The sequence below is a fragment of the Ostrea edulis genome, chromosome 5, assembly GCF_947568905.1.
Source record: "Ostrea edulis chromosome 5, xbOstEdul1.1, whole genome shotgun sequence".
NCBI lineage: Eukaryota > Metazoa > Mollusca > Bivalvia > Ostreida > Ostreidae > Ostrea > Ostrea edulis.
The window spans coordinates 17,707,904-17,849,678 of NC_079168.1; the positions used below are offsets into that span (position 1 = coordinate 17,707,904).

General features: G+C 36.8%; 6 protein-coding genes and 1 pseudogene across 8 annotated transcripts; 3 read left to right on the forward strand and 4 right to left on the reverse strand.

Moving 5' to 3' along the window:
- The first annotated feature begins 3,704 nt into the window (after window positions 1–3,704).
- Window positions 3,705–10,306, forward strand: LOC125649259 (TM2 domain-containing protein CG10795-like). The gene is made up of 2 exons (XM_048876631.2): window positions 3,705–3,924; window positions 9,376–10,306. Exons 1-2 carry the CDS (start codon window positions 3,766–3,768, stop codon window positions 9,811–9,813), a joined length of 597 nt encoding a protein of 198 aa, XP_048732588.1. The 5' UTR covers window positions 3,705–3,765; the 3' UTR covers window positions 9,814–10,306.
- A 13,170-nt stretch (window positions 10,307–23,476) lies between these two features.
- Window positions 23,477–26,937, reverse strand: LOC125649261 (neo-calmodulin-like). Of its 3 annotated transcripts, none has more exons than XM_048876640.2 (5): window positions 26,544–26,937; window positions 25,900–25,927; window positions 25,671–25,814; window positions 24,880–25,122; window positions 23,477–24,036 (listed from the first exon to the last, which is right to left on the reverse strand). In XM_048876640.2, the coding sequence occupies exons 1-5, from the start codon at window positions 26,544–26,546 to the stop codon at window positions 23,996–23,998; spliced, it is 459 nt and encodes a 152-aa protein (XP_048732597.2). In that variant the 5' UTR covers window positions 26,547–26,937; the 3' UTR covers window positions 23,477–23,995. The 3 variants fall into 3 exon arrangements, with proteins under 3 accessions (XP_048732597.2, XP_048732595.2, XP_048732596.2); XM_048876638.2 differs by lacking the exon at window positions 26,544–26,937 and adding an exon at window positions 26,296–26,399; XM_048876639.2 differs by lacking the exons at window positions 23,477–24,036; window positions 26,544–26,937 and adding an exon at window positions 26,296–26,434 and having other exon boundaries at window positions 24,061–25,122.
- A 1,931-nt stretch (window positions 26,938–28,868) lies between these two features.
- LOC125651293 (uncharacterized) lies at window positions 28,869–34,183 on the forward strand (annotated as a pseudogene).
- Window positions 34,184–39,438: 5,255 nt separating this feature from the next.
- LOC130054910 (uncharacterized) lies at window positions 39,439–40,468 on the forward strand. Its single transcript, XM_056166009.1, has 2 exons — window positions 39,439–39,685; window positions 40,155–40,468. The coding sequence occupies exons 1-2, from the start codon at window positions 39,439–39,441 to the stop codon at window positions 40,466–40,468; spliced, it is 561 nt and encodes a 186-aa protein (XP_056021984.1).
- Window positions 40,469–41,557: 1,089 nt separating this feature from the next.
- Window positions 41,558–64,867, reverse strand: LOC125651292 (uncharacterized). The gene is made up of 9 exons (XM_056166010.1): window positions 62,718–64,867; window positions 62,605–62,632; window positions 62,211–62,354; window positions 61,461–61,558; window positions 60,160–60,312; window positions 49,522–49,552; window positions 49,244–49,378; window positions 46,025–46,261; window positions 41,558–42,128 (listed from the first exon to the last, which is right to left on the reverse strand). The coding sequence occupies exons 1-9, from the start codon at window positions 62,757–62,759 to the stop codon at window positions 42,076–42,078; spliced, it is 921 nt and encodes a 306-aa protein (XP_056021985.1). The 5' UTR covers window positions 62,760–64,867; the 3' UTR covers window positions 41,558–42,075.
- Window positions 64,868–65,428: 561 nt separating this feature from the next.
- LOC125649266 (uncharacterized) lies at window positions 65,429–80,923 on the reverse strand. Its single transcript, XM_048876648.2, has 10 exons — window positions 80,630–80,923; window positions 80,499–80,529; window positions 80,032–80,175; window positions 79,091–79,339; window positions 75,972–76,115; window positions 75,161–75,384; window positions 73,383–73,413; window positions 66,318–66,461; window positions 65,752–65,994; window positions 65,429–65,505 (listed from the first exon to the last, which is right to left on the reverse strand). The coding sequence occupies exons 1-10, from the start codon at window positions 80,678–80,680 to the stop codon at window positions 65,477–65,479; spliced, it is 1,290 nt and encodes a 429-aa protein (XP_048732605.1). The 5' UTR covers window positions 80,681–80,923; the 3' UTR covers window positions 65,429–65,476.
- Window positions 80,924–85,798: 4,875 nt separating this feature from the next.
- On the reverse strand, window positions 85,799–97,409 carry LOC125649263 (calmodulin-A-like). Its single transcript, XM_048876642.2, has 5 exons — window positions 97,180–97,409; window positions 94,553–94,595; window positions 94,043–94,186; window positions 88,257–88,499; window positions 85,799–86,489 (listed from the first exon to the last, which is right to left on the reverse strand). The coding sequence occupies exons 1-5, from the start codon at window positions 97,180–97,182 to the stop codon at window positions 86,449–86,451; spliced, it is 474 nt and encodes a 157-aa protein (XP_048732599.1). The 5' UTR covers window positions 97,183–97,409; the 3' UTR covers window positions 85,799–86,448.
- Window positions 97,410–141,775: the final 44,366 nt, after the last annotated feature.

The following is a 141,775-nucleotide window of genomic DNA, read 5'->3' on the forward strand; positions in this document are numbered from 1 at the left end:
TCCACCATACTTTTCGTCATTTTTGTTTAGAATTGTAAACTTTATTAAATAGATTAAATCATATTAAAGTAATTCCATCCTCCTGTGATGTCATCAGATTTTGCAAAATCAATGATTTATTTAGATTTATGCATGATAGGAAATAAATTTTGTTGGAGTCTTTTCCGATAGTTATTGTAAAAAATCTTGTTAAAAATAAACATTTTTCAAAGTCTAAGTTATAGAAGAATAATCAATGATACGTTTCAAAATATTGAATCCAAGGGCAAAAACTCTGTTTCTATTGATTTCTTTATCAAGTCTATTATCTCTGATATGGAATAAATTGTTAGCGATATCCAGTTTTAGCGACTTCATCACTCTCGCTAATAATGCCAAACTTAGATCCTCGTTAAAAATTCTGCTTATACGGTATCGCCCTCCGATATCCTGGTCATTCATGGGAGTTCCAGAGGAGGGTCACCGAAACCCTGGAAGGTCCACGACCTATGATTTAAAACCGGTCAATTGCAAAAGTTGAAAGTTCGTTTAACCATGCGATCATCTGACGTCGCTAAACGCAATATGAACCCACATCAGCAATGAAATCAGCTTATTTACTCGGGGAATTAGGTTTTCGCACTTCACGAACACAATTTGATATACTCGACGACAGAGGTGTGCAACTTAATCCAGCCATTAGTATGGCTGCAATTAATGCAGCCGCAAACTTAGGATTAGACATTGGGTTCGGGATCGATAAAAGTGTAAATTGTGGGATCGGAAATCTGTGATGTGTTGATCGGGATCTATGTGGGTATCTGTGCATTGGACGAAAGAAATATAAAGCTTTTTAAGGTTTTCTGCATGGTTTTCATTTTTTTAAACTGATTTGTATTACAAAGGCAAACACGATAAAACTTGCCACAGCCATCTATCCTACATGGCTGCAACCACGAGTCCTAACGATGAACATGCCGTTGTACCCTTCCAAAACTTGCAAAACCCTGACCAAGAGCTTGACGTTAACTTGATCCATGACAGGTGAAGATAACGAACAGTGATCATCTCACATAACTCCTATGAGAAATAAGGAGTTGGGCAAACACGGACCCCTGCACATACCAGAGGTGCGATCAGGTGCCTAGGATGAGTAAGCATCTCCTGTCGACCGGCCACACCCGCCATGAGCCCTGTGTCTTGATCAGGTAAACGGAGTAATCCGTAGTCACAATTAGTGTGCCAAGAACGGCCTAACAATCGGTATGAAACACGACAGACAGCATTTAACCCAACGATAGGTTGTATTGACACACTAGATCGTTATAACGACCATAGAATCTATCCTCCATCAATTCTCTCAGATTCTCTAAAATTTCTGTCAAAATCTGTGTTCAACAGTTACGTTTTCAACTTCAAGTAGATCAGCGCCACGGTTTCTCCATCGCTGATCTCGACCAAATCACGTCACAGATGTAAAATACTCCGCTCTTCTTGTCTTCAATTCAGTTGACTTAACGCTCTAAATTACCTTTATTTTCACCTGTTTCGTCTTTTTTAACCTTCTAAATTAAATATAAAAAATATCTTATATTCTCTTAGATATTGTTCCTTATTGCATGTTCTATGACAGTGGCGTAGCTTCCATTGAGGCAACCGAGGCAGCTGCCTCGGTAAAAAAAACCAACAACCACCTTTTACGTTGTTAAAATGTCGATAGCTTCTGGGGGGCTTCGCCCCCAGACCCCCTGCCTCGGTAGTGTTCGAACCCAAACTACGCCTGTGTATGAAAAGCGGAGATAACGAACTGTGATCAATTTCATAAAAGTCGGGCAAACACGGACCCCTGGACACACCAAAGGTGGGATCAGGTGTCTTAATGACCAATAATATTTATTTGATAAAAGTCTAACGAACTACATTTTGTGTTGTCCGATGATTATTTCGGTCATCTGCAACATAAGTTTGAGGTCACATTCATATGTTTTCATTTGGTAAATCTTCAGTTCAAACACTTTTATAGGACTACTTTCCAAGTAATGATATCTCTATAGCCCTTCAAAAGCATCCAAAAATGAACAACAGACCCGTTACAAAAGTTAGTTATTTCGACATGCAAAGTAAGATATTCTGGGCGAACCAACCTCCCACTTTATTTTATGTAGTAGAATGGTAATTAAATGTGTATGTTTAGGATTTTAAATAATGGGCAAAAGGCAACTTTAATCAATCACTCTCTACACTATGGAATTCCGTATACGACAGCCAACTGTCAACTGCTTAATGCTAACTGCCAACTGCTTACTGCGTTCTCACTTCTGCGCATGTGTGAAAAAAAACTATAAAAGCAGCGGTACGGAAATTTCAGCTATTCGAACCGATCACAATGCCGTGGTTCAAGGTTTGGACAAATGACAGAATGAAAAAACAAAAACAAAAACAAAAAAACAACAACACACAGTAGCTGGAAACAGCATAGATGATTTAATTAAGAAAGGTATAACTATGGAATTCCATATACGACAGCCAACTGTCAACTACCAACTGTTTAATGCTTACTGTCAACTGCTTACTGCCAACTGTTTACTGCTTACTGCCAACTGCTTATTTGCAACTGCTTACTGTTTATGTACATGTAGCCAGTATGGACGGCCTTGTAGATAACTATTTCAAGAAAGGCTACACTGTGTTAGAAATCACGGCCATTCTTGGTGACAAGTATTCACTGCAGGTGATCTATCTTTCTTTCCCTTATTCATTTGTACACATGTAATCGTATTTGTTCAAAGTGAGAACGCAGTAAGCAGTAAGCAGTTGGCAGTAAGCAGTTGACAGATGGCAGTAAGCAGTTGACAGTAAGCAGTTGACAGTTAGCAGTTGACAGTAAGCAGTTGGCAGTAAGCAGTTAGCAGTAAGCAGTTGGCAGTTAGCAGTAAGCAGTAAGCAGTAAGCAGTTGACAGTTGGCTGTCGTTTATGGAATTCCATACTACACGTATCAGTATTACATTTTTTTTTTTTGGTATATAAAATCTTTTCTTCTTCAAGATAGTCCCCCCCCCCCCTCCTTTTGAAGGTGGAGCTATACGCCGTTGAAGTAAAACATACATGATACGTCATATTTTTTCAAACTAGTGAATGTTCCGTTTAAAGCATCTTCGCATAAACGAACGGAGTGGACCGAAAACCCTTGGCTAGCGAAGATGCATGTAAAGTCGCCATTGCGTGCTTGTAGTGAAAGTAGTGATTGAATGTATTGACATCACTAGATGGGTGACATTTTTTTAAAGCCAAACTGGCTTGACAATTTTATTAAGATTAGATTAGTTAACACACACACACACATGTATGTAAATATGTTCACGGGCGCGGATCTAACATCTAATCTTGCTCAACCTTAATGAATTGACTGGCTTGATTTTCTCATTATGTTCTAGTCTAGCTTCCAGTTGGTGTGCAAATGTCAAATGGTACGACACCAATGTTGTAGCTTCTCGATCATGAATTCATATGAAAATCATACTCAAATGTCCTTTGAATTCTGGAACGTTTTCTTATATTGGTCAATTAGAAGTTTATTTATGTCATTTATGGGATGTGTGCAGGAAAAGTTCATCGTGGTAACCTTTATCTTAAATATTTTATGTATCCACCCTCTGCAACTAATAACACTTGAAATTCATAACATTATTTTAAAAAGTCGGGCACGATACTTTTTAAATGTCGGGTACGGTATACCATATCGACCGTAATTGTTTCCGTTGTAAACATTATAGAATGTAATAACAATGCAGTTTCTGTTTTATCTGAGATGGAGTTTCGTATTATATACAATTTTATGTACCACACTTCAGTATGAAAATTCTACAGCAAGCATTCTACCATGTGAAGACCTTTTGATGGGTCAGTACTTCTGTAAAGACCCAGACATAGACACCGAAACGCAGGTACATTTGTAACTATTTCAATTCTATTTGAATCAGTGAGCTTAGTTGATTGTGTCTACCGGTATATATAATTTGAGTAATAAGATACTAGATGTATCATATTTTTGTCTTCGATATCTGTACCATTTTTAGTGTTAACCATTTCCTTATGAATGCGATGCAGTTGTGAACAAGCAAGCCCAGCACAATGTCTTTAAAAAAGTTTAGTTATATAGATTTATTAAGCTATATAAGTTCGGTACATAGAATCACCGAAATTACCGCTAATCACCGAAATTACCAAAGCAATGACCGAAATTACCAATAAAGGGGCCGAAATTACCTCAGTGTATGTTTATCTATATACTATCTAGTCACACATCAAATTTCATGAAGATTGGTAACAATTTAAAGGAGTTATGGTCATTAAACCGATTAATGTGAAGCGTAAATTTATACGAGTTATTTCCCATGTTATATATATCGTATTCATGGTATTGATTTATACAATGTGTGATAAATAGATAAAATAAAATATTTGTCCTGAATTTTATATTGCCATTTGGAACTTACTGGCTATTCATAGTTCGCTTACTGAGTACCTATCGGTAAAGGGAAGTAACTCAGATTCACACGTCACAATAATCGGTTTTATGGAAACAATTCCTTCAAATCGTTACCAATCTTCATGAAATTGGATGTGTGACTAGATGGTATATAGATAGACATATACTGAGGTAATTTCGGCCCCTTCATTGGTAATTTCGGTCATTTCTTTGGTAATTTCAGTGATTAGCGGTAATTTCGGTGATTCTATGCACCCATATAAGTTTAATGTCTTATGGCGTGACCATGTTTGAGGGCGAAGCAAAAAATATTGGCCTTAGTATCTAGATCCATAACAGGACAAAAAATATCCCGAAATATTAGCACCTAACGTGTGAGGACAGAGCTCAATCAAAGTATTCTAACTTTAGACATTTTTGATCCGCCTATTCATTGAACGCGGGAAACGTTATGGAACTGATGTAAACAGTGCATTGTGACGTCATATTCAGCGTCGGTGTTTAGCAAATACACAAACATAGGAAACGTTGTAACGATGCAATTCGTGTTTTTTATTGAGGAGTGATTATATATGACTAAGAAAATAAGATTTATAATTACATACTTTTATGGATTTTATGTAACATCTCAGAATGACGTTTACTTGGGTACACAAGATTCAAAATGGAGAAATACATGTCAACGCGATAGTATTCGAATCGACGCCATTGGGACCAAAATTTTTAAGTTCCATAGGTATGGTTTAATTTTCATTAGTTTTCTATATTTTCCTTTTAAACATGTATATACGTGTTACCTATAGGGAGAGCTCCGCTCTCACGGCCCTTTGGGCCGTGAGAGGGCTTCGCCCTCTATTAACCTATTCAAAATAGCTTAATTTACCTTTTCAAATCTTTTATCGAATCAATTTCTAAAAGCATGAAAATCGAATTTCAATGAGAAAAAATATTTCATCCTTGTACCACATATAACACATCATAAATATAACTTACTTCTTAAACTACATCCTTAGGAAGAATCTTGATTCAAAATTGTCAAATGTTTAGGATTAGGCGAAAATAAGAAAGAAATGTGTTCCCAATGGGGCTAAGGTGTCCCAAAGATAGTTCAAACCAAAATCACAAAATGTACCTTGGTACACTTCACCCTATATGATGTCACAATATAAAAGTATGTCATGATGTACAGATTGAATCGTGGGGAAAATGTCATAATATTTTGTCGTTATAATATGTTTAAGCTGTATACATGGTATATGTGTAAATTTGTTTGTCAAATGATTTCTTTTCAGTTTTCTTTGATAATATATATATGTAAGACTCTAAAGTGTGATGGTTGCATGCTCCAAAGCGTGATGGTCATGCCAAAGTGTGATGGTTTGTTAACGTTATGGACGCCAAAGTGCAATGGTGCAGAGGTCAGTAACGTTTGTGACGACACATCATTGTGACATCAGCATTCTTAACGTTTTTTTTCAAAATAAAACCGAAGAAATGCAACGCTTCGTCAGTTTGCCCCAACGAAGGTTCTTTATGCTACAGTGCTTACACTAACTTCTGTGGGATATATTGGAGGAAGCACGGGTGATTAAGATTGACATGGATTACAGCAACGGCAAGGTTTACACTGTTGGAAATAGTTAGAACGACAAAGTACATTTGTTGTCGTACTTTGACGTACACATAATAAATTCCTGGGGGTATGCTATAATACAAAACATTCTACATGATTTCGAGTTGGAAAATTTTGTGTTTCATAACACAACAACACAGGTGAAAGATGACAATATTTTATTCCGATCAAGGCATATTTCAAAAAGTAACTACTAAGTTGCAGATTTAAGATTTTGATAAGGAAGGTAGGATTTTTTGACTCGTTGAGATAAGATTTGGCAGTGAATGTGGAAAATGCCCAACATTTGAATCAAGATTATGGGAATTGCTAAATATGAAAGGATATTGTACCGGTTCGGATCACTTTTTAAATTTATCACATCAATGTTGACATATCAAGCCCAAACTGCAAATGATATGAGTGCATCTTTCACCTGTGCTGAGGTGATAAACAACTGAAAGTCTAGCTGATAAGAATAAATCTTTGTCACTTGTATCATGATGTAATAGTTAAGTGAGGGATTTCCACTTTAATTTGAATTTGCTGTGATTTTTGTTATTTTACTTGGGGCACGTTAAGTCCAGGGATGGGCAGTTAAAACCTTCCCCGGTTTTAACCAATGGTTTTAACTGTCCCAGTCAATACTCCCCAAGTGGTCAATAATGGTCAGTTGTGATTTAAACTGTCCATTTTCCTATTTTTGTACATTTCTTGCAAAAATAAAGATAAATTAAGTCTTTTCATTATATGGATCAATTGTTGATTAATATTTTTCATTAGATAATCAAATGTAATCTCATAAGTTTAATATATTTGGTTTGCTGAAACTGACCGAAATATCTTCAGTACCTACCAGAGGGTCACAGTTTTATAGCATAGCTTGACGATTGGAGACAGACCTCTTAATTCATGTACCTGGACAGATTAAGAATAAAAGGTAGCTGGACATTACCTGAGCACAGGAAGCAGAGTTGACAGGTGTTAATAAGCATAGGCTGGGGCCAGAGATGACCAGTGTGCCTGTTATTGTTATGAAAACATCACCAACCCACCCACCCTCAAATGTTTATTCAACAGTTAAAATAAAGATTGATGAAACAATACTTATAGGTAATTCTTGTTAAACTTAGGAATTTGAACAGAAACTTTTAGATCTTCCCCAATTCAACAGAGTCATTTGTACATTATTTATTTAATATTATGACTTATAAGTAGATTATAAACTGATAGTGCATGTTATGAATTACAGTATTTACCATAATGGTCACTTAAACATTTAAAATAAATAACAGACTATAATGACCAAATAATTTTCAATCGACCAGTATTAACCAGTATTGACTGGTTTTAACCAGTATTGACCACCGGCCCGGTCAATACTCATATTGACCACTTTTTTGCCAACCCTGAGTCCTTAACCCAGTGTGTTTCTGGTTTCCCGACCCTACCTACTTTTTTGCTGCCAACCATAAATTTTTTATATATAATAAAATAAAAATCTGCAATTTTTTAACAGGAATCTTTTTCCTTTTTGCGTTTGAGTTTCTCTGATTTACATTTTGACTACTAATTGATCTTCAAAAGTTTGAAACAATAGTAATTTTGTATAATATACAGGTATTCAAAGTGTATCAAACACAAGTTTTTAAAATCTTTCAATAAAATAAAAAGATTTACCTACCTAACCTACCTAATTTTTGGGGGAGTAAAATAGGAAACACATATAATTTATTTTGGCCTTAATAAGTTGTTCAGCATCAGTCATCCAATCTTCAGCATAGATTAAAAGTCGATGAGGATCATTAAATAGATTTCACATTGGAAAGTCAAACAAAATGAGATGTGCTAAACATTAGAAACTTCTATCTAATTATGTTCAGAATTAACCTGTAAATTGAAAAATCTGCTTTAAACAGACTTTTAATGGTATTATTACTTTATGTAAACAAAAACATGGCAGGAGCCAAACAAGGCTCATGCCATGTTTACATAACAAAGAATTGTGAGCTCTGTATCTCCCATACACCTTGACTACTGACATTCAAATTTTCGCTGACCGTTAGAAATACATTAGTTATGCATTTTAATTAAAACAATGAAAAATTGAAAATTTCCAGCTCAAATCGTGTCCATGTCCCTTTAAAATGATGTGGTATTGTTATGAACTCTAGATGTTCAACAATCTAACTCAGTCTAAACTACAGGTAGCTTAGTCAAGCTATTGCAAATATCGTTATATATAAGCTTAATAAAGCTATATAGCTTTTAGAATAAAGCTATAATATCTAAATATAGAGATTGTGCTGGACCTGATTTGCATATGAATCTTGGTAATGTAGCACATCTATTCTAACGGATGGGAATTTATACAAAATTGAAACTAGAATATGAATATAAAAATCAAATGTCATGAAGGTATGAACTGCAGTGCTAATGCGCATCATGAAGGTATGAACTGCAGTGCTAATACACATCATGAAAGTATGAACTGCAGTGCTAATGCGTATCATGAAGGTATGAACTGCAGTGCTAATGCGTTTCATGAAGGCATGAACTGCAGTGCTAATGCACATCATGAAAGTATGAACTGCAGTGCTAATGCGTATCATGAAAGTATGAACTGCAGTGCTAATGCGTATCATGAAGGCATGAACTGCAGTGCTAATGCACATCATGAAAGTATGAACTGCAGTGCTAATGCGTATCATGAAGGTATGAACTGCAGTGCTAATGCGCATCATGAAAGTATGAACTGAAGTGCTAATGCGCATCATGAAAGTATGAACTGCAGTGCTAATGCGTATCATGAAGGTATGAACTGCAGTGCAAATGTGCATCATGAAAGTATGAACTGAAGTGCTAATGCGTATCATGAAGGTATGAACTGAAGTGCTAATGCGTATCATGAAAGTATGAACTGCAGTGCTAGTGCGCATCATGAAAGTATGAACTGAAGTGCTAATGCGCATCATGAAAGTATGAACTGCAGTGCTAATGCATATCATGAAGGTATGAACTGCAGTGCTAATGTGCATCATGAAATATGCTGGTGTGAAGTGTCACAGTTCATACATGTCATGTAATTTCAAAAATGTAATTTATTTTCCCAAGTACATACATGTTCAATTATTATTCATACCATATCCATTTGTAATTCAGGGTTGTATTTTTAAAAAAAAAATATATTGTAATTATGTTTTAAATCGCACACTTTAAGTGTGTGTTTAATGTAAACACTTGTAATTTAACTCTTTCAAACAAATGCAGTTGCGTTTTATTTCCTTTGTATAGGCTGAAGTGAACTGTAACCCAAAGAGTAAGACCACATTGACAGAGTGCATTATTGCTGAAGGCATAGAATGCATTCCAGAAAATTCAGACGTGCCTCACACTCACAATGGAACAGAAGTTGGTTTCCACATGGCAGTACCCTGCAGGTGGACCAATGGATACAAGTTTGAGACTGCATTACTTCTATCGGTTTTTCTTGGTATGTTTGGGGTGGATAGATTTTATCTGGGCTACCCGGCAATTGGACTTCTGAAATTTTCTACCATGGGTTTCTTCTTCCTTGGACAGTTAATCGATATATTGCTAATAGCTCTGCAAGTGGTGAAACCATCAGATGGATCGGAATACATCATGAACTATTTCGGTGTTGGACTGAGTCATGTTCAGGCAGATAATGACACTTATATTAAGCCAGATGAATCATGGAACTTATCTTGACCAAAGGAAAAAACATTCTATAATATATGTGTTTAATGTTTTGCACAATAGTGGATAGTGGATTTAAGTTCAGGAGGTTTCTTCCAAGATTTTTAGCTGTTTCATGTTTGCTACAAATATGAATAATTTTGAAACTTTACTGTACTTGCAAGTATTGTATTAAGTACATGTATGTATATGGAATTTTAAAGAAATAGTTGATCCTAAATTTTGATTTAAAAAAAAATGAAAATATCACATTTGAAATAATAGACAGTGCAAATTTTATGTATGTTCAACAAACTGAGAAAAGTTTATTTAAAATCTTATTGTCAAATATATTACAGTCTGTGACATATATGTTCAACAGAAAAAAGATAACTAGGATGTAAAATATCTAAAACCCTACATGTGTTACCCAGTGCAAACTTCATCTTGTTATACAGAGGTACATGCACTTTGAAAAAAAAAATACTGAAGTGTCTTTAAAAATAAATATTTACAATTTCCTGTATTTTCTGTCTCAAAGTTCATGTGTTAGCGTACGTGTATGTTGTGGTGTGTCATCATAATCTCTTATGAAATTTCATAAAGTTAAAATCATCAGGATTGTAACATACAGAATTATACCTGTACAATACAGGACAGGGATAGTATATATAGCTCACCCGAGCTGAAAGCTCAAGTGAGCTATTCTGATGATCACTGGTTGTTTGTGGGTCTGTCTGTAAACTTTTCCCAATTTCATCTTCTCTAGTACCACTGGACCAATTTCAGTCAAACTTAGTACATTTGATCAAATGAAGGGTCATGCCCTCTTCAGGGGGTGGGGGGGATAATCACGAAAATGCAAACATAGGGTAAGGTCATTTAAAAATCTTCTTCTCAAGAACCACTGGGTCAGAAAAGTTCATTTACATGAAAGTTTTCTTGCATAGTGCAGATTCAAGTTTGTTAAAATCATGGCCCCCGGTGGTAGGGTGGGGCCACAATAGGGATCAAAGTTTTACTTGAAAATGTATAGGAAAAATCTTCTTAAGAACCACTTTGCCCGAAAAGTTCAAACTTATATGAAAGCTTCTTTACGTAGTGTAGATTCAAGTTTGTTCAAATCATGCCCCCTGGGGGTAAGCTGGGTTCACAGTAGTGGATCAAAGTATTATTTGCTGATATATGGGAAAATCTATTTAAAAATTTCATGAGCTAGGGCTTTCATATTTTGTATATACATTTTTTCCCCCCAAAAAAGAAAAAAGTCCTTTCATGTGATGCAATGGTGTGTGATCCTGTCAGGAAGTTTTCGTGTAAATTGAACTTTCCAGCCCAGTGGTTCTTGGAAAGAATTTGACCCAATGATAGGTTGTATTGACAAACAAAATCTTAATACCGATCATATAGTATTTCCGAAATGCTGACTTAATTTCAAAAAACAATCATATGCAGAACAAGCTCATTCATATCAAATCAATTGAGATATATAAACAACATATGCAGGTGATAATGGAATATTGTTACATAAATATGGGAAGTTGACTGTGGAAAAGCTGAAATCATCCCGTTTGTCATAAATTTGAGTTGTTAGTTTGCCATTAATATCCATTTTCAATAAAATATTTAAGCACGTAACTGATATGGAGGACTCTGTGGTACCCCCCCCCCCCCCCCCCCAAGTTTACAGTGACATATCAAACTAATATGAATAGAAATGATTATTGTTTATATAATTATAAACAAAATGACCCCTTTTAAGGGTTGTATGTGTTTGACATTATTGTTCGATAATCGTTTACCAATCTTGTTTCATTACAACACCCTTTAGTCAATTACTAGAGAGGTCTGAAAAGTGGCCCCACCCTTGGGTGTCCCCAGCTGGTACTCCTACAGCCCCAAAGTGAGGGTGGGAAATGATAGCTCTAGGGGTCTCCTTTTTACCTGCATAATCTTTTAGCAGACTCATCAAAGATTAATTGCTATTAGCTTCCATTATGACCCTACATGATGTAAAATCATGAACTTTCAGGTGAGCCTAAAAGACCTATATAACCCCATTTAAGGGTTGTATGTGTTTTATATCATTGTTATATGATTGTTTATCAGTTTTGTGTTATTCCAACACCCTTTAGTCAATTATTAGAGAGGTCTGAAAAGTGGCCCAAACCTTGGGAGGCCCCAGGTGGTATCCCTACAGCCCCAAACTGAGGATGGAAAATGATATAGTCTTATGGGCCCCCTTCCTTGCCTATATACTCTTTTAGCAGACTCTTCATAGATTAGTTATTAGCCTTCGTTATGACCCTACATGATGTAAAATTAGGACCTTTCAGGTGAGCTTAATTGCTCTTAAAGGTCTATGTGACCCCTTTTAAAGGTTCTCTATATTTGACTAGTCCTTTATCAGTTTTGTTTTATTCCAACACCCTATAGTTATTTATTAGAGAGGTCTGAAAAGTGTTCACACCATCTGGTGGTACCCCTACAGCCCAAAAACTGAGCGCGGACAATGATAGTCCTAGGGGTCCACTTCCTTGCCTGCATACTCCTTTTGTGGACTCTTCTCAGATTGATTTGTTTTATCCCCCTATGTGATGTAACGTCAGAAACTTTCAGGCGAGCTCAATTGCCTTCAAGTATGAAATAGTCCAGTAGAATTAGAAAAATTACTGAGAATTATTGCAAGAAATGTCTCTTACGAAAAATGTACCTTGGTATTTCCGGAGACATATACAATGTAACATCCTTCTGCAGATAAAGATATTATAGGCATCAGGTTGGACGACTAGCTGGGACAATGAGGTCATATACATGTACCCTGTAAAGAGTAGATGGGATACAGAATGGTGTCGATAGACCTATAATATACTTAACTGCTTCGTAAAATAAACATTATTCGAAAAAATATTTTAAATCCATCTTTTAGTTTAAGCATTTTGGAAATTTTATTGTAAAGTACATTGTAAGTTGCTTTAATTTCTTGAAATAATAAAAACAACTCCGCTCGTGACTTGATAACGATGATTACCGAATTATGTGTGTTTCCAGTCACAAATCCGTCTCATCTTTCGCAGAGTACCATCGCAAATCCAGCCGTGAAAAAGGAAACCATAGGAGATACTATTCAGATTTCCTAACACTGGTTTGTAAGACAATCCACATTAGCACTTCCAACACGCATTGAAACGTCATGGACTCAAACTCTACTTTCACTCCTCACAAATCAATTTTGTCTGGAGAAAATTAGCACCTCGATGGCGAAAACCTCGATGATATTTTTTCCGACTTTGGACAACCTTCTATCCGACAGCGACTACCAAATGTTCCATCCTTACAGGGATGCGCAATTCACAATTTAAATATAGATGCGTGAATGAATGGAAGCGATGCCGATCAACAAGAGTTACTGCGTTTAACTTTACATATTTAATGCATTGTAAAGCGCTTTGAGCAGCATACACTGGAAAAAGCGCTATATAAAAACCAGTTATTATTATTATTATTATATTTCACAGCTGCCGAATCACCGTTTGGGTTTAAGCTACATGTAATATGTTAAAGGCATATAATTGTTAATTTTCTCATATTAAATTTAAAAAAAAAAAAGAGTAAATAAAATACAATTCTATTTGTTTAAAATTTGTTAAAATAGTTAACAATAGTTAAAATAAAATTAAGAAATTCTTTCAAGTTTCGAGAATGTGAGTCCATATACCCTGCCAAGAATCCGTACAACTTATAATGTGTCTGATGTATCATATTTAAATTTTCGAAAGTTTAGAAAAATACGTATGGGGAAAGACTACCCGTATAGTTATTCATTCATAATTTGATAAATTTGACAATAAAAGTATGGCCAGCTGGTGTTGTAGAGTGAGCCTTCCCCCATAATGAGGTAGGTATAGGTAGAGAGGTAGGTAGGTAAGTAAGTAATTCCCTGTCCGATAAACTAAAATTTATTTCATAGTTTGCGCAGGAAGGGATGAAAGCGGGGGGTGTCCCTCTAGAGCGAGACTTCAAGAGGGTTTTATGGCTCTAGAGCGAGTCTTCCCCCTGGGGGTAAGGTTTACTCTAGAGTAAGTCTGCTGGGGGGAAGGCTCACTCTAGAGCGAGACTACCGGGGTAAGGTTCACTCTAGAGCCAGACTTCCGCGGGGAAGGCTCACTCTAGAGCCAGACTTCCGCAGGGGGAAGGCTCACTCTAGAGCCAGACTTTCGCGGGGGAAAGGCTGGCTCTAGAGTGAACCTTCCCCCTGGGGGGAGGGGGGCGGGCTCACCCTAGAGCCAGACTTCCGGGAGGAAGTCTCACTATGGGGGGAAGTCTGGCTCTATAACACCGGCGCTCCATAATCCGACGTAGATACGACGATGTAAATAAAAATAGCAAGATGAAATGACAATAAAAATTAAAACATCCCATTTACTTTTCAAGCATTAAAGTATGTAAGGAAAAGGTATTTTCCTCCCAACGTCCATTACATTATTCCCCATTATTTCACACATGCTAGCTGGGATAGAATAAAACAAAACGAATCTAGGAACTCACGAATTATTAATATATAATTCAGTCACAAACTTTTTATTACTTAAAATAAGCAATAAAAGTTGACTTACTATTGCGAAAATTTTCTGCAAAATGTTTTGATAGCTGTCCGGATAATTTCGGAATTTTCTGATTCTACGTGCCTGTTTTGGATACATGTATATACACTGGCTGCGTTCACCTCAACAGTAGCACCGTAAACATATTTCATTTTCCTGACAACCTTTCTCGGTTGTTGGAATAGATACCAATAAATTGCGTATGTGTGATCGTACTTCGTCAACTAGCTTGTGAAAGGTTATTCAATTTGTTGATTTCAGAATTTACATTTTTGGCACTCTGTTTTCCCCTAAAATAGCTCTAGCAAGTTTATCGTTATTTCGGATTTCAAACATTTCGGTTGAGCATCACTGAAGAGACATTAATTGTCAAAATGCGCATCTGGTGCATTAAAATTGGTACCGTATAAGTTTTACATTGTGACCCCTGGGTCGAGGCCTCTGTTGGTCCACGAGGGTCTCTACAGCCCAGTAGCTAAGTACTTCGTTACTAGCTTGAAAATACGGATGTATATTTAATTGCTGTGATAAAATTTAGAAATTCATTTCAAAATTAAGGATTATCTCCCTCATGCATAGCTCTTATCCTTTGACTCCACTTTTGGCACTCTGTTTTTCCCTATAATAGCTCTAGGAAGTTTATCGTTATTTCGGATTTCAAACATTTTGGTTGAGCATCACTGAAGAGACATTAATTGTCGAAATGCGCATCTGGTGCGTCAAAATTGGTACCGTATAAGTTTTACATTCAGTATTTAGAATATATGGAATATTGATATTTTTATGACACTGAGCAAGTGGTGGAGTTGCCATCAGTTAAATAAATTCCTTTTACCCTGGAGACAAGCCCAAGAACTGTCGACTTGCATGTTGGCCTCTATTTGTATAACGGCTGACTGTGATGTAACAATCTTTTAAAAAATAGGAACGCATTGTTTTGAGCATGGATATATTTATTGACAAATCTACTAAACGGTCTATATACAAAGTTACAATTAATAATAATCCAGATCTCTTCGCCCGTGGATGTCGACATTCCCATACAAGTGAAAAACATACAAATGCGACCTACAAGAACAAACAATGGTAGACGCTGTATAACAATCCATTAAAATGCATTGTTTGACAATTGAAAAAATCTTGCATGTGTTTATCAACAAAATAACAAAACGATTCATATACTCGGTATAGAGCTACGTGTAATAAACAAGTTTAGAAAAATAAGAAGGTTGTCTACAAACATTAAAAAAGACCCCATAGAATAACAAAATAACAATTACAAATTATTTTTACAAAACACCTGTAGGAAACAAGAAATAATTGCATCTGAAACCAGACATATATAACACAGGATATACCGGAACAAAACGACGTTTATAAAACGGGGAAAAAATTAAATAATTAAAAATGATCATGACCACATTTGAAGAAGAAAAAAAAAACACGACACCGACAAAAGACATTAGAATTCAATGCATGGTACAACAACCTAAAAGTGATATTCTTTTTTTTAAAAATCACAATGATAATGATGATAAATGTACATACGTAGTGATAAAACTGCAGTAGCCATTTTTATAGACTGAAGTATGAGCTACGTGTACTAACCACTAGAAAGCAGATATACACAAAAAAAAAAAAAAAAAAAAACAACAACAAAAAAAACAAACCTGTAACCACGGAGAGAAATCTGACAATGAAAGGTACAAAACAAAAGACAAAATATGAAGAAAAAAACCGGGAAAAAAAAACCCAGCCAAAACACGAGCGTTTTTGAAATTTATTTAACACGAAAAAATAAAATAAAATAAAATAAAATTGATAAATACAGTTCACACTCGCATGTATTGACGCAATGAAACAATGAATCGATCAAATCAGTATTGATAGATCGAAAAGTTAGAAGTTACATATCAATTTTGTATGAATTACACATGTATATTAGTTGCTCAATTGCCAAATGAAAGCAAAAATATGGTTTCGGAATAGGATTTTCACATTCTGTAAGTCGCGGTTTTTTGGGAGTAAAATTTTGATCTGACGTCTGTGTCCGACATACGTGCATACTACTCCCAATTTTTTTTTCTTGCCATAAAACTTGAGAATTGTGACAACTGACGGTGTTATTAATGCGTTAATATCGGTTTCATTAGTAACAAACCAACACGAGTGATCGATTAAATAGCAAAATAACAATCCCGAGAACTTAAGGTAGTAGTGAAGATTTTGTTTTCATATATATGTCGATTAAAGTCAACGTACAACATTTTTGTTGCGAACATTGCAGGAAGAACCGACTTACATACGGAAAAACATATACATGCAAAATACATACAGTACATCGGAAATAACTTCATCTACTATGAAATATGCTAGAATTTTTAAAGTCGTCCAAAAAACTAAATATATTTAACCCCGATAAATACTAGTAAACATAATAAACCAAATCATCATAAACAAACAAATATGCACATCTGAATATGACGAAATACAGACGAAAATTATAAACATATTTTGAAAACTTTATGTACAATAAAATGTCTGGTGGATAAGGTGTTTTTACAGATGATAAGATACATGTAAAAAAAAAAAAAAAAAAAAAAAAAAAAAAAAAAAAAAGAAACAAACAAATAAAACAAAAACAAAACATCTGTTGACAAATTCATAGGAAAATAAGGTTATTATATTAATAACAATCAACATTGACAAATGAAATCATCAGTTTATCATGTAAACTTGATCAACAAACTGATCGACAAGTTAGGCTTGCACCAAAAGACAAAGCGTGCAAGCGATGCAGCTCTTGTTGACAAAATGCATAAAAGGGTAAAACAGCTTTCCACAGACAAGACTGACATTTAAAAAGAAAACCTTTATGACGGTATTCCAGTCCACGCCCATATAAATCCTGGAATTCACATTATTCTATATCTCTTCTTATCTTTGGAACTTTCATTTCGGAAATATATTCTTTCGTGTTGAAATTACCTGCAAAAAGTAATTAACAGTGAAACATAGTTAGCAAAGATCATCTTATTACGGAAATCATTGAAAGTTTTTGGTACTAACCTTAAAATATCGAAATTCTGAGAAATAATGGATACCCCTCCAGAAGACAACTCCAAGTCCAATGTCCATCTAAAACTTGTACAGCATGGTTTGGTTGTGTATGACAAATTTTCCCTCGCAGCTCCTGTGCGACTGGAACTTTGTTCATTCATCTCTAAAACGCTGTACGTTCTTGGCAATACCAGTGCCATATTGCTTGATGTTTTGGTGATTTCTGATCAGATGGATCTGAGACTGCTATTTATACTGCTATCTAGCTGTGTCTGACCAATCCCCCAACTCCTTGTATATAACAAGTATATTGGTGTAGAATTGCAAATATTGAGTGCGTTTTAACACCTCGTACCTGATGATTCAGCGATTTTCATTCTACAACGTACTGAGAGACGAGTTGTCTGATGATGCGGTACTTTTTATTCCCTGACGTACAGGGAGACGCCGTACTGGTTATACAATACGCGTCGTTTCGAGATAATGTAAATTACATGTAGCTGAGTACCCCCTCCCCCCCTCTCGTTTCACATGCTAACTTGAATACATTTTTGTTAAAGTTGAATTTTAAAGAAATTGAATACTAGTGTCCATCTGCAAAATTAGCTTTTAAAAATATGAAAGGTGAAGACAACAAGCGGTGATCAATCTCATAACTGCTATAAGCAATACAGAACATAGATTTGGGCAAACACGGACCCTTGGATATACCAGAGGTGGGATCATGTGCCTAGGAGGAGTAAGCATCCCCTGTCGACCGGTCTCACTCGCCGTGAGCCCTATTTCTTGATCAGGTAAACGGAGTTATCCGTAGTCAAAATCAGTGTGCCAAGAACGGTTTCCAATGTTTGAGGATCATTCAGACAGAAAATAAGATATACATGCACGTGTACTATATATATATTTATAATATAATTATATATGCGTGTTCTGTGTAGGTTACAGTCACATTACTCTTTGCTAAGTTTACATTTGTAACGTTGAACGATAAGAGGGTTGGTTGGTTGCATATTGTTTAATGTCCAGCTCGAGAATTTTTGACTCGTATGGAGACGTCACCATTGCTGGTGATTTAGGCCTATGTTCGGCGCATACGGCCTTTGAGCAGGGAGGGGTCTTTATCGTGCCACACCTGCTGTGAAACAAGGCCTCGGTTTTTGCGGTCTCATTCAAAGGACCGTTCTATTTAATCGCCTTTTTCGACAAGCTAAGGGTACTGAGGACCTACTCTAACCCGGATCTACATGGGACTATTTAAGGGAATCCGGGGAACTTGGAATATAGCGAGCGCAGTGAGTTTTACGTTAGATTATGAACAATTGAATATTGTCTGAAGAGTTTAAGGGTAGGGCGCTGTCTGGTACTTTCTGGGGGCATATTGGGGTGGGGTGGGGGGGGGGGGGGGGGGGAGGTGGGGGGGGGGGGGTTGTAGGTGACTTCAAATTCGTATAGAAGTCAGTATCTGGAAAGTTACAATTTCTTTTAAGCATTGTAACACCAGCTTGAATATTCACCAAAAATTAATATTCTGTCCCTAATTAAATAGAAAATGAATAGATGGTTTATTACGGTATCTAAAAATAATGATTCCGTAATCTTCAATCTAAAATACTACCCCACCCGCGAAACTGTGTCAGATTTGTCATGTAATGCGTGACAGCATGTTGTTCTTTATTCCTGATTGATACAAACAAGACTGATAAATTTGGCCAGTTTAAGTCCATATGCACACCAGTGCGATGATTCTGGAATTTACACGATTTCTGATAATCATTTGAAAATTTGTAAAAGTGTTGAAGTATACTTCTTGCAATCTTTATGTAAAAAAAAAAAAAAAAAAACCTCCCTCTTTTCTTGAAATGTTCACCAAGGCTATTATTATCCATGTCACTTTCCACCCATGTTCATGCTGTTGTTTTGTTTAATTGAATTTTATGAGACAAAATTGATTTTGTTTTCATTACAAAAATAACTTTTGTTTTACAAAAATATGATTTTATGATAACTTCAATTCCGTAATGACACATACAAAATTATCTTTCGGTGAAAAAAAATATTTTTGTCATGACAAAATTCATTTTTGTAGACAAAAGTCATTTTTGTAGATGAAAGTCATTTTTGTCAAGACAAAATTAATTTTTTTTTTCCAGTTATACATGTACACATGCAAATAAGCCCATGTTTGACCTTTACTGGTAACCTACTCACCGAATAGTTGAAACGCTTACATTTAGTTCATACTTGTGTAAAGGTTAATCAGACTTGGAAGGTATGATAGTAAACGAATACTTCTTGAATATACCCGTAAATATTACGCTTTTGATAGTTCATGCCCTTCAAAGAATATTTTCCATTGATTGTCAAATAATTCTATCCCAATTCTTTGTTCAGTAATCGGCCAGTACTTTATAGTATATCATAACCTCCCTCCTATTTTGCTAATAAATGAGATTCCAGGGCATGTGCCTTTGACAAGGAATCGGAAAAGAGTTTGCTGATCAATGTACATATGTAAGTATATCAAACATCAACAACAATAAAACGGATGATACAAACAAGCAGTATTGTACTGCAATGAGAGGCCTCCTTACAAAGTCGTGATGAGAGTTTTCATTTGCATATCCATGTTTGGATTCTGCAAACAAACTTCTGCATACAAAATTGACTTCTATTCGACAAAATTGACTTTTGTGACGTAAAATTTAATTTTATGTTCAATTTCTACTTTTATCGAACAAAACCAAATTTTGTCCACACAAAAATGGATTTTAAGTACAAAATCGCTTGTCATTTGGCGTCTCGAAATCAACCTTTTTTGTAGAAAGTCAATTTTGTCTCATAAAATTTACTTTTGTTATCTATTTTGCAAATTAGGTAACAAAAGTGAATTATGTATGCAAATAGGTTTATATTTGCATACCTAATTGACAAAATTGAATTATTTGATAACAAAAATGTTTTGGGTTTATTTTTTTCATTTTCAAAAATGAATTTTGCCAAGACAAAAATTAATTTCGCCATCACAAAATTGAATTTTGTCAAGACAAAAATTATTTTTGTCCACTGAAAGATTTACAGAAATGAAGTTATCATAAAACAAGTATGTATAACATATGTTTGTAAAACAAAAATGACTTTGTTATGACATACTTCAATTTTGTGTATACAAAATTGATTTTGTTTACAAAAAGATCAAGTCTCAATTGGCGCCCCGAAACAACAGTGCCAGTGAATATATTAGTTAGCAGACCCCATTTCACTATTCTGACACTGATTTTATAATGCAATGTGCGTTGCAAAACCTAGACATCTTATGAAACTGTAGATAGTATCTTTGAAATAGTTAAAGTATGATTACAAAATCATTTAATGTTTACATTGTTAACGCATTTTCTGATATCTGAAGACTTGTTTTGTGTGGCGTCAAAGACTAAACAATTTCCCGTATTTTCTCAATGTTTGTCGGAAAAGGCTATCTTACATGTAAAAGTACAGTGAAATATGCCTTACAAGCGAAGCCTACACATATTTCCTGCTATGAAGTTAGCAATAAACTCCACCTTCAATAAATACGTTTTCAATTTTGATAAACAGGCCTGATGTACTAGGATGGCTGCCGTAGTTGCTAAGTGAATCCAGTGCTTTGTTTTTTTTAATGTAATATGTATTTTACTAAGCGAAGATAAGTACTTTTGTCTTTTTACATTCAATCATAAGGAATGAATTTAATTTTGGGACATATCATGCGATATAACCTTGTTTAGGTCAGTGTACGATTAATATAATTAATCTGCTTTGAAGATTTATAAGCGTAAACTGATCCAAACCAGGTTATATATATCTCATGACATGTCTCAAAATTGAATTAATTCTATCTATCTATCTATCCTTCCATCCATCTATTTATGTATCTCTCTCTCTATCTATTTATCTCTTTATCTATCTATCCCTTCACGTTAGGTGACGTATCGAGAGTTCCGAAAGGGTGCTCAATGTCTATGCGCGATGTATAGTTATCAAACTTTCTAACACCCTACTTTTATAATATAAAAAAAATTAACAAACAATTTGATGTCCTTTAAAAAACGACTGTACTACGTGGACCATAGGGATGCGTCTCTGATAGAAACTTGCTAGGTTGAAAAAAGGTGTTATAAAACTGTTTTATAACACCTTTTTTCTGTTACAGAGTTTGTTTTTTAAATCTTGAAGCATGCAAATATCTTATTGTTAAAGTATATATATATATATATATATATATATATATATATATATATATATATTATATATATATAAGACTCTAAAGTGCAATACGCCAAAATGCGATGGTCTTCACTCATACGCCAAAGTACGATGGTAGACATTAACCAAAGTGCGATGGAGTGACACACCGAAGTCCGTTGGTTTGCAAAACTGAGTGGACACAGTGTTTTGGTACAGACTGTACATGTATGTACTGTTATATATATCTCATGACATGTCTCAAAATTGAATTAATTCTTTCTATCTATCTATCTATCTATCCATCTATTTATGTATCTCTATCTGTGTGTTCTTAAACACACACAAATCTTCAAACACGAAATAGTATAGAATGTTTTGCGAACCCCTCCCCAGGAATTACGTGTACATCACAAGTAACAAATGATCATGAATTACAACATGTTTGAGTGAAGAACAAATGTTCTTTTCCGTTCTCACAGTCCTCAACAGTGTAAGCCTTGCCCTTGCTATCGTCAATGTCAACCACCCGTGTCATCCTCCAATATCCCAAAGACATTGCTAGCAGAAAAAACCTTCGTTGAGACAATCTGAAGCGGCATCTCTTTGGTTTGATTGTCAAAGGCGTTACGAATGACGTCATACTAACGTGACATAACAAACGTTATGCCCGCAGCATCAGACTTTGTCGGGCCAGACCATCGCACTTTGGCGACGCGTGTCTATAAGAGAGGGATCATCGCACTTTGGCATGACCATCGCACTTTGGCGTCCGTAACGTTAACAAACCATCGCACTTTGGCGCAGACATCGCACTTTGGTGTGACCATCGCAATTTAGAGTCTTACATATATATATATATATATATATATATACTGATCTATATTGGTTATAACGTAGGTACATGTAATTTTACACCAGTAAATACGATCTATATTAGTTATAACGTAGGTACATGTAATGTGTCAGTAGTAAATACGATCTATGTTAGTTATAACGTAGGTACATGTAGTATCACAGTAGTAAATGTGTTCTATAATAGTTATAAGGTAGGTACATGTAGTATCACAGTAGTAAATACGATCTAAATTGGTTACAACGTAGGTACATGCAATGTTACAGTAGTAAATGTGATCTATATTAGTTATAACGTAGGTACATGTAGTGTGTCAGTAGTAAATACGATATATATTGACTATAACGTAGGTACATGTAGTGTGTCAGTAGTAAATACGATATATATTGATTATAACGTAGGTATTTGTAATGTTACACCAGTAAATACGATATATATTGACTATAACGTAGGCACTTGTAATGTTACACTAGTAAATACGATATATATTGATTATAACGTAGGTACATGTAGTGTGTCAGTAGTAAATACGATATATATTGATTATAACGTAGGCACTTGTAATGTTACACCAGTAAATACGAGATATAATCACTATAACGTAGGCACTTGTAATGTCATAGTAATACATTGTGTAAATACGATCTATATATTGTATTTTTTTATGCTTTCCGCCACACTCAACAATTTTTCAGTTATCTAGTGGCGCCCAGTTTTTGTTGGTGGAAGAGAGAACCCAGATACAATGTACCTGGGAAGAGACCACCGACCTTCCGCAAGTAAACTGGGAAACTTTCTCACTTACCGGCGCGAGCGGGATTCGAACCCGCGACGACCAGAGGTGAGAGGCCGTGTGATTTTGAGCGCGATGGCTTTAAATACTCGGTCACGGAGGTCTCCGATCTATATAAGTTAAAGGCAGATAAACAAGCATCAGATCAGTTCAACACGTAAATATATCAGTATGATTTAATAACGAATGACAGTAGAATACTATTGCAGTACTTTAATACAACATCCACCAGCAGAATGTAAAACTTTTCATTCCTTATACAATTATGCACACACACACACACACACACACACACACACACACACACACACACACACATATATATATATATATATATACATACATATATATATATATATATATACCGGTATATATAATTATTATCTTTATGATTCTTCATGTAACATGGTACATGACAGGAAGTAGGCACTCCCTTCGTTAACCCTCTTCATAATATACGAGTACATGTACATACATCATACAGTGTACAAAGTGTGAAGGTCGCGTATTCCTTGTATGTGGCATGAGCAAGCATCATGCCTGGAGTATTGCAAGTTTCAATATGGTGTCAATGATCTATAAAATGCATTTCCAGAGTAAGATACGTTAATTAAATCAGAATTAAACGGAACGTAGTATAAATATGCAGGTATTCAGAGCTATGTGTCTGTCTCTCTGTCTCTATTGTTGTTTCAATCCACCTGCTAACATGGCCGTAAATTCTGTAAATATATTTAAAGATCTAAATTAGATATCTTTTAAAACTTTTTATGTGAATTACAGATGATAGCTTTTGTAACCGCATGCAATTTTGAATTCTGATTAGCAATATTCAAGCAGCCGTACATGATATGAATTGGGCGGTTACATGAAAAAACGAAGATAACTAAAGGTTATCTGTCTCATAAATACCAGAGAAAATACAAAATTGAGAGGATAAACCACGGACTCCTGGAAACACCAGAGAGAGGACCTGGGCCCATATTCACCAAATATCTTACGACAAGCTAAACAAAACAAGTCTATCGGATAATGATATACCGATCATAAGGTCAATAAGTATGTATTAAAGTTTTATAAACCATGGATGTACTTTACATATGCAATTAAAATTGTCTACAAGAAATGAAAAATAAGAAAATTACAGTGCTTGTAAATTTTGATCTTAGTCGTAAGATATTTTGTGAATAGGGCCACAGGTGCCTAGGAGGAGTAGGCTTCCCCTGCCTGTAGTGAGACCTATATTTTGATTACGTGAACGGAGTGATACGTAAGCAAAGAACGGCCTAAAATGGTATGAAACACGCCAGACTGCATTCAATCTAATGACAAGTTTACAGCAGACATAAACACCATACGCTGTTAATGATGGAATATTACTTCATTAATATGGGAAAATGACGATCGAGAAGCTGAAATCATCCATTTTGTCATAAATTTGAGTTGTTAGTTTGCCGTTAACGTCTATATATGTTCAATAAAATATTCAAATATGAAGTAGATATGGAAGACTCTGTAATGTCTTTTATTTCGAGTTCACTGGGTTTGAATGAAAGGAATCGTACCCTCGTAATCAATTTGTCCATCTCCATCCCGATCGGCCTCCAATAACATTTCGTTCGCCTCGTCATCCGACAGTTTTTCGCCGAGATTAGTCATCACATGACGTAACTCCGAAGCAGTGATGTAACCTTTGTTTTCCTTGTCAAAAACTTTGAAAGCCTCTCTAATGTCATTTTCAATATCCACTTCTTGCATCTTTCTTGCCATCATTTGCATAAATTCATTAAAATCGATAATTCCGTTTCCTATTTCAAAAGAGTTGAATTACAATGTGTAGTAAACTGTTATGTAATCATACCAATATTGTTCCTCATATTGACAGTGTTTTGGTGTCAAAGAATATTTAAACTTCTAAAATGGTTTAATGTTGATAAGGTATAACAGTGATTAACAAGTACGTAATTCGTTGAAAATTGACATGAAGTCAATTGTTCCAATTATATTTAAAACATGTCATACACGTGTATCTATATATCGATTATTCCTTTTGAATACATGTGCCGGACAGTTTATATTTCAGACTATAATACTACACATTTCTAATATAAAATAAACCAAACATTTATAGATATAAAATAAACCAAACATTTATAGATATAAAATAAACCAAACATTTCTAGATATAAAATAAACCAAACATTTCTTGATATTGAATAAACCAAACATTTCTTGATATAAAATAAACCAAACATTTCTAGATATAAAATAAACCAAACATTTCTAGATATAAAATAAGCCAAACATTTCTAGATATTGAATAAGCCAAACATGTCTAGATATAAAATAAACAGACCATCAACATCTATGGCTTCCACTAGATCGTTCAGTTCATCAGGTGTCGGATTCTGCCCCAGTGAGCGCAGGACAACACCAAGTTCTTCTGTAGAAATCGTTCCGTCGCCATCTTTGTCGAACACCCGAAATGCTTGTCGATATTCTAGTCAAAAAGTGAAATGTTTAGTGAAGACTGCAGAATAAGTTAGTAGCTGTCAAATCATGAAAAAAGCGAGATTACAAATTACCTTCAACTTGTTCTTTGGTAAATTTTTCCTTTAAAAAATAGAAATTGGTTACAAGAATTAAGATATGACCCAAGCTATCAGAGTTGAAAAAGGAAACGAAGAATAAAATGTAACATGAGTAGCATATATCTGAAATCTAACTGCTCGTAACTACATAATGTATAAAGAAATTTCTTAAATACTATGGAGTTCACGTGTAAATAGATATCGCATCGGTTTTGTTAAAGGTTCCCTTACCATTGCTTTCAGTTTATAGCCCATTACGGTCTGAAGTCATTTACTATACGACAATTCTATTTCAATTACTGTTAATGGTCAGTAAATAGATAATTAAAATTTGCAATTTCTTGATATTCACCTAAAACGGATAGTAAGAAAAAATAATAAATAACTTACAGGATTAAACTCTTCATCCTCGGTTTGTAAACTTTTTTGTGCCTTCGACATATTCAAAATGTACGAAGGGAAATCACCGTGCTGTATTTTCATGTATTCATTGCATGTTTTCATAAACGCTTATTTCTATCCCATTGCTTAATGCTTACAGCGATAAAATCAAAACCACCACATCTTTTCATTCGACATAAAAGAAAACGAGAAGATATGACGGGTGAATAAAGGAATCAATCCCTGTTATAACTTACCATTTTGTATAGATGTATTGACTGTTAATCCATATACTGGTTCACTATTTTCATTTGGTATTACTTTGGCTGAATTTTCTGATATGTTGACACGGCAAATGGTGTCCCTATGCAATGGTCTTTAATTTTTTAATATAGTCAATGATGATATTCCTGGTTTACGTTTCTCTGCATAATATACTTATATCACATTTCGCCAACACATGTATTTTCTTGTAACGTTTCACGTCACTAAACACTTGGTCATTGATAAACATCTCTAGGGGAATACAACGTCTTGCAAGAATATTTAAATCGAAAATATACAAAAGCTTTCCAAATATGATTTACTTTTAAATGATGACAAATCAAGTGACAGATTTTAACACACAATAGCCCATGTTTGTAAAGGGAAAAATCATGAAAATATTTGTTCGTCCTCCCGAGTCTCCAGCGAAACTGGATATAAAAAGCTTTATGTTGAGTGTTGACCGTACAGATGAGCTAATGTAGGGATTTTGTTTAACCATATTTAATGAAGGTTGTCTTGAATTTCACCGTCAGAATATTTTTAGAATTGAAATAATCCATAAAAACGTGATGCAAGATAATGTGAACTCATTATCGATGGATTTTAATACTAATTGCTTGAATTTTCAATAGGAAATATTCTACTGTAAAACTTTTAAAAAGATATTTCGCACCTTTTGTCACCAGAGAATACTTATGCACCGTACATATTAAATGTTGGTTTCCACGCCTTAAGTGTAATGGCTTACAAATGTAATTTAATTAATCGTGGACGGTTCCTAGTTTTACAACACGGGATGAAATAATTATTTTGGATTCCTAAACTAATATTTACATTTCTAATGTTGTTGCCTTTGACATCTTTACAATTTTCCTCATGTAGTTGTAAGCTATGCACGTGTGGATACTGAATAATACTCTCTGTCTATTTTAACGACAGACGATTCTGACGGAAATGAAAGTAAAATATTTTTGTATGAACTAAACATTTTTAAAAATAAATCGGTACAAACTGCAACATTTCACGCCGTACATATTTTTATGTAGCGCTAACGCGCTTCCTGAAGTATGTGATGTGAAGCACGCTTCCTGAAGTATGTGTTGTGAAGCGCGCTTCCTGAAGTATGAGGTGTGAAGCGTCAAAGTTCACACCCTCATGTTTTTTTCAGAACTAAAATATATTTCTTAATTTCCCGGATTATCGACCCAAGTAACATGTAGTTATAACTAAACTACCTAATAATAATAGGATTTATTATATAGCTAATAAATAGTCTATTATAAAATCTGCGTAAAATCTAGAGAGTGTTAGCGGTCAATATCCTGAGAATTTATTGAACGCTAACTTTGCACTGCGTAAATTGTGCGCGCCCGAAACATTCCGAGTATGAGCGTTCAATATTGGCGTTACCATAACGACGTAAACAAGCCAAAATGGCAGACGACGGTCCTCCGAATCTGACAAAGCCGGTATTTGATATCATATTCATTTATTTAAACAAAATGTTTTACTGTACATAAATTATGATGTCCCCATTCACAAAATCAGTTTGCTTCATGCATTAATGACGGGTTTAATATTGAACAGTTAGGAAATGCTTGCTGATATTGCACACCTTCACCTTAGATGCCAATATTGATGAATTCTCGTCTATTTTGGAGTATTTTGAGTGAAAAGGGATATAATTTAACAACTAAATACTTTAGCTATATAATAAAATGGTTATTGAACTTATATTGGCACTCGTTGGCTGTCAAAATGCACTCGCAAGGTCGTGCATTTTCACAGCCAACTCGTGCCAATATTCACCAATATAAGTTCAATAACCCTATATTATGAAGTGCACACTAAAATATTTTAACAATTTTTTCTCCGATACCCAGCAACCTGGTTTCTTATATCTAACGTTATCTAATAAAAATATCAAATAGTGGTGTATACGAGGTGTTGCATTCTACATTCTTGGCTGGCGGCCCATTCCAACGGTCCTAAAGAAAAATTAAACTTCACTGTGTTTACTGAACGCCTTAAATGGATTAATTGATTGATTGATTGATGTTTTCCGTCACACTCAACAATTTTTCAGTTATCTGATGGCGCCCAGTTTTTATTGGTGGAAGAGAGAACCCAGATACAATTGGGTGCGTTCACAATTCTCCCGTTTGTTGATATTGGTGGTGCAATTTACCATTGGCAAAACATTGGTACCAATGTTTACCATTGGTAACATTTATTGTTTACCAATTCTGCAGGCCAACCATATTCATGGTAGAATTCCCAACGCGGGTTTTTCGTTTATTAGAGTCACCGACAAGATGGCGGCGGGAATCGTTCCTGGTAGCGTGAGTGACGATTCTTCACAAATAATACCAGTTTAGATGAATAACAGGGAGAAGACTATAAAATTTTTGATAAGGGGGGAAGGATATCAAATAGCTATCTGGACGTAAGTACAATAAAAACGCATATTTTGGTATATTCCTTTCATTTGATGCATACCTTTTCAGTGAACGTATATAGAGGCTATCTCTATTACTTTGCTGATTTTCTCATTTTTATCTTTTACATACGTGTTACCTTTCGACCCTTGCTATCTCTGCGGGCATAGCGGTCAGTGTAACCAAGGCTCCCATCCCAGTTCGGGCCACGGACGGAAGTTTTTTTAAATTGCGAGGCTACCCCTTCAGGTAATGGAGACTTGGCCTTTATTTTTAATGAAAATGGGGGGTAATAGTTACTCGCTTCGGCAAGCGCCTAGTTATTGTCTTGAGCTGGGTTACAATGTGCCCAATAAAATCAAAGTTCAAATTGCTAATGGCCAATATGTAAATCTAGCCAAATTGGTTCATAATTATGCGGACCCCAATGATCAAACAAAATACATATCACTTCAAAATGGTAACCTCGCAGTGACTTAAAAATCTAAGTTCAAATCTGTCATAGATATCCAAGTCTGGACAGATTTATTCCTTGTTTACTCATCTATCTTTGCCACTGTGCATCCAGAATGCACCACTTCTTTCTTTAAGTATATGCACACAATTCGCTTGGGGGCTAGCAGGTCACCTGGTTTGGGCTGGCGTGACTATGATATTCAGTTTCGTTTAAAGAAAGAGCAAAACCCCAGTATGTCATTTGCTAGCGTCGATCAGGAACTGTGGTTGTTGTATATGCAAGCCCCTTCAGTAACCCCCATTCCCAGTGACTAAAGATGAGATGGCAGGTGGAGAATATTCATTCTAAGGTTAGGGGGGTGGGGTGTTACATACGATATCCAGAGCTAAAAATTCAAAGCCCTGATCTTTCCAAGGATCAAGTTAACTAAGTATTTGGGCAATTGTTTTCCCCAGTGAACACAATAATCATTTTCCTGTCGGATCCCATAGTATCCGTAACCCCCAATGTTGGTGACCATGGCTGCTCTAGCGTTTTTGGATTGATGGGAGAAATATTGATGATGGGGTTTATTATGGTTCAAGTTTAATTGGTCTTTAGTGGGCAACAGTTTGTTCTGGCCAATATTTAATCAATTCATGAATAGACAACTATATCAGTGCTCATTCAACGGGGAAAATAATTCAATTTTATATTTTTGGTGACTGGCTCTTGTGTGGATTTTAGTGTGGTGTTCATTGATTAACGGTGTTCATTGACTGATGATTAATTGCCCATACGTGTCTAGGAATGCCCATTTAAACAAAATTATTGCCGACTCCCTTTTTGTGCATGTATATAGATCTAGCACATCAAATTGTTATTTTAGTGTTCACTGATGACGTGATCACATGTTGTTAAGGGATGCCCATTTCTGGCCCCCATTTTGTGTAAATATTGAATTGTTATTTCAGTGTTCACTGATTGACGACGTGATCACATTTTGTCAAGGGATGCCCATTTAAGCAAAATTGTTGCTGGCACCCTTTTTGTATATACTGTATATTAAATTGGTTTTTTAAGTGTTCACCGATTGATGACAAAATTGTTGCTGGCTCCCTTTTTATGCCTCGAAGATCGGGGGGGGGGTATTGTTTTTGTCATTCTGTCTGAAACTTTAATCCTGCTAATAACTTTTGAACAGTAAGTGCTAGAGTTTTGATATTTATGCCCCCCCCCCCCCATCAAAGAAGAGGGGTATATTGGTTTGCAACGGTCGGTCGGTAGACCACATGTTGTCCACTCAATATCTTGAGAACCATTCACTTGATGATTACGATATTTCATATGTGGGTTGGTTATGAGTAGAAAAGGACCCCTATTGTTTTTCAGGTCAAATGTCAAGGGTCAATTTACTCTGGACATAGGAATATATTGTTCGCTCAATATCTTGAGAACCCTTTGCTTGACAGACATCAAACTTAGCACACTGGTACATCCTAAGGAGTAGATGACCCCTATTGATTTTGAGGTCATATGGTCAAGGGTCAAACTGGGCATAGGAATATACTGACCATTCAATGTCTACAGAACCCTTTGCTTGACAGACATCAAACTTAGTACACCAGTACATCTTCAAAAGAAGATGACCCCTATTGATTTTGAGGTCACATGGTCAAGGGTCAAACTGGACATAGTAATATACTGTCCGTTCAATATCTTGGGAATCCTTTGCTTGACAGACATCAAACTTAGTACACTGGTATATCTTCAGTAGAAGAGGACTCCTATTGATTTTGAGGTCACAGGTTAAAGGTTAAGGGTCACACTGGACATAGGAATATACTGTCCGTTCAATATCTTGTGAACCCTTTGCTTGACAGACATCAAACATGATACACTGGTACATCTTCAGGAGAAGATGAACCGTATTGATTTTGAGGTCACATGTTTAAAGGTCAAGGGTCAAACTGGACATTGGAATATACTGTCCGCTCAATATCTTGAGAACTTTTTGCTTGACAGACATCAAACTTAGTACACTGTTGTATATTCAGGAGAAGATGACTCCTATTGATTTTGTGGTCAAGGGTCAAACTGGACATAGTAATATACTGTCCACTGAATATCTTGATAACCCTTTTGCTTGACAGACATCAAACTTAGTACACTGGTACATCTTCAGGAGAAGATGACCCATATTGATTTTGAGTTCAAAGGTCAATAGTTGAATTGGACATAGTAATATATTGTTTCCTTTATTTTAAGAATTATTTGCTTGATTGACACCAAACTTGTTACACTGGTACATGTACAGCATAAGGAGTAGATGACCCCTATTGATTTTTAGGTCACATGGTCAATTCACTCTTGACATAGGAAGATATTGCCTGCTCAATATTTTGAATTGATGACACTACTATCAATTAAATGATGTGTGGTGTATACCCCTTTTCAATTTTGCACCATGGGGGGCATATGTGTTTTACAAACATCTCTTGTTCACATGAGTATTCCTTATGACAACACCTTTCCGTGGTTACCAACATTTTTTACCCTTTGACCTCGACTTTGGAGTTTGACCTACTTTAACCTTGTCAATAACTTTTGAACAGTAAGAGCTAGAACTTTGATATTTCACATGAGTATTCCTTGTTACAAAATATTAAATTGGTTTTTTTCCAGAGTTAACTGATTACAATGTGATCATATTTTGTTTAGGGATGCCCAATTAAGCAAAATTGTTGCTGGCTCCCTTTGTAGCATATTGTGCATTAAATCCTTATTTGTAGTGTTCACTGAATGATGATGTGATCACTTTTATTAGGGATACCCATTTAAACAAATCGTTGCTGGCTCGTTGTATTTACACGGTGCATGTAATCAGCTCATACTTGCTGGTGTTCACTGATCTTGTTTTGCTTAGGGCCATCCACGTGAGGCAATTGCACTGTAGTTCCTTATTGCTGGTTTACCTGGGGGAGCTTACAGAAAGATGAGCTTTTAGACGATTCTACAGTTTTACTATTATTCTTTGTGTGTGTTTGGAGATGATGGTTCCAACCTATTATGAGGGTTTATCTTTTTGTCTATGACTACCACTGCTTGGGGAGGGTCGGCTCTACTGGTGGCGCAGTCTATGCAGTGGCTGCATAGTCTAGTGGCGGAGATTCAGCTTGCCAGTAGAGCTCACCTGGAGTTTTCATTCATTTAATTGATATTACAAATATAAATAAACATTATCTTATTTTTTCCCAGGTGTACATCTGGTCCCAGGGTTCACTTCGGGTTATGGTTTTTCTCCTTGCACTAGTTATGAGCAGCCGTGATCAGTAACGCCAATAAATCTAATAAGCTACAAGTCTGTCTATTTTCTTTTGTGTGTACCAGTTTGCTTGCCCATGTGTATACCATATTTTGTCTTTCATAATTTATATATATCGTCAGTAAAAAAATTAAAACAAAAATATATTGTTGACATTCTTGCTGTGTTAAAATCTCAAGCAATTACAAAGCGAGGATATATGAAAATGCAACTATTATTTAGTAAATAGTAGCATGGCATTTAATGCAAAGCATATATACATGTACATACATATGGCAGAGGTTCAACACAGGCATATTGGACATAACTGACACACTGGTAATACATAGGAAAATACAATAGGTCTTAATGGTTACATGGTCTGACTTCGAGTGAGTGTCTCAGTGCAGGAAACCCGCTTGTGTGCGAAGTCGTGGTTCACGACGCACGACCCGTCTATTTACGGAGACCTATCTCGACTACAATATTCTTTTAGAAGTCGGAGAGTTGTTACTTGTTACACTTACAAATATATGTATATACATACCGACATACATGTAGGCATATTTTAAATGGCTCTTCAGATTCAAAAAGTTACAAAATTCAGCAGAAAGTTTGACCTTTCTTTTGGTATATCTTATGGTACCAATGAAAGGACTTTTCTTATACTGATTATATATTATTTATTTGGATTTTTATAGATCTGACAGAGGGGACTCAAGATTTGAGCTCAATGTTACCAAATGATTTACCTGATGATCCAATTTATATCTGTTTTGTCAATGTAAAAATTCACATACCTGAAGTTGTTTTTCGTAAATTGAATTCTAAGGACCAGAGGAAAGAACATGCAGAAAGTTCATAGAAGAAAATAGCACGGAGGATACCACATCTGTTCCAGACAGTTTTGATTTGGAAGATAGTAGTGACAATGAAAACCAAGATATAAATGGAAATTCTCAGACACGAAATAACTGCTAGTAGTTTTAAAAGCACGAATGAAAAAAGGAAACTTTAAGCAAAAACATGTGGAAATCAGTTGCTACAGAAATAAAAGGGGATCAAAAACAATCCTAGTCCTGAACAATGCAGAGAAAAATTTTATTCTCTGAGGAGGTCGTACAGACATTTCATTGCAAAGAAGAAGATAGGGAACAAAAGAACAAAGCCTTTTAGTCATGAGTCTGAAATGTATGACCTACATGATGACCCCGCTTTTAGCCCGCCACTTTTGATGAGTTCCTTTGGCACAATTGAAACATGCGACAGTGATGAGAGCACCACAGAGAAAGATCCCCCTAAAAAGAGAAGATGTACCAGTAGTAATGAGCTCACAGAATATCTAAAGGAACGGGATGAAAAATTTCGTCATGCATTCAAGGAAATGCATGAAAAACAGAACAAGATCATGGAAAATCCTATTGAGAAACTATAGAAAAAACATACCAATGACAGGCTGTTAACTCAAGTTTTCCCTCTAGTTGAGAAACATGGGTATAGTCAGTTTTTAAATCGAGGTAAGCTACTGACAAACAAGTTGATGGTACAGGGATTTCAACAGTCTCGATTGAAGTCAGCATTTCGCAAATTCTATGGTCGTTATAACGATCTCGTTCGTCAATACAACCTCGCATTGGGTCAAATGCTGTCTGACGTGTTTCATACCGATTGTTAAGCCGTTCTTGGCACACTGATTTGACAGTGGATAACTCCGTTTACCTGATCAGGATATGGGGCTCACGGCGGGTGTGACCGGTCAACAGGGGATGCTTACTCCTCCTAGGTAGCTGATCCCACCTCTGGTGTGTCCAGGGGTCAGTGTTTGCCCAACTATCTATTTTGTATTGCCTGTAGGAGTTATGAGATTGATCACTGTTCGTTATCTTCACCTTGCATGTAACTCATGTTGATTATAAATCTAAAAAACAAAAACAGAAAAGAATTTACAAGTATTCATTATACATGTATGTGAAAAATTTGATGTACATGTCCAGTTTTGATTTAAAAATGTAGTTAGACGATATCAAATGTTTTTTCTTAAGGTTTTAAATTGTGATACATGTAGTTGCATAATTACGGGTATATTTTTTAAAAATTACATATTAAATTATTTGCATTTGTTTATATTATTTGAGTTTATATTTTTGCTGGTCTAAAATCTTAAAATAAAAAACCAAGAAATACAACAGTATTTATATCCTTTTAAAATGTATTGAATATTTAGCAACTGATGCATTAACTGCTGCCTAATCTGAACTCCTGGTAACTCGTGTCCATCTTTTGTAAAGGTCTCATCTCATCATTGTCCACAGCCAAATTGTCAGCATCTGGGGGCTCCTCTAGGTCACACTCATCGTGTTCAGCTAGACATAATTATGTTGTGAAGTACACAAGCTGCCAAAACACTGTTAACCAGAACTGTCATATGAAAGGTGAAGATAACGAACAGTGATCAATCTCATATCTATTACTTCAAATCTGAAAAGCCTTCTAAATCTACTTTTTAGCAAACCGAATGCAGGTTTAATAACTTCAAGACATTTGCTGTGAGTTTTATTGAATACTTTTTGTTGATGGCTGAGATTTCCATGGTCTTTGAAGATTGTTATTAGCCACCTTAAAAGAGGAAATCCAGAATCTCCGAAGAGATAAAAACCTTGTGGTATCTTTTCATTGCAATTTGAAAATAAGTCAGAACTTCTTAGTACAGTCGAGTCATGCGTACTACCAGGATTCCCTGTCCAGACGTAGTTAAATGACATATTGGAATCACAGGAGACAAGCAGAACAATTGAATAAAACCCTTTACGATTAAAATAAGCCTGGTGACAGTGTTTTGGAGCAGTAATATCAATATGGCTCCCTTCAATAGCGCCGTATACATTTTGAAATTGTGATCTTTCACTGAACATTCTCGCTGTTTTACTGATTGCATTGCACGGCCATCTGGTAGTATCTGGCATAATTCTAACTAGTGCAGATCCTGTTCTGTTCATGGATTTGTGAAAAGAACCCTTTGAGACATTAAATCGGTCCGACATGGAACGTATACTCTCAAGGTTACCTGCAATGATAACGTTTAAGTCTACAATGCTAATACTTCTGAAATCCGGTAATAATAAGACATTTTACTTTATAAAACAAACAAGTTTAATTTTACATGTTACAAATGTTTGCAAGCAAATGAGAATTACTCTAATTTTACATACCAATGAACCATAAAAACATTAGAACATCTTTGTCAACATTTGGAATTGGTCCAGTTGTTTGATTATATTCAGGTAGTGGTCGCAAATGCAAGCAAGTTGCCTGGTAGGTACCTCTTGATATTCTAAAGTGACTTTCAAAATCATCTAAGGTGTACTGTTGAATAGTAACCTCAACATAGTGTTGCACACGTGGTACAAATGAACGCTTTTTTGGCAAAAGAATATCACCTGATGACAAGTGATCATATAAAGTGATCATGTCCATGAGATTAGTTTTGTTAGGTTTGTCATTTCTGAAAATGGTGGAAAACTAAACATTTGGCGTTGGTAACCATTGACTACCATTGGTGACCATTAGTAGCCAGTGGTACCAATGGTCAACATTGGCAAACGTTGGCTGTTATTTTGTCTTCGGTTTGCCAATTTGTTGTTCACAGTTTTAAGGCAACCAATTGTACAACATTGGTACCAAAGACAACCAATGGTAAAATCGATATATGTACCAATGGAAGAATTGTGAACGCACCCAATGTACCTGGGAAGAGATCACTGACCTGCCGAATGTAAACTGGAAAACTTTCTCACTTACCGGCGCGAGCGGGATTCGAACCCGCGCCTACAGAGGTGAGAGGCCGTGTGATTTTGAGCGCGATGCTCTAACCACTCGGCCACGGAGGCCCCGGCCTTAAATGGAGAACTGAACGAATCACTATAATAGTGGATTAACTTCTCCAAATCCAAAATTAGCATACAAAACTGGTCACCGTCCTATTGAATTGGGCTTTGTATATAATAACATTTCTATAATTATAATATAGATGCCTTTATCTTGTGAGGAAATGTCTGTATTTTGGCTCGGGTTTGGCCTAACCGATCAGGTTCGGTATTACCCATCCCTTTTTACATGCTCTTCAAACAGAAAGGTAGCATACAATTTAAACTCTTGAAAATTTCAAAAAATAATCGCAATCCTGCTTAATTTCTTTTAAACCCCATCCCTCCCTACCCATTAATTGAGGGAAGTGGTGTTGTGTATTTGAATAGGTACTGCCCTTGGTTTTTTTGCTTGTTTGTTTCAGAACATCACAACATCCTACAATTTTTGCTGCATTCCGTGTATTGTTGTGGTATCTTTAATGGAAGAAACTAAAGTCCAAAGCTAGCTCGTTTGAAGGCATTTACGCCCATCCATTCAACTGATGTGTCAAGTTTGTGCTTCTGACTGTGTATGATATTTTGAAAACATTGAACTGTGAACATTGGCTTGATATATTATAATGTTAATAATAACATTTTATTTCATTGTTCGTGGTCAACCCGGATCAAACAAATGTTGCTTGAATTTGTGCTGCTTATTTTGTGCTTGTTTTGCTATATTTGAACGTGTTCAAAACTTTTGTATTGAAAAACATTAATGAGCTTCAAGGTAAATAACTGTTTGCGGTAAACCCGAGACAGTAAAAAATGTATGATGCTTTGCTTTGTATTGTATTGTTGCTTAATTGTTGGGTCTGCCCTGCTTGGCGACCCATTGCTGTTTATATATTATGCTACGACCAACAACGCCAAACAATAAATGTTTAGATATCTAATATTACTTTATGTTTTTTCATTTCCTATCTATAAATAATGGGGAGACTGTCGTTTTAGTTAATGCACAATTGTACTCATTTGGAAGAAATGAATACTATGCGTTTCTTGTCATTTTGAATATGTTAATGTACAGTAAGTAATAGTTAAGAGAATGCAATTTAAACCGACCACCCCCCTAAAAAAACAACCCAAAACCGGCAAAAATATCGCAAATTTATACACAATGCAAGATAAAGATAACGAACAGTGATCAATCTCATAACTCCTACAAGCAATACAAAATAGATAGTTGGGCAAACACGGACCCCTGGACACACCAGAGGTGGGATTAGCTACCTAGGAGGAGTAAGCATCCCCTGTTGACCGGTCACACCCGCCGTGAGCCCCATATCCTGATCAGGTAAACGGAGTTATCCGCAGTCAAATCAGTGTGCCAAGAACGGCTTAACAATCGGTATGAAACACGTCAGACAGCATTTGACCCAATGCGAGGTTGTATTGACAAACTAGATCGTTATAACGACCATAGAATTTGCGAAATGCTGACTTCAATCGAGACTGTTGAAATCCCTGTACCATCAACTTGTTTGTCAGTAGCTTACCTCGATTTAAAAACTGACTATACGCAGAACAAGCTCTTGCATATCGAATCAGTTGAGATATATAAACACCATATGCAGGTGATAATGGAATATTGCTACATAAATGTGGGAAGTTGACGATGGAGAAGCTGAAATCATCCCGTTTGTCATACAGTTGAGTTGTCAGTTTGCCGTTAATGTCTACTTTCAATAAAATATCTAAGTATGAAGCAGAAGTGGACGACTCTGTGGTGTCCTTTATTTCGAGCTCACAGGGATATATCAAATCGACATATGAATGAAAGCTATCATTGTTAATAGACAAAACGTCATCGATATATCTAAAAGTCGAATTGAAGGTCACAGCGAGAGATTGTTTCTTCTCACGTAGAAGTTTTTGAATAAATTCTGCTTCATATGAATATAAAAACCGGTCAGCTAACAAAGGAGTACAATTCGTGCCCATGGGAATTCCAACAGACTGTTGGAAGACCTGATCACCAAAGACCACGAAGATATTGTCAATGAGGAACTCTAGCATATTTTTTTATTTCAACTTCAGAGTACTTGTGCGTGGAATCAGAGGCAACTGTCTATGATATCAAAAAGTCTAGTCTTTAATTTATCGTGAGGAATGGTCGTGTATAGTGTTGAAAAGTCATAGGTTTTAATGCTATTGATTTGGGAAAAATTCTGTGATTTCAAGTTTACTAAAAGTTCTTTAGAATTTTGAAAAATCCACATTTGATTAACACCACTTCTGGCATATGTAGTCGCACAGTAAGTTTGAAGTTTCTCCTTCACAGCTGTTAACATTTTCGTGAGGAGCAAAGATAGGGGCTTGGTAGAGCACTTACTGGATCCAGCAATGTATCTTTGTTTGTAAGGGTTTTTATGTAGTTTAGGAATCCAGTATAGGTACGATATAGATATTCAGAGTACTTTTTGACATCATAGACAGTTGTTTCTTCAACAAAAACGGAAATCGGAAATATTCATATCTAGTGATCAGTCATTCAAAAACTTACTTTGTTAAACACCACTCTGATTCCACGCACAAGTACTCTTAAGTACGATATAGAATATTAAATATTTGATACACTCGTAACCTGTAACCGTAAACATTGTATCTGATATTCAGAAAAAAAGAAGACAATTTAATTTTCACGATTTCAAAAATTATGTATAAACTACATGTATAATGCATTGACACATAAAATGTATTAGGCTTGTCCTTAGTACCGGGGAATCCTACATGCACATACCATCTAGAGTGTCTAAACGGCGTAAATCACCACCTTGGATAAATCATACATTGCGTACAATGACCAGACGCAAAACACGCTTACACAGACAAACAAGGAAAACCGGAAAGTGGGAGAACTACCGTCACTTCCAGCGTGAATGCAAAAAGGCTTTCCGGAGAGCGGAGTGGTCATACGTGAACAACACTATTCAGAAAGGTCTGACAAATAACAACACTAAACCCTTCTGGAGTTATGTGAAGTCAAAACAACAAGACAATGTTGGAGTATCACCTCTGAAGAGAAAAGGCCAGCTCTTCAGGGACAGCAAGTCAAAAGCTGATATATTAATAGACCAATTTAGTTCTGTATTAACTCGAAATACATCTACCTTCATACCATCAGTCAATGGACCGAGTGAGACTATTAATATCAGACATAACTATCAACGAGGGCGGTGTCCTAAAGTTGTTGAAAAACATTCAAACCTCGAAATCGCCTGGACCTGATTCTATACCTAACCGTGTGTTGAAAGACTGTGATACCGAACTTGCCCCGAGTATCGCATTCATTTTCCAGAGGTCTCTTGATTCAGGAGGCCTACCAAATGAAAGGCTCAATGCAAATATAGCACCAGTGTTTAAGAAGGGAGACCGCCACCTACCGGAAAACTACCGTCCAGTTTCTTTAACTTCTGGGCTAAGTAAATTACTCGAACACATTGTCTGTCGTCATATGATGAAGCATTTAGATCGTCATAAGATCCTGACTTCTCTTAACCATGGTTTTCTTTCAGGTTATTCCTGCGAAACCCAGCTAGCTGTCACTATTGAAGACCTAACATCAAGCTACGACAGAGGAATACAAACTGATATTGCAATTTTTGACTTTTCGAAAGCATTTGACACCGTGCCACACCATAAGCTTCTTCATAAACTGAAAGCTTACGGAATACAGGGCCGCTTACACCAGGGGATCCAATCATTTCTATGTAACCGACTGATGAGGGTAGTTGTTGAAGGGGAGTGCTCAAAAGAAGTCACGGTGGACTCAGGAGTACCCCCAGGTTACTGTAGTAGGCCCCCTCCTATTCCTTTGTCATATAAATAACTTACCTGATATGGTGCAGTCTAAAGTCCGCTTATTCGCCGATGACTGCCTGCTATACCGTGAGATAACATCATAAAAAGATCACCTAATAATGCAGCAATACCTTGCTAACCTGGAGCAGTGGGCGAAGAAGTGGGGGGTGCGTTTTAATGCCACTAAATGCTATGTACTTAGTATCCGACAGAAGTCTACGTTCTTTTGCCAGCTAAACGGAACCATCCTAAAAAGTGTACAGACAAACCCGTACTTAGGGGTTATGTTGTCATCAGACCTTAAATGGACGACCCACATAAATAATAAATGTAAGAAAGCCAGTACCACACTAGGCTTTCTGAGACGGAATCTTCGCCATAGCCCTTCACCTACTCGCAGAACAGCATACATCTCCCTAGTACGTTCTACACTAGAGTACAGGGCCATTATATGGGATCCCTTCCTTCAATCAGACATCATCAAGATGGAGAAGATACAAAGGAAAGCAGCTCGTCTAAGACCTTAGATCTTCCATCTTTACAAGAACGAAGGAAAGAATTACACCTAACGTTCCTATTCAAGGTGGTTGAAGGGCTAGCACCAGCGATACCGCCTGATACTTACTTTGTAGCAGCCACCAACAAACGACGAATCAAGGCCAAAAAATTTACTGACTTTGAAACACGGAACATCATCCATAGTACCAACAATAGCTGTTGTTTCAATATACCATCATGTAACACACCCATAAGAAGAAACTCATTCTTTGTACGTACTTTAAATCAAACCTTCAGCGCGAATAAGATCTACATGCGCTCTCTCATTTCCGTTGATCATATGCCAGAAGTGGTGATTCAACGTACCTATACAGATATTTAAATGGCAAATACGCAATGAGTATAAATATGAATGAAGGTCAGTTCTACGTCACGAGTGCTGGCACGGAGCTCCGATTAGGGAAAGTTCCCGCTTCGGTGCAACACCCTCTTTTGAGAACTTGATGTACGCTGGAATCCAGCATAACAATAAATGTACAATATATCAGAAATAGACAAAATATTGATTTCAAACTGGAACCTATCAGGAACAGCGAATAAAATATAACAACATCTTTAATATTCGGAAAATAGTTCTTATAAAAGAACTACTGTTTTATTTGTAAAACCGACTTTTAATAAATGTTATCCCATCTAATATAAGTAAGCACTCAGCATCGTTTTTAAAAATGAATTTGTCTGAAACTTCTTGACGAACATAATTTAATAAAAAAACAAATAGGGGTAGCTGTGTCCAAAACCTTATAACCCTTAATCGTAGGAGATGGGACGGAAAAAAGCAAAGGTTGATACACACTGCTATATATAAGTGGGAAAGGGGCAGCCAATACATCAACATTTGCATATGAAAATAACAGAAGTTGCAATTGTCAAATAAAAACTAGCAGCGATAATACATAGTCCTAGTGATGACCGTGTGTCTCTATAATACTTATCAGGTAAATAAATAAACAGCAAACACTGTTTTTGTGATTGAATATAACCGTTGATAAACAATCATAAGAGGACTTAGTAAAGATGAAGCAAAACTGATTTGGAAATGGTATATGCAGCACTTCCAAACGGATCATATTTCCTTCAGACCTCTTCGTTCTCCGGATCAAAATTTTTCTGCATCATACGTTCAAATTCTGGAAAAATAATGTATAAAATATATTAAAAAGATTCGTTTAGCATTGTAGATTGACTGTCGTCAGCCTTAAAAAGCAAAGCGACCGTCCGTCTTGGGTAAGAATTGAGATCCCATAAAATTTTGAATAACAAGACGCCAATCACTTGAATGTCCTACAAACCAAGTATTTAGTGACAGAGATGGCAGGCATGAATTAGCGTAAGATGATCACAAATATTGCAAACATTTAAAGTATTGATATCATACCTACCCGCCAAGTCTTAATTCCGAATCCATAACCAAGAGACATAAACTACTTTCGGAAATAGATTGATTCCATAAAAAAGGTGACGATAACGAACAGTGATCAATCTCATGACTCCTATATAACTTCTATAAGGAATACAAAATAGAAAGTTGGGCAAACACGGACCCCTGGATATAGCAGAGGTGAGATCAGGTGCCTAGGAGGTGTTGGGTTGGTTGTATATTGTTACCGTCCCTCTTGAGAATGTTCCACTCATATGGAGACGTCACCATTGCCGGTGAAGGGCTGCAAAATCTAGGCCTATGCTTGGCACATACGGCCATTGAGCAGGGAGGGGTCTTTTATCGTGCCACACCTGTTGTGACATGCGGCCTCGGTTTTTGCGGTCTCGTCCGAAGGACCGCCCCATTTAGTCGCCCCTTAAGCAAGGTACCCGGTACTTGGGACCTATTCTAACCCGGGTCCCAATGGGCTTATCAAAATCAAAAAGACTTCTTGTACGGAGAATGATGATCTCGCTTCGACCAAAAGGTTTATCTTAAGTACTGTAAGTAATATATAAGACTCTCGCAGGATATCATGAACACTCCGCCGATAAATATATGACACAAGGGCACTATTCATGAGATGACAGGAGCAATTTTGTCTTTGCGTCTAAATATGCTACATTCAGTGCACACACCTTTGTGCTAGCTTCAACCCTAATGGTAAGACAGGGCAGTAGTGCGCAGTATGAATTACCACAATGAAAACTGAGATCCAGGTGACTAAACTACACCGGTAGATCGTCTGCTCCCAGGGAACCAGCGGTTAATATAAATGAAAATTGTTTTCCAGTGATATTTCGCACTAATCTGTGTTAGACACCAGAGGTCCATTACGTTGCATTACACCACGAGTAAATGTTAACCTTGGCTTTTAATGCGATTGATTTTATTTACAAGATGTCCATAAACTAGAATGTAACACAGATATGTTATAAAAGTGACTCTGTGCTGATATTTCATCATGAACACAACGTAGTGTCAAACTCGCTCATACCGTCGGAATTGAGTTGAGGTGTTCGATAATTTTAGAAAGGGTTTGTTGTATTCAAGTACATGTATTTCCTAAAGGAATATTTTCTTCCGTAAGCACATGCTTTATACCGGCGTAATAAATCCATAAATTGAGAAATTGAGCAAGACTTTGACCTTGAACTCCTTTCTGCCTTTTTGACAAGATACACCCCGTTCAGAGATTATCTCCCCTCCCCGCATGTTGGGACTTGTATATCTGGTGTTTTATAAAACACCTAGCTCAGGCTAGGACAAATTATATATCTATACCATCAATTTTTCTTGCCAGTAACCTAATATATATGTACATGATGGTTTCAAAATGACGGTTTGTATAAATAGGTACACATGTATGCAATCCTCGCTTACCATCCCTATTCTGGGTATTGTTTTCGGCATGTTTCCTTACAAAAACAACAATAAATACTGCTAATAAATCGTATAGATAGAATTAAACCTTATTCAACCACATACTTTCCCAAAGTAAGATAAATATGATATGACAGTTTTTTCCCATTCATCAATATCATAACAGCCATTTTAGACCCCCCACCCCCCCAAAAAAGAAATCAAACTAAATCTACAGTTTCACATTTGTCTCCGATATTTACTATCATTTGTTGTACATTATCTCAAAAGTACGCAATTTTTCAATTTTACTCAAACCTAGTTCAAATGCTAGTTTTTGTGAGCGTTATTTGTTCAGAAAACATGATGCATGAAAGGTGAAGATAACGAACAGCGATCAATCTCATAACTCCTATAAAGAAAATTAAAGAGTTGGGCAAACTCGGACCCTTGGACATACCAAAGGTGGTATCAGGTGCTTAGGAGGAATAAACATCCCCTGACGATCAGTCGCATCCGTCGCAATCCCGAATGTGACTTGTTCGACATGATTCTCTTAATTATTATATTTTGACAAAATGGATCAGACGAAAAACATTGTTTGTCATCACGGATCCAGGCTTTATGGCCATCTTTTGATTTCTTACATCTTGAGATTTAGCACAGATGTTTAAGAAACTGTTGGTTTATAGAAAAAAAATTAAGTACAAAAATATATGGAAAATTATTTTTTTTTTAAATGAAAATTATTTCAAAGGTTTTGATAATTTGGATTTGAATTTTAGACTTACGTATGCTCTCAGTTTAAGGTCCTGAGGCCGGATCTCGCGTATCATCAAACATCCCAGATTCATAATTAGGGTTTGGTATTCCTATACTTTAACATATATAAGTGTCATCATATCGGGCACTACATGTATATCAATCCCTCATATAATACATTTGTAACTTCAAAATAATAAATAATATTTACATTCACTGGATCTTTTCTGTTGTGTGTCTTTTGAAATTGACATTGCTTTCATCTGCGACAATGAATGTATGTTTGTTGGAAACTATATATTTCGATCCGGATTTTAGTACCACCTGCATGTCTGCGTAATCATTACCAAATATGGAGCGTCATCAAGGTCAAAGGGTGCATTGGCTATTCCCTTTAATGTAATGAATGGGTCAACGATATGATAATTTAGTACTTAAATCAAGTTTATATTTCAAAACAAGAGTACCATAAACGGTACAATATTCGCCCGTCTGACAGTTAGCTTCCACCTGGAAGTGTATTGTGCACTCTGAATTGATACAACACACATTCTGAATAGAAAAGCCTTAAAGTAAATTATGGTGCACCAATCCATCTGAACTGATAATGTATTTCTCTGGGAGGGGGGTTGTCACAAAATGTCAGTGCAATATCTGTATCTATGATGAAGAAAACTCGAGGAAACCATTTGATCTACTTCTAGCCCTATAGTAAGTCATGGTGAACCAATTGAGCTGAAATGTGAACAGATTATGTATTTCCCTGAGAGGGAGGTTGTGACTAAAATTGTATTCCTCCGAGAGTAGGCTTTGTAACTAAATTTCAGGGCGATATCTGTATCCGTAATAAAAACCCGGAAAACTGTTTGACCTATTTTTAGCCCGAATTTAGGTTAAGGACGGACCAATCCAGCTGAAATGCAAACTGAACATGTATTCCTCCAAGAGGAAGCCTGTGACTAATTTTCAGAGTAATATCTGTATCCATAGTGAAAAAATTCTGGAAAGCCAACTTTTAATCCTAATGAAGGTCCAACTGAAATGCAAACTGAACTTGCATTTCTCTGAGAGGAAGCTTAAGACTAAATTTCAGGGCAATGTCTGTATCTGTAATGCAAAGAAGTCCGAAAAACTGTTTGACCTACCTATAGCCTTAAAGTTGGTCAAGGTGCACTAATCCAGCTGAAATGCAAACTCACTCTTACACTTCTTGAGGGAGAAACTGTGACCAAATTTCAGTCTCACATGCATTCGTTACGGAAAAACGTCCAGAAAACATGACCTCGGACGGACGGAGGGACAGTCACCCAGCCAGCCTGCCTGCCAGGCAGATGCATGGACAGCACCATAACATAATACTAATGACTGGCGTATAAAATTATATAAATATATAACGCTGGTCATTATTTTGTATAAAAATAAAATGGCTTTCTTTGTTGCTTCATCGGGTGATTAAGTTAGCATTTTATGTTTGATTACCTGCGTAATTGATTCGCCCATCTCCGTCCAAATCCGCCTCATCCATCATTTCGTCAATGTCGGAATCCTCCAGGTCATGCCCAACAAGTGTCTGCATTCCCGCCTTCAGTTCCTGCCAATCGATAAATCCGTTTTTGTCCACATCAAATGTTTTAAACATGTCATTGACTTCTCCAACAGCAGCCGTCTTCAAGGTCATTAGATTCATGAACTCGTTCATATCCAAATGTCCATTCTCTGTGAAATAAAATGTTTGAAATTCAAAGTTAGAGTTACTTTTAATGGTTATTAAGATGATGCGCATCAATTAGAGTAGTCACCCCATCACGCATATCAGGCCCTCTCATTTAACCAGGCCCTGGCAGTTTCGTATAGTTACTGTGTACTATAGCGCCCTCTATTGGATAATGCAGTCGCACTACTTTGCATCTTATTAAGCAATGAGAATACGTGTATACTAGAATCAGTTTAATGACAGCTCCACGTTTTGAATTATGAAAAACTTCAAAATTGACAAGCTTTCCAACATCTAAGAGGAAACGTTTTCGTTTGTTGTTCAGCGCAAGATCGGAAAAGTGGTAGGGCAACCCTAACTACATTGTTATTTTAATGAACAAAGTATCACTTATTGACATTATAATTGACAGTCTTTAACAACAAAAACCCCTTTTTAACAATTCATCAACATTAATCTATCATATATTTTAAATTACCCGCCGCTAAGAGAGCGGCCATTAAAGTTTAATTTATGACGTCACACTATCGGTTCACAGCAGCACTGTAAACATGACAAGTCACGAACAGTTAAGTTTGGAGCCGTATGGATTTGGGTCTGTTCTTTCGCAAGAAGAAATTAAGAAAAAGAATACGTTCAGTCGAATCGCAGACCAGGCAGACGGTACACGTTCTTCATACAAGTGTCAAGAACCTCAACTTGTCATTACGCAAATGATGGATCTACAGTTTACATAGTCTTTTCTGCACATATGACTTGATTGGGTCAGGAATTTCGAGAGAAAAACAACCAAATTTCACACCTCCCCTTCGCATTAGTGTAATTCACTGCTTGACATCAACCTATTTATTCGTAAAATCTACCACATGCACATCTTTGATGGTTTTAGAATCTTATCAAAACCGGAACAGACAGTGTGACGTCAAAATTATTAATTTTCGTGGTTTTGAATACGAAAGAGTTCCACATCATGGCAGCCTCTATAGATAGCGGGAATTTCAATTTTTAACGTTCTCAAATTAGTACTGAAGCTTATCTAGGCCGTATATCAACAAAATAGTATGACAAATCTTTATCATATAATTAGTCCTACCATTTATCATGTAAAAATTTTTTTGGGTTGCCTTCCCCTTTAAATACAAGACACACATTCTATTTACGATTTCCGTGAGAGACTTGTCAGTGGCGGATCCAAGATTTCCGAAGAGGGGGGAGGCACATGGAAAAGTCAAGTACTAGTAGCCAAAATGCTCAACGATTTTGGGTGCCAAATCTGGAGTTTTATCTTTATATGTAATTAAGGTCTTGTAAATTTGTGACGAAAAAGAAGGAGGGGGTGCTGGGCCCCCTCTAAATCCACCACTGCTTGTGGAGATTGAACGGAGAATGTTTTACAACTGTACTGAATTCGAACATTATCTACACAGCCACCGTGAAATGGCACGATAACCATTACTATTTAAACATCTTACTATGCCTCAAGTGTTATTTACACTTTACACGTGCATCACAGGTAAGATGTATTTCGATTGGGTTATTTATGGTCGCGTGTATTAATATTCACTTTGCTGAGGATACGGGATTTCGGCTAAATCTGCCAAGTGTAAATGTTTAGCGAAGATAGCTCCTTGGCAGATTATTTTCATATTTAAAATATGGAAATTAGTTTAAATATGAGCAACGTACTATGTAGGTCAAATTTTTGCGATGCTTTATACATCCTGTACATGTACATCGAGCAAATTAAATAATACTAGTAACATGTTGTAACCGTGGTGTAGACTGTAATCACAATTTCGTACGAAGTTATCAAATTCAAGATTAATCTGCGTGACCTGGTAGCATAGTACATATCTGTAACATACTCATTCTTCACTTCTGTAAACCCGTTATTTGTATGTAGGAGAACATGTTGTAACCCCCATTATAATAACAGCTGCGATTACATTAATTACACTATATTTGATTGTTACATGTATTACAATAGCGGTGATACAGTGTAATTGATATTTTTGTATGTTTTTTGTCTCGTTCAATTATTTTTTTACTATGTAGATGTTCTCTATCATGCAAACGCCTACCGTGACACGAGACCTCTGTTTTTAAGGAATATCCAAAAGACTCGTGACTATCGGGTGCTTGCCGAAGGAATGAAAAGTTGAAGATAACAAATCAATATCATAACTCCTATAAGGAATACAAAATTAAAGGTGGACAAACACGGACTCCTGGACATAAAATGTCCCAGAGGTGATATGAGGTGCCTAGGAGGGATAAACATCCCCTGTCGACCGGTTACATCCGCAATGAGTCCTATGTCTCGATTATCTGTAGTCAAAATCAGTGTGTAAAGAACGGCCTAAAACAGTTGGTATGAAACACGTCAGGCAGCATTTACACAATGAAAGATTGTATTGGCAAACTAGATCGTCAAAACCACCTCGACTTAAAACTGATCATACACAGAACAAGCTCTTGCATAACGAATCAGTTCAGAGACATAAACATCATATGCAGGTGAGAATGGAATTTTGGAAGTTGACGATGGAGAAGCTGAAATCATCTTGTTTGTCATAAATTTGAGTTGTTAGCTTTCCGTTAACATCTATGTTCAATAAAATATCAAAGTAGGAAGCAGGGGATGGTAATATTGTAGGTTTGACGCGGCGCCATGATACAAGTAGTACTAGTCACTGTTGTAATATTACAATAAAAGACATTGTTACAATAGCGATTATGCAGTGCGATAGCTTTTGTAACATCAGTCTCTCTATATTGTAATGTTGACAACTGGTCACAAGTTCCGACCATATTTATGCTACATGTATTCATAATAAATTGGGTACGTTAACTTCATCCCATGTCATTACACCCTTACGTGTACACCCCAGTCGACTTTCTGTTCAGTTCAGTGTATTAGCACAAAACCATACGGTTTACAGGCATGTAATAAAGTTTTTTACAGAATTGATCGGAATACACACCATCTTCGTCTACTGTTAAGATCAGGTCACGAATCTCCACCTCACTTGGATTGTGACCTAGTTTTCGTAAGGCGATCCCTAGCTCTCGTTCAGACAGAAATCCGTCTCCGTCCTCGTCAGCCTCACGGAACGCCTCTGTAAAAGTGTTGGAAATGGCATAATACAATTCTAATCTTTTTTTCGGAATGCAAATACTCTCTCTCTCTCTCTCTCTCTCTCTCTCTCTCTCTCTCGCTCTCTCTCTCTGTAAATTAGAAATGAGCATAATATATACCTACCTACATAAACCTCTTGTGCAAAATTATCCGTCTGTGAAATAGAAAAAATAGTATAATGATGATGATTGGCCTAATAGACAAAAACACAATCTGCATAATATATAACTTTTTTTTTAAATATATAAATTTGTGAACATTTAAATTGCCATTACCCTTCCACCTGTTTCTTCCAGGTTTCATACACCAAAAAAAACACCCCATTTGAACAAGATTAAATTCATTGAATGGATTTATATTCATCAAAATAAGGTATAATCCTTGTTGAATCGTGCGGGGTCCCTAATCTCTCTGTGTTCTGCATTCTTTTTAAGATCTATTATTTTCAGCCATGATGAGAATAATATTTAACAAAACTAAACATTTTCAATAAGTCAGATCTAACGAATATAAATACAGTTATGATCTAGTTTATTTTTAACTCCATTAGCCCTTTCAACAAGTATGTTTGACATTCTCACAATCCTACAGTATATAATCTCTGATAGAATATTTTTAATCTTCTTCTCACCGGCGTGAACGTATATGCGTAGTTTGATACAAAAATAAGGTGACAAGAAATAAATTACAGTAGAATATTCATCCGTGTTGTGATTAATTACTTTTTAGTTTGAAGATGATTAATTCTATAATACCTGCACAACGACTGTCACCTAATTCGGTTTTAATAAGAATGATCTCGTACTGTAGGTGTCATCTAGCGTTGAGAGTATATATTACCGACACCAGCAAATTCAAAGCGTCATGAGAGAATGGAAATTTGATTGCTTATCTCCATTAGGATTTATATGGAATATCATTTAGGCTCTTGTGCATTTACAATGTAAAAATCTACCATTTGTTTTAATTTGCCTTTGCTAAGAATGACCTCACAAGAAACCCGAAATTCATAGGGCTGAAAGTTGTGAAGGCGTGTATAAAATTCGGCGAAAAACGGTGTTCCAGCTATAACTGGAGACTCTCGTATTGGAGAACTGTTTTCTAACGAGTGATGATGTGGTGTTCATTGCTCAGTTTTTGTGTCAGGTATGGGCATCCACTATTTCTTTGTAGTGACCTTACATGTACCAGACAACAATTTCATGTTTAAAGTTGATTGTTTGCTGACCTAGTCCCAAGGTATCCCAGAATGCTATTTCAAATTGAAGGTGATTTTTTTTTTTTTACTTTACAATGAAGCGTGAATCATAAAATATACATGTATGACGTCATTATCAATGACATCTCACCAGTGTAAAACAAAACAAAAAACAAAAACAAAAAAACAAACAACTCACATTGCTGTGGGTAATGTATTTGGGATCAAATGCTACTGTAACAAAGGACTCTACATATTTTTGTTACATGTGTTTTAAGTACATACTTGTATATAGAGAATAATACAATTACACCCTGTATCAGCCCGAGGGCCGAAGGCCTGATATATAGGGTCCTCTATTTAAAGATTCATAGAATGTGTTCGGTCATATTTTCATGTTTGGGTGCTGATGTACTCTTTACCGGGCTGATACAGGGTATATTGGCCCTGCAGGATCCGCACCAGTCCTCGTGGAGGCTGACACAGCTGTTGTAAAGTTAAGTTTATCGCGTATGCAAAATTATATATATTACTAAGTATATATATATATATATATATATATATATATATATATATATATATACACACACTGTAATGATTGTAGTTATATTTGAACAATTTTGTTGTAATATAAAGTTATAAATGAGGTTTGATTAACCATGGAATTGATATGTCCCATGTTTAGGAGATTACTAATCTAGTATGAATTTAGTTTTCATTGTCTGGAGTAGCCATTGAATATCATATACAAAAGCTACACGTATCTTTGGAAATTATTTCTAACTTACACCTGTACTCAGTCGGGGTTGTTTCAGGGAAAGAAACGACGTCAAATGTACAGTAATTTACCTAAATGCCTGATAATCTATATCGTATAAAATGTAATTATAAATGACAAAGTATTGAATGCACCATTGTTATATCAATTAACAGACTACTACTAAATTTTATTGATAGTGGAGACATTATCTCTTCATTAGGCATCATTGTAAGTAAGTAGATGTATACAATTAATGGAGTAGAACATTATAACAACATTATGATATCATATAATCAACAGTTTTAGATGATGACAGACAGTAATTGTTGGATAAAAAAAATGGAAACAGGGAAATGCAGCCAAATTCGGAACAAAAGCAGAATCAATTCTCACATGTAACACAAAACAGCAACTTAAGGAGGAACGTCGGGGAGAGGAAAAGGTTTTTAGTATCTAATTCAAACCGTATGGACAAAGAAGAAATGTTAAGAGTTTATGTTGTCTTTCAGATATCATATAGTTAATTGTTATATGATGCTTTATAGATAGATGACTTTAATATTATGCACACTTTTTTTTTTAGAACTCAAAGCTGTATGATCTATCATTTTCCTTCTAGAGCATAAAGATTTATTCTAACGCAGCTGACCTGGTTTAACAAGTTATCAACTTTTCATGAATTGCATGTCTGAAAACATTTGCATTAAAACAAAAGGTACAGAAATTTTCTTTTAGCATAAAAAGAGTCAGTTAACATTATAACTACGTTACGCTTGCTGATGTTGGGTTAGTTGATTGTATATTGTTTAACATCCCGCTTGAGAATATTTCATTCATATGGAGATGTCACCATTGCCGGTGAAGGGCTGTAAAATTTAGGCCTATGCTTGGCGCTTATGGCTTTTGAGCAGGGAGGGATCTTTATCGTGCCACACCTACTGTGACACGGAGCCTCGGTTTTTGCGGTCTTATCGGTTTGGGGACTCCGATGCTAATGGTGAAGCATGAAGTCGGGTAAGGAGACAAAACGGTGGTCCAGGTTAATTAATACTAATCATCAAATACAATCGTTTTACAGAAGTGCCAGCAGACGCAAGCTCATCAATATGTTCTCGGAGTCATTTGAAATTATCACTTGAATTTCTGTTAAATATGTGTTACAGATGACCGAGTAACATGTACAGTTGTTTGTAAACATTGATTTAAAATCAAACAAATTGTACATAATGATATAAGAAGTGTTGGATATCTTTACAAATGTTTAGATGCGATAATGGTTTTATCAAGCGAACAAAATTTGACGAAACATTGGACCATACAGCTCCAAGAATATTGACTACATGAAACAAGAAAAGGGAAAGGCAGCACAATGACTAGGGGTTAGAGATTTCGGAAGTGTTTATAAACACTTTCATGTATTCATCAATCTGAACTTAAAAGGAATAAATGCACTCCATGTAAGCAGCATCGTGAGAAAGGAAGATAGGATTGTATGCCCGCCAATCAACTACCATTTTTAAAACCAAAAATTAAAAACACAAAGATATATATATTTTAATGTTATACACATGAGTGTAAATGAGATTACAATGATATTAATAAAACTGAGCAATCATCAAAGTTCGGTTCTAAGAGGAACATGGTTATGATATCACCTGAATTTTTTTACTTACAGTTTCTACATTCTCCTCCTGTTTAAGTATTCAATTTGAATAATTAAGAACAAGCAAAATCGTAGAGAGCAACAATCCAAATGCAAATCCAGTTTGCAGAGAAGTATTACTCATGTCTGCATTAAGATGTACGAAGTCGTCGAATAAAATTTAAGAGTTATTGAAGTAAATAACGACTACCTTTAAAGTGATTATCAATAAAACAGAAATATATGACCATGGACATCTGAAACTTTTAAAAATGAAAACTAATGATTATTATTTTAAATCTTACGTCAAAAATTCTTTGATAAACAATCAGCAATGGTAAATCATTTTGACACACTTAATCCATATTAATGTTTAATCTATACCAAGCATATTTCCAAATGTGAGCAACGTTGTCTACATTCTATATTTACTATACTTGGATAAACAAGTTTGAGTATCATTCAACGTTTGCGTAAGCATGATACTTTAAAAATCATTAACAAAAAAGAATTGTTTTGCAAACCATATCAAAATCATGTTTAGAAATAGGTTTATCAAAAAACCAATATCAAAAATTACAAAACGGAATTCAATGCAGAGTTATCAAAATGTATTTACCAAAGACCTTTGTAACTGTACGGTACGTAGGGGATATGACACATTTGAAGAGTCTTCCTGTTCTAGTAGTATTATGCGTTCTTTACTTTTCCTTGATAATCTTTTACTTGCAATCGTTTGAATGAATAGTCAGAAACATGTCTTGATGAACAAAAACTTGGAATTTAAAAGAGGGAAAAACTTACCATCTCCACGACTTGTCATACCGTGGTACTGACGACTTCGTGGTGGACTGGGCAATGTAGGTAACTGGGATTAGATTTATACAGAATTCTAATTCGGCTTAACCTCTGTTTTATGATTTGGGACAATATGAGTTTTAAATTTACAGGTACTCCACTAAACAATGGAACACTAACACCAGCCGGGTGTGTTTAGTAGGGATCAGTGTACAACTACGAAGAACTAAACAGATCACGTCCATATTTACCGAAGGTTCGGGTTTATCATATTTTGAAAACTCGTGTTTTCATAGATCATTAGGGTTAATTCTCTTAAGAACCCATTACAATTAAATATTTGCCATTACAGTTGATACCCATGAAGTAGTTCAGTGGTCATGATCGAATGTCGTTCATCGCGTACATAGAAAAGAAATATACGTCACAATAGAGACAACAACATTTTACTGTACCATTTAATTTCAAATCTGTGTGTTTTTACGTATAAGTTGTATATATAATTTCAGGGAATAAAAAGTCTCAATACGCAATTTTCGAGATATCAGCTCTTTTGTGATGGAGGTACATTCAGTATTCTGTTGAGTGCTTTAATGGGTACAAAATGTGTAAATACATGTACAGTATAGAATTGCTATGTAAATAACAATAAAAGTTCTGAAAGCGTAAATTTTGTTTATATCAGCTGTTGGTATACATTAAATTGAATATATCAAGAATAATTTGTTTCAATTACAGTGTATGTCATCAAATTGAATGTAAAACTTATACGGTACCAATTTTGATGCACCAGATGCGCATTTCAACAAATAATGTCTCTTCAGTGATGCTCAACCGAAATGTTTGAAATCCGAAATAACTATGACGTTTTAGAGCTAAATATAGCCAAAAACAGCGTGCCAAAAAAGTGGAGCCAAATTCGTCCAAGGATAAGAGCTATGCATGAGGGAGATAATCCTTAATTTTGAAATGAATTTCTAAATTTTATAACAGCAATTAAATATACATCCGTATTTTCAAGCTAGTAACGAAGTACTTAGCTACTGGGCTGTAGAGACCCTCGGGGACTAACAGTCCACCAGCAGAGGCCTCGACCCAGGGGTCATAATGTAAAACTTATACGGTACCAATTTTGATGCACCAGATGCGCATTTCGACAAATAATGTCTCTTCAGTGATGCTCAACCGAAATGTTTGAAATCCGAAATAACTATGAAGTTTTAGAGCTAAATATAGCCAAAAACAGCGTGCCAAAAATATGAAATCATTATTTATTTTCTCTGCAACACGAGTGATACTTTTATCAAAGAAAGATGATTTGAGCTATTCTATTATCAAATACTCATAAATTTACTAACTTTATACATGTGTCCTTGCAATTCGGATGGTTGCATGGCGTCTGGTAATCATCATTTGGGCAATATATGAACGCAGTGATTAGCATTTGTATCCACCGCGTGAATACGAAAACATATTTTGCACCTCACCGTGTGTAAGTGTTCTTCAAAGGGAAATAACTAATGGGCAACTCAGAAATTGCGTATTTTGAACGATTATTTAAACGCTGATGCATATCATCTGCTTAGTCAGATTGTTTTTAACGAGAACCACTCACTCACCAGGAACTTGGATTCTTTTATTTATGTAGCAATATTCCAATATCACCTGCATATTGTGTTTATATCTCTCAACGGATTCGATACGCAAGAATTTGTTCTGCATATGGTCAGTTTTAAAAATCAAGGCAGGCTACCGACAAACTAGTTGATGGTGCAGGGGTTCAACAGTCTGGCTTAAAGTCAGCATTTCACAAATTCTATGGTCGTTATAACGATCTAGTTTGCCAATACATCCTATCTTTGGGTCAAATGTTGTCTGATGTGTTTCATACCGATTCTTGGCCCTCTGATTTTAACTTCGGATAACTCTGTTTGCCTGATCAAGAAACAGGGCTCACGGCGGGTGTGACGGGTCGACAGGAGACGCTTACTTCTCGGTACCTGATCTCACCTCTGGTGTGTCCAAGAATCCGTGTTTGCCCGACTCTCTATTTTGTATTGCTTATAGGAGTTGTGAAATTGATCGCTTTTCTTTCTCTTCGCTTTTCATTAGAGGTAAGATCAACTTATCTGGCATCGAATGAGGTTCACTTGTGTTGTCTGAGACGGGAATGGACAACGGAGCTTTGTTTTTTTTCTGCACACTTACGGCCGAGCATATAAACTGATAATTATGTCTCCCCTCTTCAGGGGGAGTTATATTTTTGTACTTTCCGTCCGTCCGTCTGTTTGTCACAAAATTTTGTGGAAGCTGCTTCTACCAGATTGCTCATCGGATAGACTTGAAACTTTATACAATGCTTCATTGTGATTTATAGATGTGCATATTGGCAGGACAGGAGGATCCAATTATTTTTCCAAACGTTATCGTGGATCTAAGAGGGGTTGAGGATGTAAAATAGCTTGTGAACACTTCTCCTCCTATATGGCTTATCTGATAGATTTGAAACTTTGTACAATGCTTCATTGCCATTTGTAGATGTGCATATTGTCGAGACTGGAAGATCCAATTATTTTTATAAAGTTATAGTGGACCTAAGAATGGTGGAGGATGTTAAAAGAGCTTGTGAACGTTTCTCTTCCTATAAGGCTTACCCGATAGACTTGAAGTTTTGTACAATACTTCAATGCCATTTGCAATGTGCATATGATAGGGATATGAGGATCCAATTGTTTTTCTCAAAGTTATAGTGAACCTAAGGGTTGGAAGGTGTAAAATAGTTTGTGAACACTTTTCCTCCTATATGGCTTATATGATGGATTTGAAACTTTGTACAATGCTTCATTGCCATTTGTAGATGTGCATATTGTCGGGACAGAAAGAGCCAATTATTTTCCTAAAAGTTATAGTGGATCTAAGAGGGGTGGAGGATGTAAAATAGCTTGTGAACACTTCTTCTCTGTGGGATATCAGAGTTCATAATTGCTATGTTCCTGCTTATGCTTTCTCCTTCATATCATACAGTACTTTAAGGGGAGGAGGTTTCGTTTGGAGCACTTCCAATTTGGGGAGCTGAGGAGACATTTGTTTTTCATAAAAACAATCTCTAGTTTTGTCTGTAATAATATTTGCAGAGTTCTATACTATAGCACCCCCTAATAAGGGGTAATAATAGTTTTATTAGGAGATGGTATGGTATAAACCCCTACTATTATTATTACAAAATCACCAGTTCCTGTGGGTCGTGATGCAGACGACATGCCCAATAGTGTTCATACGCCTAACATATTTATAGTGATTCGGTCTTTGCATTTATAAGCAAATACACTTCAAAACCCTCTAATGCATTTTATCACAGGATTAAAGAGCAAATGTAAATATGGTACGATGTTTGTCCAATTTCATGATTTATTTCTATGGTAAATATATGTTTACGGAAGTAAATATTCATTTTGGAATGTATAAAAACAGTTGAATCCAACATACACTTTCTAATTTTATCAAACACCTCAACATAATTCCGACGGTCTGGGCGAGTTTGACATTAAACTGTCTTTATGATCAAATCGGTTTATCAGGACTTTTATAGTGTAACCTGTCATTGGGCCAAATGCTGTCTGACGTGTTTCATATCATTGGTTAGGTTATTATTTACACACCGATTTTGACCACGGATTACTCCGTTTACCCGATGAAGACATAGGGCTCGCGTCGTATGTGACCGGTCGACAGGGGATTCCTACTCCTCCTATGCTCATGATCCCACATTTGGTATGTCCAGGGATCCGTGTTTATCCTGTTCTTGATTTCTTATTCTTTGTGGGAGTTGTGAGATTGATGACTGTTATTAATAACATTATCTGTGGAAGTTTATGAAATATATTGTCTGTGTATAAAATCAAACGCATTCAAAGATATTGACTAAACGTTAATGTCGTGCACGTGCTGTATGCGACCTGTTGGACCCCAGGTGTATAAAATAGATTAGTGTGATATATCATTGAAAAACAACAGGAATACAAGTGATTTATATTAATACCTGGCTTACTGTGTGAAACCCAATAAGCACAACATCTGATTAATATTTTGTGCTTGGAGATGGCCTGAATAATTTACAAATAGACCATACAGAGGTAGTTCGTGATGGTGAAGAATGCTTTATATCTTAGTTTTGTTCGGAATCACTTCAACACAAATCTTCATTTTATAAACATGTTCACAAAAATCAAGCATTTAAATGTAATGAGTGTGCGGAAGTTTTTGTTTTTCTCCGTGAACTAAATTTATAAATAAAATACCAAACGTCCATTCGGTCATCTGGAATCTCTCTCTCTCTCTCTCTCTCTCTCTCTCTCTCTCTCTCCATATTATTACGTGGCCACATACCAATTCGAACTTCTTGTTAAATGGTAGTCAATCTCTTTGTTCCACTGAACTGAAACGCTCCATTTAATTGATTTTCAGCAAATTCCGTCAAGCATTCACTTTAATTTCATGAAAAGGCGAAGGTAAAAAACAGTGATGAATCTCATAATTCCTATAAGGAATGTAAAATTAAGAGTACGGGAAACACGGATTCCTGGATATACCAGAGGCAGGATCACGTACCTAGTAAGAGTAAGCATCCCATGTCGACCGGTCACACCCACCTTGGGCCCCATATCTTGATCAGACAAACGGAGCAATCCGTAGTCAGAATCAGTGTGCCAAGTACGGCCTAACAATTAGTATGAAACACGCCAAACAGCATTTGACCCAATGACATGTTGAATTGGCAAACTAATGTAAAGAAAATGCATTACTGAAGTAAAATCTCTATGTTCAAATTTATATAACTATTAAGTTATAACAATATTAAAAAACTTTCATGCGCGGATCTAAAGGGGGGGGGGGGTCGGGGGGTCCGGACCCCCCCCCCCCCTCCTGGAATTTGCAAAGATAAAAAAATTACAATCTAACGATTTATAAGAAAAATGAGTTATATCACGGGTTCGATTCTGTGAAAAGGTTCGACCCCCCTGGAAAAAATTTCTGGATCCGCGCCTGACTTTGTAACTGAGGAGAAACTACTTGTAGAGCTTTTAAACTAAAGACAGTCTATAATATGTAATTTGTACCGTCATTCTCCTTTTTACTATCATTATACTATCATATGTACATCTGCTAGATACCTTTCAAAGAATTGGCCATTTATTTTCATCTTTGTTGTAATTATCATACATGTTCAATTTGTTATAATGCTTTATGATACACATGTATGTGTCTTTCGTAATAAAAAGAATTGAAATTGAATAACTTTATTTTATCGATATTTCGTACAACACCTTTAGGGAAATTAACCCGAGACGTGCAACACCGTCTTTGCAATAGATGCTATGTCTTATAAAGCAAATGGAATGAAGTGGATTTAAAAATAATCTCAAGCACAGAAAACGTGAAGAATTTGCAAAGAAATAAACCAAATTTATTGCGTTAATTATACAAACAATTTTACAGAATATGATACACAAGTAAAGCTTTAACTAACAATAGAATAATTATTCTTTCGTCAATATTTTCACGAACTCTGGAAAAAGAAATTCACAGCATAATTAAAATCACACCTAATACTTGCATATGCACGTTAACTGAATATAATGAACCAAGGAATGAGTTAAGCAGATTTGAATTCTTTTCGGTGCAACAATGAGTGGAAGAGTGACAGAATTTCTCAAATTTGTTTTTGCGTATGTATTGCTTTTGAATAAATCTTTAATATCCTCACGTTGTTACATTAATAGCAATTTCCTAATATATTTCAAAGCCTACCTATAGTCAAGAACCTATCTTTCAAAACTTAACGTTGAGAATATCTACCGATTGAGGTGGATACAAAACAATCTAATTGGTTTGGTTTCCTCCGCCTTCAGGGTTTTAGATATATTAGCACTAAATAACTCAGTCATGTACCAGTAGATCAGTCCCAATTCCATTAGCAGCATAATTTGGTTAAAAATTCTACCGGTAATCTTAAGTTATATAGAATATTTATATAAAAGTATCGTTGCACAGGTTACGTAGAACTGTTTTAACCCGAGTTGTCACAAATGTAGACTTCCCGCCATTTTTTAGTAGGACACAAAAGGCTGTTTTAAGGCTTTTCGCCTCAGAAATCGTGGGCGTCGTACGTACATGTAAACCACGATTACAATGTAAAAGGTGTAACTACGTGAAAAGTAGCTTTGATTCACACATGGCGCCCCTGATCTTTATGTATACATCTAAAATTGATACAGTAGACGATTTTAACGGAGATCGTAAAAAATCAACGACTTCGTGATGCAGTTAATATTCTTAAATCAACATCTAAAGAAGATCGTATTACATACCTTTATATCTGACTTTTCCGTTTCTACCTATTCCTGTCATAGTAACCATTTCATCTACATCACTGTGTGACAGCTTCTCTCCCAATGTCGTCATAACTGACCGAAATTCCTCCATAGTAATATAACCCCGTCTCTCCTCGTCAAATATCTTAAAAGTTTAATTTTAAGTTATATTAGTGTGAGACTTGCACAAAATCATCTTTGCAATTTTACCAGGAAAACGGAGTAAAATCACGTAGAACTTGATTCTAAAGCGAAACACCCAATAGAGTTGAACACCATTGCATCAACCCATAAGAAGCAAATCCATATGGTATAAATTCCCTGCAGGCTGAACCAGAAACTCGGGTAAACTTACAGTTGTTAAACATTTGTTTGTTAATTTAATTTTTCCTTTAATAATGGAATCACTGGTTCATAGGATTAAGCAATTCCAAGTCTTTTGAAGGCAAATGACGTTTGAGAAGCAAATTGGTGATTTCCTTTATCTTTATATGTTATTTTAATATTACGAGGAAATAAAGAGACAACCATTTAAATTAAAAGCTTATAAAAATTATATTCCTATCTCCTTTCAGTTAGCAACAAAGGCATGACAAGAACTGATGTTGAGCTGATTTTTATTTCATTAATCTATCTCTATAAAAAAACAAATGATTCTATAAAACTTTCCCAAGATATGGGTTAACATATTAACAATGCTTAGAGTTTTATTCACCTTTTCATAACAATGTTTATATTTCTTCTTTATATAAACGATAAAGGTGGAATTTATATTCTGGTGTGTCCAGGGTTCGTGTTTGCCCAATTATCTATTTTGTATTGCTTGTAGGAGTTATGAGATTGGTCACTGTTCGTTGTCTTCACCTTTCATATTCCAGTTCAATAATAGTATTTGAATGTGTTTAAAGAGGACCCAAAACGGAATGTATATAATAATGATGATAATTACTAAACTTTTCACATTTATATGAAAATTATCAGCTTTTTCATGTGTGATGGAGGATGTACAAAATAATCATTTAATTGAACACAATACTGTATTGCTTGATGTTAATTCTTGTAAAAAGAACTTCATTGCGAGGTTAATGAAAGTTAATCCTAAATATTGAGTCACGATTTCCAGAGTTAGACTCCTTTAGGAACAACCAAGAATTAAGATGAAAACATTCCGAATAATATACAGTACATCTTAAACTTATCAAGTACAAAAATAAAAGACCGACAATTTAAACACATTGGTATGAAAAATCAGTTGATATAAAGCATGTTTTGTGCGTGTACTACACTGTTTACCTCGAATGCCTCTATTAACTCCTTTGGTGAATCTATTGGTTGATTCATCCGATTAGCCATCATGGCACAAAACTCTTCAAATTCAATCTCCCCGCTTCCTAATTTCAAGATCAAAACAAACAATCAACGATGTGTATATACAGGTATAAAAAGACTTACATGTAGAACGATTAGTAAACGTGTTAAGTGCTTTAAGGGATTTTGTTATAGGGTCAATGCATTTCAGATCAGTCTGCCGTAATCTCATAAAGATTTATTTAGAAGTGGATTTTGTCAGGTTCTTCCACTGCACGCAGTTATGGCGTACTATGGGTGATTACTCGAAGGAAGAACGGGTAATTGTAGAATGTTAAAAGTGCCACTGATTGGTAAGACCACATTTATTGATAGATTAATTGATTCAATGGGTTAATAGATCAAGAGATTACACATGCCCATTGATTTGATAAAGATTTCAAATAAGATATACACTGTACATGGGTTTAATTTGTGATTTATTGAATAGGATTAGATTATCATTATTGACATGGGTTTCTTTTAAATAAGATAAAACAGTTTTAAGATAGGTATATGCTACAGGGTAGTACCTTTTTCTTCAAATTAGGTATTACCTCATCAGGAGGGAGTGCGTAATCGTAGTTTTGCAGTGCATTTCTCTTAGTGTCTCAGCGCATCGCATACATATGCATTTGAGATTATTCATTCAGTGAATAAAAAACCAACCAGCAGTTCACAGAGGTATATGCTTACCATCCTCGTCGACTTCCGCTATCATCTGCCTGAGTTCTTCGTCTGAGGGCTCCTGGCCCAGCTGTCTCATTACTGTCCCCAGTTCATCACAGTTCACCGTCCCATCCCCATCTTTATCGAAAAGGCGGAAAGTCTCCCGAAGATCTAGTACACATTTAAGAATAGCTCTCGTTATCATTCAAAATGTTACAGACAAAACATCATCATGAAATCCAATGTCGCTTTTGTATAGACATTGAAAGTCAAACTGATGACGTAATAAATAGCCCTGCTTAATGAAGAAATGTTAATTATCTCTCTTTATGCACGAATACACGTGTATTACAATGGAAATCTTTCTTCTTTCAATACAACAAGAATGTGATTGCGAAAGTGTTGTAAAGTTAACATTTACCTGCGATTTGATCAGGTGTGAGGGAATCCTAAATAAGAAATAAAGTTGATAAGTTCAAGGCATAATGTATCGTAAAGTCCTGAAGAAAGATCCAATTATTCTACTACAGATACCTTGGGTCTTTTTTTCACGCGACTTCCAGCCCTGTGCGTCATGGTTAACCCCAAGAAAATAAGTAAAATAAATGTCTATCAAAATTATGGACAAAGGGTTTAGATCCCTTAATTTTATTGCATTCTTCTGTAATAAACGGATGAACCTTTTCTTCTCTAAACTCCAATATCCCTTGTGAAAACATGAAGTCCAATTGATAAATACAATGGTCTCATCTTTATACTTTTGAAATAAGGTTTACAGATATAAAAATAAGTAATTCGTAAAAGAAATTCTAATAGTGGTTAAGAGTTATCATATTTCTTTTCAAAATATTTGTACAAATTTAATACATGTAGAATTACTTACCATGATAAAAATATTCAAGACGAAACTTTTTTATGTCCCGTCATTTCAAATCACAGACGAAGATTTGTTTTTCTTTTATTAATTCCACGTCGATAAAAAACCCTTTCATCGCTGAAAAGTTTCACAGTCGACCAAGCTTAATTTTATTCGGCTGTTATTCTAGTATTATCTTTCAGGATTTAAATGACTCGGACTGCAGATTTTTTTTCACTATCGGCAGTCTGGCGTTACTAGATAGACAATTTGTCGTTTTTTGTTTAGTTAATGCCAGATCCTTGCAATGAAAACAAGAATCTTTCCGATACTCTTAAGCTGCTAATCTAATTACATTATACTTATATACAATTGAAGACTCTTCTCAAAAAGCCAATGTCACGGGATTCTAAGGGGAGCAGGTAATTCCAAAATGATAAAAATATATCAAAGTTCATATCATATGATGGAGTTCCTCACTGGCAATTTATACGCAGTCTTTGGAAATCAGGTCTTTCAACAACCTGCTGGAATTCCGATGGACACGAATTGCAATCCTTTATTAGCCCAGTCTATTGGAATCCTCATGGACACAAATTATACTCCTTTATTAGCTGACCTGTTTTTGTATTCATTTATTCCTAAACTTCTACATGAGAGGAAAACCCCATTCTCTTACTATGACCATGAACTCGACATTTAAATATAAAAATGAATCGTCAACTTCCCATATTTATGTAGCAATATTCCATTATCACCTGCATATGGTATTTATATATCTCAACTGATTTGATACGCAATAGCTTGTTCTGCGTATGATCGGTTTTTAAATCGAGGCAGGGTACTGACAAACAAGTTGATGGTGCAAGGGTTTCAACAGTCTCGTTTAAAGTCAGCATTTCGCAAATTCTAGGGTTATTATAACAATCTAGTTTGCCAATACAACCTTCCATTGGGTTAAATGCTGTCTGACGTGTTTCATGGATTCTTAAGCTTCTCTCTAGTCAATTTCCCATATTTATATAGCGATATTCCATTATCACCTGAATATGGTGTCTATATCTCTCAACTGATTATATACGTACATGTACGCGATAATGCGTATGTTCAATTTTTAAATCGAGACTGACTGCTAACAACTGATGTTATAGGATTTCAGCAGTTTCGTTTTAAGTCATCATTTCGCAAATTCTGTTTCGTTGTAATAATTTTATTTAGAATATAACCTGTCATTAGGTTGAATGTTGTCTGACGTATTTCATACCAATTGTTATGCCGTTCTTTACATTCTGATTTTGACTATGTATCATTCCGTTCACCTGATCAAGATAAACAGCTCGTGGTGGGTGTGACCGATCAACATTGGATGTTTACTCCTCCTAAGGACATTATCTCTAGTATTTCCAGGAGCCGGTGTTTACGCTACTCTCAATTTTATATTCTATATGGGATTTATGAGATTGATCACTGTTCATTATCTTCACCTCTTTGCGTGGAATATTGCAAACATTTTCGTTATTGATGGTACAGAGATTATTTAAAAAGGATATTTCACTGTATGTACTGTAAGAGTGTTTATTTACCTGTGGGAGAAATTTACGCTAGTTACGCAGTCAGGTAATAAGCTCGAATATTTACGACACGCGTACTGTTCAAAAATCAGTAATCTTATATATATTATATTTAGTTACAGCGTATTTTTCCCCACACGTAATATTGGACGTGGAAAAACGCGTACTTAAAACCCAGCGTAAATAACCACTTTTACAATATTATAGGGTTATTGAACTTATATTGGTGAATATTGGCACGAGTTGGCTGTGAAAATGCACGAGCTTGCGAGTGCATTTTGACAGCCAACGAGTGCCGATATTCACCAATATAAGTTCAATAACCCTTTTATTATATAGCTAAAGTATTTAGTTGTTAAATTATATCCCTTTTCACTTAAAATACTCCAAAATAGACGAGAATTCATCAATATTGGCAGTGTGCAATATCAACATGCATTTCTTAACTGTTCAATATTTAACCCGTCATTAATGCATGAAGCAAACTGATTTTGTGAATGGGGACATCGCAATTTAAGTACAGTAAAACATTTTGCTTAAGTAAATATCAAATACCGGCTCTGTCAGATTCGGAGGACCGTCGTCTGCCATTTTGGCTTGTTTACGTCGTGACTCTAACGTCAATATTGAACGCTCATACTCGGAATGTTTCTGGCGCATACAATGTACGCAATGCAAAGTTAGCGTTCAATAAATTCTCAGGATATTGAACGCTAACATTCTCAGGATTTTACGCAGATTTTACAATAGACTATTTATTAGCTATATAATAAAATGGTTTATTCTTTTGCGGTGCATCTTATAAATATATAAGTTAATTTTAATGCATTCTTAACCATTTATTAACATTTTAGATATACATTGGGTTACTTCGATGTAATATGCTTCACAAAATCTGAAAGAAAGAAAAATACAAAGTTTCATACAGGAATTTACAATGAATGTTCGAGTTAAGGCTCTTTGCTTATAAACTGTAAAAGTAACTCCGTCTCAAATGAGTCTGATTGATTGCTTATCACGATAGATTTAAAGATTCCTTCTATTTCTGGGAAACAATAATTCTAAATAGAACACCGAATATGGAAGCAAAAAAAAAAAAAAAAAGGAAAAAAACCCAAGATCATTGCATTTGACACAATACCTTTATATCGAATATATCCATTGCTTCCCACTCCAGTATCCGCAATCATTTCATCAACATCATTGTCAGTTAATTGTTCCCCCAGCGTCGTCATGACGCTTCGGAACTCATCCACAGATATATGCCCTGTCTTATCCTCGTCAAACACTTGAAAGGCCTCGATCAGCTCGTCCGGTGAATCCGTACACTGCATTTGCTTTGCCATCATTTGCAGAAATTCATCAAACTCCACATCACCATTACCTACATAATGGGAATCATCTTAGCAGTATTTACTATCAACCATAGATGGTTTCGTCTGTCCTTTTTAGGAAGATGTAAGTATAATAGACATTTTTTGTAGTGTATAATTACATGAACCCATAATATATGTAATTTTATACAACATCAAGGCTTTTTCATTCCAAAAATGAGATTTACATGTTTGAAGTCAATTTTCTTGAAATATGGATTTTAATAACTCTGAATCAGTTTCTGTAACGTGTATCTTTGTTCCCTGACGTATATTAGTTTGACACTTGAGCCTTTTAAAGAGTTATTGACATATTCTATACTTCAAAGTTTACCATCTACATCGACTTCCGCTATCATGTCCATCAGTTCTTTTTCTGTGGGGTCCTGTCCCATTGATCGCATTACGGCTCCTAGTTCTTCCGTACTGACAGTTCCATCACCGTCCTTGTCAAATACCTTAAACGCTTCTTTGATATCTGAAGATTAAAATCTCTTTTTTTTCATTCAGAGAAATATGATACCCCAAGCGTAAAACCTACCATGTTCTGTGGGGGAAAGAATATTAGTCAAAATTAATTAGATAAAGATTTTGCAAAAACTATGACATCACATGCGGATCGATCAACCTTAAGATATGCAGTACATATCTTTTTCCGTCAATCCCATAGAAAACAATATGTGATTGTGTTTAATAACCAAAGAACTGACAAAACTAACCGAAGAGATTGAAATACAAAGTAAAGTTCCTCTATTACAGATATAATCAACGAACATCGATATCATGTATACTAGCGGAAAAAAAGAAATTGCATTATTTAATATATGAAAAAATAATAAAAAATAACAATGAGCAAATATTATTTTTTGTAATACTGTTAACAAATGTATTCGTTACAACATTTCATAATCCATTAATGTTAACGTCGAATAACGTCAATTTCAGCACACTCCAAAAAGACACTGGTATTCGAACTTGAATTAACAAAGTTAATAATGCGTGTGACCACCATTTGCATTCTCGCATGCTTGACAACGGCGTCTCATTGATGCCACTAAAGTGTTCAGAAATGTTTGAGGGATGTTGTTTCAGATATTGGTTAAAGCCTAGCTAAATCAGCGAATGTCACTGGCTGATTTAGTAAACGGCGTAGAGGTCGTTCCATTTCATCCCAGACGTGCTCGATCGGCGATAAATCGGGGGGAAACAGCTGGTCAAGGCAAGACATCGACATTCTGTTGAACAAAAAAGTCCCTGACTACAAGTGAAACATGTGGCCTTGCGTTGTCTTGTTGCAGAGTGATGTGATTTTGCCATCTCTGTATGGAGGGTATCACATGGCGCTGAATAATTTCGTCTCGATAGCGTACGCCAGTGAGATTTCCATTGACAATTTGTATAGGGGTCCTTCCACGTGCTGTTATTTCATCCCACAACATAACGCTGCCTCCACCGAATTGTCGACGTTGCACAACACAAGCGTCCTGGTACCGCTCCCCAATGCGACGATACACTCTACAACGGCCGTCACTGCTATCCAATTGAAATCTGGATTCATCAGTGAACAGAATATTGGCCCAGTCCTGTATTCTGAATCACAGATGTCGTCTGCACCACGCTAGTCTAGCGATACGATGACGTCTTGGTCTGATGTTGTGCTCGTGCAAACGATTACGCACAGCTCTTGGACTGATTGGATGAAATCCAGGAATGCTGCGAGCAGTCAAACTTGCTGTCTGGAAACGATTTCGCAGGTGCACAAGTCTAATGTGGTTGTCCTGTCGACGCGACGTCACACGAGGACACCCAGAAAGTGGTCGATCCCGAGTGTTACCAGATTGTTGGAAATGTCTCCATAGTGACTGGATGGTGTTCCGATGAACTCCAAAGTGTCTTGCTACTATATATTGTGCCATTCCAGCTTGAAGCATCCCAACAGCACGATTACGTTGGTTTGCACTGAGTCGTGGCATGGCAGAAGGATAAATTTTGTCAAAACTAAAGTGCTTTCCTTAACGAATAGTGTCCAAACAAACCTTTTACACTTCTTGCTCCAAACGGTATTGGCCAGTGAAAGTCGTGTGTACGAACACTTCAATAAACAACATGTTTTCACTAACCATGAAAAAGTCCGTGCATCTGAGTCGGGTACTATCCGATATTGTTTAAAAACATCACCTTTATCGATTGTTTAGATTTTATAAATATAAACAATAAATGTAGAAAAATTATATTAATTTTTATAATCCACAGTTTCTTTTTCAGCTAGTATACATGTATAATGTCATAATAAGATATTGATGAAACTTAACATAACATAAAATTGATATTACTATAACGCAAAATAAAAATCGTATTACACAATGGCATTTCAATCAAAGTTGTATGACCTTGCTGCAATTATAATGATCGTACCTAACAAATTGCTTTCTTCGACGTTTAGAACAGATTGATCAAATTATTTTATAAAAAAAATCAAGATGGCGCTCGATAGGTAGGAGGTCGTTTTTCGTGATCACAAAGTTTGGAAATTTACGACTAAATAGTGAATATTATGGCAGTGTACTTCTAAGTAAGTGAGAAACAAACATTCTAACATCTAAAAGGAATTCAAAATGAAAAAAATCCGGGAATAAAAATTCCATCCGCTATCGATTTAGACTTTAGTGTTGAGTTATTGTACTTCCGGTGTCATAACGAAATGATTTTGGACATCTGCCATCCAAACAAAGTGACTCTCACGTCTCACAGCTCGATTTTTCAGTTAGATTTTCTTTTTATTGACAACTGATAATCTTAATTTAACTGCATTATACGTATATGTATTTCTACTTTTTTCTCTTTTCTATCTCTATCCCCATTTCTCTGTCAACAAACTTCAACATGGTTCCAGTGGGTATCACTTTAGTCTCAGTAAGTTTATTTATTTATTTTTTCCCTTTTGTAATCTGAATGGTTAGAATTATTTCAGTAAATTGCCAAAGTTTAGGTGATATTGCGAAACGCAAGGACGTATTTAACTACCTAAGAGCTTTAGAGTGTAATATTTATTGTTTGCAAGATGCACATTTTTCACATGATATTGAAGATGAAATAAGGAACTTGTGGGGATACCAGTGCTTCTTCAGTTCATATTCTACAAACTCCAGGGGAATTGCAATTCTTATAATAATTTTGACTTTAAACCTCTGATAGAAAAGGGTGACATTGATGGAAATTATTTTATACTTAAAGCATGTATAGAAGGTCATGAAGTATTAATGTGTACTATTTATGGTCCTAATAATGATACACCACTATTTTTTGAAAATATACAAAATCACATTGATGATATGCAATGCAGTAATATTATTTGGTGTGGTGATTTTAATCTGGTTCTAAACCCAGACTTGGATTATTATAACTACAAATATATTAATAATCCAAAGGCAAGAGATAAAGTTTTAGAAATTATGGAAATTAATCCTTACATAGACCCATTTAGACAGCTACATGAAAATATTCGTAGATACACATGGAGAAGAAAAACTCCATTGAAACAAAGTAGGTTAGATTTCTTTTTTTAATATCCGAGACTTTTTTGTCTGGGCTAGAAATGTGTACTATAGAACCTAGTTATAGGTCAGATCACTCAATGATATCCTTGAAGATATCTTTTAATGACTTTAAGAAAGGTAGAGGGTTATGGAAGTTTAATAGCTCTTTGCTCTATGATGAAAATTATTTAGATTGTATCAAAGATATTATTATAAAGGTAAAGAAACAGTATGCAATCCCTGTATACAATTTTGATAACATACATGATATATCTGATGCAGACATTTCCTTCTCTATTAACGATCAACTTTTTTTTTTAGAAACATTACTTTTAGAAATAAGAGGTAAAACTATCTCTTATGCATCATATATCAAAAAGAAGAAAGAAAAGGAGGGAAAAGAATTAAAAGAAAATATCAAATTACTAGAAGAAAATGTTTGTGACAGCAATATCAATGAACTGTGTAGTAAAAAGCAAGAATTAGAAAACATTAGAAAAGATAAGTTGCATGGTACATGTATTTATGTAAGAAGTAGAGCTAGATGGATTGAAGAAGGAGAAAAACCATCACATTATTTTTGTACGTTAGAATCTAGAAATTTCACTAACAAAATCATACCAAGATTAAAGTGTAATGATGGTACAGTAATTTATAAACAATCAGAAATATTAAGGGAAACAAAAACATTCTATGAACAATTATACAAGAAAAGCAATTTGAACGCAATAGACTTGCACAATGATCTTGGTATTGAAGATGTTCCAAAACTTTCAAATAAAGAATCTGAATCACTAGAAGGTAACATTACTATTGAGGAAGCCTCCAATACCCTTTACAAAATGAAATCAAACAAATCCCCAGGATCTGATGGTTTTTCTGCTGAATTCTTCAAAATGTTTTGGAAGTATATTGGTCTTTTTGTAGTTAGGTCTATTAATTATGGGTACAAAAATAACTGTCTTTCTATTACACGAAGACATGGTATTATTACATTGTTACCAAAAGGTGACAAGCCGAGACAATATTTGAAGAATCGGAGACCAATTACTTTGTTGAATACTGTGTATAAAATTGCATCGGGCTGTATTGCGAATATAATAAAAAGATACTTAGACAAAATAATTAATCAAGATCAAACAGGTTTCATCCCCAACAGATATATTGGAGAAAATACAAGGCTTATTTATGATATAATGCACTATACTGAAGAAGAAAATATAACTGGATTATTACTACTTATTGATTTTGAAAAAGCCTTTGATACTCTTTCGTGGACATTTATACAAAAAGTGCTAAAACTTTTTAATTTTGGCCCTTCAATTAGGAATTGGGTATCGATTTTTAATACAGAAATTACATCTGCTATCAATCAAGGTGGTAATCTCTCTGATAGAATCATTATTCAGAGAGGTTTCAGACAAGGGGATCCATTATCACCAAACATATTTTTGATATGTGCGGAAATATTAGCAATCCAAATTAGAATGAATAAGAATATCAAAGGCATTACTGTAAATAATGTAGAAAAAAGAGCATTTTTAGAAGATAAGACTGATTTACAGATAGCTATTACAAAAAAATCTTTTATTCTTGGTTTTATTGAAAATAATAGTTTGATACAAAACACTATTATCTTATGGCTTAAATACTATGTGTACACAGCAAGATGCACTAAAAAGTCCTTGAGTGTGAGTGCTGCAATTTCACAAATGAAATTTTTTTTATGAAACTCAAAAATTTATTTCGTATAAAAATGGTAAAAAGAAAATGTTTGATGCCCAATGGAATCGATGGAACCTTCTGTTTTCTTAACTTCTCTCTCTTCTTCTTTCTCTCTCAAATCCCACATACCTTCAGCTCATATTCTTTGTTTCTTTTTTTTCCTCTTCTCTGGATATAATATTATTGTATATCTGATATACCGGTATGTGCACAAAAATAAAAAACTATATAAAAAAAAATATTTTATAAAAAGAAAACCAGGTGAATGAAAAATAAAATGTTGTATACAGTATTTTCTTCGTTATACATGTAGCATATCGATTTGATAATACATCAAAGTAAACAAGCATTCTGTAAATCTGGCACCGCAATACCTGTACCCTACCGGTTCCAAGCAAGGTCGTTTACGTAATATTCTGCGTATGATCCCTTTGAATATTTTCACATTTTCTTTAATTTTCAAAACCTGTCGACAATCATCTACAAACAAGGACGTCTTTATCACCGCATCAAACAAATTTTCATTCGTATTTTCTGCGTTGAGCTTTATTGCCGTGTTTGGAACAATTACACCTCCAGTATTCTGTGCAATGAAGCATATAAAGATCGGTATTTCGTTTCTATCTCAAGTAACCTTCTACTTACGTATCTTGCATATCTATCGCCTCGTGTGTTTGAATAAAAAAGATCAACAAATGTATAATAGGGTAATTTTGGACGATTTGATGGATATTATTTTTCACATGTACCATGAAATAATATAATTTCGATCTCTGGTAAATATATATGGCAAATCAATTGAACTTGATTAGAAATTGGTATGTCTTAAATAATATAGATCTCACATAATAAAGAAATAGAGAATCGAGTCAATCATGTGACTATATTTCACACTTTTGTTAGAATATTTCACCTCGAAACATGTGACGGTCCCACCTACAAATCGTTAGGAGTCCTGTGGAAATCCGGGTTAGAATACATGTAGGCCCTCAGTACCCCTTACTTGTTGTAAAAGGCGACTTAATAGGGCAGTCCTTCGGATGAGACCGCAAAAACCGAGGACCCGTGTCACAGCAGGTGTGGCACGATAAAGATCCCTCCAAGCTCAAAGGCTGTAAGCGAGTATAGTCCTAAATTATGCAGCCCTTCACCGGCAATGGTGTCTCCATATGAGTGAAAAATTCTCAATCGGGACGTTAAACAATACACAACCAACCTATTTATTTGTTTGATAAATTGATGCTGAATTAATTAAATTGAAATTTATCTTTCATTCTTAAAAGTCGGTATACGTAATTTAAATCTACCGACAGAGGACCGCGAGATAATACAAGGCTTGAGGAGGTTGCTAATCCCTGTTATATATGTATCTGTTCAACTGTAACAAAACGAAACCTAATGTTTATCTACTAATTCAATAAACGCATATAAAATTTCAGATTCCTCAGTAAAGACATTACAGTGTACAGAGAAAATCCCTAAAACTACATTCGACACAAAGTCCCATCAATCTCGTAAAAAAAATCCACTTCATTCTGAGAAACTTAAACTTGTTCTGTAAACATGCAGTAGTAAAAAACATATAAAATACTAACTTCCTAAATTTCAGCGTGATAAAAACAAGGTGAAATACTGATGCCTCATGTATGGCAGTACAGTTAACAATGACAAGGTTAAAGTTTTCAAAGTTGGTCAAACCCCAAGATTAAGGTCAAAAGATTTGGTACCCGAAGAAAGAAATACACTTATTAAATATAAAACCCTCCTCATCAACCACTTCAAAGTTATGGCCAAGGCTTACATGTAGGTAACAAAGTCAAACGTTTTGACACACGTTTTATCACAAGGAATACACACATGTGAAATATAAAAGCTCTTCCAACGAACCTTCATAAGTTATGACCCAAGTAAAAGCTTTTGCGAACAGAAGAACTAAGTTGTGACAGACGGAAGTGGACAGAAGGACTGACGAGAGGACAATCTAGTAGTCTCCTTTTACTACGCCGGTAGGGGATTAATAAAATAACACACATGTGTAATTTTGTTGTGCATTAGCCTCTGGGGTCATGCCCTGTGTTAAATCGAAGATCAACTTTTTGAAATAATTTTATGAAATTCACTATTAACTAATTCCTCACCGTTTATCTGTTCTTCTGTGAGGTTTTCAACCTGAAATACATGCAAGTAATGTGGATATGATGAATTAAATGTCAACAGAGACGGCAAAAAATCATTCAATGATGATTCCGTGTGTTACGTGCAATCATTATGACTCATAGATGTTTTACTTGATAATTTGGTTCTTCGGTATCGCTGTCGGTCATTTTAAACCTCACTAATGGACGAATTGAAGAGGTCCGATGTTTACATTTCAAGGAATACAAGTAAATACTGTTGAATATCTGTTTGTTTTTTCCTCCAGAATTTTGACAACTACTTCAATTAATGAAATCCTATTTTCTCTTTTATTATTCGTCGCAATATACGATTTCATTACACAAATGTAATAAAAATCGATAACAAAACTTTTTTTTCATTGAAATTGAAATACATGTACATAAGACATGCACTGTACATAAAAGACATCTTTTACATGCAATAACGCTTTATCAATATCACTTACCATTTTATTTGGTTAAATTAAAATTTCCACCATAGGTTTCCAAAAACTTTTTTTTCAACTTGTTCATCAAAATTTATAATGTATGGCGAAAATGCTCACTGAAGACAAAACAAGCTGCCAAAAAGTTTTGAAGTTGTTCGCTTCTCTTTAATCAATGACTTTACATTTACAAGAGTGGAAACCAAACAAACATTTAACGAGGTATATCACAAGGGAAAATCAATGTGTCCTCTTCTGTCGCCGCTCTGTATTTGTACCAAACCTATTTTGTTATCCAACTTTTGAGTATAAAGGAATCATCAATATTTTTCGAAAGCTTTCAAGCCGAACAATGTCAAATTGATTGGCATGTTTTATTTTGGTCATTTTGGGGTATCAGTGAATAGATGTCTGGAAATAAATCAAATATTGCACAAAATTTAATAACGCCAAAAGCTTACCTGTATTTATCACCAGTAAGAGAATTTAATCAGTACCATCCATAATTATTGTACACAAAACGCCATACACAAGAGGTTGTTTGCCAGACATTTCTAATCCCTTTGTATATAATAATGTATGCAGTTTTGACTTTATAAAGGAAGGAAAATATTCATTGGAAAAAAAATGTCAATCCTATTCAGAACATATATAATTTGATTTTTGAGGTCTACACTGCTATGATATACAAATAAGTTTTGACAATGTTTAACATTGCAATTGTCATATTTACTGCTGACATCTTAGCTTCGATACTGGGTCACCAATTTGATATAATCTGAAAATGAATAAAAAAAATTCCACATGACAAATGTTACATGAAAAAGTTAATTTCATTGCTTTATCTGAGCACGAAGTTAAACATCCTTTACTTTCCACTTTTTATATATTGAGAAAAATATGGAAAACATTGGTAGTACAAATGAAAAGAGGTGGAGACGATGAAACGTGATCCATTGGTTCCAACTTAAAGAAGTGACAATTCCTTTGCACAATATATACAGATTGCAGTATGCTGTGACTTTATTCTGAAATCCATTCTATATTGATACGGAAACCTATACTGTATAACATGGACTATATGTTTACTAAGCACCTCCATATCTAGAATATAGGTATTTCAGTACAAAGAAACAGTATAGGGTGCCCCAATATCTGTTTTCGGAATTTTTATGCCCTACAAACATCTACTGAACTGCTACAATACAACATGAAGCTTTTCGTGTTCACTTAAGAGTGAAGGAAAATGAATATCACAACTCGCTGTTTAATATCAATCAAGGATGAATATAAGTAAATACCTTGAAAGTCTACCTTCCCTTTTTTGTCAATGTCAGCCACTTGTATCATTTCTATCACTTCCTCCTCCTTGTACTTTTCTCCTAAATTTGTCATCAGAAATCTAAGTTCTTGAACTGTTATGAACCCATCACCATCTTTATCAAAAATCCGAAATGCTCTCTGCAATTCTTCCTCAATGTCTGCTTGTCGCATTCGGACAGCCAAAACATTGACAAAATCTTCGAAGCCGAACTCTCCTACAATTTCCCAATACCAATATCTTTGAATTACATTATATTACGAGCTGTGAAAAATAAACTATCATATGATATCAAAGGCCAAATATAGTATATGATACACATCGTATAATATTGCTCATATTTGTCATGAAAGGCGAAGATAACGAACAGTGATTAATCTTATAACTCCTAGGTGTAATACAAAATAAAGAGTTGGGCAAACACGGAACCCTGGATATGCCAGAGGTGGGATCAGGTGCCTAGGAGGAGTAAGAATCCCCTGTCGACTGGTCATACCCGGCGTGAGCCCTATATCTTGATCAAGTAATAAAAATAATCAAAAATCACTATTTCATTTGAAAAGTCACACGCTAATATCTATATCATGTTTTGTAAATAATTATAATAATTCTTAAAAGGAATAAATTGCAGATATACACACAAGTATTTTAAATACTTTTGCTTCTTTTTAGTATATTATAATATGCGATTTAGTGGAAATGAATAAATGTGGTGTAGCTGCTCTATCCAAGTATCTGTTTCATTTTGTAAAACTTGCACAACTTTCAGATAACACACAACTTGACATAAGTTTGAGTTAATACCGTCTTTGTCCAGGAGTTTCTTCATGTTGTTTATATCAGCGTGTTTGGCGGTGGGGTCTAAACAACGAATAGTGTTAGGAAGTTGTGCTATTGATATCTTTCCTGTCCCCTTTATGTCTAACATCTCAAAGGCGGCCTGGAACTCTACAACAATTTTTTTTAAATTAAGGTGCCTCGTATATTCAGAAACAAAATTGCGCCCAGTGGTCAAACCACATTTTTCAAAATGAAATACAAACAAGTACACTTTTCTTTTAAAGGTAGCACTGAGACAAAATACACATAGTATATAGTTCGAGGGAATTGGAAAAGGAGAATACACATGTAGTCTCTATCTATGAATACACTATCCATTCTTCAATCACAGATTGGTGTTAAGACTACTTTAAATTGACTCATATTACAAGTTTTAATGACAGCGAAATTCCTGGCTAAACCGACAGAAAATTTGAATTTACCTGCAACTTGTTCATCAGTTAGAATGCCTGGCCAAACATTTGCCTGTCAAAAGTACATAAGCCGTCATCATTGGCCCCCAATCCAAATGAAACAGGGCAATAGAGACGAAATAATTTCATATGTATTGTAACTTAAGAGAAATAAGAAAACCTTACCATTTCAATGGCAGAAAACCCTCTACCTCCCCTTTACTCTTTGTAATTCACCACTGTAATTTAGAAGATGAGTTATCGCGCTAATGCACGAGTTTACATACACATATATATTTTGTCATCTGAGTAAACACACTACTTTTTCTCTAAAACACGTTTAGAAAGTGTCTACCCCTGTGAATTTTAATCATTATCATTCTAATCAATTGATTTCGGGTTTTAGGTTTCTACGCTACAAGCAATATATTCTTTTATTTTTAAATCCCAGGTTTTTCCTTGCATCTTGAAAAGTGTGAAAGGCATAAAAGAGATCGCTGTCAAAATATATTAATCAATAAACGAATGGTGTTTATCCGTCGCAAAGTTAAACAAGATCTACCTAAATTACAGACCTATCTTTAAGATACCTAAAAAACCAATACACCAATACAATTTCTCTTTAAGTTCATTGACGATTACAGCCGACTTTAAACTTCGATATTGATTTTGCTGAGTCTACAAATGGAAAGTATGACACGAACCAGACATATCCAAGGTTTTCATTAAAAGATAATTTCTAGTATCTGCTGAAAGAGTTTAAAGTCTATCATAAAGAACATGCTGTTGACTTTGTAATCAGAAGAAGAAGAGAAAAACCACGTTTTACTGATTTTTTAATCGCAGGTTTTCATGTATCTATAATACACAATTCACCTATTGACTCTTTCAGATCACAAAATGAGCTGATGTGATGTCATCATCGCAGGGTAACGAAAGTTTTCAGCATAATATATTTATAGATGTATGTAACAGGGGGTCATCTAGTCATTTGCAGCATATGATCTTAATTTTTACTTGGATTTAATGACCCCCTGTACTGTATATACTTTTCGTCATTTACTAAATAAATGACATATTCTATTCTCAAACTTGTTCTGATTTGCCTGCTTTGAGCAAAAAAAACGAGTACAGTCCACTTGGCTAGTGCTTTTGAGCTAAGGATCATAAAGATATCTTTTTCTGTGCCTTATCTCAAATTAAGAGTTATGTTTCTTTGTTGGATCTGATAAATCGCAAAGCTAATTAACAGAGTTAAATGCTTGTGGTAGTGAGATTAATAATTCAACTATTTGATATTAAGCTTTGATTATTATCCGGATAAATTTTAGTGGATAAAGTCATCTAGGCTAACACACTTATATTGTAATACTAATAAACTGGAGACCCTAGACTGAGTAAAAATTCGATTTGGTATATTTTCAACTTGTTAAGTTGCCCATTCATGATTTATTGACATTTTGAATTATATTTGAATGTTAGACTTATGATAAATGATATTGGCTTAAAATATCAACATATTAATGAATTCCATCAAATTGAAATGTGACAAAAGTCTCTTCTCCATTTATGTTCACAAAGATAGGTTCTGAACAAGTGCTTGCTATAACCAGCCATACACTAGACATTTACCAAAATGATGTCAAGTAATTAGTCAGTCTATGTATGATATAACTTAATTTAGTGTAGCATTTCAAAATTTCATAAATGTACAATCCTACATGTACATACATAGATAGATGGTATCGTATAAATTCATGGTTTATTATATCATATATGCAATATACAAGTATATATAAATAAAAGTCTTTCTTATTGTTGTATGCAAGGTGAAGACAACGAACAGTGATCAATCTCACAACTCCCACAATATATATATATATATACACTCAACATCCAAAGTGTCGGATCTAATAGTAGATACGAGGGCAATTAAGTAAGGATATAAAAAGCACTAAAAATGACCAACGTCACGCACAACAGTGAATCGTCAAATTTTGAGGATGACCTATCCCTTCCTCGGGACGATAAAATATTTACACAGAAAACTAGATGAAAAGGAAAATGACACTATCACTAAACTACAAAAGCTGATAACAAACAAAACGTCTACATATCAAAATTATCGAGTGTAGTTTGTGACAATAGAAAAGTTATAATCAAGCTTCAAGACTGAACTGAACTAATCAGTCTTACGCTGGATAAATTCAAACACAAAAAAGCTTCTTTTTTCCTCGTTTTCTTTACACACACACACACACGCACGCACGCACGCACGCACACGCACACACACACACACAGACAGACAGACAGATAGATAGATAGATAGATATTATCAAATAGTATGTTAAGTGTAAGGAATGAAAAATATATTGACTTAACAATGTCAAATCAGGGAGCAGTATGTTTGCGTAATTTATTCCAACCCTTTTCTTCAGTTGTCTCCGATGAACATGGATTTATATAAGTTATAGCGTATATCACAGATAACATTGCACATCACACATCAATTGATGTTAAGTGGAGGTCGATTTGTAAATTCTGCTCCATATGGATATTTATCAAGTGGTAACCATCATTTTGACGAAATCTGGAAATCAAACGACACATTATATTAAGCGTTATTATTTATAAATGAGAATTAAATCACAATCTGTCTGATATGCAAATAAGATCATGTCTGACTATTACCTGAAATGTTAACTAATCCGTCTTCATCTTTATCAGCTTTTTGGATGAGTTCCTCCGCTTCTTCTTCGGTAATCCCATTTCCAAGTGCTTCCATTGCTTCCCGGAGATCATTGGAAGTAATAGTACCGCATCCATCCATATCAAACACATTGAATACTTCTGTCAGTTCCTCCTCGGTTATTATTTCAGTCTGGTCTCCTCTTTTGGCCATCATCGTCATAAAATCGAGGTAGCTGATGAAACCATTGGCTTAAGAGAAAATAAATTCAGCCGATTTAAAATTTAAATAAATTCGGCAATATGAATACCTCTCTACAGTCATTTGAAAGATTTGTATTTTATTTGCTTCGGCATTTACACTTTGCAATTAGTTTTCAAAAAGGTACTTAATTTACAACTTATACGGTACCAATTTTAATGCACTATATTTTGCTTCTGGTAACCATATTTCATAAGTTTTAAAAAAAAAATCACTCTGTATACACTTGAGGAAGTGTTACTGCACTTTAGAGATGTGGCTCATTACCAGCTATATCGACAAATTGATCTTAAATATAGTAAGTATTTTTAATAAATGCACTTTCTTTCCTCATACAAAATTCTGCAATCGATGACAAGAACGGAATCAGTGTGTTCAGAAAACAAAGAATTGTATGAGACTAATCTCTGATAGGGGTTTAAATTTCTCCTTTAGTTTGTTGTATAATTGTTTTACACAATTAAATTTATGAATGTGTATTGCTTTCTTCTGCTGTTGTAATGATTAGTGATGAATTAATGGATACGGAATTTAAACACTGAACAAATACTAAGACTGTCTTCACTTGAACTAAAGACTTAAGTATTTTTCTCACACCTCATTATCTGTTATGAGTTAAATCGTTGTGCTGACAATTTTCATGAAAATCCTAAATACTAACAATAGATGAGAAAACGCTTACCACTCTTGTCATAGTCTTGGATCATGGATCTGACGTCCTCTTGTGTAACATCCTGCCCAATTGCTTGCATAACCTTCCCTAGGTTCTCTACCGAAATCGTCCCATTCTTATCCTTATCGAAACGTCTGAACACTTGCTGGTACACTATAAATATTCATACAGTTCTAGTACAGAGATGTTCATATAGGCGTGGATACGGTACTACACATAAAGTACTACACATGTAAACAATGTACATGTTACTAATTTAGAATATAATCGTTATTCAATCAGACAGTCATGAAATATTTTTTATCGTCGAGGAGTACATGATTAAGTAATGAAAAACATATTGTTATAAACAAACTTTTGTTTTTAAATAGGGAGATCATTCCCATATTGAAACACATTGGTTTTATACATGTACATGTATGTTGTTCAATGAAGTATCCTGTCATCAAAAATGTAGGATAAATATATTTACTTACATTTTATTTCTTCATCTGTAATCACAGGTTCCTATGATTGAAAGATTAAATTTGTGTTAAAATGCATGCATTTTAAGTGTAAAAAGTACCTTATAAAACTAATTTTATCACATTATTGGTCTCTATACTACCTTCTTCACGGGTTTCTTTTTCCTTCTCCTTACCACCTTCTTTGGTGGCATTGCTAAATATTTTCAGAAGTGTATCCCCACTTATTCATTGAAGAGAGGAAATTAAAGTTTTCAAATTGTAAACAGACCGAATGGGAGCGTAAGAAGTTCTATATTGGGAATGAATTCAATAGACTTTTGGCGAGTTCTGGCGTTTGTGCTGCCTTTCTAATCTACTTTTATCACACTGCGTCTGATAATCTGAGCTAATCGAAAAGTTTTGTAATAAATCTGAATATCAAAGAACCTACACACAACTGGAAGTAAACAAACATGGCTTACCATAGCTCTATAATCGTTTCAAATCTTTGCTAATGGTGGCATTTCAATAGGGGAAGGTCGAACGACCTCGAGTTTAAATCTCTAGGTAAATCAAGCGACGAAAACCGGTTATATAGAACATATGAAGATCAATACCTGTAATACTACTAGTTGAGCGTTATGACACTTTGATGCTACTGACGGATCAATTCTCCATTTTATTCATTTGTTTAAATATGATAACATCATAAATATTGAATGGCTATTATGTAAAGCATGAGTAAAATGAAATGATATATCTCTACATTTCTAATTGTAAGATATTTCAAATTTCACCGCTGAACACAAATTAGTACAATTTCTGAAAATTCTTCAACCAAGATAAAACTCTGTCAGTTGGAGGAATCAACAAAAGTAGCTGTACTTCTTTGTTAATCAAATCTCACACTTTCGATAAACTTTTGACATATCAACTGTCTGCCTTGAAGTCAGTCAGACATGTGTAAGCTTGCAAGCATTAAAGAATACTAAGTTAAATTACAAACACGTAGATGCTACAGGGGTGTCAACTGTCTCGTTTAAAGTCAGCATTTTGCAAATTCTATGGTCGTTATGATGCTCTAGTTTGTCAATACAACATATCATTGGGTCAAATTCTGTCTGACGTTTTTCCTACCGATTGTAATACAGCACACTGATTCTGACTAAGGATTATTCCTTTTACCTGATTGAGATATAAGACCGGTCGACAGGGGATGTTTTCTCCTCCTAGGCACCTGATCCCACATCTGGTATATCCAGCGGTCCGTGTTTGCCCTACTCTTTAGTTTTTATTCCTTAAAGGAGTTATGAGATTGATCACTGTTCGTTATCTTCACCTTTACATTAGATCGATATAATATAATGATAGAATAGTTTGACGAGTCCTATGAAAGTTTGGATGGAAATAATGTTTGTTTTTACAACTGTTATGCAACTTCTAACTTTTTTTCTACTTCACATTTGTTCATTGATTGACATATTGTCATCTTTTCATTGCATTTATAGCACAGTGTATATCATAATATGATACGATTTCTGACGTTGGGTGAAGGCAACAGTAAATATGTTATCCCCATCAGGACGAACTATTGCCCGACGCCAATGGGAGGGCAATAGTTCAGTTTTGTGGGGAATCACATAATTATTGTTGCCCTCAACTACTGTCAAAAAGTGCTATTTAATACGAATGTAAAACATCTAAACTTTAATTGGACTAATCGAAACTTCTGTTTTTTCTCGGGCCTCTATCCATATACTTATCTTGAGTTTGACATGTCCGTCGTTTTTAAGTAGATTCACATGTACATGTATGTCTCAGCTGTTAGGTGTTCTAACTATTCCCTACTCCCAGTTGATTATAAATATTAGCCTGTACAGGTTTTGTAAACCTTGCCATATTGATTCCTTTCAGGCGTATACAAATTTCACTGCATCTGTTGTAACGTGATGAAATTACAAACGGAATGTCATTGTTGGTGGCTTGAAACGTCACAATACTTTACCTTTTATGTATTAATGAGTTGTTCTTGCGGGGAAATCAGAAAGAGGGCTGCAGGCAATAATATACAGTTGTTGATTGAGGTTAAGAGCAAGTGTTGATCTGTCGGATATGAGTGCAAACTGTTGCCAAGGTCGAAAGTCGCAGTTTGAATTCCGGTCCAACATATCAACTGTTGCCCTGTGACCAACTGTATGCTGTTGACTGTAGCAGTCTTTTTTCAGCTTATATACTTCTATTTTTCTTATGAGTTGCAAAGTGGAATTATCGGAGAATTTCAACCAGTTCATTGCATTAGTTTTCTTGCAGGAAAGAAAGGGATCCATCACAGTCTGTTTCTGTAGTTTTCAAACATATTTAGTTATTGTTACTTCTGCTTTTTAAATGGGCATGGATTTTCTTTTCCGATGCAGCTGCAATGCAAACATCGGCCATATTTATTCAACCAAGCGACAGGAAAGATAACGTATGGCATGTTTTTTCCCGAGGGGTAATAATTGGGATTGTTTTAGCAGTTTCAGATCATGCTGCCAAATATTTTTGAAGCTAAATCTGCACTCAAATCTGTCTACAATCACAATCCATATTTTCGCAAGACAGATGACTCTCTACTTTTATATCAAAGGTTCACATGTACATAGGTAGGTAGCACTCTTCAGCTTGGAAGGTAAATAAAGTAAAGCTTATTTTCATGTCAGTTATTTCTGACGACATTAATTCACATATAAGTTATTATCAATACCACACTGCTTATTAATTTTTTTTTTACCTTAGAACTCTATGTTCGCCAAATTATATCCCACTAAAATTATTTGTATGCCAACAAGCTATAAAATCGCAAAATTTTACACCCATGAAAAAAAAACCGCTAAACGGGCATCCGTTTTAGCGCCAAATATGGGCATGTTGACCAACAGGCTATTATAACAGTTCCAGTCCAACAGTCATTGGAACGGTCAACTGCTATACTTTTTTCGGATAAAGTTACATAGTTATACAGGGAAACGTACGCTCCTCTCCCTTTAACCAGTGACTATGTGCGTGAATATTTCAACGTTTCTCATAAATATATATGATATGATTCGGTCAATCGCTGAGATTCCTTGCAAAAGTTAGTCGGAGATTTAAACTGTTTCTAGAATGCGAATACATGTATATTATTCTTTATCAATGTGAAAGTTTGTTTTTCCATTACTTCAGTAAACATACTAACCAAAGCAGATCCGGTTTGTTTACATATTTATGGCTACGGTATGAAGTGTGTGAGACATGGAGCAGATAACAAATGAACAAACATGTGTTGGAGCATTAGATTAGGAAAAACGATGGGGGTTTTTTCGCTGTGGAAAGTCTTTATGCTTCCAGGCGTTTCCAATGAAATATTTGGAAACATATGATGACTATTGTTGTGTTCTGATAATAAACCCCACCGTGTTCATTATGAAGGCACAAATGAACATATAACCACTGGTGTGTATGTTATGTTTAAGAAATAAACCATGAAACTGTTCAGATGTCACAGATATGCAGGATGTTCTGTCTACAATGATTTCGGTGCATAAAGCACACGTTTTCATAACCGCAGCCATTATTGGTGTTTTACAAGTTAAACGCGGCTGCACTTGAGCAGATCTTCCATTTTAGGCAAAGAATGAATTTTATTGGTCAATGAATTACGTCATTCTCGCCATGCATATTTATGAGAAATGATGACATTGTCACGCAGATATCCACAGGGGTGAAAGAGGAGAGGAGCGTACGTTTCAGTCGTGGCTTGCGACGATGACTAAAATACACTTGTTTACTGAGTTGAAGTACAACAACAGTTTTGTTTTGCCACAAGAATGGATGTTACCTGAAATCAAAGGAGTAATATATTTCTCATCATAGACAAACCTGTAATACATGTAACTCTCATTACACATTGTTTTAGTCACGACTCAAGTGTATGTGAATGCCATTGTTTGACAGTGGTATATTGAAAACGAAATTACTACCCAATCCAATCATAATTCCAAATACTGATGCAACATTTCGCCCTTTAAGGTGTTACATTAGATTGTTAACAAAATTGAAATACCGTGCAGGATCCAGTAAATGTTTTACAAAGCCCTATCTTTATTCATCACGAAAGCATTAACTGTTGTGAGGAGAAATGTCGGACGTATTGTACAACAACATATGCGAGGAGTCATGTAAATAAAACGTCGATTCTCAAACAATTCCAAAGAGCATTTAGTAAATTTGACTTCATCAAAACGTACCACTCAACAACACTTTACATAACAATTCCTAACGATAAATTAAAGACTAGGCCTTTAGACATCATACAGACTCAAGTACTCTGATGTTGATAAAGATGCTGGAGTTCCTCATTTACAATATCTACACGTAGTACCGGTATTTCGTGGCACGGTCATCCAGCATTCCATGAGCATAAATTGTGCTCGTTTATTACACAGTAACTGACCTCGTTTTGTATTCTTATACGGCATATATTATTTAGAAGCTTCTACATTAGATGAGGAAACATCTTGATGTGGTCTTCAACTCAGCCAGCTGCAAATTGTGTTTTAAGTATGCCTCCCAACTGATTCCGTACGTGACAGCATGTTCTGCGTGGAATCAATTTTTAAACCGATGCAGTCTATTAACAATTAAGCTGATGTTACAGAGGTTTCAAAAGTCTGGCTTAAAGTCTTGCATTTCGTAAATTCTATGGCAAATGATCTTATTTGCAAAACAATCTGTCATTAAGTGAATGCTGTCTCATATGTCCCAAACCAATTGTAAGGTCTTTTCATAGTGACTTTGACTATCGACTACTCCGTTTACCTTATCACGGTAAAGAATCACGACAGATGTGACAGTTGAACAGTGTTTGATAACCCTACCTACATGTAGGAACCTGATCCCACCAAGCGGCCCAGTTTTGCCTTCCTATATTTTATTCTTTAAATGATTTATGAGATTGGTCATTGGTCGTTATCTTCACTTATTTTCATATAATAATATAATAAAACGGAGTTATTTAATGTTTTATATGAGAGGGGGTGAAGATAATGAACAATGATCAATCTCATGACTCTTATCAGGAATACAAAATAGAAAGTTGGGCAAACACAGACCCCCGGATATACCAGTGGTGGGATCAGGTGCCTAGGAGGAGTAGAATGACTAATTATTAGACTACAGACTGAATGCATCTTATAAAGCTAACAAAGATTAAATCATAATGTACCGAGCAAGACGATTTACAGGCATTATTATAATGCTTTTTTAAATCAACCCTTTTTCATCCAATTTCCACAGAGAAGATAAACATTGTATCTAGTTTATTGTTTATTGGAATAGCACATTTGGTAAAGAATATATGTATACATCATTGTTTCGATACTTTGTGCTAGAAATAGAAAAGTTTAATAGTATGTACAGTACTTTAAAGCATGAGTGAAAGCAATGAAATATTCGAAACAAATACGTAAGATAATGGAAATAAATCTAATCAATGGCTTGGATGGCTGTGATTGCTGAGTTATTGCCAAGTATCAGTTAGCAGTGGAAAACACGAAATGCTTTTATCACTGCGTTTTTTCCCAGTGAATAATTAATGATTTTGTCATTTTCTTTCCATTAATGACAGATAGACAATCTACGTGAACGCTTTGAAAACTTACAAAAAAACCGTTGAACAATGACAACACTTTTGAAACATGAGCACACCAAAAAACAGAAGCCTATCTACGATCAATGTTCACGAAACCAGCAGTTTGAGCATTATGTTCACAAAATTGAAAATATGAAACTAAATCGCATTCACTCGCACAATTATTGATTTGATAGTACAGCCCAACAGATAGTTGTGTACCGGTATATAATTTCAGTCAACATCCATTTTCAACTATGATTTAAAGTTCGTTAGTCTAATAAAAATCAGTTCTATTTGCACTCATTCAAATATCACTCTCCTTGTGAAATTCTAAGAGTCTTTCTTTCCAGATGCCATCATGTTGACAAACTCTGAAAATAAAAAAAATGTAAATTGATCAGTGATCATCAAACCTAACTACTGTGGACAATAAATCAAAAACGTAAAGTAGTTATTTCGCAATTATTCAATTTAAAGATCACAATACTCCCCTCCTCACGCTCAACTGTGATTACGTGGCGGAAATTCAGAACAAATGAGTCAATTATATGTACCTGCTTGAATATGATTGCCAATCTGTCTGAATACTAATTAAAAATATACCAATACAAATTAATTGTCAATCAACATGAACACATATCAATAACTGAATTTATTGACTCGAATACATCTTTGAAAATGGTTTCAATCTTAAACAGGCCGAATAAATTTCAGCATTATTAAAGAAACACCGTCATTTTAAATGCATGGTTTTGAGCTCGAATATCTGCGAAATACATTCACATTACAAAATTCATTGACGACTGCAGCGAAATGATTAAAAAGCATGCTCATTGGTTCCTACAGAATGAAACAAACTGTTCCCACGTTTAAATCAAAGTCGTAGATGATCAGATTTTATGTAATAAAAGCATAGTTTATTAGATTACTACTGAATGATTTGAAGTTTCATTTGTCATAGTAAAACAGGCGTATATAGATTGTGTCTTATACTTCCCAACACTTGCAACTGCGTTACATTTTTATAAACAGAGATATCTTTATTGATTGATGGTTTCTGCCAGTAATGAATTTTATATGTATTCGTTAATGTTGCCGATTTATCAATAATGAAGCAGAATGTTGTTAAATATTAAAGAAGGATCTATGACTTTAGTTCATACAATGCACATGTTTTGTTTTGTATTCGCCTACTGATCCCATATTAGAGTTTACCATTTCGTGAGCATGCAGCTTGCTGTATATCTCTGTTATTTAAAGTTTTTTAAGAACTTAGAATTAGAAAGAACGATGACAAATTGATTTTCTTTAGCCACGAATTATTCATTCGAGCGTGCACGCTTTTATTTAAAATCAACAGAAAACCAACCATTTTCCCCACGTGATGGGCTTCTATCATGCTTAGTGTGACCCGTAGTCGGACAGGCTACCCTAAAGTAATCTCTAAAAGCCCACTGCAGTTACTAATGATAATTATACGCGTAATAGTAATCAATCACAAATATGACAGAATTTCGTTTTCGGGTAAGTTTTCAAAAAAATATTGTCGATGCAAAACCCTGTGTATAATTAGTAATTTTGTGAGAATGTCACAATGCCCTATAACATAACAAATCAATATGATTTTCACAGGATAATTGTTTAATTTTCGTATACAGTTAATGCAAAGATAATTCCAACTGTAAATGTCTTCATGAAAGGTGAAGATAACATGTTTTCAATTTTTGCATCACCTAAAATTTAGACATGCAAAGGTTGGGATGGAGTTTACTTAATGAAAAGGTTAAGATAAGGAACAGTGATCATTCTCATAACTCCTATAGGGAATACAAAATAAAGAGTTGGGCAAACGCGGACCCCTGAGCATACCAGAAGTGGGATCAGGTGCCTAGGAGGAGTAAGCATCCCATGTTGACCGGTCACACCCGCCATGAACCCTATATATTGCTCTATGAAGTGCTATCATTCAGATCAGGTTACTTGGATACAGAAATAGCCTCTTTTACTTCAATAACTTGCATATGTATGTACATAGATATCAACACATTCTTAATTCCCTGTGCTTGGTGGGTGTACTGGATATTCAGGAAAAAACAATAATACCCACTTAGTTCACAATTATTCGATTATGATCTTACCGTCGTAGTTAACCTGTCCATCACCATCTTGATCTGCCTCTCGAATCATCTCGTCAACTTCTTCGTCTGTAAGTCGTTCTCCCAGGCTCTTCATCACATGACGTAATTCAGAAGCGCTAATGAATCCGTTGCCATCTTTGTCGAATACCTTGAAGGCTTCCTTCAATTCCTCTTTTGTGTCTGTGTCCCTCATTTTGCGAGCCATCATTTGAAGAAATTCCTCAAAATCAATCGTCCCACTCTCTGCAATAACATATGATATTATGGAAATAAATCTAGTTTCAAATTTTATACTGCCTTTATTCTGATGCCTTTTAATTTTCAGTATTTCGCTGAAAAGAATTGCACTTAAGTAAATTAGAACCTAGCCTAAATTCAAATCTTACACCCTGAATCATCATTAATATGAAAGGTGAAGATAGCAAACAGTCATCAATCTCATAACTCCTATAAGCAATACAAAATTGAGAGTTGGGCAAATACGGACCCCTGGATACACCTGAGGTGGGATAAAGTGTCTAGGAGGAGTAAGCATCCCCTGTCGACAGGTCACATCCGCCGTGAGCCATATATCTTGATCAGGTAAACGGAGTTATCCGTAGTCAAAATCAGTGTGCCAATAACGGCCTAACAATCGGTATGAAACAATGAAACAAGTCAGACAGCATTTGACCCAATGGTAGGTTGTATTGGCAAACTAGATCGTTATAACGGCCATAGAATTTGCGAAATGCTGATTTTAAACGAGACTGGTGAAACTTTTGCACCATCAACTTGTTTGTCAGTATCCTGCATCGATTTAAAAACTGATCATATGCAGAACAAGCTCTTGCGTATCGAATCAGTTGTGAGATATAAACACCATATGCATATGATCTTATTATATGATTGAACAATTTCGAACTCTCTGATTACCGATGATCCAACAAATATTCATCTACATATGCCGTCGAGTTTTTTTTTGTTTTTTTTTTTTTTTTTTTTTTTCTTCCAACATTATATCGAACATAAATTTTGAATTTCCAAATTCATAGAATTGGTTATTACTTTTGGTCCTCGAGTGATAACTCGTGTTTTTTTGTTTTTTTATCACTTTCAACTAAGTCTTGCACGCTAGCTTTTAACAGAGATGCCCAAATCGAACCAGGTATTGTTTGGTAATGTATAGTAGTCGGTTTCGATGTTTTCATATTCCATCATAGAATAAAAGAATTGACATTTTGTCAATCAATACAATGTTTTAGTTAAGGCCGAGAGCAAAAGATCGAAGTCGGATAAAATTCTTCTTTCAAATAGTTTGGGAGAGTGAGTGGTTAAAAAACTCCCGAAAGTCTCGGTCATCCGACATCGAATTTATCATAATACACAAATATTTATGGTACGAGATAACGTTTTTAAACGCTCCTATTTTTGTCACTACAGCCTTTTTGTCGGGGTGAACAGCTATCGCATTGTTTACGATATACATAAATGTACAATGAAAGCACAGCAGGAGTTCCGTCACTTCAGCATGAAGTGATCAGAACTGAGGTGACGTAATGAATGTTTAGAAATAACGATTTATTCTCCTACATATTAATGAATATTGTAAGTGACTTAAAAAATATACTTTTAATAAACATTAGAAAATGTACTTATATACAGAATGTTATTTAGATGTAGTACTATTGTGTTTAATATCACATGATAATCGATTTGGGTCAACATTCAGCACAATAAGTTTTTAGGGTGGAAGAAATCTTGATATGTGAATTAAGCTTTTTTTATCATTGATCTTTTGACCTCGCCCCTTACCATACCTTTCGGTGAATATTACTTTCAAGTAGCTGCATGAGACATGATATCGAGCTGAAAATACCATGAATAGTATAATACTTTTTACGTTCAGAGACTTTCTTTATTACTGTGCATGTACATACAGAGAGCCTACAGCTAATCCAAGCTACATATGTAATACAAATCAAAGATTAGGTATACCAACAACAAATATGAAGAACCAATAAATATGATGACAACAAAAGAAAAAGTAAATATCAGCTCCTTTATTTACCAAACAAAGCAAACAAATGCGGATCAAGATCAACAAAGTCACGGAGCCACCTTTTACATTCTAAAACAGTATGGTGGACAAATATAATTAAAGGTCATACGCTGCTAAAAATATTTGTCACAGACACAAAGCTTGTGGTTTTCTAATGGTACACAGAAATATTCCTATCTTGTGATCAGCCATTCAAAAAATTACTTTGTTAAACAGCACTTTCATTCTACGCACAAGTTTTAGGAAATGCCGGAGTTCTTGATGGACAAAAATCTGCATCGTCCTTGGTGATAAGGTCTTCCAACATTCTGCTGGAATTCCCATGGACAGGACTTGTACTTCATTCTTAGTTGACCTGTTTTTATATTAATTCTTATCAGGCAGAATTTATTTATAATCTTCTACCCGAGAGGAAAACATCTCTTGTTGTGGCCTTCAACCCGGCATTTAGATATATTGGTGACATTTTATCTATTAAAAATATTCATTTTCATCCATATGTCGCAGTAAACTCGAAACAATCGACACCAGATTCTCAAATATCTGCTTCATATTTGAATACTTTATTATGTTTCATACCGATTATTTGGCCGTTCTTGGCACAATAATTTTGACTACGTTTTACTCCGTTTACCTAGTCAAGACATAGGGCTCATGATCGGTGTGAACGGTCAAGAGGGGATACTTACACCTCCTAGGCACTTGATCCCACCTGTGCCCAGGGGTCCGTGTTTGCCCAACCCTTAATTTTGTATTGCCTATAGGAGTTATGAGATTGATCACTGTTCGTTATCTTCACCTTTCATTGAACATACATGCTAATGACAAAGCTAACAACCGAACCTTATGACAAATGGGGTGACTTCAGCTTCTCTATTGTCAACCTCTCATATATCCTGCATATGGTGCTTATCAACTGATTAGATACACAAGAGCATGTTATGGGTAGGATCAATTTTTAAATTGAGGCACGCTACCGACAAACAAGTTTATGTTATTGTGATTTGAAAAAAATGAAGTCAGCATTTTGCAAATTATCTGATTGATTGTATATTGTTTAACGTCCAGAATTTTCCACTCATATGAAGACGTTCAAATTCTATGATCTTATTTTCAAATATAACCTGTCGTTTGATCAAATGCTGTCTGATGAATTTTAAACCAGTTGTTAGGATGTTCTTTAATCTGATTTTGACTACGGATTTATCCATTTAACTGATCAAGATAGGGGGTTTACGGCTGGTGTGATCGGTCATCAGGGGATGTGTACTGCTCCAAAACACCCAATTCCATTTTTGGTGTGTTCAGGGATCCGTGTTTGCCCATCTCTTAATTTTGTATTCTTTATGGGATTTCTGAGATTGATCACTGTTTGTTATCTTCACTTTTTCATACAATACAGGAACTGGTTAAACCCATTTTGGTTTTCATCTACGTTTGTCTTTACAGATAGCTGAATATGAAGACCTTCACAAATGTATAGAGGAAACTCTACGAGCCAGTAGGAGCACGTGTATAGCGAGACGAATATCAGACTCAAATGGTGGTATCCATGTCTGACTCTACAATGTCAGGATTGTATTCCAAAACATTTACATTTCTAATATTTTTGTTTTGATATCTTTGCAAATTGTAAAAAAGCTAGCCATTTCCTCATAGCCAATGAACAGTAATAATAAATATAGTACATGTACGTCTATTCTAAAGACTGGGACCTCCAACAGGAATGAAAGTAGAATGTAAATATAAGAAATAAATTTCATTTTTGAAAATATCTAAGGATGTGATCTGCAACACTTTACGCTGACACGCTTTACCGGCGTGAAAAGTTGCAATCCATACCCTTATATCTCAAGTTCTACATGCGGATGATAACAATTACCTGAATTATCCCCTTGTATAGTAATTTATCTATGCATGCGTGTGTGTATATGTAAGGGAAGAAGATTGGTGCCATATAAAGGGTAATATATCAGATATTAGTATCATACCTGCGACGATGATGAAAGGTGGTGAAAGGATTAAAGAAAACTGGGTCAAAGGTTTGGGGTTTAAGGTTATAATATACAATGATGATTGTCACGATAACGTGTACACCACATAAAAAATCCATATATCGAAGGTTAGAGTCACAAACAGCGATTTAATACATACATATTATAATGTTGTTATGAAGAAAACTATTCGCCTTTTCTTTTTCTGTCTCATTCATGTACGTACTGAACGATCGATGTTAATTCCTTGGAGAATAAGTCAGAATTCAAGGTCACAATCAGTGAACACCAAAAACTACCATTCCATTAGTAGGTCTTGCACTTGCAATATTCATATCAATATCTGGGTCAAAATGTCACAGATCGCGTACAAATTCAGTGATAGAATATAGCAATGTTGTGAATACCAATTAAAGATAACTACTTTACTTATTAGTCTCAAAGCTGAAGAAATAACATATGAGGAGATACATATCTGTATATTGATTACATGGACAAAGGTTATAGGTAAGTTCACAAACAGTAATTGAATGTAACAGTGTTAAAAGACATAGGTTTAAGTCAAATGTTGTGAATGCAATCAAAATTATATTCTTTGATATTTTAGTATTATACTTGGTACATACAAGGTAGGGTGGATGTTGACGATACTAATTGATGTCTAGGTCAAAGGTAAAGGACATATTAATCTAAAGTTGATGTGTCTGGATATAGTACCCAATGAATATGGTATTATGTTGTCAGACGACGGTACCCTTGTTTTCAATGTGATAAACACCATTGTGAATATATATAACTTGTTTTCGATGACGATGGAATTCTCACCACGCTGTCACGCGCTACACTGTCATTGAGAATGGAAATGGGATACAGTTATTGAACATACATTGAAGAGGACCATAAAAGACACATAATGCATTTGAAATCTTTTATAAAAAGCACTGAAATACCAATAACCTCTTAAATAAACATAACTGTATCACATTTCCATTCTCAATGACCGTGTAGCGTGTGACAGCGTGGCGAGAATTCCATCGTCATCGAAAGCAAGTTTTTTGCCCTGTCTAGATGGTCGAGCGGTCTAGCGCGCTAGTTACATGCTGCTAAGAGATTTGGTTCCGCAGGTCGTGAGATCAACCTCGGGTAGGGATGGAAGTGGGTATCCAAATAAACTAAAGTGAAATTTTCTGTGTTTTAGAAAATATCATTTAATTTATAATTACATCATACATGTAATTTTGATATATTATTTGTTTAATTAATCTTAAATTGCAACCCCAAAGAAAAATTGTTTGAATACTCTAATGATATGAAACGCGAAGACAACGAACAGCGATCAATCTCATAACTCCCATAAGGAATACAAAATAAAGAGTTGGGCAAACACGAACCCCAGTGGACACACCATAGGTGGGATCAAGTGCCTAGGAGGAGTAAGCATCCCCTGGCGACCGGTCACACCGGCCGTGAGCCCTATGTCTTGATAAGGCAAACGTATCCTCGTTTATACTAGAGCCATTTATTCTACTTACAGTTCAGAAGGCACTGCGGTACAGCCATTAACAAAAATTGATTTTACCATTTGTGAAAGCAATAAGGACGGCTCGTGACCTATACATTGTAAGTACAGATGTGACAAACACATGGCCTTGGGGAATAGAGAGAACAGGAGCAGTGTTTGAAGGGTCACGAATGATTAGAATTATGGTTTCCTGCAAGATCTACGATATCACATTGTTGACAACACATACCGTCGTAATCGACTTCGTTGATCATGTCCTGCAATTCGCTCTCGGTGGGATTCTGGCCCAGACTGCGCATGACTGTACCCAGTTCTGTCGTTGTTATACTTCCATCACCATCTTTGTCAAACAAGTTGAAGGCCTCTCTGAATTCTGGAAAATATCGTCTTTCTCTAAATTCTATGTTGCAGTATGTTGGCTTTAAACAATATTCGTTACTTTTACAGATAGGTACATATGTGCTATTAGTGTCAATTATGATACGAAATCGACAGATTCTGACATTTGTGTCATATCTAATGTAAAAGATAGTTTCCTAATGGGGGAAAAAGGCATTTTGATTCTCTATGGGCAATTAATATGTTCACTGTATCTGTGTAACGATATTTTCTTCATGTATAACACACTATCTGTATATCATCATAAATAAACGACTCCTCAAAGAGTACCTAAAATTCCTACTTTTGTGGTGATATCGATCTGGAATAAGGCGTCATTCATGAAAACATATGAGCTCACCTGCAACTTGTTCGTCAGACAGCTTGATTTGTTCTTTTTGCGCCTGAAACAAGATATAATAGATCATAATGCACTTACTAAGGGAATGAGAAAGAATGCAATACAATGGGTGTTAAAGTAAAAGCACAATACTGAGTAAGCTGGCCTTTGATACCATTATTCTTCACAATACTGAGTAAGCTGGCCTGTGATACCATTATTCGTCGTTGGTAGTTGCAGTGTAAACTCGGTACCGTCAGTTTAGGTTTTTTTTTCTATGTTCTTTTACGTCCCACTCGAGAATGTTTCTCTCGTATACGATGAGGTTTCTATTGTTTTCCGAGAACACACAACCTATACAGGAACATATGCTTTTTCATATACAATTGTTAGGGGGAGGTAAACCAGAACGGGAATGTTGGAATTCAATACGTACTTTGAAAGAGTGGCATCTCTACATAAACTAGCGCCACCCTAAATACGAGTACGGTTTACCTAAGTATAAACTTAGCGTTTCCAAACATGCACCAACTTTATTCTTAAACAAGAGCATTTCTATTTTGTTAGCCTATTATTCATATCAAGAAATCACACTCCTTATATAAGCATTATATTTGGAATGACTTCATATCCTTTCACTTCATATCTGTATTGTAATTTCTTGTGTGTATAATTATGTGGACTTTACCTTGTACCTTAAAGGAGAAGGCTTATATAGGCGTTGCCTGCTGCCTAATTCTTATTATGTTATTCATAATAAAATACTGTTTAAAACAAAACAAACGAGAGCTAATGTTGTTGAGGTTTACTATTGTGAGTTTAGGAAGTAGTAGAGGAAAATACAGATAGATAGATAGATAGATAGATAGATAGATAGATAGATAGATAGATAGATAGATAGATAGATAGATAGATAGATTAGATAGATAGATAGATAGATAGTTAGATAATTAGATAGATAGATATAACTAATTGATAACAACATTGTCTTGATTAAAGAGAGACAAATGAACAATGTATAATGTATTGACTTTTTCATTATTTCCAAAACAGACAATTTAGAAAACATAATTATGAGTCGAGGGCTAAGGGGTGAAGCAAAGGGATAAATTTAAAGATATTATATATAGTCTGTTGGGAACGTGTTCGAGCATATTTCCAATTCATGTCATCCGGCTGTGCCAAATTCAATTATTGGCGCCTCTGATGCGTGAAAGTATGTAACCATAATTTGATACAACAATAACATAATATTGATTATAAAAGAACAAAAGGATTGGCTGTATATAACATCAGGTCTAATGCAGTATCAATTATTAGCGAAATATACCTCGGTTTCAGAGCATCTAATATTAATGATAGCAAGTTGCGTTGATCGATTAAAGAGCGATCATAAATACAAAGAATTCCCTACAGGATATGTTTGCGGAGGGAATACTTTTATTTCAGATCCCAAATGAATGGTAAACATAGATTAATATTCCTGGTTTATTGAAAGCCGCGCGCTGTGTCGGTCACGTGATAGTTAATAGGAGTTGGTTTTTTTACTCCGAGTACCAATCAGACACAGCTGAGTACCAAATAGCGTGACGACGGGAACACTTGATCGATAGTCTAAACGCAGATAAGTGTGGCATAAAGCATTAAATATGCAAAAGTAAAAAGAAAACGTGCCAACGCAAAATTGTTTGTTGTTATCGTATTTCCAACTTCAGAGTTTATTGATCGTTATAGTGTAATTATTGCTAAGTGCACAACATCTTAACCCAAAATGCATAGTTCTTATAAATGTAGTTTCTGTTGAAAACACTGCAGTTGCCGAATATTACATATTTTTGAAAAATGAACCCAAATGAATTCGAGAATTGAACAATGTTTGCAATATTTTTTTCAATTCACGACGACAATGAAATAGAAATAGATTGAATATTTAGACGCATTTTTATTATTTAATTTGAATGGAAGAGGCTAGTATTTAAATCTAAAAGTAATATTTTATAAGATCAGAAATAATTATCATACCGATTTTATATGAATCTAATATGTGCGTTGAAGACGGACAAATTTTACACATATAGTATAAGAAAAACCATTATGATATTTGATGAATACAGCACATTGTTGTGTATCAATTGTTATTGCAAACGAATATGACCATTATTAATATACACTTTCATTTAAGAATTATCCCAACATTAAGAAGAGGTAATCACAGTTTATTATAACTTTGAATAAATGTTTTAAGAAACATATCACCCAACGCCAATAAAATATGTCGAAGTATAATTCCTGCAGCTGTCTCAAGCGCCTCGGTGATAAGTGATTAACGCAACGTTATTCATCCTTGTAGGGATTTCTCCAGATCGATTTTGTATTGAAATGTGTCTTACAAAAGTCAGCAAATTGTTTCAATTGCAGCTGTTTGTTTTGCTAATGCATTCATAACTCTCGAATCGATGTTAATATCCTCAAGTCACAAACATCTTGATTTCGCGAACATTTGTACTCTAAACTATTTTACAGAACCTAACGCAAAGCTGTCAAGTACCCTTAAGTGAGTATTACTTACTTTGAAAGTAGGTTCAGAACAGATTGATTAACAAGACTTTTTTTTAAAATAAATGCCAAATCCCAAAGTTTTTACTTACCATCTTGATATAATGATGTTTTAAATGCAATTATTCTCTGCACTTCCTCCTTGGTAGGTCTAAATAAGCTACACCACGACTGTTCTCGTTCTAATATCAATAGCTGTCACAATGCGACATGTTCTATCCGCATTAATAATACAATAGTATTGGGCCGCACTCTACGTCCCTGGCGCACCCGAACTGAACGCGACCAGCATTACAGAACGAGGCTCGATTCATTGCAGGATATCGATCCTAGGTAGACCAATGTTTGTCGCATAATTAATCAAACAAAACAGATTTCTGCACAATTTTCATCAATATACTTAACCATATTTCACGACTAATAGTTGCATTCCGTTAATGGACTGTTTTGTTAATACTTGTCTTTAATATCGAAATTCAAACAACATTTCAAATAGCGCATGTTTCAAATTGTAGCCGAAAAGGTTGTTTTGTTTTGTTTTTTTTGGTTAAATTACTCCCGTCAATTTTTCATGAAGAGTATAATATAAAGATGCAGAAAATAGAAATCGTATGAAAATCACATGAATGAGCTCGGCCCATTTAATAATGTTTTATGACAGTGTTGTATTAATAGCCTGTATTTCCGATCTCTCAGGTCTATCTTTTACGCCAATATACAGTGTATATGTACTCCATATAACACTTTTCAATACAAATAAATAATCTAAATATGATTTATAACAGCAGCTCCATAACGATATTCACTGTGTATAGTATTATGCTATCTGCGCTAAATATATTCAGTTTCAAGTGGTTACTTGCTCTCTGAACAATTTGAGAGTACATGTATATGTATAATCCATATGCATAGTTTCAATGTATCTTGAAGAGAGAGGTCAGCACTTCCGCGGCGTGATGCAGCAGAGCACGAAGTATTAAGTTTAAAATGTGTCACGTGTAAATTGCTGTTATACATGTAATTTGACTCCACTTTTTTGGCACGCTGTTTTTGGCTATAATAGCTCTAAAATTTCATTGTTATTTCGGATTTCAAACATTTCGGTTGAGCATCACTGAAGAGACATTATTTGTCGAAATGCGCATCTGGTGCATCAAAATTGGTACCATATAAGTTTTACATGTAAATAACTCGTGTTGTAACAACACATTCCGGTATCCACATGCATTTTGCCAGCTGAGAATTTCTGTTTCTCGACATAGTGGAAATAAGTTCAGTCTCTAGTCAAATTCCCTAATACATAAAACATGGAATATATTTGGTGTTGTAGTTTTACTTCATGCTTGGAAAGATCCGTGTTTTAGGTTAATCTTTGTACAACTTCGAAGTGGTCAGCTGGCTGATAAAATGAGGACATTTTTAGACACTCTGACTGAGAACAGATATTTGAGACATTCTGATAGAGATTGGCTTGTTTTAGACATTCTGACAGAGATTGGCTTGTTTTAGACATTCTAACAGAGATTGGCTTGTTTTAGACATTCTAACAAAGATTAGATTATTTTAAAACTCGATTACGAAGTGAACGTTCTACCACTGAATTAGTACCGTGACCGGTCCTGTCTTACAAGACTATACTAGGTGCGCAACGATATTTTGATCCCCTCCTCGATTCGGGTCCAATTTTATTTTTAAATTCGCCGAAACAAACCTATTCTTCTGCACTGTTAAGCTGAGGAGTGATTTTCCTGCTCAGCCATCACTTCAGAAGTCTAAACTCTCTCGCAATAATCCAACAGCGGACATATTTTAACGATATTTTGAACATTCCCACCAAGGCCTGGCCATTATGCCGTGACATCACGAAATCACATCTCCGAATCGTAGAAGGGAAAGCAAAACTGCACAAGAGTTAGTCAATTTCATATATTTTTAATTCAGAATAATAACACACACACACACACACACACACACACACACACAAATAAATGTCTTTATCTCTTTTTTTATCACAATGTTATGAAAGGTGAAGATAATGAACAGTGATCTCTCTCATAACTCCTATAAGCAATACAAATTAGAGAGTTGGACAAACACGGACCCCTCGATATACCAAAGGTGGGATCAGGTGCCTAGGAGTAAGTATCCCCTGTCGGCCGGTCATACCCGCCGTGAGCCCTATATCTTGATCAGGTAGACGGAGTTCTCCGTAGTCAAAATCAGTGTACCAAGAACGACTTAACAATCGGTATGAAACACGTCAGACAACATTTGACCCAATGAGAGGTTGTATTGGCAAAGTGATCGTTATAACGGCAATAAAATTTGCGAATTGCTGATTTTAAACGAGACTGTTGGAACCCCTGCGCCATCAACTAGTTTGTCAGTAGCCTACTTCGATTTAAAAACTGACCATAAGCAGAACAAGCTCTTGCGCATCGAATCAGTGGAGGGATATAAACACCGGTGATGATGGGATATTGCTACATAAATATGCGAAGTTGACGATGGAGAAGCTGAAATCATCCCGTTTGTCATACAACTTTACCTAATTTATCTGTAAATTTGATTACCCTGGTAGAGTTAGATTATTTGATGCGCGGAGATTTCGTGACGTCATGGCATGGTGGTCTGGCTTCGTTCCATGTTTTACATAGATGTAGAGTATTGTGTTTTTGAAATCTTACCGACCATATATTCTGCAGATTTAGTTTTCATAATTAGAAATCACATACAAGGTGACAACTAGAATTACGTGAACCTCGGTTATGGATAGTGTAAATGAGCTGATGAAATGAAATGGGAGAGATGGATATCCACTTTTAAGCTAGCGTACCGACCATTGATACCAAATTCCTAACAAGCTGGGATACATGTATGTCATCTCGTGCACAGAATCACCTAACACGATACCAGATGGCGACTGACGTAATACAGTACTAAACAGTGACGTAATAGATCTACTAGAGAAACACAACAAGGGGCAGTATCTGAATTATTGTGGGCCGACGAGGTAATATAAAAACAATCTCTGCACATAGCCAACATATGGTATGAAAGGTGATCACTGAATTATCATAAAGTTTGTTTGAGGGATATTATCAACAGATCTTGACATATCCATAAATGAGTGAAAATGATCGAGGGGTACGTTAAACAATAGTCAACAAATCTTAAAACTTAACATTCAGATCATAAAATGGGTTACAGTACTAGGCATCAAACGTTTGTCGTATCACAATTCACTGTCATATCCTCAGTCTTTACATGTTACTATTGTAAGCTCCTAATTGTAGCACACCGTTTCACTAATCAATAACTCAAATATTGATACAATACTAGAGGAACAATGCAATACAAAACCATAGCATAATCAAACACAAAGAGAACCCGGGCATCAATTTCCCTTAATGGACATCCGAGTGTGAACATTATCCTTAGTCAATGACCATTGGTCAATCAATAGGGGCAAATCATGGACATATTCCATTGATCATCAATCTCTGCAGCATTGACCTGAAATACATGTACATGTATAAATGTCCAAATAAGATCGATCTGACATCACATCCGTCCCGTGGAGATACGGGTTAGAATACATGTAGGTCATCAGTAAACCCTTGCTTGTCATAAGAGGCGACTAAATGGGTGAGACCGCAAAAACCGAGGCCCGATGTCACAGCAGGTGCGGTACGATAAAGATCCTTTTCTGCTTAAAGGCTGTAAGCATCGAGTATATGCCTAAATTTTTCAGCCCTTCACCGGCAGTGGTGACGTCTCCATATGAGTGAAAGATTTTTGAGAGGGGTGTTAAACAGCACAATCAATCAATCACATTACAAACTACATGTATAAATGTAGAAAGATAGAGAGTGCAGATATCCCCGAACAATAATACCCTAAAATGTCCAGAGAGTTACATAGATTTAACTGTAGTGGTAGTGGAGTTTTACGAAGAGGCTTACTTTTACAATCGACGGCTGACTTTTACAATTTAAAGGGGCCAACTCCAAATATGAAAAATTTGGAAGTGGTAATTGCAAAATTCAAAACTTTTACGGCATTCAGTTATTGTATATTATTTAACGTCCCACTCGAGAATTTTTCACTCGTATGGAGACATCACCATTGCCGGTGAAGGGCTGCAAAATTCAGGCCTATGCTCGGCGCTTATGGCCTTTTTGCAGAGAGGAATCCTTATCTTGCCACACCTGTTGTGACACGGGGGCCTTGATTTTTCAGGTATCGCCCATTCTGACCCGGACCCCTACAGGGTACGGCATTTAGGACAAGCACATGTCAGATGCTTATATCGATAATATACAGTATAGACTAGTATACCAGGGAGTAATCGGTTTTGGTGGGGGCCAGTTTTCATGTTCTGAGCGATTTAAACCTGTATTTGTTGATCTGCTTCTTTAGCATACTTGATTTTAACGATCCCGCGCACCCGGGTTAATCGGCGATGACCGGCGACACACTTGATTGTGAACCGGAATTGCGCACGTATCCCGCCGGTTAAGCCGATTGAGCCGGAAAGTTTTAATAGGCGAAGGCGGCTTCAAGCTTAGGCTGGCGTCCTTGGAGACAGTAGTATCGAGAGTTGCTTATTCTAAGACAAAATGGTTTTTAAAAATTTTTACTCTGGTGAAATAGACATGATTTGTAAATATGTTGGTCATTTCTATGCGGAATAATGTTTATACATTTCGGTTGAGCATCACTGAAGAGACATTATTTGTCAAAATGCGCACCTGGTGCATCAAAATTGGTACCGTATAAGTTTTACATACAATAGGTCAACATTTTCATTACTGTACTGTAGCCAGGTCATTTGATACGCGTCGCCAGGTATACCCGGCCTAGTTCGATTCAGCCGGATTTTTTCAGAATCAAGTATGCTATTTAAGTCAAGCTTTTCAAGGTAGTTATGCATTTACCTGATCAGGATATAGGGCTCACGGCCGGTATGACCGGTCGACAGGGGATGATTGCTCTTCCTGGCCACCTGATCCCACCTCTGGTATGCCCATGGGTCCATGTTTGCCCATGTGTTCCTTGTGGAAGTTGTGAGATTGATCACTGTTCCTTATTTTCACCATTCACGTGTGTGTGTGTGTGTGTGTTATTCAAACATGGGGTGTCCATAAATTTGTGGAAAAAAATGGGAAACCCTAAATCAAGGAAAACCGAGTTACCACAAATATCGTTGATTCTGCAGTGTATTTTGATATGCATGTATACAATATACACATGATGTATTGATTGTCTTCACATTTAGACCTAGAGTTTCAACACGAAAGAGAGGTGTACAAAACATTACCTTGTGGGGTTTTTTTTATTAGAGGGAGCTATGACAAAATATATCTCGACAAGCCTACCCCCTCAAATTTTGATTCTAGTATAGAGCTGCCGTCCAAAGGTATGTGTGGGTAGGCGGGGTTGCTTTGTTCCTTGGGGAGCCAGAAACCCAAGATATATTATATAGAGAACTTTTAAGTTTTCAAGACTGCTGACACATTATTTAGAAATGTTAGGATAACTTGAGTTCGTCTGATTTCATTGAGTGAGCTGTGGTACGCTTATGATATACAGTAATCTTTTCTTTTTATGGCAATTTTCTGGGTCCCTTTATGCATTTCTCATTCGCATTTAACATTTAACTTAATTGAATGTCAAAACGAGTAATGCATTGCGAAAGTGTCGAACGAATGTAGAGAGAATATAAGAGTTGCTAAGAGTTTACAATACTCTATTAATAAACATAATTGTCGGTTTTTGGTGTTTTTACTGAAGCAGTCTATATACGTGAATTTATTTCGGTCCAATTTCTGTAGTTGAAGACGATCTCTTTAAATTGTAAAAGTCAGTCGTCGATTGTAAAAGTGAACCTCATCGTAAAACTTCACTACGAGTGAACAACAGATATACTACATACAGTGAAGCTATCTTTCCTTCACTGAAAATACAGTCTTGTCTGATTAACTGTGAAAATACAGTCTTGTCTGATTAACTGTGAAAATACAGTCTTGTCTGATTAACTGTGAAAATACAGTCTTGTCTGATTAACTGTGAAAGGCTAAAAACGTTGTGCACTTTGATCATTTTTACTTATGCATTCTACTTTGATGCATACACGAGCTATAAGTATACCATCACCAAACTCAATCAGCATAACAGTATCCGCCTTATAAAGTAAATTAACCAACGGAACATTATCCGCCTTATAAAGTAAATTAACCAACGGAACATTATCCGCCTTATAAAGTAAATCAACCAACCCAATATTATCCGCCTTATAAGGTAAATCAACCAGCGTAACATTAGCCTCCTTATAAAGTAAATCAACCAACCCAACATTATCCCACAGGCACTCGACGTTTTAAATATCTATAATTAAAAAAATTGTCTTCTTGTAAACATAATATTCACAAGGTATATCACACCGACATCTTGGTTTTCTTTTTTACCAGCTGCATCGCTTAAAAAATTCGGCGAAAAGTTCGATATAATATGATAATTAGACCCCTACCGTTTAGAAGCAAGCAACTCTGTCAAGGTTTTACCTCTCGCATCGTCATGGTGAACTAGAAATAAAGTCCATTTATCGGCTATAATCAACCGTCAAACATCGTCTACTGCTTCTCAAATGCGAGAAATCGCTGAAAGGTGGACGTACGTTGACATAATTTTGGGATAGCCCTTTTTTCATTGGTCGATAAAATTGAAAATAGTAAATATTATAATTAGCAGTAAATATGTTCTAGAGAGCGAGGTAATACATCTTGAACACTATTCTATTATTATATACTTTATTTATTTTTTTTACAACGTTAAACATGATAACTTCACTTATTCATGCATTTACTCAATTTCCCGTGCCAGCCTGTCCCGAAACCACACAATTGTGCCCGAGTTTTATTGTTTGCAGGACTGCAACTACCCTGCATTCAGTACATACCCCCCCCCCCCGCACAAGCGTCAGAGGGTACATTAGCAAGGGAATTCTCATTTGCATAATTATGTCAACTTCCGGCCACCTTTTAGCGATTTTGCGCATTTAAGAAGCAGTAGACGATGTTTGACGGTTGATTATAGCCGATAAATGGACTTTTATTTCCAGTTCACTATGACGATGCGAGTGGTAAAACCTTGACAGAGTTGCTTGCTTCTAAACGGTAGGAGTCTAATTATCATATTATATCGAACTTTTCGCCGAATTTTTTAAGCGATGCAGCTGGTAAAAAAGAAAACCAAGATGGCGGCGTGATATACCTTGTGAATATTATGTTTACAGGAAGACAATGTTTTTATTATAGATATTTAAAACGTCAAGTGCCTGTGCATTATCCACCTTATAAAGTAAATTAACCAACCCAACATTATCCTCCTTATAAAGTAAATCAATCAACGTAACATTATCCTCCTTATAAAGTAAATCAACCAACCCAATATTATCCTCCTTATAAAGTAAATCAACCAGCCCAACATTATCCGCCTTATAAAGTAAATCAACCAACTCAATATTATCCTCCTTATAAAGTAAATCAACCAGCGGAACATTATCCTCCTTATAAAGTAAATCACCCGACGGAGCATTATCTACAATTTACAATTATCTACAAATTACATTTTTATTTCCAGGACCGAATTGCATTATAACGGACAGTTAACTTGCTATTATATAGCAATAACCTATTTTTCGTTTTTTGTTAGTTGTATGTTGTTGGCGGGACGCCCAAGAATTTTTCACTCATATGGAGACATCACCATTGCCGGTGAAGGGCTGCAAATTGTAGGCCTTTGTTCGGCGCTTACGGCCTTTGAGCAGGGAGGTGTCTTTATCATACCACACCCGCTGTGACATAGGGTCTCGTTTTTGCGGTCTCACCCGAAGGACTGTCCCATTTAGTTGCCTTTTACGACAAGCAGTGGGGTACTGAGGACCTATTGTAACCGGGATCTTCACGGTAATTTTTTGCAAAATTTTGGATTAAATAATTGTGTGCATGATAGAAATATATCTATATAGGAATTGTATTCACTGGGTACAATAAAAGATCTGGTAAACTATTTGATGCTGAAAAAAGTTTATACTTATAAATTATCAAATTTTGTCAATAACCTCCGAAACGCTTGCTGCAGAGTTACTGTTTGTACCTTTGATATTGTTTCATATGTGAGGTGAAGTCCGTAAGCTATAATAGAAAAACCCTACTTTAGTTTTCGATAAATTACGCTGAAATAGCAAAAATGACAGTTAAGTGGCAGATCTAAGCCAGTTTTCATTTCTTTTATGACAACTTAAGATGATACGATATGAAGTTAATCCGTTGTTTATCGATGCTTGATTTTGTACAGAAGAAATAAGTTTTGATAATTGTAGAATAAATAAATCATGCCTGTTTGTTTCTTCCATTCGTGATTTTAGTCTTGAATCGGCACAAAGAAACGCTCCAGAACGAAGCGAGGCACTTTAAAAATCTTCTTCTCAAGAATCACAGAGCCATAAGAGTGGAAATTTTCCTGAAAGCTTCCTGGTATAAAGTAGATTCAAGTTTGCTTAGATTATAACCCCCGGGGGTAGGATGGATCACGATAGGGAATCGAAGTTTTACATAGAAATATATAGGGAAAATCTTTTAAAATCTTCTTCTCAAGAACCACTGGATCAGAAACAATTATATTTACATGAAAGCTTCCTGACAAAGCGCAGATTCAAGTTTGTTAACATCATCATAACTACCCGGGGGTAGAGTAGGGCCACAATAGGGGATCAGAGTTTTACATACAAATACTATTATCATGACTATTTATTGTTATTATGATACATTCATATAGCGCTTTAGACAATTACCCTAAAGCGCTTCACATGTAAAACAATAAAAGCAAACTAAAATAAAGAACAATAAATACAATAAAAGGGCATAAAATACTAAAACTGAGGTGGTTTTTTAAAAAAAAAAAGAAAAAGATAACTGTATAAATACCCAGTTACTGATTAAATGCAAGTTTAAAAAGATATGTTTTAAGTTTATTTATAAAAACAGCGAATGAACCCTCGACACGAAGATCCATAGAGTTGATGAAGAAACATCAAACCGTCTTTCGCCATGTAGTGTATTGTGAGCGCGTGACTTTAGAAGGTGTAACGAATCCGCAGAACGGAGTGTTCGCTGTGGCTGGTAAAATTGAACTAGTTCATGGATGTACATGTATACAGAAGCTGATCCATGTAAAGCCTTGAAAGTATACAATAGGATTTTATATTTCGTTCGATATTTCACAGGTAACCAGTGAAGCGATATGAGAATTGGTGCAATATGCGCATGTTTCCGTGAACGTGTCACTAGCCTGGCAGCAGTGTTTTGAACTTTCTGTAACTTCTGCAAGGATGCTGAATTAAAAATTGCGAAATTGTTCTTAAATTCATTTGAATTAAAAATACTGTTCATTCAATTCATGTGCGCAACAATTCAAACACACATTTAAAACGTTCTTCCTCTATGCTATTATTTAATAGTGATTTCCCGCGCTTGCGCGGAATTTTATTTAGTTTTCTATAAATAATCAACTACAGGTTCCTTTATCAAAAATGTTGTTAAGAGCAATAACTATGCTGTTATTTTCTCTATTATACACGAGAATAAAAAATATCTAGCCGTGGCCTTCAATAATCATTTTCATTCATATGTCAATTCGATATATCCCATTGAAGTCGAAATAAAAGACACCACAGAGTCTTCCACATCTGCTTCGTACTTAGACATTTTATTTAACATAGGTGCTAACGGCAAACTAACAAATTAACTTGAAGACAAACAGAATGATTTCAGCTTCTTCATAGTCAATTTTTCATATTTATGTAGCAATATTCCATCATCACCTGCATATGGTGCGTATGCCCATCAACTGATTCGATACACAAGAGCTTGTTCTGCGTATGACCAATTTTAAAAATCGAGACTGGCTACTGATACATTCATGGATCAGAATCCGCCGGGTGCAAAATTCTAGTCATCCGGGATGATCCGGCGCCTATGGATTCTGTGATGCGTCATACCGGTGACAACACGGTCTTATCACGATGCAGACACGTAAAAAGTCCGTTTCTCTACGTATAAGCACGGTAGCTACCCTTACATCTCCGAAAAATATCCCGATCGGTGCTGGTGTGATCATGGAGCGTACGGAAGATCATTGTTTCTGCTGGTTCTTTCACGATTGTTTCACGGAGATAAGCGGATGTCCACGGGTTATCACGGTCTTTCTCCTGCGTTTATCGTGACTGTCCGTGTAGTTTCGGAGAACAATCAGTAGACATTAATGTTCTTCAGCAGAATAGCTTCGTACAAGGAGAATCCCGGACTTTACACGGATACTTCGGTGGCTACAGAGACCTCTCGGTTGATACACGGAACCTACACGGGTCAATACACGGAACCTACACGGGTCAATACGGAGAATTCTGTTTACCGGGGTAGTTGGCTAGAGGACATCAGAGATAACGTTGGTCACCATTGTAATAAAACTTCTCACGTCAGTTTTGTGTAATCTCTTGGTTTTGATGCTGACGTAGCTGGTGTGATAGGTTGTGTTTTGGATTTTAAATTTCCCACACGTTAAAGGTCTGAAAAATGACATTGTGGTGTTAGTATAGTGGAGGTTATGTGGTCAGTCTGTACTGGGGAAACGGTCAGTTGGTCACGAATGTCGAGACAGGTGAATCAGTATCAAGGTATCTGAAATCATGTGAAAACGAGGGTGAATAAGGCGATGACCCCCTCCCCCCTTCTATTGGTTTTTCAACAAAACGTTAATTTATCGCTTATAACCCTTCTTTCCAGATGGCAGTCCTTGTAGCGTCACATAGAAAATACTCCTTCTCTCCTCTCTCAAATTTCAAATCTTGGTCTGGTCCGTTTCAAAATTCAGTTAATTTACGTCTTTGACGGAGGCTGGTTTGACAAAGTATCCATGTTGGTTTTCGAGAGAGAATTTTTTTTTTGAAACTTCAGATTTTGGAAAGTAAAAGATAAAAGAAGTGTAAAAATCTCCAACAGGATTCCGGGTTTAACCAACCAAAATTCTCTCTGTTTGGTACATGTAAACCGTACATTGTAATACATGTACCTCTTGGCTATACCAAAACAAACATTGACAAAAGTCAATCAGGGGCAGATCACTCAAGCTGGTAAAACTGTTCTGTATTTCTCAATACATAGTGTAGACATGTATAAGATTTAGGTATACATGAAAATATCAATTAATTTCTCATCAACTCATTACAAATGGTAAACGTAGGAGAATGAATACTGTTCCACATTTCCTGATAAATCAATGGCACTAAATTATTTTGTTGAATCTATGTCAATAAAAATAAGCTTGCTTGTACATATACATATGTATACAGTCTAAGGGGAGCAACCCATTCATTCTATTACCGAGGAACAGATCGGACAACTTTTGGGGCGTGCTTGATTTGCCTACACCAGTGTTCACTTGGTGTTTAATGATCTCTTGGTTGTATGTTGTACAGATGTTTTTTGAGCATGGCTAGCAAATGATGTTGGACGAAAGCTTTTCTATTCCAACTGATTAACAACTCCGGATCTGGGTAGAAATATATTACCATTATTTTCCTATTCTTTTCCTTGTTGGAAATATCAAATAAATCTAAACCAATCAACAAAATATAATTTTTTAATGAAACTGATATCATGAAATGCGTACATTTTTTAGTTCGATTTTGCATGCATATTTCACCAAGAACTTAATTATGATCAAAAGATTGTCTAACTTAATTGTTGTAAGTGTTTCTGTAGAATATATATTAATACAAATCATTACATAAATATATATTATCAGATGCCTTAGTGTGATACCAATGGAATTTTACGTATCACATTCCCCACCCACTCAAACATACTCACACACAAACAGCTCTACATGCATGAACATTCAGTACAGGTAACATAGCGGTTACGTATAATGAATAAAACTGATAAAAAAATCAACAATGTTTTTGATACCAATCTTTAAAACGTACATTGCTTTCATTGATTTTTATATTTGTATTATACCATACTGGAATATTGCAAACTTTTGTTTTTCACGTTTTACACATTTTTTTTTGTCCATAACAGATAGTCATGAGGTAGCAATTTCACACCAAAAACTATCATTATTGGGTATTAGAATATTTGAGATATAAACATCTAATTTTATTTCTCACGTCACCACCATTGATAGCTAAAATATGTCTAACAATGGACTACAACTTTCTTATCAAATGTGCATTTCAGTGATGTGACAACGTGTTCTATATCAACCATATTTAGGCCCCTGGAATGCAGTCTTGGGTGACAACCACTCTCTTAAGTTTTTTACCTTATCACATTTTGATTTCCAAATGAATTCAATTATACATACATGTATCTGTGCGCAGTGATGCATTTTTTCATGCTGTAGTGTAGGAAGAGAGATGAATAAATCATTTAGTTTTGGTAAAATGAGGGTTTTCACAACGGAAACCCGGTAAGTAGACGTAAGAATACGTCTGTTGCATTGTTAAATAAAAGACTTAATATTTGGTAAAAACACAATTGTAATTCACATCAATGATTGCTTTCTAATATGTACAGAAAATTGAATTCAAAGTACAGAAAAGAGTGTAGATCTCCAGTTTAGCTTCCATCTTGAATGGTGAAAAACTTGGCTTGAATTTTTTAAACCAATCCATACGATTTTTGTTTTTGAACTATTTATTTTTAGACCAGACAATTTAGAAAAGATATCTTAAATATCAAGTGCAACAAATAAAGAATTCGACAAACCGTCAAGGGAGAGAGAGGTATCATTAACATAGAGGAAGATTTTGTGTTCTTTGTCATTGACAAAAATGCCTTTAATATTTTTATTTTGTTTAATGAGAGTTGGCAGAATCCCAGCACAGAGATGAAACAGATATGATATGGAGCAACTGGGTCCACATGTCGGCAGCCTCATTCAATATCGATTTGTTCTGATCAATAACCCCCTTAAAATTGTGTCTCCCCTTCCCAGAAGGGATACATATTGTTTTAGTGTGAATTCTTCTTCCACTTCTCATACAAAGTTTGTCCAGTCTTAACTTTTTTTATCTTGACATAGGCCTTTAATATTTGGTATGTGGGTATACCATGATAAGACAGTGTGTCAAGTGCAATTTTTGCTTACCTCTGACTTTGACCTTTTATGTAAAGGTCAAATAATAGAAATTTTGGGCTAAGCCTTTGATATTTGGTATGTTACTATACGAGGGCTGTTCGATATGTAATGTGTATTGTACCACAGCGCGATAACGCTTTGCACGATTTTGTGGATGATGATACTCTTGCATAGATCTATTCAATACCTTTCTAAGAGTATAAACACGAGCCTTTAGTTCCACATAGTTTTAAACTTATAGTCATTTCAATAGAGCCAGTCATTGACCACTGTTGTAAAATGGTTGAGAAACGGGTTGAGAATATTGAAGAAATTAGAGCTTATATAAAAGTTCGCACAAAACTCGGTCATTCGGTAATGCAGATTTTTACTGAATTGGGGGAAGTTTATGGGTCTCATAAGGTATCTTATGAGACAGTTCGAAGGTGGAGAAAGAAATTTCTGACTGGCACAGAGTCCGTCAAAGATGCAGCAAAATCTGGCCGACCTGTGACTGTAACAGGCAAGGCAAATATCTCAAAAGTCAGGGAAATAATTGAAAGTGATGGGAGATACACGATTCGTGATATTGCCAAAGCTGTTGGCACACCGCTATCGCATTTCATTTTGAATCGTATTTTGAAAGTACGAAACATTTCTGCCAGATGGATACCGCATATATTGACAGATGACCAAAAACAGGTACGAGTACAAATCGCTAAGCAATTGCTTAAAATGTTTGAAATTTCCGAATTCAATCGAAGACAATTTGCAAACATTGTTACTGTTGACGAAACAAGGGTTCACTATTTCGAACCAGTAAGAAAATTTGGAAACAAAATATGGCTAACTAAACACGGTAGAAAGTCTGTAATTGCCAAAAGAACCATAAGCACAACGAAGGTGCATATTCTTCTCATGTGATGGTATAACCGTACAAATTCCGGTGCCGAAGGGCAAAAGTGTTACAGGTCGGTATTACGGAGATGTTTTGCTAAAAAAGCTCAAGAAACATCATAAACGACGCCCTGCGTCAGGATTTAGGCATGTTCGTCTACTTCAAGATAATGCTCCATCACATATATCTGAGCTTGTGAAGCAATTTTTGAAGTCGGAGAAGGTTACAGTCTTGCCACACCCACCATACTCTCCAGATCTAGCCCCATGCGACTTTTTCCAAAACTTTAAAAAGTTATTATCTTGTCGTCGGTACAAGTCCCGACAAGCTCTTTGCTCAGCCATCAGTCAGTGCCTCCGAGTTCTACCTAAATCAGCGTACCGTGACGCATTTCAGAAATGGATTCAGAGATTGAAATTGTGTATTTCAAACTGCGGAGAATACTTTGAAGGGATGTAATGTTCATTTCACTATTTGAGTCGAATGCTTTTGAGATATCGAACAATACACATTACATATCGAACAGCCCTCGTACCATGATAAGACTGTTGCGTACCATTTTTGTTGACCTTTGACCTTTTATGTAAAGGTCAAATGATAAAAAAAAGTTTGACATTTTTTGTTGTTCGGACCATAACTTTTTTGTCTTCTGACGTAGGCCTTTGATATTTGGTACGTGGGTATGCCATACTACAGTTTGTCGTGTGTCAGTTTTGTTTACCTTTGGACCTTAACATTTTATGTAAAGGTCAAATAATATAATTTTTGGACTAGGCCTTTAATATTTAGTATGTTGGTATACCATAAGACAATGTGTAGCGTGCCATTTTTGATGACCTTTGACCTTTTATGTAAAGGTCAAATAATAGAATTTTGGGTGAATATTTGTTGTCCGGCCATAACTGTTATGTCTTTTGACGCAGGCTTTTGATATTTGGTATGTGCGTATACCATGATATGTAGTGTACATGAATTATTTGCAAATACGGGTCAAGTAGGCTTAAATATAAATGTAAAACGTACCCTCCATATTTTTCATTTTGCCCAACCCACATTTTCTCCGTCTTTCGACATCGATTGATATTGTTCCACATCCTCTGGTTTCACGAGCTGACATAGATCAACCTTATATACATGTAGTCAACGTTTAAATCAAAATGACCACCACGCCACAATTTCTATTTTCTCATATTTCTTTATAACCAGGGATCAGTTCTCAAAATTCCCACTTAAGTTGGGAAGTTTACATAATGCATGAAAATTTATATTTGATACCGAACATATATTGTATAAGCATGAATTTCCAAAATGAACGCGAAAATTGACTAGCTTTGTGTTTACTTTCATCCTATCGTGACAATCCAAGTGTCAGATTCGTCTTTTAATCTCAGTAAGCTGATCGGAAACTTGGCTTCCGAAGAATCTGATGCTTTTATCCATGGGTGAAGAAAATATCGTTCAATAGAAAATGATTATTTGCATATTGAAATTAAAATGTTGAACAAATACACTCATAAATTGTCTACGATACGCGATGCGTTTGTTGTGTGAAAGGTGAAGATAACGAACGGTCATCAATCTCATAACTCCTACAAGGAATACCAAACAGAGAGTTGGGCAAACACGAACCCCAAGATATACCAGTGGTGGGACGAGGTGCCTAGGAGAAGTAAGCATCTTCTTTCGACCGGTCACACCAGTCTTGAGCCCTATATCTTGATCAGGTAAATAGAGTAATCCGCAGTCAAAACCAGTGTACCAAGAACGGCCTAACAATCGGTATGAATCACGTCAGACAGCATGTGACCCAATGATACATGTAGGTTGGATTGGCAAACTAGATCATTATAACGACCAAAGAATTTGCGAAATGCTGACTGTAAACGAAACTATTGAAACCCCTGTAGCATTAACTTCTTTGTCAGTAGCCTGCCTCGATTTAAAAACTGACCTTACGCAGAAAATGATCGTGCGTATCGAGTCAGTTGAGATATATGAACATCAGAAGCAGGTGATAATGGAATGTTACTACATATACATGGGAAGTTGACGATGGAGAAGCCGAAATCATCCCGTTTGTTTTAAAGTTGAGTACGAAAGCCTATTAGGATCAAACTAAGGGGGAAAATAAATACTTCGTAGAAATCTATGATTATGGATGTTTCCTATCACAGGCTCTTTAAACCACAGCGGGTTATGTATGATAATCCTTCCGAATCATGCCGGCAGTTCCTTAAACTTAAATTTACTAACAAAGGAATAGATGCTGTCAACATGCATGTAAGCATCACTCTTCGTTTTAAAAAAAAAAAGTTCAGTCTTGTATTTCAACATATTTCAAGTTCAAGTGTATTTCCTACATATATATTTTTACTATTTTAGCCAAACTTTTTAATTATCAACTAACTTTACAATGCCTAGACATATACCATCTTATACATAATCCACCAACGTGTTCTTGTTCTTCGTCTTCTTTCAACTATGGTCATGCTGGATATTTCATTACTGGTGATGTTGATACAGTTGAAAATGAGGACCTGAAATCACTTATTTTAGAAGGTCCTGAATTCAGAGAACTCATTCTTTCCATTGGTGAGAGAAATACTTTTCTATTGTGAATTCTGTCGAAGATAATGCCAGACAGTGTGTGCTAAATCTGACTCAACTTTTTATTACCATGCAGGACATACATTACGATCATACTGTGAGATATAAAATTATATACATGAAAGTGAGTTCATGTTACTGATCAATCTGTGAAGTAAAATGTATTCAACATACCTGTAATTAATTGCTAACTGACTAGTATGTATACCCTTTGGTTACATGAAGAGTTGTCAAGTCCTATATGGGTAATTAAATCAAAATGAGATTATATATATATATATATATATATATATATATATATATATATATAGGCAAATACGGACCCCTGGATATAGCAGAGGTGGTATCTGGAGCCTAGGAGAGGAAAGCATCTCCTGTCGACCGGTCACACCCGCCGTGAGCCCTATATCTTGATCCGGTAAACGGAGATTGCTAAATAAATAACTGTCCTACGTGAAGGAATAATTGATTCAGAGAAATTCACTATATATGAATACTCACTTCTGCCCCAGGTAGTGTTCATTGCAATTTATGTGCTTTATAAAATATTTCAAATGCATTGTGTATCTCGAATGATCCTCTTAAATTTATGTCAAATGATTGTATTCCATTTCCATTCTCAATGATTGTGCACTGTGCATAGAGAGTTTATATCATCATCGAAAGCAAGTTGGGTTTTTTTTTAGACTTGCCTAGATGGTCTAGCGCATCTGCGTGTGTATATATGTAATCTTGCCATCTATTTTTATAAAATAAAATGGGTTCATTTTCTATAGATAAGTTTTCACTCCTTTTTAATCCTCCAGACACGGTCACGGGGTAGACAAGGGACGTCAGGCGATGGTCAAGAGATAGCAGGGTAAAGTCATAGAGTTGAGCAGGGAATTTTGTTAGGTAAGAACTAATCCAGTAGTGATAGAGTTGTCAGTTATATAAATGTCTATAAATGTTTTGTTATACGCCTTCGTCTTTTAAGGTTGTTTTACGACTTCTGGAGAACTCGTACCCAAATATCTGGTTACAAGTTCTCCAAGAGAAGTCGTACACATCAATATCTGAGTACAAGTTCTCCAAGAGAAGTCGTACACATCAATATCTGGGTACGAGTTCTCCTGGAGAAAAACTTTGTCAATTTTATAATAAAAATCTGAATACGAGTTCTCCCGGAGAAAAAACTTTGTCATTTCTGTCCTAAAAATCTGGGTACGAGTTCTCATGGACAAAAAACTTTGTCATTTTATGAAATGGAAATCTAAGTACGAGTTCTCCTTGAGAAAAAAATTGTCATTTCTGTCATAAAAATCTGGGTACGAGTTTTCCTGGAGAAGAAATTGTCAGTTTATCAAATGGAAATCTGGGTAGGAGTTCTCCTGGTGAAAAACTTTGTCATTTTATCATATAAATCTGGGTACGAGTTCTCCTCGACGTGCAATTACCGGAAAATATACTATGTCGGAGGTTTAAAATTAGTGTTTAATTGCAATGATTATTCTGATTATCGTCTCATGCTAACAGCAATTCAAAAGAAAAAACAACAAACAAGTATGCTCATTGTTTATTACCTTTTTTATTCAATTGAAAGGCATGTTCATAGTAAATTATGTACATCATGTATGTAATCCTCGATTTTTTCAAGGCGAAATCGTACCCATATTTCAATACCTAGAATGGTACAATTCTTGATAAGATAAACCCATATCAAAATTTCGATTACTACATATGTATATGCTGAAAAAGTTTTTCTCCAGGAGAACTCTTACCCAGATTTCCATTTGATAAAATGACAAAGTTTTTCTCCAGGAGAATCTATTTGATAAAATGACAGTTTTTCTCCGGGAAGACTTTTACCCAGATTTATGACAAAAAAGACATATTTTCTCCAGGAGAATCCATTTAATAAAATGACAACTGTTTCTTTTTTCTCCATGAGAACTCCTACCCAGATTTTAGTTTATTATTTACTGGTGTTTTTTTTTTCTACTAGAGAACTCGTATCCAAATTTCTATATTTTAAAATGACACAGTTTTTTCTCCTTGAAAAATCATACCCTGATTTTTATGACAGAAATGACAAAGTTTTTCTCCACCCAGATTTCCATTTGATAAAATGACAAAGTGTTTTGTCCAGGAGAACTCGTATTTTAGGACAGAAATAACAAAGTTTTTCTCCGGTAGAATTCGTACCCAGATTTTTATAATAGGCTTGACAAAGTTTTTCTCTAGGAGAAATTGTGCCCACATTTATAGTTGGCAGAATGACAAAGTTTTCTCTAGGAGAACTCGTACCTAAATGTCTGGGTACGAGTTCTCCTGGGTACGAAAATGTCTGGGTACGAGTTCTCCTGGGTACGAGTTCTCCTGATACCGTTTTGACTGCATGTACATGCATCAGTACATGGTCTTTTAACAAGACAGTGTAATTGCGAGTAACGTTTATCAACATATCCACTAATTTAAAAGAAAACATAACCAATATCCGAATCAATGATTATATCTTTCGTATTTCTGTTGTGTTTCATCTAATAAATTCTGTATTTCGTCATCTGTAAAATCAGTGAACCTCGCCATTACGTAAACAAAGCAGCAGACTGAGCTCGAGAATCTGACACGTGACTTTCTTAGTCATTTGAAATAGGGCAGGTTATTGCCCGGTCAAGAGCTCATGAACTGTTGACCGTTCAATAGACCACGAGTGTGAGAATTGGTTTAACTTCTAAATCGTATTAGTTTTATATAAGAAAAAAGTCAAGGTGTATAATAATACCTGTCAAATATTGTTATAGTAGCAAATGCTGAGATCCGACCTGTTGTTCATTTCAATCCAGTTGAATTCTTAAGCCTCGTCATATTTAACAGTTTTATAGTTTTGGAGTTGCTTTATTCTGTTAAGCTTGTCTCTCATTAACACATTGTTTACAATAATTAACTTTATCTTTGATAAATTCTCTGAATTCCGGAATCCTGACGACATAGATCACAGGGTTGAGTACTGTATGCAGTGTAGATATACAAAATAAGATGGTACGAACGACAGAGTCACCAGTCTCTCGCATCAGAAAGCCTTCCACGAATAGGTAAAGGTAAAACGGTCCATTTAAAATCAAATGTAGCAGCACTATTATAAAAACAGTGACGATTGACTTCCGGTGTCGAGTGTTGGGAAATTTCGTCAGTTGTCTGCTCTTTACTTTGTTAGATGATTTGGATTCTCGTTGCTTGTTGGTCTGTGAACTACATGTATTTTTTCGGTCAGGGATAGAAGACAAGTGATTCTCCTTTATCTGAGTGGTTAATTCTGTTTGCGCGCAATTAACCCGACTTTGTAACAATTCCACGTCGTTCTCGCTGCTGTTATTGGGTAACTCGGGTTTTTCAACACATGGCATGTATCTCTGGGTGTGTGAAGACGGACTCGGTTCTGGATTTTCACTGTCATTGTTCGTGTCCAATTTTCTTAAACGAATAGGCAGAATTGCAATTTGTCCTCCATCCACACATGTCTGAATAGTGGCATTTCTGTGTTGTTTTTGTTGGTCATTTTTCTCAGTCACTTCACGATTGCTTTCTAGTGTTTTGCATGAGGCCATTTCCCGAATGGTTACCAGACTACTATTGGAAACATCATCATTATGAACTGTACATGTCTCATTTGTCCTCGTTTGATACCTTAGATTTTCAATATTAAGAGGATGAACACTATTCACCGAAGTTTGACTTGAATACAGTTTGGTCCCAAGAATTATATACATGCAGATCAACACTAGGCCACAAGACATTAGTATGATACTATGCAATTTCAAGAATAGTTTATATTCCTCACCAAAAAGATTTTTCAATGTACACAACACAAACAGTTCATTCTTGCTCGTTAGTAATAAAAACATCACAGTCGTTGAAAATATTGCAAGAAACCAGGTACTAATAATAACCATAATGGCGTTTCTGACTTGAAATTTAAACACTGTGAGATTGTTATTTTTTATAGCATAGCATCTCAAACAGCCAATAATGAGAACATGAAAACTGGATGCTTGTACGCATATAGTGTATGCCGCTAGCGCCACGGCACATGAATTATAACGCACAGAATACGTATTAGACATGAAAGAAATCAAGGGTCGAATGGATACGCCCACAAGGAAATCTGTAAATGAAAGACTGATTGTTGTTAAGTTGTAACCGTTTTTTCGGAGACTTTTGCTAAACAGCGCCACGAGAAAGACAAATGCATTGAGGAAAATTGCTATGCACACTATCATTCCGGTCGCCACTTTTCCGGCCAAGTTCGGATTTATGTCAGTGGAAACTTGTGTTTCTGTGGAACTATTCATCGTATTTTGCTAGTGGATCCTGTTCTGCAATGAAATTGGAATATTGTGGATTACAAATTTATTCTTTAAAAAACACTTTTCAAGATTGATTGATTGTATTTTGTTTACGTCCCTCTCGAAAATATTTCACTCATATGGACACTTTATTGCCGGTGAAAGGCTGCAAAATTTAGGTCTATGCTCGGAGCTTACGGCCTTTGCGCAGGAAGGGATCGATCGTACCACACCTGCTGTGACACAGGGCCTAGGATTTTACGGAAACCCGAAGAACTGCCCCATTTACTCGTCTCTTACGACCAGCAAGGAGTACTGAGGATCTATTCTAACTCGGATCCCCACGGGATTACAGTTTTCACTTTCAAGAAATTGTATTACATATACAATACAATTATTAATAGACAATATTCATGTATCATTTTGGTTTCACATCTTTACATTGTATAGGTAATGTCAACCATAATGCGCGGAATGATTTAATTGTCGAAAATAACTTATCAGGATATCTTTATGTGTTCAATTGAAAAGAGTTAAACTATTACTTTTTAAACTTTGTACAATGCATGAGCAAAATTCTATTTTATGATTAAACCTTTCTTGTCATAATTTTGGAAATCATTTTGCTAGATTCCTGGGATTCTCAAATTTTAAATTCAGTTCACTTTATTGCATCTTATTGTATAGAATAATATGTGTTCATATAAACAGTCAGCATAGCGCTGGAGGTTTAGGTTCAGAAACTTTCCCAAATTTCAACGTCCCTTACATTTGGCTGACCCTGCAATGAGACATAACTCGTGGCGAAGTGTTGAAACTGTATGTATTTTAAAATATATTTCACACGTAAATCCTCACAACGTGGATAGTTTTAGACAACAATGGAATTCGTCCTTGATTTTGGATCTACGCAGTTCATATATTTGGTTTTCGCGTAAATTATTATATCATGGCGTCCAAATTCCTTAATTAAATGTGATGCTAATTTGTTTTTATATAAATGCAAGGAAGAGGTTATACCACAATATTGCTGTCTAAAGTTGTCAGTAATGTTATCAAATAGCATACATCTAAAGTTGTCAGTAATGTTATCAAATAGCATACATCTAGATGAATATCATCGATATCTGCAAGGGGGTTCTATACAAAAGTATCAATAATTATTTGCTTTATAATAAAAAAAAAACACCCTATTACTAATTTTATCTTTTATTAATATTATTATTGTACAATATATATATATATATTGCTTTATCTAATCAAGATAATTACCTTAAAGCCTTTACATGTATAACAATAAAACAAACTAAAATAAAGAACAATAAATACATAAAAAGACATAAAATAATATTCAAACTGAGGTTAGCATAGTAACTAAGAGAAGGCAAAACTCCCGCTACATATTTTGTAAAAATAACTGTTTACATACATGTACATACCGAAATACAGATTATATGCAAGTATAAAAAGAGATGTTTTAAGTTTGTTTTTAAAAACAGCTAATGAATCTTCTACACGAAGACCCAGCGGGAGGAAGTACCACAGGGTTGATTAAGAAAAATCCAACCGTCTTTCGCCATAAAAAACATTACCTTTTTGCACTTAAAGATTTATTTAATTAAACTTGATTTGTCTGTTGGTGTCAACACAACATATGCAATACAAATCAATCATATTACATAAAACAATACAGTTAAAAAAATGTTTAATACAAGTAATGTTAATAAATAATTACCTTTTTGCACTTTATAACGAAAAAAATCATAGTATCATTTAAGAGTTTAAAAGGACATATTAGGAGCAATGTCAATTTCCAAACACATAATTTTCAAGGTCTTGTCTTAAAATTTACAATGAAAGTTTAAAAAGGGGGGTGGAATGAGATTAACATTTTAAATTATTGGCGAAAATACTGAATTTTTGTACAAATTTTCGAGTAAATTAATTTAATTAAACGTTTTTTTAAGAATCGGTGCTCTGTTTGGAAAAATATATCAACCAAAATAATAAATTAAACCATTTGAACTAGTTCCAAGTCTGAACTACTTGTATCATAAATTATAAAACTGAATTACACGTAAGTAGTATAACGCCTCCCGATAGGGGGTTCAACTGAGTGCACTTTTTATGCAAATGAGGTCAAGCAAGGGCGTTTTTGATTGGTCAAGCGGTGTCGGGGTCAACGGAGTGGTTCAATATCTAGGACGGGGTCAACCCCAGCAGGGGTTGTAGGCCGGGTGTCGGGTGAATAGGTTGGCCTATGGCCGCTGGTCTAATTTTAGCATGCGGTACTTTCGCTTTGAGTTCCTGGAATGAGTTCCTGCTATTTTTCTGAAAATCGGTATAAAATCCAGTGAAATCCTGTGTATTAAATCTAAAAGAATAACAGTGTATTAAATCTAAAAGAATAACACAAGGTTTTAAGTTGACATGTTTATTAAAGAACAATAGTACAATCCCCAGAGCTGGCACGGTCCCTAGTTTTACCCAGCGCTGTCTATAGGTAATATATAAAGCGGCGCGCGGTGCATTGGGTGTCACTTTCGACATCATGTCAGACAAGTTACCTACTGGACTTCCACGGAGTTATATTGAACAGCGATTGAGATTTTTGAATGATCAGCTGAACAGACAACGGCAGCGTGAATTACAACTCCGCAGAGAGAATCAACGGCGACTACAGTATTTACAGCGGGGAGGGGGGAAAAAGAAACTCATTTCGGATTATTACAAAATTCAACTGGAACGAGGACGTCAATCACGGAAATTTAAAGTCAAGGAAAATGTCTACAATGTTGCCTTCAAACCTATTCCAGAGAAAGAAAATACAGCCTTCATTCGTCGCCTCTTCCGGGATATGTTAAAAAATGTGAAACAGGAAATGCAGTGCAATCCCAATGATTATCTACGTTTAAATATTCGGCACCCGTCTCTGGATTCAGCTATTTGGTACGAATTTACGCAGTCCAATCAGCTCAACGAGGACAAAATTCTGAACAAAATAGAATCCGTCCAGCAATCTAAAAAGGAATTCCTAATCACCGACGGGGCAGTGCAGATGGATTTTTTCCATGTCAAATATCCACAAGGCAGCGGGTGCACTAAGAAAAAACATCTACACGTGGATAAGGAGAAATTCAAAACCTCTAAGAGAGCGATCGTTCGCATTCAAAATCCTGAGGATTCTCTCTGCTTGTCCCGGGCTATTGTGGTAGCACGTCTACACAGCCAGAAATCAAACGACCCGGCATGGGAAACGAAATGGTTACGCATGAGAAAAGGGGATAAAGATTCTCTCGATCAGAAACGAGAAGCGATAGCCTTGATGGAACAAGCTGGGTGTGTTATGAACCAGCCGTGTGGGCCACGTGAATGGGAGCAATTACAGCACGCGCTCGCCCCACAGTATCGATTGAAAATATTTCAATTCAAAACGAATACAACTCGTTTACGACTGGAACCTATTTACAAAGGACCGGGGCACGGGACTTGTTTGAATATCCTGCTGGATAACGAGCATTACGATGCCATTGTGTCTATGCCTGGAGTGACGGAAAACAAATACTATTGCGATTATTGCGATGTTGGCTACAGTCACATTGAAGATCATCGGACCGTCTGTCCTCATCGATGCTCATTTTGTTTAGCCGATACCCCCTGTACCCCGGACGGGACTCAGACGAATTGCCCTCATTGTAAGGGATTTTTCAGAAATGCAGCTTGTTACCAGAACCATTTAAAACCCTACAGCAGTAATACAACGACCACGGTCTGCAGTTTAATGGGGCGCTGTAACCAGTGTCAGAAATGGATGTCCAAGCATTTATTAAAACGGCACGCGTGTGGGGGAAAAACCGAATGCCGCATCTGTCACAAAGTCGTCACCATGCCTCATCACTGCTTTGTACAGACGAAACCCAAACCTAAGAAAGAAAAAGAAGAAGAAGAGGAGTTGAAAATATACATTTATTACGATTTCGAATGCAGTCAGGAAAACGGTATTCACATCCCCAATTTATGCGTGGCAGAACGTGTGTGTCAACATTGCGACAGTGCGGATATCGACAAGCCCTGTTCTCATTGTGAAGGATTCGGATCACAACGCCGCTTCCTATTTCAAGGACCCGACACGTTAAAACAGTTTATGGAATGGCTCTTACAGAGCGAGACCGATGAGCAAGGCCATGTGGAACTCAAACACGATGAAGCCACCATCATTGCCCACAATTTCAAAGGATACGATGGGCAGTTTATTTTGAATTACCTGGTTCACACGGCGTGTATCAAACCCACCGTCATCCTGAACGGCAGTAAAATCTTATCCATGCAAGTCTTGGGGTTGAGATTCATCGATTCTTACAACTTTCTACCCTTTGCTCTTGCCAAGATGCCCTCTGCTTTCGGATTAACGGAATTGAAAAAAGGATATTTCCCGCACTTTTTCAACACGACAGAGAACCAGCAGTATGTGGGTCCTTACCCGGCCGCTCATTTCTACAATCCTGACGATATGTCCAACGCCAATCGTGAAGCCTTCTATACTTGGTACCATCAACAAGAGGGCAAAGTCTTTGATTTCCAGAAAGAATTCTTAACTTACTGCATCTCGGACGTGGATATTTTACGCCGGTGTTGTGCCCATTTCAAGTCCACCCTGTTTGATCTGGTGGAAGTAGACCCCTTTCAAGAATCCATCACGTTTGCCAGCACGGCTAATTTAGCCTACCGACGAGGATTCATGGTTGAAAATACCATCGCCATCATTCCTAATATGGGCTACCGGCCAGCACGACGATATTCAGCTAAAGCTTGTCGATGGCTCGCCTGGCTAGAACATCAACATCACTGCATACGACATGCTAGAAATGGGGGCGAAGTCACGCTTGGACCCTATACAGTAGATGGGTATGATGAGGAATCTCGTATCGTGTACGAATTCTATGGCTGTTACTGGCACGGTTGTCCCACCTGTTTCCCGAATCTGTTGACTGACATGCATCCTCATCGTGTTCAGCATACGTATCAAGACCTCTACCTGGACACCTTAAAACGAGCCAGTGCTTTAGAAGACCAAGGCTATACAATCGTGAGCATATGGGAACACGAGTTTGATCGTCAGACCCTGACCAATCCCGACTTACAGGAATTTTTACAAGGAGTCGATATACAAGATCCTTTGAATCCCCGTGACGCTTTGTACGGAGGGCGGACCAATGCTACACGACTGTATTGTGAGGAGGGTGACATGCGATACGTGGATGTCTGTTCCCTGTACCCGTACGTGTTGAAATACAAGCCATTTCCCGTCCAACATCCCCAAGTCATCACCAGCCATTTCACCGATGTCAGAGACTATTTCGGGCTCATTCGTTGTCGTGTCCTCCCACCCCGAGAGCTGTATCACCCCGTATTACCTTACAAGACCGGGGGCAAATTACTCTTTCCCTTATGCCGCACCTGTGCGGAACAGCGCAACTTAGAACCCGACGAGCGGTGCCAGCACACCGATTCTGAACGCAGTCTCACTGGCACCTGGGTGACCACCGAACTTCACAAAGCATTAGATCTAGGCTATCGTCTCGACCGCATTTACGAAGTTTGGCATTTTGAGAAAACCAGTGACCTCTTATTTCGAGCGTATATCAACACCTTTTTGAAAATTAAACAAGAAGCTTCCGGATTCCCCGAGGATTGTCAAACAGCCCAACAGCAGCAACATTACATTGAGGAAATTCAGCAACGAGAAGGCATTGCCATGAACCCGGCAGACATCCAGAAAAATCCGGTCCGAAGAACCATTGCCAAACTCTTTTTAAATTGCTTGTGGGGAAAATTTGCTCAACGATTACAATTACCCAAATCCCTGTATCTCACGGAAGAAGAATTACAACAGAAATTACAAGATGCCACTTTAGAAGTCAAAGGCATCGAACTCTTAGAAAATCGTGAACGCCCCGAATATGATATGATGCTGATCAATTATCAGGAGAAAGAAGAATTTTTAGAAGACTGCCCCTTTGGAAACGTGGTGCTGGCGTGTTTTACAACAGCTCATGCTCGTTTACATTTGTACGAGACGTTACAGCCTTTGGGGAGCGTGTCCTCTACTTTGACACGGATAGTATCATCTATCAGCACGACGAGAGCCAGTTCAACCCGACCATTATCAACAGTTTAGGCGGCTGGACCAATGAATTGGGTGGAGATCGTATCATCAAGTACATGTCGGGCGGACCCAAAAATTATGCATACGAGACCCAGGGGGGGGGGGGGGGGGAAATCTGTCTGCAAAGTCAAAGGATTGACACTCAATTTTCGTGCTTCTAGAGTCGTGTCTCTCGATACGTTGGAAAAAATGTTAAAAGGAGAAGAAGAAGAAGTCCATGTCCGCTATCCGCACTTTATTCAACGAACCCGCCAACATGATGTGCGAACCATTCCTCTGGTGAAGAAATACCGCATGGTGTATGATAAACGTCAACGTATTCATGACTATGACACGCTGCCTTACGGGTATTAAAAAGGACACGCTAGAGAAAACCATCAGTCGGCAAAAATGACGGACTACGAATCACTACATAACCCGGGTACACCACGTTATGCTCTACTGTCAGATCGAGTAGCGTCGTTTGAAAATGCTCCCGAACACTTGCAGAAGCTATTACCTACCATTGCAGAAGCGGGATACTTTTACAAAGGGTACGGGGATAACACGTGCTGTTTTTATTGCAACTTTGGACTTCACCATTGGGGAGCTGTCGACAATCCTTGGATACAACATGCTTATTGGTATCCTCACTGTCCTTACCTGAAGTGTAATAAGGGCAAACAATGGGTACGCCAAATGTTCGACGCCGTTAGCCGAATGCGAGACACGGGGAAGGATTGGGGAGACTTGTCTGTAGACAGTGTGGAGAATCCGGCTACGACGACGGAGAAATGTCATCTGTGTTTAGAACGAGACTTGAGAATAGCTTTTTTACCTTGTGGTCATTTATGTACTTGTGCTATATGTGCTACGGGACTGAAACAATGTCCTATTTGTAGACATGGTGTTGAGCAAGCTGTACGTATTTTTATTTGTTAATAAATAGATATGATTTTCCTGAACTTGTGTCATTTATCAAGATGTATACCTACGAGACACTTGAGCCTTTTCAGTTGAAACATGAATTTACCATGGTGGTGGCTGGACCCTCTAAATCGGGTAAAACAGAATTTGTGAAGCAACTGGTACAAAATACGCAGTGGATTGCACAGCCTCCCGAAAAGATAGTATGGTGTTATCGCGAATGGCAGTCCGCGTACGAATCCTTACAGGACAAGGTCACTTTTATCCGCAATATACCTCAAGACGATGAGCAGATAGTGGCGGATCTCAGTACGCGTCATCTACTCATTTTTGATGATATGATGGGAGGTAAAGCCATCGAATCGATTGTCGACTGGTTTACGCGCAAAGCGCATCATCGAAATACCAGTGTCATTTATATCACACAAAATCTGTTTGATCGAGCAGTACAACATCGTACCATCAGTCTGAATGCTCACTATCTTGTGCTGTTTAAATATCCTCGAGATAAATCTCAGATTGGGGTGTTAAGTCGGCAATTACAAATGCCGCATTTACTTCCAGCCTATGAGGACGCCACCCGTGTACCTCACGGGTATTTACTAGTGGACTTGAGTCCTCAGACGTCGGACGATTTAAGATTAAGAAGTCAACTCTTTACCAACTTGGCTGTGCACATGCCCCCGAGAGTATAAATAATGTCACATCATGGGCAGGTGTATCATTCGAAAGACAGTCTTCATCATGGGTAGACCTTCCGCGAAGAGTAAATTAGTCAAAACGTTACGCCGTTTACAACGGGAACGGGATCCCGTTCAACGGAGCCATCTCATTGAATTAGGACGTAGAGCCTTACTCAACTGGTTTGCGATGGGCGCTCGAAATTTATTGCGAGGGGTCTTACCAGGCAATAAAATCACTCAGCGGTTCATTCAATCCCATCGCCAAGACTTGAGTGTCATTGCCGATAAGAAGTCCAATGAAGAAGAGCGTAAAAAAGCCATTTTGAAACGAGGAGGCGCCGGATTCTTAGGAGGGACCATTATCCGCCATTTATTCAAATGGGAAACAGGCCGTAAGCCCCGTGGGGGACAACCCAAGAAAACCAAGAAACCACGGGCTAAGAAAGCTAAAAAATCACCTCAGAGAATTCCTAAACTCATTATTCGCTTACCTAAGAAGACACCTAAGAAGTCCCCTAAGAAGTCCCCTAAGAAGACACCTCTCAGGATGAAGAATCCGTTTCCCAATTGGGCTCCAAAGAAAAACCCTCTCATTGTGAAGATGCCGTTTTCCAAGGCCACTCCCCCCAAGGTCACTAAAACGTTAGCCAATCTGAAAGCCGGATTAGCTCAAAAGAAAATGGAACGATCCATGCATGGGCCTATAGGAAGTTCCAGAACCAGTGATACTGCTCTACCGAGTTTTGCTCATACCTTTGGAAGCATGAAATTTCAACCCTTAACCACCTCAACACCGGTTCAGGTGCAAAAGAAATATAAATGTAAATTTTGCCCTCTGGTCTTCAATGCGAGAGAGAACCGCAATCGTCACGAAGAGACCGTCCATCACAAGCGTTTTGATCCTAAACATCCGAGTGCCGTTGTCCTGGACTAGGTATAAAAAGGAGGGGGAAGGGGCCCCACCCTTCATTACCATGGCTCATACGAAGAAGTGTGAATGTCGATTACGACCTCATTTACCGCTCTTGCAGACGTTAGCGGCTCCTCACTATTCCAGCAAATTAAAGACAGAGGTGTTGAAACATTGTTCCAATGACTGCATTTTAAAGATTTGTGAGATTGTGTACAATCTATTAAAAGGGGTGATTCCTCTCACTCCTACTCAGAAGCGACAACTGGGTCGAAAGAAACACATCTTAAGACGCTTAGTCCACCCTCAACCCGTGAAAAAACGACGAGGTATACTCATTCACCAAAAAGGATTGGGTTCGTTTGTGTGTGGCAAGATTTGTAAGAAATCATGAGTCGAAAAATGGTGTTGGTACCGGAAGCGATGCTCAACGAATTAAAAGGCAAATTACCTAAACCTCCCGAATTTACCTCGACTATTGGTTTACGCAGTGATTTGGACGAGATTGAACATCGAGATGATTTAACCGAGAAAGAAAAAGTGGGGTTGTACGGTCATCAACTTCATCGCTATCGTCAATATTTACAACAAGCTCGACAGCCCACCACAGCGACTCTACCCTCCCCAACCAGTGCAGCCAGTGCCGCCTCACCACCCTCAGCCGCCTCAGCATCCGATGACTTGGAGGAACAGATTATCAAAAGCGTCAATAAACCGGGTCGAAAGAAAGCAGGTTTATTACTCGATCATCTCAAGAAATCCAAAGTGGTGACTTGGAATAAAGAAGGAGAAATCAGCTATAGAGGACGCAGGGTTCCCGATTCCAATATTGTGGATTTAATGACCGAAGCCCAACGACAAAGACCCTTAAGACATCGTGATCCCCCCGCGGGATTAGAGGAATTTGCTCAAGCGTTAAAAGAGACTCATGCTCCCAAAGGATATGTGAACAATCGGGATGTTATAAAAGCGATGGACAAACCAGGGAAAATCAGTACGCCTAGACCTCTAGAGGAAGAGGAGAGCGGATTTCAAGAAATCTCTGGTTTTGACCAATCGTTCTATGAAACTCCCAGACGAATGATGACCCCTAAAAATATCTGGGAGGCCAGTAAAAAGACATCACGTGAAATTGGAAAATGGTTAAATCTACCATGAAAGCAGAACAGATCTTACAGCGACTGTATTACGATCCCAAGACAGGGTATGGGGGAGTCCAGGCGTTGTATCGTCAAGTGCGTCAATTAGGACACAAGATTACCCTGTCTCAAATTCGAGAATGGGTGAAAGCTCAAGATACCTATACCTTGCATAAACCGATACGGAGGAAATTCAAGCGACGACAAACACGAGTGACGGACATGGATGAACAATGGCAATTAGATTTAGCCGATGTCTCCAGCTTGAAACAAGACAATAATAGGTATACGTTTTTATTATGTGCCATTGACGTGCTGTCTAAATATGCCTGGGTCGTGCCTTTAAAACAGAAAACGGGGAAAGAAATGATACGAGGCTTACGACGGATTTTTCGAGAGGGACGTCGCCCCGTGCGCATTCAGTCCGATCAAGGAAAAGAATTTACCAATAAAGAATTTCGTCAAGCCTTCAAATCCATTCATTTCTTTACGACCCGTAATGCCGAAACCAAAGCCAGTATTGTGGAACGTTTTCAACGCACGCTGAAAGCACGTATGTGGCGGAATTTTACACGTCATAAAACACGACGGTATGTCGATGTCTTGGGGGATCTGGTGTATGGTTACAATCATACCTATCATCGCAGTATCCGGCGAGCTCCTGCTCAAGTCAATGCCAAGAATGTATTGACCGTATGGAAAACCTTGTATGGAAAACAGAGTGCCGATACCACGAGTCGCTTGCAAGTGGGGGATCGTGTACGCATTAGTAAAGCTAAACGTACGTTTGAAAAAGGATATTTACCGAATTGGACCAAAGAACTGTTTACCATCTCTAGAAAAGTGCCAGGACGAAACGTCTATCGCATTCAAGATGATCACGGGGAAGAATTAGAAGGAACGTTTTACGAGAAGGAATTACATCAAGTGATTAAAGACGATGATGTCTATGAAGTGGAGGAAATCTTAGGGTATAAAAAGCGGCGTGTGGGAAAAAAAGTCATTTCAGAAGTCAAAGTGCGTTGGAAAGGATATCCTCCCAGTTTTGATTCATGGATTCCGCAAGCGGATCTCATTCGGCCATGACCGCCCAGTGGACTTTCTTAGGTGAAAAAGTCCCTCGAGCAGAAATTGTGTATTTTGCACAATTATTCCTCTGTTTAACCATCATTATCACCTCGGTCGTCATGTTAGCCTTAGGCGATCCCAATCGCGATTTTTGGATGGTGACCTTAAGTTCTCTCGTGGGTTACGTCATGCCTAGTCCACAAATGACGTTAGCGAGCCCGAGTATAAAACAGGAACGACCTTCTTCAGATTCACCAGTTCACCATGGCTAACACACAGTACGCCTGGAAACAAGAGGGAAAGAAAACGGCATGGTTTGCGGATAAGCAGATGTGTTTGATGCATTGTAAACAACACAAAGTGTTAGATCAACCGGTGTACTTGTACAAACGTATACTGATACCTCACGGATGGTCAGCCTTTATCATGAAGACTAAATATCAAGAGTTTCGTTGGAAAGTCAAAGCCTTCTGGGGATTGATGGGACGACAAGACGAATCCGATTGGACCTTAAATGATAGTCCTTGGTTTGACCATTCCGAGGACTGTCTCCGACATTTCAAAGACATGATCAATGAAGGTTATGATGTAGCCGATTGCTGGGGAACCCGACACTATCTGGTGATGCGACGACGCTTAGTCCCGAGACGAACCCTGACGTTACCAGACTCGGATGCGTTGATGTGGGGTGGTGGCCGCGATCAAGAAGAATGAATTGAATTGAATGTATTGTCATGTTGTATGTTGTTTCAAATAAAAAATTGTGAAAAAACAAAACGGTGTTGTGTATAAATAGAGAAGGAAACAGAGACAGGGGCTCATTTAAGACATCATGGCTGGAGGAGAAGGGTTTTACATGACTCTGTTGAGTGATGGGTCGATGGAATCGTTTCCGACGAATACGACTGCTCAATTTAAAACGTTATTGCCACACACCATGGACTTAACGGATGGAGCATGGGAAGTCGGATTGACCGAAATGATGTACTCGGCCAACTTACAAAACGTATCGGATAGCGAGGCTTATGTGGACGTTCTCATTCCAGATCCGTATACGCAACATGTCCAAGATCCCAACACTTATAAATGGGAAAGATTTAAGACAGAGAATATGGGCAAAGTCACGATGGCCAGGTGTGAGGTGGTGGTCCCCTGGGCTCTGACGCCATGGTCCCATCTCTTTGCGGGAGGGGATAGTTTATTTCCCTTCGATATCATTCGCATTCACTTCCGACCCGGAGCTTATACACAACCTTTGGCGTTAATCAATGAAATCAACGCAGCCTTAAGGAGAACCCTGTGGAAAGTATGGAGCGAGTTAGGGAATCCTAACGACGAGGGGAACAACCAGATCTTAGTGTATCACCCCGAGTACGATCGTGTCGAGTATCAGTTTAATGGGAAAGCACTGAGAACCACCCCCATGTGCATTCGTTTCCCTACGCCCTTAGCGTACAAGCTAGGTCTGGATAGTGACAAAATGATCCTGGGCGATGAAACCATGACGAAATGGATCAACGTGAATTACTTGGGGAACACGACCATGGATGTCTACGACAATCTGAAAGCCATGTATGTGTATTGTGACATTGTGGATCCTCAAGTGGTGGGCACCAACAAATTGAAATTATTGAGAGTCGTCCCCTGTACGGGTCAATACGACGATCGACAACAAGCCCGTTGGGAACCGATTCGAGCCGAATATTTGAAACTGAGTAAGAAATATTTCGATACCATTGAGGTACACATCATGAATTCTTTAGGGCGTCCTATGGGGTTTTTAAATGGGCGCTCCTTAGTCAAACTTCATTTCCGCAAAGTGTATTGAAAGATGAAGTACCATCGAGGAGTCAGACGCCAGAAAGGACACGGAATCTGGTTTCTCATTCCATGGATTGCCAATGCCATTGTGGGTCAAGCGGGTCAAGGAAAGAAGAGAAAGAGACGGCGTAAAAAGTATAGAAAGCGGGTGTAACCCCTAACGAAGTTCATTTACATCAAGATGCACTACCATAAAGGTTTAATACGGCAGCAGGGTCACGGACTTGGAGCCCTGCTGGGAATAGCCAGCAAAGTGGCGGGTCCCCTGATCAGTGGATTATTAGGTGGAGCCCCCGCACAACAGCAACAACAACAACAGCGTCCTGTCTATCAAGAGAGATATTATGATTACGACCGCCCTTATCGCTCTTATCAGAGGAGACGACGTAGAAGCCAGCCAACAGAAGAATATGATCCAGAATCTGAAAAGCAGAAGGGAAAAGGATTTTTCACCGATTTACTCAAATCGGGGGCTAAAAGTGCCTTAAAGGCTGCTGCTAAAACAGGGATGGATGTGTTAGATAATAAACGATCCCTCAAAGACGCTCTCAAGACACACGGTGCCCAAGCCCTGAAAGAGACAGCAGGGTATGCTCGTAGGCGAAGGTCTCGAAAAGCCCCATCCAAACGAGGAAGAAAAGCGCGCACAGGAATACTCAGGAAGCCTGGAACCACGACCCTCAAAAGAAAACAGGTGGTAAAACAGGTGGGAATACAGGAAGGAAAAGGATTTGTTAAAAGAAAACAACGTATCTTAGCTCGGGGAGGGCCTCATAAGAGACCTAGGAAGCAACCTAGGAAGCGATCTAGGAAGGGAGGTAGGAAGCTAGTGAAAAGGGGTAAGCCAAAACGCTCTCTGGATATTTTCGACTGAGAACCCTATAAAAAGGGAGTGAGAAGGAGACCAGAACACATTTGATCCCAGTTCACGCTGAGTAACACATCGTTCCAATATGATGCACCGAGAATCTTGCGCTTGTGGCACCAGCAGTTTAGAACTGTTTAAAGTGCCCCCGACCAACGTCACTTTAGAAGATTCGAAATGGATGGAATATTACCCCATTTCCAGTACCCTCAACTCGGATACGGCTCCGATTGAATTTGAAATCAAAGGACAAGGAGATGAATATCTGGATTTATCCCAAACTTATCTCCAGATGGTCTGTAAATTCACGAAAGCCAATGGAACGAATCTCGCAGGAGGCCATTCGACCTCCACCCCCGTGAATAACATTCTCCATTCCTTGTTCAGTGAATCGATGTCAGTCTCAATGGAAAAGTCATTACCCCGGGGACGGATACTTATCCCTACAAAGCGTATCTGGAGAAATTGCTGTCTTATGCACCCAAGACTCTGGAAACCCAGATGAGAGCCTGTAGCTTGTGGGAAAAAGATACGGCAGGACATATGGATGAGGTCAAATTAGAAGCTCTGGCTCAAACTCCTGTGGAATTTGCAGTAGTGAATAACAAAGTCAACATCGCGGCCGTCATCCCGACTCCCGAGTATCCGGATGATTCCAAGAATGTAGGGTTGAGAAAACGTCACGAGAAGATTACAGACAGTAAGGAGATCGTGTTGATGGATCGATTACATCTGGATTTGTTTGAGCAAGAGAAATGTCTCCCTAATGGTTTGGATGTCCGTCTCCGATTCAATCGCGCTCGACCCCAATTCTACATGATGACGGATGCCGGGAGTAGTGGGAAAGTGGTCATTCAAAGTATGATCTTGTGGGTGAGGAAAGTCAAACCTGTGCCGAGTATCATTAATCTCATCAATCAGCAACTGAGTACTCAAACGGCGAAATATCCATTGAGACGAGTGGAAGTGAAAACCTTCACCATTCCTAGTGGCACCCAATCTAAAATCACCGATCATCTGTTTCAAGGACAGATGCCTAAACTGATCGTGTTGGGCTTTGTGGATAATGCGGCTTTTAATGGGGATAATACCAGAAACCCCTTTCATTTCCAAAATGAGAGAGTCAAGAAATTAGAAATCAGTATCAATGGAGAAATGATGGAAACCCGACCTTTGGAACCTAATTTCACCGACGATCAGTACCTGAGATCGTATTTGAGTCTGTACAAAGGCTTGGGAAAATTAGGCCAGGACTGGGCTCCGGACATTACCCTGGAAGAGTATAAAAACGGTTACACCCTCTGGTGTGTGGATTTCACGAAAGATCAAGAAGCCCAGACGGATAAATTTCATCTCATACAGACGGGGAACTTGAGAGTGGAAGTGCAATTTGCCGCCAACGTAACCAGGACCTTAAACTGTGTGGTGTATGCCGTGTTCGACAATCTGCTAGAAATCAACAAACAACGAGAAGTCAGCATCGATTACTAAGAGAGAGATGGATACTCAGCAATTGAGAGATGTTTTACAACGAGATTTAGGACCGGCGTTTGCAGGTGTGTATCCTCGAGATGTCATACCTGAGCTGTTACCTCATCACAAAGCCATCGTGGTGAATACAGACCCTCACGATCGCCCTGGAGCGCATTGGGTCTGTTTGTATTTGAGTAGCCCTACCGTCGAATATTTTGATTCTTACGGATTACCTCCCAGCCATAAAGACATCCAAGACTTTATTCAACGCCACGGAGAGACTTGGATTCATAACACCCATTGTTATCAAGATTTGAATACGGATGTCTGTGGACAATACTGTGTGTATTTTTTACATCAACGCCATCGACATAAAAGCACCGTACAAGAATGGTTACTTCCCTGGAAAGGCACGGCCTTACAACGCGATCGTTTTGTGGCTGATTGGTTTAAAGAGACCTTCCGAAAACCGAGAACCCATCAAGGACAAACTTGTCAATGTCAAAGACTGAATGTATTGTAAACTATGTTATTGTTATTGTTCATAGTTGGAGTTTAATAAAACGTTGGGAAAAAAAAATATTTTTTTTCTTGTCATTGTAATCAACCATGTCTTTTCAAAAAGAATGGGTAGCCCTGAAAAGGGCTGTTTTCTTTCTCTCTCTGTTCTTGGTCTTTTCTCTTCTTCTTCTTCTCTTCTCCTTCTCTTCTTCTCTTCTCGGTCCCCCTCACTGTCTGTTCTTCTTCTTCTTCTTTCTTCTCTTCTTTTTCTGCTCCTCCGGGGGTTGCTCGTGGTCAAACACAAAAACGGGCAACCACCCGTGTTTAAAAAACAATCTCCCCGGAGGCCGTTGCACCACTTCTAACTCTGCGTCCCAGTTTTCCTCTGGCGGGGGCAGATCCTGGCTCATGGGCGGTGGGGGAAGAGCCTCCCGTGAGGCCGGCGGGGCAATCTCTTCGTCCCAATCCTCCTCGCATTTGTAAAAATAATCATTCACTGTAGGGTCTGGTCCTACTCTGCGACTCATGGTTCTGGTTCCTTTAAAAAAATCGGAATGCCCGATTTTTGACGTTGCGCTCGTTTAAAAAGGCGAGAGCGCGGACGTCCTCGAAAACATCCCCTACCTCAGATGGCTGACGTCATGTTCATGACTCATCAAAAAACACTGTATAAATAGGTCACTTGTTACCATTTTTCTCAATCATGTCGTTTGAACGGTACGTGCACGATGAGAAAGATGTACTAGTGTGTGGGTATTGCCGAGGACCTTGGAGAACTTGTGGGTGTTTTCATTATAAAAAAGAAAACATCCTGGCCAAACATAAGTGGATAGAGTATATGGCAGAGCTGAATTATTGTTCCTTTGTCTATAAATGTTGTGGTCACACTAGAGAACCCTGGTTACCGTGTAAGTGTCCGCAGCATTGTACCATCACCCCTGAAGAAGAAATAGCACATAAGAACTGTACCTGTGAGATCTGTCAGGAGTTTAGAGAGCGCTGGACTCAGAGAAAGTTTAAACCCCACCTGTTTCAACATTGTCCTTACAGTCAAGAACCCCGGTCAACGTGTACCTGTGAGACCTGTCAACCAGCATGTCGGTGACGGATCTACGAGGAGATGTATTATCTCTACCTTGGGTGGATGCTATTGTACAACAATGTAACTGTTTAACGGTGAAACCTCATGGATTAAGTCAACGTATTGCCGACCGATTTCCTTGGGCTAATCTGTATGCGACCCGACAACCTTTAGGACGGAGAAATTTAGCTATAGAAGCGGATCGAGGAATACCGGGTACTGTGTGTATTATGCCTCATTCTTCTCATCCTGATGTGATCTGTTTGTTAGCGCAATGGGATTACGGGAGAGGCACTCAACGCTTACCCCTGTATGCCGATACCCCCGAACAACGTGAACTTTGGTTTCAACAATGTTTACAGGAATTAGGCACTTTGTCTTACCAGACTTTAGCGTTTCCTTATCGTATTGGATGTGGATTAGCCGGAGGCAATTGGACTCATTATAGACAAAGGATTTGTGACTTTGCTTATCAGTATCATAAACATGTTTACATTGTCAAGAAAATGTAACTTTATTATAGCTTTATTCTAGCTATTACTTGTGTTAATAAAACTTTTTTAAAACAAACTTGTGTGTTTCTTGATTTTTGCCATAAAAAGTGTCTTTTCAAAAAAGTTGGTGGCCCTGAAAAGGGCCGTTTGGTCCTAAGGACCGACTTTCATTCCCTGGTTCCGGTAAACCGGCATAACGGGCACCGTCCCCGGGTGTGTCGCCGCTCCTGTAACTCTTCCACGCACGAGCAGCAAGCTGGGCGCTGCCCACATCCCCTACACGTGATACCGGAGTGTACCCTGTCTTGCCAGCAGACAGGGCACTTAAACCAGATAGGAACCGCCCTATCTGCCCAGCCAGGGACAGTCATAGGGTGGTTCCTCGGGGGATGAGTTGCCACCGGTGCGTGGGTTGGTCTCGGTGGTGGAGTCCTCCCTGCAAACCGGATGGTAGGTGGTGGGGGTCTTGCAGGGGCTGCTGGTCTCGGTGGTGATGACGTGCCTGTCACCAACAGCGACGGACTCTGGGTTGGGCTGGGCGGTGGTGCGGGGGACGGTGACCTCGGTGAATACTCCACCGGCGACGCTGGTGAGTCGCTCATCGGCACCGGGCTGTATTCCACTGGTGCCGATGGGATCGCTGGTGGTGGTGTTGTAGGCGTCGCCGGGGAGTAAGGTGGTGGTGGTGAGGGTGGCTGTGGGGCCCGTCGGCGCGGTCTCGTACCCGTGGAGATTCGAGCGGTGCGGCGGCGGCGTCCCCTCCCTTCATACTCTGCCCGCACCCGGTAGATGATCTCACGGACCCCACTCTGGTCGAAAGGGGAGAAGGTGCTCAGGTCGTTCTCAGAACGCACGACCCAATTCTCCCCTACCCGTTCCTCAGCCACCACTACCAGCCGGTACCGAAACCCAGGCAAGGTCTGGAAATTGTAGAGCGGGTCTCTTCTTGCAGCCATTCTTCTTTCTTCTTTCTTCTTAAATAATCTTCAAAAATCTTCTACAACTGTGCTGGATCACCAGTGAAGCGAACTGGCGAGTGCGCCGGTATATATCAGGAAAGCACGGACCTCCTCGAAAACATCCCTCGCTTCGGAGACGAAGCCAAGATGGTGGTCGTCAAAATGGCGGATTTGTGCTTTCGAGTAGAGAGTTTTTGCTCATTGTCTTTTTCTAGACATTCGATATCTGTGCATGGTAGATTTAATCTGATAGATTCTGGGGCGCGGAATTCGTTAAACTTATTTTTATTTTGCTACGTCGCATAGTTTTCAAAGAAACAGAGGTTAAAGAGGTTGAGTCGAGGTTCAATGTTTCTTCACCACCTCTTTAAAAATTTATTTCTCGACCATGTACATCCCTAAAAACATCTCATAAGGTCTATTCGATAGAAAACACCTTATTTGATTCGATTTTCACTCTACCTTTAGGATTTTCTGGATTCCTCAACAAATAAACCCTTCTCTGAGAGACTCAACCAAACACAGCTTTCGTGTAAACAATTTTATTCATGTCACATATTTCAAATACATAACTCCCACACACAACACCAATTCACATGTCTTTTTAAAATAGGGTCCAACATTTTTTCCATTTCTCGAATCCTGCGTCGAAATCGATATCGATCAGCAGCTACAGTCATCCAGATACTTGTCCGGTCTTCTTCGGGTAACAGATACACTTCATTATGATCCAGATTAAAAGTCACACGTTTAACTTGACGTACATCTCTCGAAGACATTGTAGTCTGATTTTCTCGATTTCTGCTCTGTCTGTGGGTCGAATTCGTTTCAATTCCTGGCCCATTAAATGAATCAATACTAAGGCTTGCGGGGTGATCCGGTTCTCGATCAAATACTGACAGAGACATGGATAGTCCTTTAAGCTGATGGGAAATAATTCTTCTCGCATATAGTGTAACACAAATTCAATCTGCCAAGAATGAATGTCTGTGAGATAATCCAATACATAAGTTATCGCTTTCTCTGTGATGTGGTCACTGCTGGCCATCCTCCGGGAATAAATGAAATGAATTAAGTTCTTCACACTTTATGTATACTTCTCGAAGCCAGTCCTTGGTGATACTTTCAATCTCGGCGGTTTTTTCAGGCATGCGTTTCTTGAATTCCTCCCCCACGACATAAATTAACATCAATCCCGCATCGTTATAGAGATTGATGTACACATGGTTCCGTAGATCTGTTTACTGGTCCAGAGTCAATGGAAACACTCCCGCTATCAGATAATTTTTAACAGCTTGAAACACCGTATCGTCTTGCATTTTCTCGACCCATTCTAATGCATGGTTATGCGCTTTTTCTGCGATGTTGTCACTGCTGGCCATCCTCCAGGAATAAAGGAAAAGAAAAACGGTTAGGTTTTTTTATACACCTTTTCCAGCCAGTGATCGGTAATCGCTACAATCGCCCTAGTCTTCTCAGGTTCCCGTCGTCTAAATTCTTGGTCCATGGTATAAATCATGATCAATCCAGACTCTCTGTTCAGGTTGTCGGCTATATGCTTGCAAACGCTGGAATATTCATATAAGGTCATAGGAAATTCCCAAAAGATCAACAACTTCATGGCGAATTTATATCTCAACGGCTGTTTTTCTTTCCAGTCCTTGATACACTGTAATGCAGCGCTACGAGCGTTGTTCACCGATTCTTTGTAGTCCTCGAAATACTGTAATACAGCGGTAAGAACGTTGTTGGTCAATTCAGCCATGATGATCAAAATGAAAAAATTCTAAAACGTTCTTGTTTTATAACAGGGCAGCCATTCCTTTCATACGAATCAGTTCCACGAATCCTTTTTGTAGACAATCGCGTAAGATCCGATCAATGTCACTCATCTGGTCTGGAAGATTCTGTTTCAATTCCTCAGCATACAAATAAATCATGAGTAAACGTCCCGTATTGGTATTCTCCGCTAATGAATCAGCAATCCGTTGAAAACTATGTACATTTCTGACCTCCGGTGACATCTGTTGTACAAATTGACAAGCATTTTGAATGACAGGATTATGTAAGGCCACGTTCATACATTGTAGTACATAACTATATCCATTTATTCTCGTAGTAGCACTGCCGCCCATAGTAAATAACGAACGTTCAGAAAACACCTGTATTTATAGGTAAAGGTTATGCATCACGTGATCAAACACCTGCACCACGTGATCAAACACCTGTACGTCAGCTGGTTTTTCTACAGTCATTCTTGTCTGACCTTCAGTCATGGATACACGGAGAATTTTAAGAGCGAGACGCCGCCGCCAGGGAATACAACCAGTGGAGAATTTAACCATAGTAGAAGATTATGTAGACGAGATGGAGATCTGGGACAATTTAGTACAGAGATGTCGCCATCGATTACGCTGGGGCCGATCTAAAAATTGGTGTTTTGACTATGTATTGCGGTCACATGAAACAGTGGAGGATATTTACCTGCGTTTAAGTGACATGTACCTGAAAAATTCCCCCCTCATACAGTACATGATTTACCAGTTTTACACGTTATTGAACGGCACTCAAAAAGTATCGGGATTTATTCGACTGGAGAAACCACGTTACCGAAGAAGTGTATGGGTATTGTTTTGGGGTGCACACTGGATGTGGGAAACCGTCGAAGAGATACGTTTCCCCGGGAGAAGAGCTCGACAATTAGTACAACACATTATATCCGAAGATCATGACTTACACGTGTATATAGAAGAACCTGCGTATGAAGCCGGCCATTTTTAAAAATAAAAACTTCATGCACAGCCCTTTTTAGGGCTACTTTAAACACCAATATAAGTTCCATTCCACTAAAGTCAATGTGTACCAATGTGCACTAGCACGCGCTGGTCGCGAGAAACCGGCTTTTCAAGTTCAATTAGGGCACTAGCACGCGCTGGTCGCGCGATGTTCTAGCTGAAACCGGTTTTTCCAGAAAAAGATGATGCAACCACGTGCTCCCCACGTGCCCCCCACGAGACAGAATAGTCTAGACATTTTGCTGGCTATAAAAGCGGAGCCCCAGTGTCAGTCCTCATTCGATCTTCAATCACCTTCCAGAAGACATGGCTCAGAAACAACTAGAATTTGTGGACAAAGCTCAGAAGAAAATAGATCAGCTGGTACAGAAGGAGATGGGGCCACAGAAAGACTACATTGAACTGAAGAAAGCTAAGAGTGACGATCAGAAGACTGAACTGGGGAAGACCTCGAACTTCTTGCTCACGTCTCCAGACTACGTTGCTCAAAGAAGAAGAGAAGAGAAGAAGATGGCCCAGACCTCGAACCAGACCACGAGCTTCAATCTCACACCTTCAGACCACGTTGCTCGACAAGAGAAGATGGCCCAGACCTCGGATTACCTCCCTAGCCAGAATCCGACAGACCCCGGATTAGGCTTCTATTTTCCCGATTCACAGGATGCTACGGGACTGGAGATGGGCTTATACGATAAACTCCCCTTCGGTGGAGAAGATTCCCCCATGAGCAGGACCGATTTCGCCATCATTACCACGACACTAGACGGGATCGTTAACCGCATTAATGTGCTGAGTAATGAGATTGGAAATCATACCACAATCCTACTGAAGAAGCTGGAAGAGCTGACTTCTAAAAAACCTAGGAAGGAATACACTCCAGATTACACTGCTAACCCGTGCTACACGTGTGGAGAAACAGGACATTGGTCGCCGGATTGCCCACAGAAAACAGATTATCCGCAGACCAGTAAGAAATCGAGGTCAGCAGATTCTCAACAGATCAGCAAGAAAACCAAACAAAAGGATCCTTGCTTCAAATGCGGAAAAATAGGACACTGGATTAGTGAGTGTCCAGAAGAACAAGCGGAGATAGATGCGATGATTGGGTCCGTACCTGACTCAAAACCCTCTGTGAAGAGAGAATACACACCGTTAGAGATGTGGAATCCTCCCGCACCTACTGAAGAACGGCCAAAAAAGAAGAAGAAACTCAGCAGAAAGTAATGGACTGTGCTTGAACTGTTATGCTTATTGAACTGTTTTTTATGCTTATTGAACTGTTTTTATGTTTATTGAACTGTTTTGCATTGTTCTATGCTTGTACCATTGTTCTTTAATAAACATGTCAACTTAAAACCTTGTGTTATTCTTTTAGATTTAATACACTGTTATTCTTTTAGATTTAATACACAGGATTTCACTGGATTTTATACCGATTTTCAGAAAAATAGCAGGAACTCATTCCAGGAACTCAAAGCGAAAGTACCGCATGCTAAAATTAGACCAGCGGCCATAGGCCAACCTATTCACCCGACACCCGGCCTACAACCCCTTCTGGGGTTGACCCCGTCCTAGATATTGAACCACTCCGTTGACCCCGACACCGCTTGACCAATCAAAAACGCCCTTGCTTGACCTCATTTGCATAAAAAGTGCACTCAGTTGAACCCCCTATCGGGAGGCGTTATACTACTCACGTATAGGAGAATAAAAATAGAAGATATATTGGATGAAACAGAAACAATGATACCATTGTCATATTGTAAATTTTGAATTTACTGGGTGGGTGCAAACCCAAAATTTACAATATGACAACTTGTCATATTGTAAATTTTGGGTTTACACGCACCCAGTAAATTCAACATTTTTGTACAGTTTCTACTGTCATCTGGCCCAGAAAATAGATGCTTTCTGCAGGGTCCCAAAATCTGGCATTCAAATAAGGAATATATAAACAAGTCAAAACTACGTTTAATTTGATCCGAAATTGCTTTGTGTTGTATGATAGGAGCGTGAAGTTGGCAGAAAATTGACAAAAATGCTAAAATCAATGACAAATTTCATAAATTCAGGGTGTTTTCCTTTCAGAAAACATACAGCCCATATGTCGAGCAAATTCATATTCAAATACATTTTTCGTCTTCTCTTATTAATTGCATTTTGCTCGACGGATGGGCACACTTTTTCCTAAGCAATAATCTGGATTAAAATTAACAGTTATCAAACACTTTTTGAAAAGAAAAAAAGGCGGGAAAAACTCTTATTCATGACGTAATAATGCTATATAATTAGAAATAACTTTGATTTTTAAAGTTGAGATAGTATACTTGGAATGTATTTAACTTATTCAAAACACAGATCAAGCTTGATTCAAGACACATTTAAATCGGAGAAATTATTTGGGCCTTTTAATGTACACAATTGTACCTTGTTCTTAACTGAAAATGAAGCAAACATGAGTATAATGATATTAGATTTTGAGTGTCAAAGGATTGTAGAAACCAAACATTTTACAGAAATGTGGCTAATGTGCAATAGTTTATAAATATAATGGAATAGGAAGAAATCAAACATGGCTTGTATCGTGCTGATTCCCCGGATGTCAAGAGATGATGCCGATTGGCTATTCGGTGTTTGCATCTCCGAATTGCATGCCCGGTTTTTTTAACATGATAATAAGCAGAATATACATGTTTATTATATAGCTAATAAATAGTCTATTATAATATCTGCTTAAAATCTAGAGAATGTTGGCGTTCAATATCCTGAGAATTTATTGAACGCTAACTTTGCATTGCGTAAATTGTAT

Bases quoted from the DNA above. Each gene is read 5' to 3' on its own strand.
- LOC125649259 (XM_048876631.2), top strand. From the start codon at position 3,766: ATGCAGTTTCTGTTTTATCTGAGATGGAGTTTCGTATTATATACAATT. The intron at 3,925-9,375 runs GTACATTTGTAA...TCCTTTGTATAG, and splicing joins ACATAGACACCGAAACGCAG to GCTGAAGTGAACTGTAACCC.
- LOC125649261 (XM_048876639.2), bottom strand. From the start codon at position 26,409: ATGAAAACATGCAATGAATACATGAAAATACAGCACGGTGATTTCCCT. The intron at 25,928-26,295 runs GTAAGTTATTTA...TATTTTTTAAAG, and splicing joins AGGATGAAGAGTTTAATCCT to GAAAAATTTACCAAAGAACA. The intron at 25,123-25,670 runs GTCTGTTTATTT...CTTTTGAAATAG, and splicing joins GGAAGCCATAGATGTTGATG to GAAACGGAATTATCGATTTT.
- LOC130054910 (XM_056166009.1), top strand. From the start codon at position 39,439: ATGACCAGACGCAAAACACGCTTACACAGACAAACAAGGAAAACCGGA. The intron at 39,686-40,154 runs GCAAGTCAAAAG...GTTTTCTTTCAG, and splicing joins AGGCCAGCTCTTCAGGGACA to GTTATTCCTGCGAAACCCAG.
- LOC125651292 (XM_056166010.1), bottom strand. From the start codon at position 62,759: ATGACGCACAGGGCTGGAAGTCGCGTGAAAAAAAGACCCAAG. The intron at 49,553-60,159 runs TAATACGATCTT...TCTATTTCACAG, and splicing joins AAGTCAGATATAAAGGTATG to ACGGATAATTTTGCACAAGA. The intron at 42,129-46,024 runs GTAATCAAACAT...TTATTTTTCCAG, and splicing joins TGGGCGAATCAATTACGCAG to AATTTGAACGTATGATGCAG.
- LOC125649266 (XM_048876648.2), bottom strand. From the start codon at position 80,680: ATGCCACCAAAGAAGGTGGTAAGGAGAAGGAAAAAGAAACCCGTGAAG. The intron at 65,995-66,317 runs GTAAACTTTGAA...CCCATTATGTAG, and splicing joins AGCGGAAGTCGATGTAGATG to GTAATGGTGATGTGGAGTTT. The intron at 65,506-65,751 runs GTATTGTGTCAA...TCTTTCTTTCAG, and splicing joins TGGATATATTCGATATAAAG to ATTTTGTGAAGCATATTACA.
- LOC125649263 (XM_048876642.2), bottom strand. The intron at 94,187-94,552 runs GTGAGCTCATAT...GATATTTTCCAG, and splicing joins GTCTGACGAACAAGTTGCAG to AATTCAGAGAGGCCTTCAAC. The intron at 86,490-88,256 runs GTAAGATCATAA...TTTTATTTTCAG, and splicing joins TGGACAGGTTAACTACGACG to AGTTTGTCAACATGATGGCA.